The sequence below is a fragment of the Perissodus microlepis genome, chromosome 7 (assembly GCF_051167445.1).
Source record: "Perissodus microlepis isolate ML-2025 ecotype Zambia chromosome 7, ASM5116744v1, whole genome shotgun sequence".
Lineage (NCBI taxonomy): Eukaryota > Metazoa > Chordata > Actinopteri > Cichliformes > Cichlidae > Perissodus > Perissodus microlepis.
This window is the reverse complement of record NC_140467.1, coordinates 28712939-28833734: the sequence shown is the minus strand read 5'-3', so window position 1 is coordinate 28833734 and position 120796 is coordinate 28712939. Positions and strand designations below refer to the sequence as shown.

Here is a 120796-nt window from a genome sequence, read left to right as displayed (position 1 = left end):
GGGCAAAGCTTCTTCGACTCAACACGAATGGGAACGAAGCGTGAGGAGAGCCATACCTGTTGCCCAACCATATAGGCAGGTGCAGGGATCCGGCGGCGGTCGGCGAGCGCCTTGTTGCGCTCTGCTGTCCGCAGCAGAGCAGCTTGGGTGGACCGCCCAGCCCGGCGGCACCTGCGGAAATGATGTTGTACTGATGGGACGGTATGCTCACCTTCCACAGCCGGGAACAGGGGTGGTTGGTAGCCCAGTGAGGCTTCGAACGGCGACAGTCCAGTGGCTGATGAGGTCAGGCAGTTGTGGGCGTACTCAATCCAGGGGAGTTGCTCGCTCCAAGTGGTCTGGTTGTGAGAGACGACACAGCGGAGTGCTGCTTCGAGCTCTTGGTTGGTACGCTCGGTCTGTCCATTGCTCTGAGGGTGGAAGCCTGAAGAGAGACTGACCTTGGCGCCGATCTGCGTGCAGAACTCCTTCCAAGCCCGATCGGAGACGATGTCCATCGGAATGCCATGAAGCCGGAAGACGTGGGTGGTGAGCAGCTGAGCGGTCTCCAGGGCCGTAGGGAGCTTCGGGAGGGCGATGAAATGAGCTGCCTTAGAAAAACGATCAACGATAGTGAGGATGGTGGCGTTACCTGATGACGGTGGGAGCCCCGTAATGAAGTCCAGCGCTATGTGGGACCAGGGCCGTCCTGGTGTGGGGAGCGGTTGAAGAAGCCCGGCGGGCAATTGGTTGGGACGTTTGTTCCGGGCACATGTGGTGCATGCCATAACGTACTCCCTGGCGTCCTTGTCCAAGGAGGGCCACCAGAAAAACTGCTGGAGGAAGGTGATGGTGCGGCGGGCTCCTGGATGACAGGTGAACCGGGCAGTGTGGCCCCAGTGGAGCACCTGGGGTCGGACAGCAGCAGGGACAAACAACCGACCAGGGGGGCCCGTGCCCAGGTCGGGGTCAGTATCCTGGGCCTCGCGCACGAGAGCTTCGATCTCCCATGTGACAGCTCCAATAACACAGGTAGCTGGAAGAATCGGTTCAGGATCGGAGTCCCCCTCCATACTGGAAAACTGACGGGAGAGTGCATCGGGCTTCACGTTGCACGACCCTGGTCTGTAAGTGATGGAGAAATTGAATCTTGTGAAGAAGAGGGCCCACCTGGCTTGCCATGAATTTAGGCGTTTGGCGGACCGGATGTACTCAAGGTTCTTATGGTCGGTCCACACGATGAACGGGTGTTCCGTGCCCTCAAGCCAGTGCCTCCACTCCTCCAGGGCCAGTTTGACCGCTAGCAACTCCCGATCACCGATGCCGTAGTTCTGTTCTGCGGGTGAGAGACGACGAGAAAAGAACGCACAGGGATGGAGCGTACCTTCGAATTGCTGTGACAGAACTGCTCCCACTCCAGAGTCCGAAGCATCCACCTCCACCACGAACGGTTGCCTGAGGTCGGGCTGACGGAGGATGGGGGCGGTAGTGAACTTCTCCTTTAGTAGGGAAAAGGCCTCCTGAGCAGAGAGGTCCCACTGAAAAGGAACTTTGGGGGAGGTAAGTGTGGTGAGAGGTGAGGCAATCTTACTGTAGTCCTTTATGAAGCGTCGGTGGAAGTTGGCGAATCCCAGGAACCGTCGGAGTTGCTGGCGGTTCGGCGGTTGAGGCCAGTCCACCACGGCCCGGACCTTCTCAGGGTCAGGTTTGAGATCCCCCTGAGAGATGATATAACCAAGGAAGGCCACTGTGTCAACGTGAAATTCACATTTCTCCGCTTTCACGAACAGCCGGTTCTCCAGGAGGCGCTGCAGGACCTGCCTCACGTGACTCTCGTGCTCCGCCTGGGACTTAGAGAAAATGAGAATGTCATCAAGGTACACAAAAGCACATCGATTAATAAAATCCCTCAGAACATCGTTAACTAGGGCCTGGAAGACCGCGGGCGCATTGGTTAAGCCAAAGGGCATGACGAGATACTCGAAGTGTCCAATATGTGTGTTGAAAGCGGTCTTCCACTCATCTCCTTCCCGGATTCTCACCAGGTGGTAAGCGTTTTGCAGGTCTAGTTTGCTGAACACTGTGGCCCCCTGGAGTAGCTCGAAAGCCGAATTTAGGAGGGGAAGAGGGTACTTGTTCTTTACAGTGATCTTGTTGAGGCCGCGGTAATCAATACACGGCCGGAGCGTCTTGTCTTTCTTGTCAACAAAGAAGAAACCTGCCCCCACCGGGGAAGATGACGGGCGAATTATCCCAGCAGCCAGAGAGTCATTGATGTATCTCTCCATGGTTTCCCTTTCGGGCTGTGTGAGGCTGTAGAGGCGGCCAGAGGGCAGAGGCGCCCCAGGGAGAAGATCGATGGCACAGTCATAGGGCCGGTGTGGTGGAAGCGAGCTCGCCTCATCCTTACTAAAAACTGCTGCGAGGTCATGATAGACGGAAGGAACTGAAGATAGCTCTGGCGCTTTTGAAGGCTTCCCGGGGAGGGAAGAAGGGACAGAAGGCGTGGCGGCCCGAAGGCAGGTCATGTGGCAGCACATACTCCACCCCATAACTTGCTCTTTCTTCCAGTCGATGTGTGGGTTGTGTTGTGAAAGCCATGGATAACCTAGTACGAGCGGGGTCACTGGGGCCTTAAACACACAGAAACAAATGTTCTCAACGTGGTTACCGGAGAGAGTGAGTGTGACAGGTAGGGTGATGTGTGTTATGTCAGGCAACCGGTGACCAGACAGGCCGGACACGCGGAGAGGATGAGGCAGTGGCCGTGTGCCAATGTTGAACTTTGAGACTAGCGACGCATCAATGAAATTCTGTTCTGCACCAGAGTCAATTAACACAGAGAGGGAATGGGACAACGACCGGAGGGTGATGAAATGCCCCTTGCGACTGCAATACAAACACTCACCCGCGGAAACCCGGCATTGTCGCTCCGCAGGAGTGAGTCGAGAACGTCCCAGCTGCATGGGTACCTCCTCCTCAGTTCCAAAAGCTCTAGCCTCCCGTGCGTCGGGCTGGGGGTCCCGAGAAGCCAGGGGCTCGTGAAACTGCTGTCTTCGTGAGCTCTGGCGCGCCCGCAGGCGATCATCCACCTGAATACACAGGGACATTAAAGCATTTAGAGAAGCAGGAAGCTCCCGCATCATTATCTCATCCTTGAGCTCTTCGCGGATATTATTTAGCAGAGTGGTCTTCAGGGCCTCAGGTCCCCACTTGGTCTGTGCAGCTAGGGTCCAGAAATCAACAGAAAAGTCAGCCATGCTTCGCCTACCTTGCTTCAGATTAATCAAACGATAGCCGGCAGCCTCCGTACTAGAGCCTTTATCAAACACCGACTTGAAGCGAGACAGGAAGTCATCGTAAGACATTCCGGGGCAAGCCTGCAGCTGGGCCTGGGCCCAGGCCAGGGCTCGATCACGTAGTAGCTGGGTGACGTAAGCGATCTTAACCCCGTCAGTAACAAACACATGAGGTAGTAATTGAAACTGCATGGAACACTGCAACAAAAATCCCGCACATTTTCCCATGTCCCCAGAAAAAGCCTCAGGCGAAGGCAAAAGCTTATCCAGCGAAACCGCGGAAGCTACTGAAGCTACCGCGCTAGCGGCCGGAGTACCTGTGGCTGCTGTAGTGACGGCAGGAGCATGTGTTACCTGGGGAGGGGCCGCAGGAAGCGGGTAGTCGGCCAGTGGAATCCGTTGGGCGAAAGCCTGAGTTAGAGATGCCACTTCTCCGCTGAGCCTTACTAGCATTTGTTCGTGTCGGTGCAGAAGCTCCTCCAGAGACATGGGGGCTGTCGCTGCCGAGGCTGGGTCTGCCGAGTCCATAGCGATGGCTGGATTATTCTGTCAGGCTCAGGAGAGACTCGGAGGCAGACCGTCACTTAAGTTCACAATTTATTTACACACAGACACCAGGTGCAGATATATACAGGTGAGGGGGCACAGGAAGAGGGTCTCCGGGGAACACAGGCACGGGAAGGGGACGGGCTATGTACACAATCCTTCACTGAAGCTCAGGTAGCTCGGACTTCGGCTTTTAGCTCACCAAACGGCGGTCCTCAGGCTGGCGAGAAATCTGGCACAGGGAGGAAGAACAGGTAAGTTGCGGCACGAAAGAAACTCGGGAAAAAGCTCAGATGTGCAATGACACTGACGAGTGTTACACAATAATCCAGCGAAGAAGCACTCTCAGCAGCCGCCTTAAGAAGTGAATGAGATGAGATGGTTGTTTGCAGGTGTCCGAGCCAGGGGCTGGAGCCGTCATGACTCCGCCCCAGTAGAGCGCAGTGCGCGGGAGGGGAGAGAGAGACGCAGCACAACAAAAACACTTGTAGCCAAACTGAGTCAGCCGAGAAGGCACAGGGTCATGATAGTATTTGTCTGCAACTAGTCTACATAAAGTCATCAAATGTCAACTAGATTCTTCATTCTTGACACTCGAATTTGCTTGGACATAATAGCCTGAGATCATTTATCAGCACAGCTTAAAGTGAGATTTGGTAGGTGGAGGCAGTAGCGGTTTTAGATACAGGCGACACGGGCAGTTGCCCGGGGCGGCATCGTGGTGGGGGGGCGGCATCACGGGCACCGGCAAAAAAAAAAAAAAAAATGCTTGTACTCATGCTGCCCCGACGTCAGCCAGCGCATATTGGGAATGGCATAGACACCGTTCGGTTTTCTATCGCCCATTTGCTGGGAGTAAGGGCGCCCTTCGTTCGCGAGGTGCGCCTGCTGCTTGCGGCGCAGAGAGCAGAGGGCGGGGCGGTGGGGGATTCTCTGACCGGCTGGAGCGGCATCTAATAACCAACTCGCAAAATAAAACTAAATAAAAACAAACCAACAAACACGAAAACACCAGACATTATGATACAAACTTATATTTTGCACCAATGTTTTTTCGAAATTCTATACACGAAAAGTGAGCGCGAGAGCCCTCGGTGCACCTGCTTGCTGCTGAAGTCAAAGTAAACTTTATTGTCATCTCTGCTACAATACAGTATGTAGAGATACGAGACGACGAGGCTCTAGTTACAGCAGTGCAAGAAGAGTGCATATAAGAAGAGTAAGAAAATAAATATACACTTTAGGACTCGGGGTAAAGGGATCAATAACAATTTAAAATTTACAGTTTGATGATTTAAAGTCTCACACACAACGCGTTGAAAGGGGAGGGGGGCCCCGCTGCTTCCAAATAGAGCACATTTCATTTATAATGTTGTAAATCCAAGCCCATTATGTATTCATGATTTGAATCCTGGGTTGTGTGAAATCTCAGAAGTGCACCCTAGACAAAGTGAATCTGTGAACTAAGGTGTAGGTGTGTTAGATCATGTTGTGGTGATCCTTGAGTTGAGGGATGGGTGTTCATACTGGAGTGCAAAACTAAAACCAATGGAAGATGGACAAGAAAAGTTCAAAGCCATCAGGTGCTCAGTTTAGAAAAAAGAGAAAAGAAGAGGAGGAGAAACGAGCAAAAGATACAGGTAAGCAGATGTGTCATTGGATAATGGCAGGTCATCCTGAAACAATCAGAATCAGAATACTTTATTAATCCCTAAGGAAATTATGTGCGTTACAGTTGCTCCAAGAAGAAATGGTAAAAATAGCAACAGTAACAGACTAAACTCCAAACAATACATTATGTTACAGATTTTAATATTAATTAGTCAGTGTCAATTGTTGATTTGTCCTGTTCTCATTGTATGACAAATTATGATGGCTGGGGGGGGGGCGCAAGAGGGAGTGTTCGCCCAGGGCGCCAAACAGGCTAGGACCGCCACTGGGTTAAAGAACCAACAGGTTGTTCTCAACCATTGTGCACTGTTGTGTGTTGTCCTATTTTATCAGTTCAATTCAATTATGTTACATACATTCATATAGCACCAAATCACAACAACAGTTGGCCAGTTGGGGATCATCTCGGTAAGACATGTTGTGGAAGAGAGCCAGAGATTAATAATAACTACTAATTAAATGCAGAGAGGTGAGAAAAGAAGAAATATTCCATGCATCATGGGAATCCTAAAGCAGCTTACACCTATCCGGTCTTTAAGTCAGACTTTGTTCACGATTACCGCCTTCTTCAGCGAAGTACCAATTAGGGTTAAAAAGGGTCTTAATTCCTTCAACTCTAGTAAAGTGGTCAGTGTAACCGTTCTCCCAGGTGGCATTATAAAGGGTAGTGTCCAGGCATCCATAAAAAAGAAGATACAAGGTTGAGTTGAGTTAGGAGTAATCTAGCTGGCTGATGATTAAACATGAGGTATTCTGTACTGGCAGAAAGCAAAGCAAAGCACATGTACAGCACTGCTATAACAGTGGAAGTAAATGAAGGTCTAAATCTACATAACAGGGACGTTTTGGAGAGTTAGTTATGTTAGCCTAGTTGAGATTATCTACCTGCTGGGTGGCTAGCTATATTGGTACCAGTACACACAAAAAGCACTGCCAGTGTTTGGGGTAAGCATTAACTTTCTTTCAATGTAGGTGCATGTTGAGGAACAGTCAGTGAGGTTCAGCCCCTGTTAGTGCCCGATTGGCAAAGATAAGTGCCATCATATGGCTGCATTGTTGATTTTGGTGGAGAAGAATGTGTCTCGCACTGACGTGGAATGTGTGTGGAAGAGGGTGAAATCATCCAAAGCAGAAGAAATTGCTGCTGAGAGAGTGTCTGAGATGACATCATCAACAACACAAGGTCAGTTATTAATTTAAAATTTGCTCTTTGTATTAATTATTCTCTTAACTTTTTAAAAAGCATTGTGTTTTATAGTGAGACACACACGTAGCATACATCAAAAAATTTTCAATGTGCTTTAAGTGAATAGTCCTATATAAAATGCTTGATGGTATCTGAGCTTAAAATGATTATTTATTTAGAGCACTAAAAGTATGTTTTGTTTTGTTTTCATTTTTTTATTTTGCAGCTGGAGTCAAAAGACCTGTCACCCAGGAGGACAAAGAATGGGTACTGGCATCTCTATTGAAATTTCAGCATTTTACTGGGATGGGGTGGATTTGGAGTCCAGAATGCCCTCAGGTAATTTTACTTTAACACGTGGTATAAATTATACATGTAAACTCGTGTAAACTAGAGACATCAGATTGTTTGCCTCCGCTGTCCCAACTTTAATTTTATGACTTTGTCTACTCTGTGGTCAAAATTGCTTGGTCCCAGGAAAACCTTTAAAATCCTTTTGCTTTAAATCTAGACTCTACCATCCAAGACATTTAATGGAGTGCTGAGGAACCTGGGTTATGCCCAAGCAGAAGACAAGGTTAGTTATCTACTGGCATCACTGGCTGTGTCTGAGGAAGAGAAGAAACAGATCAAGGAAGGAGCAGTTGGGCAAATAAAGAATGCATTGTGGTAAGAAATTGGTTTGAAATTAAATCTATGGTGTTAGGTGTTAAGCAAGAAATTTTAGTGAACTGTGTGAATGCATTGAGGAAATTAATGACTGGTTGTGCCACAATTTTCTCCAGCTAAACAAAAACAAAACTGAAGTAATAGTCTTTGGTGCCAAAGAAAAACGATTACAGGTCACCAGAGAACTTCAATCTATACACCTAAAAACCACAAACCAGGCGAGAAATTTGGGTGTAGTGATGGATGCAGACCTAAACTTAGAAAAACACATTAAGACAATAACAAAATCAGCTTACTATCACCAAGAATAATTCAAGGATAAAAGATCTGATGTCTCAACAGGACCAGGAAAAACTGGTCCATGCATTCATCTTTAGCAGGCTTGATTACTGTAACAGCATCTTTACAGGTCTACCTAAAAAATCAGTCAGACAACTACAGCTCATTGAGAACTCTGCTGCTCGAGTCCTCACTAAGACCAAAAAAGTGGACCACATCAGTCCAGCTCTGAGGTCTTTACACTGGCTGCCTGTCCATCAGAGGATAGACTTTAAAGTTCTGATGCTGGTCTATAAAGCTCTGAATGGTTTAGGACCAAAATACATCAGTGACCTCCTGACCCAGTATGAACCTTCCAGATCCCTCAGGTCATCTGGATCCGGTTTTTTATCAGTTCCCAGAGTCAGAACCAGACACAGAGAAGCTGCATTCAGCTTTTATGCTCCATATATCTGGAACAAACTCCCAGAAAGCCTCAGATCAGCTGAAACACTCAGTTTATTTAAATCCAGGTTGAAGACTCACCTATTCTCAGCTGCATTTGAATAAAACACCAAATCCACACTTTTAAGCTTAAATTTCAAAACTTAAAATTTTAACTACTGATTTTATCTACTGTTTTTTAATCAATTTTAAATCATGCTTTTTATTTGTTTTTGTTTTTAATGTCTCTGTAAAGCACTTTGAATCACCTTGTTGTTGAATTGTGCTATATAAATAAACTTGTCTTGCCTTGCCTCTTAATTTGTATTTATTTATAAAAGGTCAGCATATTGCAAGAAGAGAATCACAGCCAGCAACTTTGGTTTGGTCCTGGGTGCAGTCCAGCGGCGCTCATACCCTCCTTCCTTATTTAAGACTCTGCTTGGCCAGTACAACTTGACAGAAGGATCTAAAGTAATTTGTTAGTGGAAAGGGTCTGTGCTTCTAAGAATTCATTTATGACTAAGTGGTATTTTCATCCCCAAAGGCATGTGATTGGGGGATCCTTCATGAGCCAAGGACAAGCAGCTGTACACTGACTGTACTGGTGCAGCTATCAAGGAGAGGGGACAGTTTTTATCCAACAGTGGCCTGCTTGGTGGTTCTCCAGATGGGACAGTTTCTAATGACTGCATCATTGAGGTGAAATGCACCTTAGTCAGCCAGAACCAGAACTGTTTTGCAGGCAGTAGAAAGTAAGGACTTTTTCTTACAGCTGGACAAGACAAGTGGTTCCCTGGTATTAAAAAAGAATCACAACTACTGTCATCAGATCCAGGGCAACCTATATCTCATGGGGGCAAAAAGCTCTCACTTTATTATTTGGACTCCATGTGACTTTGTAATCTTGCCTGTCATTAGAGAACAAACTTGGGCTGTTAATGACACCATGACACCATCTCACTGGTATAATTCATTCAATTTCACGGAGAATATGTCACGGTTCTGGGTCATTTTGACCCAGCATTTTGAATTTCTTATGTTTTGGTTTATTTTTGAATGATTGATTGTTTTCTGTTTCACTGGTGCTTTGTTGATTATTATAATAAATCTATGTTTCAGTTATTCTGGTATATTTCTGTATTATGATTAAAGTTCTGGTTGTATTTTGTATTTTTGGTTATTTTCTTGATCTATTGTATGATGATGATGATGATGATGATTATTAGTATTATTTAGTATGTTCCAGCTCATTCTGGTTTAGGAATAGTTCTGCCCGTGTAAAGTCTCTGTTTCTTAGTCTGTGTCTTTGTGTATTGTTTCCTGTTTTATTTTGAAAGATTGTGTCTTATGTCAGTGCGTCCAGCTTCGCTTCCCCCCCTGTCTCGTTAGCCGGGGGGCCTTTCTCAATATGCGTACTTGTGCGTACTTGCGTTCTCGTGTACTCGTGACACGTCATCAGTCAGAGACCAAGTACTGTTCCAATTCGAAGTACGCATCAAGCCGAGAATGCGAAAAATGTGTTCTCGCTCTGCCCGTTTTATCGAGCATGCATCGGTGGTGACTTGTGTGGACTTGGTACAGCTAAATATCCCAGAATGCATTTCGTCCAAAACTCAAACGTGGCAATGGCGGATGAGTGGGGCTAAAAACTTTTAAATATTACTCTTTCTGGGTCACAAAATAAACGTTTAAGTTCTTTTCAAGCGAGAATGTAGCTGTGTAAACTTCAAATATCTGCTCGATTTATCAAGATATCATATATTTCCAAACGCGCTCCGACGTTTTCGGAGACGTCTGTGACCCGCTCGCTCCATAGCAGACAGCGAGGTCGAGGATTATTAGAGCCGGCGAGAACAGCGGACTCCCGGCACATCGTTTTCAACCCCCCCGTGGTCTTTTCGCTACGCAGGTTAAACAAACCCCAGCAGCTGTCTATTGTATTGAGTGTCCACTAAAATAAAAATAAAAAGCGTTCTAACATCTCACCTGCTTGTTTTTATTAAGGTATGTACACGTATGTACATGTACACTATTTTTATTAATAGAGATTTCACTACTGAGGTTAAACATGATATATAAGTCACTTAGATCACTTCTAAATGTTAATGTTTGGTTTATTTCAGTGTTTTATTTCTTCCTGAGTAAACCGGTTTGGCTGTGATTAAAGTTAAGCTTCATAACATATTACTCACAGTTAAATTAAGAGGGGACGGCAGTAAAAACTCTGGACCTGTGACATCATCAAGTACGCTGGTGTTCCAATTGTACAAATCGCGAGTCCGTACTCGCGTTCTCGGCGAGTCCGTACTCCCGTGCGTTCTACGTACTCGCGTACTTGAGAATTGAGAAAGGGCACTAATCTCTCCCAGCGGTGTCTCCCTCCCGTCTTCCATTTCCTGATTACCTCCCTGTTTATATTAGCCCTGCGTTTGCCCTTGCTCAGTGTCGCATCGAACCCTCAGACTTCCCTGTGTGTTTCTGTGTTCAGTATCATTGCTCAGTTAATATTTTGGTTTTTTTGGCCAGCAATAAAGCTGAGGTTTTTGCAATTCAGTGTCCGAGTCCTGCATTTGGATCCTCATCTCCACCTGCCCGCACACAGAGCCCTGACAGAATAGGTTTTCATAAATTTGTAAGACATACACATGCTTTCAAGATCTTATTAATATTTTTTCTGAAGTGATGTAGGATGTGATACAAAATTGAGAAAAATTTTCAGTCTTTGAATGGAACGTGCAATGTTCTTATTCCTCTATGAATAAAACATCAAGAATTGCTCCTGGTGCTAGCTTCAGCTAGCTGTTTATTATTCTTTCTACAACGATCACTTCTTCTTCTAGTCTGTATATCTTATTGATTCCAGAGCGCCCCCTGTGGGTAGCTTCAACAATAGCAACTATCATTACAGAACGCTCTACATGTATTCTTGCGCAGGAAATCTTCCTGTTGTTGTTGTTCACTTCCTCCTGCGTGAACTGTCCATTGGTAAAGAAAGACGGAATGTTCAGTGAGACCCCCTCTAGTAGGATGTCCCAAATTGTAAAGCCCTTATCTGCAATGACCATGTCACCTGGTTGTAGATGTTGCAGTGCTCCACAGTCAGCTGTTATGGCCTTATCTGAGGCACTTCCATCATACAAGTTGCTTACAAAGGTTATTACACCATTAGGAGGAATGTTGTTTTCCAGCATGCCAACATACAAAATGTCATACAGTTTCATATTGTTGTAAAAATATTAGTTGCTGTGGCTGTGCTGCAGTTAAACCTTGTAGCTAGGTCTACATGGCCACAATTAAGCCACAATTGAGCTTCATCAGGGTTAGAAATAACTGGTCAACCAGGGGCATCATTTGGACAGTCCAATCAGAATGATATTTGAGCTCAAATCTGTAAAGAAGGGTTTCTAAAAACAGGACAGTAGCAGCATCAGGCAATTGTAACGTCGGGTTGCGTTTAGTGGTTGAGAGGAGGCGGCAAAACACTTAGCAGAGTAGCCAAAAGAATACACACTCGCGCTGGCGTTGGGAATTCCACAGTGTGTGCTTTAATATACCTTCTCTTCATCAACCATATAAGCCCGGTTGAACGGCTGCAGCTTAACAAACATAGCGCACAGTGTTCGTACAACCCATAACGTTGCAAACAAAGATGTCTGGAGAGGTAAAACATAAAATCCGTCCCTCCTCATGCACTAGCGTGCAAGCACATGTCCACACAATCACAGAGAGAGAGAGCAGCAGTGGCACAAACTGATCACACCATCAACCCTCGACTTGGGTTGTCTTAAAGGGACACCACACCATTGTGACTGTTACATATTCCCCCCGGGTTAAACAAAGGCTGTCCTCAGCCGGACCCAGGTGACCCTCCTCCCGCTACCCCCTTTCACTACACATAGCTACTTTAGGTAGTAAGCAGGTTGTGGAGGAATTGTTACACACCCTTACAGCATTGGTACAGTCCAGACTTAACCAGCCTCCATACATGGTCAGCAGGATAAGACGTTAAAACCAAAACAGGGAAATGTACAGTGCAAAATCGACAAACTGGCATACATGACAGTGTCCCGCATGGTGAATGTCCATTTAAATAAATGCTAAAGAAAGAAAATAAACTTAGGATAGCCAGGACAATTACAGAATGAAATTCCCTTTTTCTTTCATTGTGTTTCTTCTTTTTCCTCAAAAACAGTAACAGTAAGCATAATATGCGACAACAGTACCAGGAAGTACAGTAGAAAACTTAAACAACAGTCACGTTACAACAGTAACCAACACGAAATACATAAGAAAAAAATGCAAATTCAGGAACTATGGCAAAGCTGCCTCGAACCCACGCCCAGGAAACGCAGGTCCCCGCACATCCAATGGAGCCACGACGAAGAGGCCAAACAGAGAACGGCACCACAGTCCACAAACAGCGCTGGAGCGGCTCCAGTCGTTGCCACGGAAATGCACCGCCGCGACCCTTTGATCCTCCCGACGTCCGCGTCCAGGCCAGCCTGGTCCGTTCCCGCGAAACACGGCAGACATCCACTTCGCCGCGTCGTACCTTTTTATGTAACAATCATCAACTGCTCGAAGATACTGCACACTGAGGTCCAAGAGAAGATGTTCGGGCGCCATTTTGTAACGTCGGGTTGCGTTTAGTGGTTGAGAGGAGGCGGCAAAACACTTAGCAGAGTAGCCAAAAGAATACACACTCGCGCTGGCGTTGGGAATTCCACAGTGTGTGCTTTAATATACCTTCTCTTCATCAACCATATAAGCCCGGTTGAACGGCTGCAGCTTAACAAACATAGCGCACAGTGTTCGTACAACCCATAACGTTGCAAACAAAGATGTCTGGAGAGGTAAAACATAAAATCCGTCCCTCCTCATGCACTAGCGTGCAAGCACATGTCCACACAATCACAGAGAGAGAGAGCAGCAGTGGCACAAACTGATGACACCATCAACCCTCGACTTGGGTTGTCTTAAAGGGACACCACACCATTGTGACTGTTACACAATCCAGTATAGTACTGGACCCTTTCAGGGTTGTCAGATATTTGACTGAATGAGAAAGTCTGATTCTGATTCTCTACTTGTTTTTTTTTTAGTTTTTCATTCTCTTGTCTTAGTATGTCATTCTGAATCTCTAGCACCAGAAGACTGTTGGAAAAACTTGAGTAACTTGCAGTAGCTATCTGTGTATCTGCATTGCTGGAATGATGTATCTTTCACTCTGATTTTCACCACTAGCTGGGACCTCTGTTTTTTCTTATTTTTTCTAACAGGTTTGTGGTCATCTGGGAACTGGAAAGACTTACCGTCGTTCCATGCAAATGTTTCCTTGAGGGAAGTGCCAACTGCAGACTCTTGAGTTGCAGTTTGGGGTGAAGTTTTCACATCTGTGGACGTGTTTAAAAAGGGAGAGAGAAATTTCTGATCCTACAGTAGCCCTCCATTAGTTACATGACAGTAATTTAAGGAGCTTGAAAAGAAAAGCGTCTTGACTTCTTAAAGTTTCTTGAAGCTTCTCTCATCCGGATGAGAGGTGAAATGTCTTCAAGAAACTTAAAGAAGTCCAGACGCTTTTCTTTCCATGCTCCTTAGATTACAATGACCTGGATGACTGAGAGCCTTCACAGACAGTGACCCTAATTATTAAAATCTTACATATTGTTGTACTATTTGGTTTTTAAACTTAGCAGAAAGGTTAAGTGCTGTCAAATTTTGCAAGCTATTTGTTGGTTAGATCTCTGTTTTGGTCATTAACTCACACATAAGCTATGGATTTTAATGTATTTTCTTACATAGACAACACTTTTTGGATGTAATTTTGATTCCTCTGAGTGTTGAAAGCTAGCTATGGTTAATATATAGCAAAGTGACCCTTAGCTTTCAATCTTTGCTTGGAGAAATAAAAATGACATCAAACATGCGGTGATGTCTTTCAGTGCGAAAATACAATAAAATCCATAGTCTATATAAGTAAAATTACTTGTAAAAGCCGGTGTGTCTTTTACTAGCGGGTTTTAGCCATTACTTCCGGCGCCCCCCGTGTGCGGCAGCCTGTTACAGCAGCTCTGCTCATTCTGAGTTTCTTTCTTTCTTATCTTTTTTCTCGTAATTTTTTTTATAACTAACGTATTAGTAATTAGACTCTGCAACCATGTTCTACCGTTTTGTGCTAGTCCTGGTCGTTTTTCTCAGTTTATTTCTACTTTTTTCACCCGTGTCTGGGGACCCAGAGCAGCGATCCTTTGTTTACAGTAAGGATCAGCTGTTAGCGCTGCGTCCTGCAGCGGTACTGCCGGCGGACAGACCCGACATTCCCAGCGAGCTGAGGAGGAAAAGACGGGGGTGTCGTGCTGGGAAGGAGCGCCGTCGCCCGAGAAGGAGACGTTATCGACCATCTCTTCCTTCTGTAATTATTGGAAACGTAAGATCTTTGCCCAATAAGATGGATGAGCTCACGTCGCTAACCTGGTCACAGAGGGAGTACCGGCAATGTAGCATCATGATGCTAACGGAGTCGTGGCTAACATCGCTAACTCCGGACACGAGCGTGACACTACCGGGATTCCAGCTGCTGCGAGCGGACAGGACCAGAGACAGCGGTAAGAGGAAAGGAGGGGGACTGGCAGTTTTTGTGAACGACAGATGGTGTAACCCTGGGCACATCACTGTAAAAGAGCAACTCTGCAGCAGAGACATTGAGCTGTTAGCCGTTAGCATGCGTCCGTACTACCTGCCCCGGGAGTTCTCGCATGTTATCGCGATAACAGCGTATGTCCCCCCCTCAGCCAACGCGGATGCAGCCTGTGACTCTCTCCACTCTGTGGTCAGCAGACTGCAAACACAATCACCGAGAGCCCTTCTCATAATATCAGGGGACTTCAATCATGCCTCACTGGACTCCACACTGCCCACCTTCACCCAGTATGTGACCTGCCCAACCAGAGACAATAAAACACTGGACTTACTGTATGCCAATGCAGAAGAGGCATACAGATCATCACCTCTCCCTCGCCTGGGCAGATCTGATCACAACCTGGTGCACCTTGTCCCTGTGTATGAGCCCTTAGTGCGCAGGGAGCCACCAGCCACCCGCACAGTACAGAGATGGTCGGAGGAGAGCGAGGAGGCTCTTAAGGATTGTTTTGAGTCGACTGTGTGGGAGGTGATTTGTGATGACCACGGAGAGGACATCGACAGCCTTACTACATGCATTACTGACTATATAAATTTCTGTGTGGATAACACCGTACCTACCAGGACTGTGCGGTGTTTCTCCAACAACAAACCTTGGATTACCCCAGAAATTAAAACCGTCCTCAAGCAGAAGAGGGGGGCCTTCAAATCCAGAGACAAAGAGGAGTTGAAAAGGGTGCAGAGAGAGCTGAGGGGACTGATAAGGAATGGGAAGGACAGCTACAGGCAGAAGATGGAGAACCAGCTACAGGCAGAAGATGGAGAACCAGCTTCAACAAAACAACGTTGGTGAAGTCTGGAGAGGCCTCAGAACCATCTCGGGCCACAAACAGCAGAACTCTCTGCCTGGGAGGGATGTGAGGTGGGCAAATGAACTGAATCATTTCTTCAACCGATTTGATTCAGCCATGAGGCAGTCTGCAACATCGGCTGCAGACTCACCCACCCCCACTGCTGCTGTTCCACCTCTGACACCTCAGACACTTCACACCTCCTCTATTCACCCTGCTCACTCCTCCCCACCCCCAACAACAGCATCCAATACACACTCAACACAAGGCTCCAGCCTGTCTCTCTCAACCACCCAGGTTAGGAGGGAACTGAGGAGGATTAATGGCAAGAAGGCAGCGGGCCCAGATGGCATCAGCTCGAGGGTCGTCAGGTCCTGCGCGGACCAACTGTGTGGGGTGATGGAGCACCTCTTCAACCTGAGCCTGAGGCTGGGAAGAGTCCCACAGCTCTGGAAAACCTCCTGTGTTGTACCAGTGCCAAAGACTTCACGCCCCAAGGACCTCAACAGCTACAGGCCGGTGGCTCTGACATCCCACCTGATGAAGACCCTGGAGCGGTTGGTCCTGGCTCAGCTTTGGCGCCTAATAAGCTCATCACTGGACCCACTTCAGTTTGCCTACCAGCCTGGAATTGGAGCGGATGATGCCGTCATTCACCTCCTACATCGTTCCCTCGCTCACCTGGAGACCGCTGGGAGCACTGTGAGAATCATGTTCTTTGATTTCTCCAGTGCCTTCAACACCATTCTTCCCTCGGTTCTAAAGGACAAGCTGGTGAACTCTGGAGTGGACCACCACCTCACTACCTGGATTATGGACTACCTCACCGACCGACCACAGTATGTGAGGACTCAGGGCTGTGTGTCGGACAGGGTCGTCTGCAGTACGGGGGCCCCACAGGGAACGGTTCTGGCTCCGTTCCTCTTCACCATCTACACTGCAGACTTCTCCCACAATTCCACCCAGTGCTTCCTGCAGAAGTTCTCTGATGACTCTGCAATAGTCGGCCTCATCACTGATGGGGACGACAAGGAGTACAGAGGACTGACCCAAGACTTTGTGGACTGGTGCCAGCTGAACTACCTCCAGATCAATGCCAGTAAAACCAAGGAACTGGTGGTAGACTTCCGCAGGCACAAGCATTCTCCACTGCAACCACTGAACATCCAAGGTATGGACATTGAGGCTGTGGACAGCTACAGGTACCTTGGTGTTCATCTGAACAACAGACTGGACTGGACTCATAACTCAGACACCCTCTACAGGAAAGGGCAGAGCAGGCTGTACCTGCTGCAGAGACTCAGGTCGTTTGGAGTGGAGGGCCCACTCCTGAAGACCTTCTATGACTCTGTGGTGGCTTCTGCTATCTTTTATGGTGTGGTCTGCTGGGGCGGCAGCATCTCTGCCGGGGACAGGAAGAGACTGAACAGGCTGATCTGAAGGGCCAGCTCTGTTCTAGGATGCCCTCTGGACCCAGTGGAGGTGGTGAGTGACCGGAGAATGGTGGCTAAGCTGTCATCACTGTTGGACAACATCTCCCACCCCATGCAGCAGACTGTGACAGCACTGAGCAGCTCCTTCAGTGGGAGACTGCGGCACCCACGGTGTGGGACGGAGAGATTTCGCAGGTCTTTCCTCCCCACTGCTGTCAGACTCCACAATAAAGACTTTAACTGATCAAACACACACATCCACACATGTGCAATAACACTAAGTGCAATAATCTTTTCTGTCATCGTTGTATTTTTACTCAGTTGTATATAGCATTTGTATTCTATTTTTACCTTATTGTATATTTATTTTATTTTATTCTACTGTATATAGTATTTTATTTTATTCTATTCTGTACAGTTGTGTACTGTATTTATTCTTATTGTATCCTAATTTTTGCCTCATAACTTTTGCACTGTCCACTTCCTGCTGTGACAAAACAAATTTCCCACGTGTGGGACTAATAAAGGTTTTCTTATCTTATCTTATCTTATCTTTAGTTGTTCAGCGCTAGCTATATTAGCTAACTAAAGTAAGAACCCACTTGCTCTTATCTTACAAGTTTATTCATTCATTTATTCATTGTAAGGTACCTTATCAACTTCACAAGGAAACCGGTAAAATGACAGATTAGAGTGTTGTTTTGAACCAGATCGGTTAAAACAACAAGGATCACAGATTGCGCCATATTGAACACAGGAGAGTTTGGGCCTGGGAGCAGGGGTCATACGTCATCACTTAAAGACCGTATTAGAGCATAACTAAGAGATGATTCAGGTTTACCTGATCCAGCCTAACGTATTTTTCGGGCTATAAGGTGCACTTAAATCCTTTAATTTTCTCAAAAATCGACAGTGCGCCTTATGTATGAATCACTGAAAGTTAAAAACTGTCTAAATTCTTTCATCTTTAATAAAATGAGCAGCGTTGCTTCTTTACCAGGTGTAACAATTAGGTTTAACATCCAGGCATCCATGGATGTTAAACCTAATTATTAAATTTAACAGAGTTAGAAGTTAGCAGGAAATTAGCTCGCTAGTTTCCACCTAAACATGATACAGCATGTTCTGACTCAGAGATTTCTGAAAAAATGAAAATGTACAACTCTGCTATCACTTCCAACATAAATGAAGACATAAAACTAAACAGCAATGACCTCTGTAGGGTTACTGAAGTTGGACTAGCTGGTATATAATGATGTGCTACATGACACAGCTATGTTAGCATAACATAAACACAGTGAAGCTGGAGGATGAAGGCTAACTTTTTTCCACTGGACAAAAGTTAATGTGAGGGTTCCCGATGGTTGGGGACAAATGCAATCGCCTGGCAGGATGCTGTAAACGGACCAAACTTCAGTCAGGAGAACAACTGAGATAATCCATCCACAATATGAGGTTAGTCATTAATCTACTACAACAACATGGGAATAGAGCAACTGTGAGAGAATTTAACATTAATGAATCGATGGTAGAGAAGTGGAGGAAGCAAGAAGAATGAGTTGAGTAAAGTTTGACTTGATTTTGTTTCGCTTAATGCATCTTATAATCTGGTGCGGCTTATGGTCAGAAAAATGTGGTATTTGCTTTAGCAAAAAGGAAAGTTTTTAGCCTAATCTTAAAAGTAGAGATAGTGTCTGTCTCCCGAATCCAAACAGGAAGCTGGTTCCACAGAAGAGGGGCCTGAAAACTGAAGGCTCTCCCTCCCATTCTACTTTTAAATACTCTAGGAACAACAAGTAGGCCTGCAGAGCGAGAGCGAAGTGCTCTAATAGGGTGATATGGTACTACAAGGTCATTAAGATAAGATGGGGCCTGATTATTTAACACCTTTATGTGAGGAGCAGGATTTTGAATTCTGGATTTAACAGGGAGCCAATGAAGGGAAGCCAAAACAGGAGAAATCTGCTCTCTCTTTCTAGTCCCTGTCAGGACTCTTGCTGCAGAATTTTGGATTAACTGAAGGCTTTTTTTGTTTGTTATTACACTCTAAGACAGGATGTTTCTAATTTTAGAGAGCACAAATGTTAGAAAGCAAATTGGTTTAATTTGTGCATTGAAGGACATATCCTGGTCAACCAGCTTCAACCTGTTCACCCTGATCTGTGGAAGCCTTTGAGAATTCAAATATGAAAAGATGAAACTACTTGTACCAGTTTCACGGTCAGTGCCAAAGTTTCTGTGAAATCACATGACACAAAGCCTCACCTCCTCCCCCACCCATCTCAATAATCCTTCCATGTTTCTCAGAGAAAATCAGCTAATGCAGCAAACAGACTGAACACATCCTGATGATGATGAATAAGGCTTGCAGTAATAAAATTCTTTGAGTGCGCAAGTAAGGAAAAAACTGCACCACTACATTTACCATTTCTGTCAGGACAGATGAGAAAAAACAACAAACCAACATCAAACATTCTGAAAAAATCTTGCAAAAAAATCAAATCAGATCAATTGTTGATCCATAATGCAAATACAAATGCAGCCTGACATAGCCCACTTTCATTTTAGCTGAGTGGTGCTGTGGACACATAAATGCATCAATAATAAAAAAGATTATTATTGGTCGGTACAACACTTTTCCTTCTAACACAGAATCATGGAGCCTAACACAACATTGGTTCATTTCTTGTGTTTGGAGCTTTTTTATGCTTGAATTATTCACAGATCAGTGTTTTACGAAACAAGCAAACATTCCTGTGAAAATGGTGAGCGAAAAGGATTGGATTGAAAATGAGTGAAAAAGCAGCCGATGTCCACAGAAGAACTTTGACCTTTGAATTGCTTGAAGTGAAATATAAAGAAATGAGGGGTGACTGAAGAATTCTGTACAGTACTGTATTTAAACAAACTGATAAACATCAGACTGGAGAAAAAGAAAATTATTTTTATGCTATTAAAGCTAACCAGTCACCAATGGTGACTATTTGATACCAACTGGAGACCAACACTATTGGTTGCTGCTGCAGTTCAATATGAAATCCATCATTAGATGAAGATCAGTCATCATTCTGGTCTCTTTCTATCTAATAACATCTGTCTTCACAACCACATCACTTCCTGTTTGGTTAACTTATTTTTTCCTTTCATTTGGCATCATTAATTACTTTAATAATTACTTGTTTGACACGTGTTTCTGTAATTGTACCGCATTTGTCTACAACATCTGCATAGTGTCTTCAAGTGTCCACTACCTTTCATTAATACACAGTGAGCAAGTAACATAATGGACTAACACAGTGGCTGATTTTGTAAATAAAACATATACATCATATATACTACACATCATTGTTCTGACACACACAACAAAACTACTGACTACACACAGTAGCGGTTTTTGATACGGGTGGCACGGGCGGTTGCCCAGGGCGGCATCGTGGTGGGGAGCGGCATCACGGGCATTGGCAAAAAAAAAAAAAAAAAATTGCTCGTACTGATGCTGCCCTGACATCAGCCAGCGCATATTGGGAATGGCACAGGCACCAATCGGTTTTCCGCCGCCCATTTGCTGGGAGTAAGGGCGCCCTCCGTTTGGAAGGTGCGCCTGCTGCTTGCGGCACAGGGAGGAGAGGGCGGGGGATTCTCTGGCTGGCTGGAGCAGCATCTAATAACCAACCAAAATAAAACTAAATAAAAACAAACTAACAAGCACAAAAACACCACACATTATGATACAGACTTATAATTTGCACCGATGTTTTTTCGAAATTCTATACGCGAAAAGTGAGCGCGAGAGCCCTCGGTGCACCGGCTTGCTGCTGAAGTCAAAGTAAACTTTATTGTCATCTCCGCTACAAATTTGTCCTCTGTAGAGCAGCGGTCTCCAACCTTTTTTGCGCCACGGACCGGTTTATGCCCGACAATATTTTCACGGACCGGCCTTTAAGGTGTCGCGGATAAATACAACAAAATAAAACTAGTACCGGTACCGAAAAAAAGAAGATTTATTCATAACACACGTGAAAAGACCCAGGAAAACCGAGTTAACGATCAAAACGATAACAAAATAACGCTGAAACCGATAAAAACCCTGAAAACCATACATTTCACGCCTGAGCCTCAACTCTCGCGGCCCGGTACCAAACGACTCATGGACCGGTTAACATATTTTAAATAAGTCTCTTGATAACACATTAAAACATAGTATGCTAATTCTAACTTCATTTTAGTATAGTATTGAAGTGTTTAAAAAATGTCCTCCGTAGTGGACATTTGTAGTAATTTCCTCCATTTTGTTCTGTTTTTTTAAATGACCAGAAAAGGAGTCATTTTTAGAAGCAGAAAGAAATTTATTGCAGTTTGATGAGGGAAACTCAGATCTTGAGTTGTCTGATGAAGAAGATCATAGGGAATAAGCCCTTGAAGAAGAAAGAAGGAGGAGCATCAGAGATGGTACTCAGACCTGAACTTGCTGTCATTAAGTGGTTGGACAACAAGCCAGTTGTCATGGCATCCTCTGCCTATGGTAATCAACCTCAGGACAGACGCACAAGATGGTCTAAGAAAAACAAAAGGTTCGTCCATGTGCCAAGTCCACTGGCAATTGCTGAGTACACTACCAATATAGGTGACGTGGACCTTGTTGCCGAATGTTGAGTTTCTACAGGATGGTCTCTTGCACTCAGAAATTGACAGTATGTGCAGTTCTCTACTTTTTGATCTGGCAATCACCAACTCGTGGCTTCAGTATAGCAGTGACTTGCAGTTTTGGGGGAAGAAACCACTACAGTTCCTTGAGTTCAAACTTCTCCTTGGTGAAGAGTTGCAGCAAATATTTGCCATCAAAGTTCATTTTTACATGTTTGGCCTTCCAATGTCCTCTACAGTGGACATGTGATATCTAAAAAATGGCTGCTTCCAAATAGAGCACATTTCATTTATAATGTTGTAAATCCAAGCCCATTATGTATTCATGATTTGAATCCTGGGTTGTGCGAAATCCCAGAAATAAACCCTAGACAAAGCAAATCTATGGACTAAGTAAGGTGTAGGTTTATTAGGTTATGTTGTGGTGATCCCTGAGTTGGGGGATGGGTGTTCATACTGGAGTGCAAAATTAAAACCAATGGAAGATGGACAAGAAAAGTTCAAAGCCATCATGTCTTCAGTTTAGAAAAAAGAGAAAAGAACAGGACAACCCAGGATTCAAATCATGAAAACATAATGGGCTTGGATTTACAGCAGTAAATATAAACAGTCATGGTCTGGCAGCCAGTCACTTACTGACTAACACTGCAAAACAGAATTGTTAACGTATTTATTTTCATTTCAATTCAGGTTAGAATTTTTTTTTGTGCGCAACGCAGATTTTTTCTGCGCAGAGACCGTGCCAGCAGTGCGCAATTGCTCATGCGCGCAGCTTAGAGGGAACATTGGTTAAAGTGGGATTTGGTAGGTGGAGAAACCCTAAGATCAGGTGTAGCGGTACTTTGCCCTCTTGTGGATGGCTATAGACACTGCAGTGGTGAAGCAGGAGCAGGCAGATTCGGGATACATTTATAAGAGTCATAAACTCATGATGAAGAGAAGTATGCAAGGGCTCTTTTCTTTCACTCATGAAGTGAGCAGGAAACTGATGTAGAGAAGCAGGATGGGACTGGCGAACCCTGATCCAAACATTTTTTACTCAAGATTCAAACAATGCTGAATCTGAAATAATGCTGCTTTGAAAAATACTTTGAATACAGTTACATTTACTCCACCTCACATACTCAGTAAATCAGTTTTTTCATAGATGGAAAATTCACCAATCACATTTTTTGTGGCACATTTCACAACAACTGCCACTGAGACAGAAAGTGAAGGACAACACAACAAACAGCTGGAGTATTACTGTAGTCTTCATCTTTTAATATGAAAAGCCTTGAGACCGTTGTTGTGATTTGGTGTGATTTAAATAAAACTGAGTTTAACTGAAGTGTGACACACTGAGGCTTGGTGACCTTTAACCAGGGAGCAAATTTAAGAAAATGAATGTTCGCAGATCATTTCTGTTTCTCACTGCTGCATCTGACTCAGATCACTGAGTGAAGCAAAGTTCAGGCTCATGAACATTATTTATGAACAAACATGAATATAAAATATTGCAGATCAGTGCTGGTGGGGAAAGCTGAATTCTCACAGATTTAATCACACACTTGTCGTGTTTTGAGCGTTTTTAGTTTTTGGTTCTTGTTTAACTTTATTATTTTTATGATGACTTTTACTTTTGTGATGATTTTCTGTTTTTGGCTCCAGTCTTCAGCCATTATCATTTGTCTTCTCAGAGTTTCACCGTTTGGTTTCCCTCTGCAGTTCTTCTGTGTTTGTTTTTTATGTTTTATTGTCTTCTTGTTTCACTTAATGTTTATGTTAGTAGCTGCTTTTCTTTTTTCTGTGTGTGGTTTTACTTCAGCCTGTGTGAGCGTCTGCCCTGGCCTCATCATTTTATTCTGCTGCTAATTATTTTTATCTGTTGTTGAATGCTCTCACCTCCATCTCATCTTCAATCAGTCCTCTGTATAGCTCTATAGCTCTCAGCACTTTCCTGTCTTTATGTCTGTTTAGTTCCCCGGTAGTGTTGCCCAGTTTTTCTGCTCTTGAGATTTTTCCAGTTGAAATTCAGCTCCTGATGTGTATTTCTGTGTGTTTCTGGTCTCCAGCTTTTGTTTCCTTTTGTACTTTAGTTTTGGATGTTTTTCTTTGGCCAAATAAAGATACTTCACATTGTTGCATTGTTGTCCTACATTTTGATTCTCTTTACACGCCTCTCCATGCTTCTTTTGTTTTATTGTGAAGACCTGTAAGGAGAGATGAACAGAGAAAAAAAAAAAGATTAAACTGAGTCCATTGTATTAACAATACACAGTGCAGTATGTGTGGGGACTGAAATGGTACATGAAGTAATTTCATGGTCATGAAAATGATATAAAGTCATAATGCCTTAGATGTGGAATTATTTATTCTTACAGCTATTGCCAAGTCCTAAGAGTTCACATATTGGTTTATTATTTCTATTGAATGCCAGATGCTGGAGTTGTTATTGGAATTTAAATAGTTGATTTTGGGATGATAATGTAGGCCAGGAAATGCGGCACCTCACAGGACACAATTTCTGGGGTTCTTAATGTGAAGTCTTTTATTGTGAGTGAGGACTGAAAATACAAAAGTGTCCCTTTTACTTCTGTCTAAAAACAAGAATATGGACGTTAGCAGCAAAAGATGAAATGTGGCAAATTAACAGAAAAAAAACAAAAAAACAAAAATGCACCAGAGAAATAAAACCTGCTGAAATGTTACATGCATTATCTTATAAACACTTATATTTCACAGCAATGTCTCAGCTCTCCCTGGAAACTGAAGTACACAAATGATCTCACAACTTATCCCCTACACGCACAAAATGGCCGCCCTGCTCTGCACATGGATGTTACTTAAAATTTAACCTCACTGCTTTTTTTTGGAAGGTGTAACTGTTTGGGCTGGGGCCTTGTTTTCAATCCATACAAACCTTTATAACATATGAACTGTAAATTCTTTACCCCTGTATTTATTTGAATGCTTTGTGTCAGCTTTTGAACATGTGTGGCATCTATTAATGTCAAATCTAGCCTTTCTTTAACAACATAAGCAAACTGCTTTTATATTTAACCGACTTTTCTGTTTAATTACATTTTAAATAATAATAATAATAACAATAGTACTTATTTTGTTAAAAATGTGTTTAAAAACAAGTTTTGTTGTGAAAGCTACAATCCAGATTAGTGGCCTGTTAAATGGTTAAAGTCTAAATGGTTAAAATAAGTTTCCACTTATTTTCATAGTGGAAAATAAAGTAATGTAGCTTGTCCTTCTAAAGAATTAAGTTAAATTCCACAGTTGAATGATAAGAAACATTTTTGGGTTGCTTTTTTTTTTTTTTTTTTTTTACATATAAACACTCCCACATGTTTTATCTGGTCACTGTGCTTATTAGAAACTTTATATGCTGGAAGTTATCTTTTAACAAGCATGTAATGATTACATTTAAATTAGTTGGTCTTTTTTAAAGCACATATAAAGCACATAAGCCTAAACTGACAGTGTCAATACCTCACATTCAGACACAGTAGTAGATGGTATTTTTAATACTATATGTGTTAGTCTAATTTGTTTGCCTGAGGTCTGCATTGACCTTCTGTGTTTTAAGTTATAATGGTTGCACAGCCATTAAGGATCAAATCAGCTTCTAAATAATTTTCTGTTTTTTCTCCCTCTGCTTGCTTCTTACTGTCTTTGAGGCTCAGGACCAGCACTCCTGCCATTACATCAAACCCTTACAAGTCTAGAAAAAGAGCTGTTGGACAGAAAGACATCAAGTGAGTGGTAAGGATTTTGGTTTTCCAATATATTAGCAACTGTCAGTAACATTTATATTAATCAGGCTGAACTTTAATCATAGTTTAGATCAGCCTGTTTTACTTATTGTTTTATTTGTGCTTTGGTTTGGGGAAGTTGTTTCTTCACTGATCTTTTCCTGTCTTCTGTCATTAGACTTGAGATATGACTGCACGATGCTGTTGCTGGGGACTCCAGTTAATTTTACAAGACATGCTGTGTAAGTAAACAAACAACAACAATTTGGTCTGCATTTCTTGAAAGATCACATCCCCCAAACTTAGTTTAGAGGGTCTACACTGTCTGCACAGCATATCAAGGTTCAAGATTCAAGGTCTTTATTGTGAGTACAACAATATACACAGTATGCAGCGTACCGAAATGCTGTTTCACCCCAAGCCCCCCATGGTTCATTTATAAGAATATAAAAAATATATCTCCAGATATAAAACTAGAAATTACAAATAAATAATAACTCGCTAAATTTGGGTAACATTAAGAGCTAAAAAAAGTTACTATTACTAACTACATCTGTGTACAATACACAAAGACAGGACAGAGACAATATGAAGTGGATTGTGCAGTAGGTATTGAATACCAGGTTCAAGTAATAAGTCAGGATATTGTAGACAAGACAGGACAAAGACATGTGCAAGATGCGAAATGTGCAATATAGCATTATGTAGATGTGTTCAGTAACTATGTGACTGAGGAGTGCAAATAAGCATATTGTTCCCAGGTCCAGTTTGCAGAAGATTTGTGGATGTTTGTGTTGTTTTTGAGTCTTTTGGTGAGTATTGTAAGGTGTTTGTAAAAGTGTTTGTGTATATCAGTCCTTTGGTGATAGTGAGTTGAGGGCTCAGACTGCTTGAGGGTAAAAGCTCTTACAGTGTGTAGTCGTTACATTTTTGATGCTGCAAAACCGTCTGTCAGATGGAAGGAGGGAGAACAGTTCATGTGAGGGGTGGAAAGTTTCCTTCACTATGCTGTTCGCACGTCGGATGATGTGTCTGTCGTAGAGTTGGGAGATGGGTGGGAGAGGCCTCCAATGATCCTCTCTGCTGTCCTCACTATCTGCTGCAGAGACTTCTTTTCAGCAAAGGTGCAGTTCCCGTACCAGATAGTGATGTAGCAGCAGAGGACGCTCTCAATGCTTGCCTGGTAAAATGAGCATGGCAGGAGGGAGACTGGCCTTCTTCAGTTTTCTAAGAAAGTGAAGACGTTGTTGGGCTTTGTTCATGATGGTGGTGGTGTTCAGGTTCCAGGAGAGGTCATCTGATATTTGCACACCCAGGAACTTCACACTGTTGACCATCTCAACAGCAGATCCGTTGATGTGCAGTGGGGTGTGGGTCGTTGAGCTCTACCTGAAGTTAACAACCATTTCCTTGAGAGTTTGCTTGCTAAACATGATTGCGCCTGTGTGTTTGGCACGCCGTCTACTGCTCTCTCTTATCTGTCTCATTTTATTGTTTTTAGCCAATCACCAGCACACAGCTTTGAAACCTCACCTGAGTTTTAGCTCTCAGTGGTTAAACACTGGACTTAATTCATTCAGGTTCTGTCTGTCGGGTCACGTTTAGTTCGCTGTTTTATTTACAACTGAGCAAATCGGGTTGGCTCAGATTAAAGTTACGTAACTGCATAGTTTTACTGAAGTTTAATGTCTCACTGGTACATGAACCAAGACTGAACCATTCACTTTTCTTTATTATCTGGTGTGATTTGGATTTTTAAACAGTGAATTTTGAGATTAAACTGACTTTTAATGTTTTTTTATACAAAGAGAAAAGAGAAGGTGTATTATCACCGAGAGGAGCAGAGCTTGCAACAGCATGTTCATCATAACGACTGCAACCTGTACAGAAATATTACATCATCTGTTTTTTCATAGTTATTCAGCTGTATTATAAGGATCAGCTATCTGTTAGAATTTTCCTAGTTTACTAACAACGTAACAAATATATTCAAATAAACACATTTCTTATTTTGGAACTAATCTTTCAAGAAGTGAAAACAGTCTGTCCATCCTCTCCCTGCTCTCCTGCGCTCTCCTCTCCTCAGCATCTCTTTGCTGAGTTTCTTCCTGTTAAAAGGGAGTTTTTCTGGATGAAGCTTGCAGCCATATGTTGTATTTGAGTTTTATAAATTTTCTAGCTCAACACATGGCAAAATGTGAAAAAGTCAGAGGTGTGTTTAAAACATACTGAAAATAAGGAGGGAAATTCAAGTCCAGAAACAAAAACTAAAAGATTAATTGTTGTGTTGTGCTGCCCTCTAACAACAAAGTCTGAAACAACCTTCATGGAAAAACCAGGAAGGTTGTTTAAACCTCTGATGCCATAAACACATTAACCTACGGCTTTGCTATTGTTTAAGCAGTGAGGTATCCAGGTGACTGTGTGCTCCAAAGAACAGCTTCAACCTGTTCACCCTGATCTGTGGAAGCCTTTGAGTGTTCAGGTCTGAAAAGACAAAACTGCTTGCACCTGTTTCAGATTTTCTGTTAAATCACATGACCCAGAGTCTCACCTAATCCTCCACCCTCCTCACTGATTCATGTCTGTTTCTCTGAGGAAAGAAAAATCAGCTATTGCAGACTAAAAACATCCTGTTCATATGTGCAAATGTACATTTGCTGTACAGGTGGCTGTGGCTCGTGAGGAACAGGAAGTCATGGTTTGTTCCCCGGTTGCTCTACTCTGTGTTTTAGTGTCCTTGGGTGAAATGCTGAAACCCAAGTTCCCCCCAGTGCACCTACTGGAGGATGAGTGTGTGAATTTTAGGTTAAAACACTCAGAAATATAGAACTGTATGAATGGATTAATAAACCAATCAGTTTCTTTGTAAGAAAATTTAAAAGCAACAGGTTGACCAAAGTGCTGTACAAAGTAAAAAAGTAAAACAAACACAGAAAAAACAAAACAATTAAAAGCTAGGGAGTAAAGTCGTGTTTTCAGACGGGATTTAAAAATGTTCAGTGTTGGAGAGATCTTAATTCGAAGAGGCAAACTGTTCCAAAGTTTAGGCGCAGCAATCACAAAGGCCCGGTCTCCTCTGTGTTTCAGTCTGCTTCTAGGAACATTCAGAAGCAACTGATCAGCTGACCTAAGAGTTCTGTTTGGAGTATTTTTAGTTAACAGATCAGAGAGGCACGAGGAGCTAATCCATTTAGAGACTTAAAAACAAGCAATAAAATCTTAAAATCAGTTCTAGAACCTACTGGAAGCCAGTGTGAACGAGCCAAGACTGGGAAATTATGGTCACGTTTACGTGTGCCTGTCAAGAGTCGGGCTGCAGCATTCTGAACAAGCTGAAGACGAGAGAGCAGAGCCTGGCTGAATGAGGCGTGCAGTGATAAATTGCTTTGCGTGTTTAAGTAAAGGGTTAGAGTTCTTTATTCTGAATATAATCATACAAAACAATAAAACCACATTAATTATTCATCCATAATGCAAACACACATGCAGCCTCATAACCTTCTTTCATTGCAGCTGAGTGATGCTGTGGACGCATGAATACATCAGTAATAAAAAAAAGATTATAGTCAGTCGGTACAGTATGTTTACTTGCATCACAGAACTATGGAGCCCATTACAACACTGGTTCATCCCTTGTGCCTTCACAGGTCTGGTTACAGTTTAAATTTTTTTCTTTGATTTGGCTTCATTAATTACTTTAATAATTACTTGTTTAACACTGTTAAACTATTCTGTATAGAGTCTTTAAGGGTCCACGAGATTTCACTAATACCCAGTGACTGATTTTGTAAATAACACATATGCACCATGTATACTTAACACATCACATATTTTTCGTTACTCTGTTTCTGCACGCAGGTTCTTAAATTCTTGATGTTGCTTGGACACAATAGCCTAAGATCGTTTATCAGCAGGGGTTAAAGTGAGATTTGGTAGGTGGAGGAACCCTAAGATCAGGTGTAGCCATGCAGCGTAGGAACAAGAATCACTTAGAAATGCAGCAGGAGAAACAGAGAGGACAAGTTTAAGGCAAATGTTAAAGAATTACTTTCATAAATGAAGAGTTAAAATATAACTCGTGGATCATCAGTGCTCAAATTCATGAATATGAATGAACTCTGATCATTTTTGTTTGTAACTGCTGTGTCTGACTCAGAGCTGCATCACTGAGCGACAAAAAGTTCAGGCTCATGAATGTTATTTATGAACAAACATGAATATAAAATCAGATCAGATCAGTGCTGGTGGGGAAAATGAAATTCTCACAGATTTAATCACACAGTCGTCCTGTTTTCAGGGCTTTGGGTTTTTGATTCGTGTTCATCTTTCTTGTTTTTATGATGACAGTGTTGTGATACTATTCTGTTCTTGGCTTTTGTGTTCAGTCATTATTAGAGACAAATTGTTGAAAAGAGCTACTTTTTACTGTCTTGAACTGTTTTACTTTTTCTTGAGTTTAGCTTATACCGAGTGAAAAAACAGATTTACCAACATACAGAAATAAAATGACCTTTGACCCTTAGTTGTACCGCTAAATCCTCTACTTCAAACACTTTATTCAATCGTGCAGAAAAAACAAAGAACAAAAAATTTAATTTAAATATAAACTATTTGACCTGTATAATTATCATCTGTTTTCAGTATGGCTTCATGTCACATCTGAAGATCTGTGGGGATCCTGTGTCCTTTTCCCCTTTCCCAAAAGTTAATGACAAACAGTCTTTAGGTTCTCATACAATTCCTTCTTTTCTCCTCTCAGTGTTTTCTGTACTTCTTCAATCGTGTCTTCATCTGCCAGCCGATGAAGGAGAGGTCCACAGTAAAGCCTGACAAAGCAGAAAATCTCAGTTAAAGTTGATGAAGTGTGTTAAACATCTGTGGAGCGCATCATTGGTCTGGTGTTTACCGGGCACACTGAGGTTCTGGTAGAGGGGAACACAGCAGCTGGTTCAGGTGGAGGCTCTGCCTCATGCAGCACTGCCATTGGCTGAAAGCATGAGCCACACAAGGCTGCCATTTCCTCCTGATAGCTGCATCCTTTAAAGCTTTCACCTTCCTCTCAAACTCGTCCTCTAAAGACAAGATAAGACAAAGTTTCAGTGACACAGAACCAGAGACCAGCAGCAGTTTGTCTTCTTGTTCAGGCTGATGTGGAAGCATCAGTGCTGCTGCTGTCACACAAACTCTGACTACAGGAAGTCTGACTACAGTCCATCTGCTGACTGCTTTCAGAGAGACTAACCTGCTGACAGCTGACTGTGAATAATAAACAGAATAATCAGATTTATGGAGCTGAAACTGTAGAAATTTCATCAGAATGGCAGAGCTGTCACAGGTGTTCCTAATAAAGTGACATGTAGCTATGCATTTCATTGTAAATATCCATCATGGTATCAAGTAAGACTTACCTGGACCATGTTGGTCAAACACAAACCCCAGCAGGAGGGCGTGGAGGCAGTGGACAGTTTCAGGTTTTGGGTGGTGTTGTAGCCTCTTGAACCAGAAAACAGTCACACAGACTGGCAGCTTCAGCTGGTCGGGGATGTTTTCTAAGGCTGAAGTCTGAACCTGCAGAGCTTCTTCAAACACCCTGCGACGCAAACCCTCAGGAGCCTGCACAGAGGTACCACACAGACAAGATGCTCACATGTACCACAGAAACACGTCTATGACCTGTCAGAGCAATTAAACACATATTTCATGATTGACCTCAGTACCTTATGTAGACGCTGTAATTTCAGTTGTTTCTGTTCATCACTGCTGAGGAGTATGGATGGGACACGCTTGTCTTTGATCTCTTCTCTATCCCTGTCATATTCAGTGCACATCTGACCTCCAGTTAACAGTCCATAGAAGTACTGTCTGATGCGGTAAGCAGCTGTGTAACTACTGCGCTGTGAAAAGTCCTCCACAAGAGCAGGCAGCAGAATAGTCTTCTGATCTAAAACACTTATGACGAAAGTGGTGAGTTCTCCACTCTCAACTTTTTTACTCACCCATGTCGGCAACTCAAGACATTTTTTTTCTGGTTCAACATATTTTTGAATGGCGAGTTTGAATGTTTGGTTTTCTTTTTTACCAACATGATTTAAAGCTTCACTCAGAGCACGTTCTCTCTTCTGTGAGTCGTTCAAACCGTCCAGATTCACTTTACTTAAAAATCTGAGCATACCATCCAGTCTTTTAATGCTGTACTCACCAGGTGAAGATGATTCATTTGCAAAGGTACCATTGTCTTTTAATCTTGAATAATCATTTCCTGCTATTGAAGCAAAGACTGGCATGAGAGCAGGGTCCAATTTAAAATGCTCACAAAACTTTGAACGTGTGTAGAGCTTAGCAGGAATTTTGCCATCCTCTTTGCTTTTCCACTCAAAGTTGTCGAGATGAAGGAAACCTTTGCACAAATCAAAGATGTAAAAATCCTTATCAATGGACAGCACAGCACATTGTTTCTGATTTGCAGCAGAAACAATTACAGGGTCAGCTTCTCCTAAACACTGTTCAAACATGATGTCTTTTTCCTTTAAGATTTCTATGAAGACATCTTTTACCAGAGGTGGTAAGACGTTACATCCTTTTGGTGCAGCGTCAGGCTCAGTCTCTGCTACTGTCTTTGCTTTTTCCAGTTTATGTTTTAGACGAGACACAAGATGTTCACGCTTCTCAGGCCCTGAGCCTCCATCCAGGAAGACGTACGGAGTGACTTCACAGTCCTGCAGAGTCTTAAAGAAGTTACAGACCTCATCTTTGAATCCAGGATAATCTCCTCCACAGCGCTGGTCCAGCTTTGGATCAGACGTATAATACAAAGAGTAGTACAGAGCTGCACCATCAATGATGAGACCTGTTTTTTCTATGTTAACCTCTTCAGAGACACAAAAATCATCTATAATTTTCTTTAAGGTTGAAACCTCCATGATTCCTTAAAGTGTTGTGAAGGTGAGTGGTGGTTATTGTGCTAATGCCTCTGTGTCTGCAGATATTTACACACCTCCTAGAACATCGTACAGGTACACACCCACACTGACAGAACCAGTCACACCTGTTCTGACTAATCTAGCATACCTATGTTACTCTTTGGTTTCATTTCTTTCATCTTCATGTTGTGGTCTTCTGTTTTATTTCATTTGATTTGATTTGATTTCAAGTAAACTCAGGTGCCCTGGCTTTTTGTGAAACAATTAATTGGTTCTCGACCCGTCAGAGCATTCACCCATTCTTTTAAATGACAGAGTAAAAACGGTGTTAGTGATAAGTTAGACAGAATCATTACCTCAGACTGTCTTCTGATTATTGAGAGAAATAGAAGTGGAGATACTTCTGTTACAAATGCAATATTAATATAATATCAATAGATAATAATACAAATTTTATTTCAATGAATGTAATCACTCACATCTTTTATGTAGAACATAAGCAAAGAAAAACATTGTACAGCTGTGGTCAGAAGATCTTAATGATAACCCCGAACCACTAAGGCTGCAAACAAGTCGACAGCTGAGCTACTAAGTTATACATGAAACAAAACTATTTTTTTAAAGAAAGATAGCGATGTAGAAATACACACGACTGTGTTTTCAGATAAAAGTAACAGTCACACAGTGAAAAGCAGAAATAGATGAGGAACAAACGGTGCTAAAAGAGAAAGTTATCATATTCATGAAGCTAAACTTAATAAATTGTGCGTTTTTGATCAGTATTTACTCAGGTTTGGATTTACGCATTTGTAATATAGTCTTACATGTGTTTATATTGATTATTTGTGTGTGGATTGAAGCACGCATTTCCTGAAAAGTTACACACAAATCATTGTACACATTTGTGAGTCTAATTTTAAGCTTTTGGATGATCCTTGAATGAATGTTTGGATGAAACACCCTCGCTTTCGCAGAGAATTCATTCCAACAGCATTTTGACTCTATAACTCCTCAATCACGATATCATGAGTCACAGGACATTCTGGACATTCACAGACATGCTTCATGCAAAATGCACCTTTTATTTGTATGGATGTGTGCAGGTATATGTATACGTATGTATATTTAGTGTACATATAGTATAGACATGTACATGTGTATGTGCATGTACATGTCTATACTTATTGATATTTACAGATATCTATTACTTACATAGTAATAGTAGTAGTAGAATAGTTAAATTCATGTCAATCTCTGCTACACTTCATGTAACCTACCTGTGACCATGAAACCACCGACACTGTGCAGCAGTCACACACAGTTCTTTACTTTGAATCCATCACAGTACAGCAAACTAACCTGTTTATCCTGCACTAACCTGCAGAGGATGTTCATGTAACCTTTAACACAGTTTACCTCAGTTCGTTTAGCAGCAGGTTTCACAATATGAAAAAGCACAAGGTCACATGTATGCAATGTGTGATTTAAAAACATGAGCACTTACATGTAAGCTTTAACACTTGGATGCACAACCTACCAATACCTACGCTCTTTCTTTTTGTGGGGTCAAAAATGACCCCAAATAAAATCTGTTTTTGCAATAAACTGGGTGTTATTCTTCAAAATCTTTAAAACAAAGAGTTGTAATATATTCATATTCCAGGTATTCCTCATAAAACACATTTGTGACATGAGGCCATTAGCATTTTTATATATTTTTTCATTAATTTTAAGAAATTGCAGTTTTTGTATCACTACCTTAGTCTTCACAAAAAATCAGTGCTTTTTTGCAATAAACTAAAGACATTTCTCTCATTTTGGTTAAGTTGATATATCTTGTTCAAACAAAAGAGTAATTTCATTTTTGACATGTACATTTTTTTATTTTCATTCACATTTGAGCACTTAGCAATCAATCAATCAGGCGTCAAAACATGTTTGTGTTCAGAACTACAAATTAAATTTCTTTTATCAATTATTGTTTTTTTTAATGTCACAATTCCAACCCTCCTCCTTTATCCGGGCTTGGACCAAGAAAAAAAGTGACCCGAAATAGGCACTCTGGTGAAGTTACTTTGTGTGTGTGTTTGCATTTATAAGTAGTTTTAAATCTTGTGATCCACAAAACATCATAACAGTAAAAGAAGAAGTGACTGCATTACAGTCATTACGGGAGCAGCGGCTTCGCTCATGCACATTTCATTTGGAGGTGTGAACATCTTCTGCCCTGATAGCAGCTGGGGGAGGACTATCCTCCGCCTGTGAGCGCTTTGGCACGGGCAAGGTGCCCACGGCAGCACCCGTTGCTTGTTGAGAGTAAGAGTGATACACACTTTCACGTCAAAAGTCGTCATAAATAAGTCTCCAATAACACCAGAAAAAGTCGCCAGATTTGTCGCTAGTCGCTTTTTAGAAAAATAAGTCGCTATGGGGGTCTGAAAACTCACTAAATATAGCGACAAAGTCGCTAAGTTGGCAACACAGGTCCTGGATTATTTGTAGGGCAAGGTCCACAGGGATCCTAGCTGGCCTTCGAGCAGCCATGTTTAGATCAGAGGTTCCCAAAGTGTGGGGCACCTAGATAAACACAAAGCAGGAGATGAAACATCGGCAGATATGTTTCCAAACCAACTTCATTCCAAGCCAAAGACTAGAAAATATGATGAAGCTTGATTGAACTGCTCCAGTAGGAGTAACTTTTTAAGTTATTTTACTTTTCCTTTCTTGTTATTTTTCCTTGCTTTTGTTTAAATACATGGTACCTGCACAATCGTTTTGTGTTGTGTTTATTTATTGATTATTGAACATCAGCTCCAGTAGCCCTTCTTAAGTCTAACGATCGAGTCAACTGATAATCGCACAATATCTAGCTTAATACCTGGTTTCTATGAATTCATTAGCACTTCATCAGTGCTACATGAGGTTATAGTCTGAGAAGCAGTGCCAAGACAAAAGGTACTGATATTTATGCAAACAAAAAGAGAAAATAAAATGTCTTTATCTTAAATAATATTTGCTTTTTTCCTGCTAATGTGCCCGGTAAACTCTGTAACATTGTTCATGGTGTTACATGTGATTTCTGTGTCATAGATCTTTTACATGTTGGTTAAACTGCAATAAAAATGATGGGGCACATAAGGATGTTGAGTAATTTGAACTCAACAGTATAATGTGGACTCATAAAAAGATTAATCCTTGATGATATTAGTGAACAAAAAAACCTCCAAAATCATATTTTCAAATTTGTTGTCCATAACGCAGTTGAAAAATAACTAATTCGAATGATAATTTTAATTTTATTTTGTTTTTTATTCCAACATTTTATATCCCACTACATTTTTCTGACCAATCCCAAAACAAAATAGAAAACATTCTTTTAAAACAATTTATTACTTAGACTGTAAATTAGTATTTACAAACTCATAAAGCATAAAACTCCTAACAACATGTCACCTGTACTTGATGAGGTACGGGCTAAAGCATGGAGATACAAATGACATGCAACACACACACACACACACACACACACACACACCATTAACCTTGTACAACAGCAGCACAAGCTGAAGCACAATATGCAACACAAACTGTGCTCACCCAACATTATTGATCATCAATGACACGTTCTATTAAAAGGGTCCAGGTGATCAGGAAAATTGACAAAATGTGTCCCAGTCAGAAAAAGGAGATAGGGAGGCAAAAGGGTTAAATTAAAGAGTTTTATTTAAGTTTCTATTAATAACTCAACTAAAAGAGAAGGACAAGCCGCTATGACCAGTTAAAGAAACAAACAACTCAGACATTGGTCAGTAAACTGAAAAGTAAGTAAAAAGAAAAAAAAGAGTGTGGTCACCAAACACTCCTCGCCACAGAGCAGGAGTAAACAATCACCGAACATAGCTCTCCAGCTGCAACAACCAGAGCTCACCTTTCTCCTGCCTTAAATACCTTTAATTGCTGATGGGAGTCAGCTGTTCAAAAGCAAAAAGGTGGCACCTCAGGCAGGACATACGTAGGACACGCCCACACAGGCAACTTCAGGAGAAGGCCCTGCTAGGGCCGTAACAGAAACAAACACCCCTACAATCAAACTCCAGTGAAACACACACACACACACACACACACACACACACACACACAGGGACATTAGACAGAGCAAAACAATGTATTTATTTTTCATCACCTTTTATTTCCTGAACTAGCAAAACTGAGGCTGGTCCAAGTTTGTATTTGTTAAACTGAGCATAAGGGGGGGGGGGATCTGATGAAAAGAAAATCACCGGAGAACAGCATGAAATCACAGAGATAACAGGATTAGGGGCTGTATGTCAGTATGAGCAAACAGAATGTAAGATGGCTGATTACAGACACCACCTGAGATTCAGCCTCAGATGCAGAAAAAACAGGATTACTCCTAAGCTGCAAATGAGCTCTGTTAAGGCCTTGAAGCAACAAAAATACTCCAGAAAGCACAGCACCAGTTGAACGGGTAAGACAAACACATTTTTACCATCAACATGCTAAAATTTAAAGAGGACCGGATCTGACAGAGACTACAGTTTTTCTGGATGAGAATACTCTCCAAAAGGTGTTTGATTTCACAAAAAAACCTTGTCTATACCAAATGATTTGTCTGATAAATTCTTGAAAAGTTCCTCCTTTCCTCTCTCAGCTGCTCATTAAACACCTGACTGGCATCCATGTTCCTGTTTTCTTCAGTTTCCTGCTGCTCATAAACTATATTTGAGTTAGTGCAGTTCAATCACCTGACTGAAAAAAGTAAAACAAACCAAACTGACAGCTCTTTATTTCCCTGATTTTGTTCTTTTCTTCTTGCTGTATTAAATGTTGAGGCAGGATTGTGTTTTATTTCTGCATTACTTTAAGTTTTAAAAACGTCATCATGTTTATCCAAAAATAAAAGGAAGCCATTCATCTCTTAAACCTGCATCACTTCATTTCTCTGTGTTCTTAACGTCTACTGTAAAAATAATATATTTAGTAAACCACATTTAGCTGTTTTGACTCTTTGGTGTTATGGAGTCACAGCCTCTATGACAAAAGACCCTAACTCTGCTTTCTTGTCCAAATTCTGTATAAATTCATCCAGACGTCTAGAAAGGAGAGCTGCACCATCCAAAGTGGGATGGATGCCATCTTCCTCAATAAGACCAGGGTTTTCCCAGAAGGTTTTCCAGTTATCTAAGAATTTCACGCTGTTTTCTGAACACCATTCAGACAGCCAGTGGTTCAATGACAGCATGCGGCTATAGATGACATCATTGGTCTCATAGGGGAGGGGACCAGAGAAAACTACAGTGTCTGACATTTTTTTGGCAAAGTTACAAACTGATGCAATGCTAATTTTAGTGACCTCGGATTGACTGAAAATGCTGTCATTACTGCCAACGTGAATTACAATCTTCCCATATCTATGTTCATTCTGAAACAGCAGTTTCAGATAAGCTTTAATGTCACCTGCTCTTGCTCCTGGAATGCAATTGATCACAGTTCCTGGAGTCTCTAGCTGCACATCTCTGAGTACAGCATCACCAATAAGCAGAGTTTTTTCCACAATGTGTGGATTGTCTGGATTGGTTTTGGAATCTTCATCTGAGTTCTCCTCTTCCTCAGGCTTCTGTACTTGTTCCTCACTTGAGGGCCCTTCCCCAGTAGTTTTTGGATAAGAAATCGTCTTTAAATATTCATATAATTCCTTCTTTTCTCCTCTCAGTGTTTTCTGTACTTCTTCAATCGTGTCTTCATCTGCCAGCCGATGAAGGAGAGGTCCACAGTAAAGCCTGACAAAGCAAAAAATCTCAGTTAAAGTTGATGAAGTGTGTTAAACATCTGTGGAGCGCATCATTGGTCTGGTGTTTACCGGGCACACTGAGGTTCTGGTAGAGGGGAACACAGCAGCTGGTTCAGGTGGAGGCTCTGCCTCATGCAGCACTGCCATTGGCTGAAAGCATGAGCCACACAGGGCTGCCATTTCCTCCTGATAGCTGCATCCTTTAAAGCTTTCATCTTCCTCTCAAACTCATCCTCTACAGACAAAATAAGACAAAGTTTCAGTGACACAGAACCAGAGACCAGCAGCAGTTTGTCTTCTTGTTCAGGCTGATGTGGAAGCATCAGTGCTGCTGCTGTCACACAAACTCTGACTACAGGAAGTCTGACTACAGGAAGTCTGATTACAGGAAGTCTGATTACAGTCTTAACCTGCTGTGACATGCAAGGGCATGAGTCATCTCTGTGGGCCCTCTTCCTTTCAGTGTAGCCAGTAGTGATTCATATTCTACATTTGTTAACAGTCCACGATGTCCATGTCTGCACAGTTTTCACATTGATTTCCCAACACTTTATAATCTACAAATATTTTTTGGTTAAATAAGTTTTATTTTGTGTATCTTGAAACATTGAAAACTCCGATTACACTTGTAACACTAAAGACAACTAACAACATTTCACCAGAAACATGTTTTTGCCACTGTCATCCTCTGTCATGCTCACAATCTTCTTCTAGCCTGGTCCCCTGTTAACCTGCTTAGAGCCTCAGACTGTTTTCAACCTGTTTGGTGTTGAAGGTCAACAGGGGTCAAAGCAGCTCATCAAGACACACCAGAATAACTGTAAATAATATAATTATCTTTTTAACTGAGAAAGTTTAAATACATTTTGAAACTTGTACTTAGAGTGTTGATACTGATAGATACAACTGTTTATAACTTAAGGTCTCCGCTATATGAGCTCACCTTGTTTCCCATCATTTGGAGAGGAGGCTGTCGATGCTGCTTCAACCTCTCTGTTAGCTTCTGAAATGAAGGAACATCTTTCACATGTGACACTTTTTCATTGTTTTCAGTGACAGCTGATAGCTAAACCAGATTTTATTTTAAATTGTATAACAGTTAACTTCCCTCATTTTGCTTTTCTTGATTTCCTTCTTTTCATTTTTAATACCTTTTATTTTGCTTCCATGGGGAAAGATATCCCTCATGGTGCACATTCGCAATTACTTAGATAGAATAAATAAGCAGTGACATCCAGTGTAGGGCGGACAACACAATTTTATAAGTGCCATCAGAAAGCCTCCATTATATTATTGTTTTTTTCTCAACCATTCTTCCATAAAAAACAATTGTAAGGTCACTGATGTTGGACGAGTAGGCCTTGCTCGTACTCTCAACTGTAAATCATCCCACAGTTGTTCTGTCAGGTTGAGGTCAGGACTCTGTGCAACTCTGTGCAGGGCAGTCAAGTTTGTCCACATCAAACCTACTCATCCATGTCTTTATGGACCTACTTTGTGCAGTTATGTGCAGCGATGTTGGAACAGGAAGGGGCTGTCCCCAAACTGTTCCCACACAGTTGGCCAAAATGTATTGGTATGCTGAAGCATTAAGAGTTCCTTTCACTGGAACTAAGGGGATGGGACCAGCTCCTGAAAAACAATCCCACATCATAATCCCCTCTCCACCAAACTTTACTCTTGGCACATTGCAGTCAGACAAGTACTGTTGTCCTGACCACCATCAAGAACAGACTCATCAGTCGGATATCCAGACAGAGAAGTGTGGTTCATCACTTTAGATAACATGTCTCCACTGCTCTAGAGTCCAGTGGCAGCTTGCTTTACATCATTGCATCCCACTCTTTGCATTGTGGTTGGTGATGCAAAGCTTGGATACAGTTAGTCGCCATAGAAACCCTTTACACAAGACTCTCTACGCACTGTTCTTGAGCTAATCTGAATGCCACGCGAAGTGTGGAGGTCTGTAGTGACTGTTTGCACAAAGTTGGTGACCTCTGAGCACAATGGGTCTGCTTGCTCTGTAATTTTACATGGCCTACTACTTTGTGAGTTGCTGTCATTCCCTATCGCTCCCACTTTGTTATACTGCCACTAACAGCTGACTATGGAATTTTAGGCTACGTCCACATTTTTTAAAATGCAGCCTTTTCTATGCGTTTGGGCCTTTCGTCCACACATAAACGGTGTTTTGGATCATTGAAAACTGAGATTTTTAAAAACTCCTGCCTGGGTGGAGATTTTTTAAAACTCTTTGCATTTACGTGTGGACGAGGAAAACTGAGATTTAGTCAACCAACGTCAAAGGTGTGCGCCTTTTTTGACTTCACGCTGTGCGCCACGTTATTGTTTACATGAGATAAATTTCTACAATGGCAGATATAGACAAAATACTGTTGCAGTTTTTTCACGCTTATATACACACACGGAGTTACTTTCCCTCCATTTAGAAAGACTGAGGCGTCAGAGTGAACTTCTACTTCTGTGGCTTCTACATTCAACACATATGCTCTCACAACCCAAATCCCAACGCCAAAGTCGTCTGTTTCGGACGAAGACTGGGTCGAACCACCTCTTGATAGACAACTTTGAAAGCACGGAGGTACTTCCAGAAAAATGGCGAGAGAATTTTTGCATGTTGAGGACTTCACTTTTGGCTCTTTGTGAGCTACTTCGTCTGCACATTGAAGCCCAAACAACCAAAATGAAGTTGCCTGTCAGTGTTGTAAAAAAAAAAGTTGCATGTACATTGCATTATTTAGCTGATGAAGTGAGGTTATGCAAGACTGCAAACGCTTTCGGACTATTAAGGCAAGTGGTGTTGAAAATAGTAAGACAAGTTTGTACTGCAATTACTGTTCACTTGGGCCCTGTGTTTATACAGTTACCACCAAGTACAAAGTAGAGGAACTTGTAGCAGGGTTTTACTGAGCCTATGGAATTCCTCAGTGTATTGGTCCTGTGGATGGGACCCATGTGGAAATAAAGCAACCATCCATGAATTCTATGGACCATGTTAACAGGAAGGGTATGTTTTCTCTGAACATACAAGCCACCTGTGACTATAGGTATTAATTTATTGATGTTGCGTTGGCAAGGCAGTGTACACAAAACCCATATTTTTGCAAATTCTACGCTGAACACACATTTGAAAAATGGCATGAACTGTGGAACATAAAGAGGCAATTCCAGTTTTCCTTATTGAGGATCCAGCATACCCATGGCTTCCTTACCTAAAGAAAGAATACGCAACCGTGGGAAGCACTGCTCACGAACACTATTTTGGACTATGCTTATATCGAGCTCATTGAATTTGTTTTTACAGACTGAAAGCATGGTTTAGAGCATTGCAAAGGCCCTGGCAAGTCTCCCAGTTCGTGTTTTCGTGTGTTTTTGCTGTTTTATATTCCAGCGTGATATTGAGGAATAATTCCACCTCACTGTCTCTCCACACATAGGACTCCTTTCTGCTTTTATGTGCCATCTTTGTTTGTGCTTAACTGGCCAACATGGTTAGGATTATTTTGCCACCTTTTTTTTTTTTTTTTAGCATGTTCTTGACAGCATTTGATTTGTTTTTTGCCTTTACATGTGGACAGAGATATTTTTTCAAAACTGCACGTGTGGTCCGTTTTTTTTTTTTAACGAAAACTGAAATTCTCTGTTTACAAAAGTACCTGTGTACATGTGGACATAGCCTTGGTAGGCAGGAAATTTCATGACTGTACTTGTTACACAGGTTGCGTGGTACCATACTGGAATTCACTGAGCTCCTGAGAGCGAAGCATTCTTTTACTCATGTTTGTAGGAGCAGTCTGCATTCCTAGGAGCTTGAGTTCATACACCCTAGACCACGAGAGTCATTGGAACACCTAAACTCAATGATTTGGATGGGTGAGTGACTACTTTTAGTACAGGGTGTGCCATTTATATGGATACGTCGTAATAAAATGGGAATGGTTGGTGATATTAAAGTCCTGTTTGTGGCACATTAGTATATGTGAGGGGGCAAACTCCTCAAGATGGGTGATGACCAGGGTGGCCATTTAGAAGTCGGCCATCTTGGATACAACTTTTGTTTTTTCAATAGGAAGAGGGCCATGTGACACATCAAACTTATTGGTAATGTCACAAGAAAAACAATGGTGTGCTTGGTTTCAACGTAACTTTATTCTTTCATGAATTATTTACAAGTTTCTCTTTGTTCACAGCCATTGACATGTCGACGAGGTTAACACGTGAGGAGCGGATCGAAATTGTGTTGATATCTGGTGAACGCAGTAACTGGGTCATTGCAGCAGATTTCAATGCAAGACACCCTACGAGACCACCCATCTCCCATGCTACAGTTAGCAAACTGCTTGCTAAGTTTTGTGAAACTGGTTCAGTGTTGGATTTGCCAAAATGTGGACACAAGAAAACTGTCACTAATGAAGAAACATCAGTGGCTGTCCTAGCTTCATTCAGCAAGAGCCCACAGCGTTGCACTCGCCGCATGTCACTGGAGAGTGCCATTAGTCAAACATTCCTTCGGCGGATATTAGCTACTCACAAATGGCACCCTTACAAACTCCAGCTACTGCAGCATGTCAGCGAGGATGACCCAGATCGGCGCACAGAATTTGCAGAATGGGCAAAACAAAAATTGGAACAGGACCCTCAGTTCACGCAGAAGATTTTGTTCAGTGATGAGGCAAACTTTTATGTGAATGGTGAAGTTAACAAACAAAACCACCGCTATTGGTCTGACACTAACCCACATTGGATGGATCCCTCCAAGACTGTTGGAACAACAAAAGTGATGGTTTGGTGAGGTATATGGGGTACAACGATAGTGGGTCCATTCTTCATCAATGGAAACCTCAAGGCCACTGGATATTTGAAATTGCTACATGATGATGTGTTTCCCTCTTTGTGCACTGAAGCTGGCACGTTCCCTGAGTTTTTCCAGCAAGATGGTGCACCACCACATTATGGGTGCCAGGTCCGAGCATTCCTAGATGAACAGTTTCCTGGAAAGGTCGTCGTGGGCCAGTTGAATGGCCCCCGAGGTCTCCCGATCTGACCCCCTTAGACTTTTATCTTTGGGGTCGTCTGAAGGCAATTGTCTATGGTGTGAAGATACGAGATGTGCAGCACCTGAAACTACGGATACTGGATGCCTGTGCTGGCATTTCTCCTGCGGTGTTGCTATCAGTGTGTGAAGAGTGGGAGAAGAGGGTTGCATTGACAATCCAACACAATGGGCAGCACATTGAACACATTTTATAAGTGGTCAGAAACTTGTAAATAACTCATGAAAGAATAAAGTTACGTTGAAACCAAGCACACCATTGTTTTTCTTGTGACATTACCAATAAGTTTGATGTGTCACATGGCCCTCTTCCTATTGAAAAAACAAAAGTTGTATCCAAGATGGCCGACTTCTAAATGGCCACCATGGTCACCACCCATCTTGAGGAGTTTGCCCCCTCACATATACTAATGTGCCCCAAACAGGACTTTAATATCACCAACCATATATAAATGGCCATATAAATGGCCCACCCTGTAGTACAGTATATTTTCTATCCATTATCTGGGAAATATCTACCATGTTACCCAGTGACACTTACCTGGACTGTCATGGTGATACATAAACCCCAGCAGGAGGGCGTGGAGGCAGTGGACAGTTTCAGGTTTTGGGTGGTGTTGTAGCCTCTTGAACAGTCACACAGACTGGCAGCTTCGGATGGTCGGGGATGTTTTCTAAGTCTAAAGTCTGAACCTGCAGAGCTTCTTCAAACACCCTGCGACGCAAACCCTCAGGAGCCTGCACAGAGAGGTACCGCACAGACAAGATGCTCATGTGTATCACGGAAACACGTTTATGACCTGTCAGAGCAATTAAACACATATTTATTGATTAACCTCAGTACCTCATGCAGACGCTCTAGTTCCAGTTGTTTCTGTTCATCACTGCTGAGGAGTATGGATGGGACACACTTGTCTTTGATCTCTTCTCTATCCCTGTCATATTCAGTGCACATCTGACCTCCAGTTAACAGTCCATAGAAGTACTGTCTGATGCAGTAAGCAGCTGTGTAACTGCTTGGCTGTGAAAAGTCCTCCACAAGAGCAGGCAGGATCATTGTCTTCTGATCCACAATATTTATGATGAAAGTAGTGAGTTCTCCACGCTCAATTTTTTGAAGAACCCATAAAGGCAGCTCAGAATCAGTCTTTGTTGGTTCAACATATTTTTGAATGGAGAGTTTGAAAGATCTGTCCTCGATCTCACGAACGTGATTTACAGCATTTTGCAGAGCGTGTTCTCTCTTCACTGAATCATTACAGCTGTCCAGCTTCAATTTGCTTAAAAATGTGAGCATACCATACAGTCGTTTGATGTCGTTTTGGCCAGGTGAAGATGATTCATTTGCAAATATTTCTTTACCTAATCTTGAACAATCATTTCCTGCTATTGAAGCAAAGACTGGCATGAGAGCAGGGTCCAATTTAAAATGCTCACAAAACTTTGAACGTGTGTAGAGCTTAGCAGGAATTTTTCCATCCTTCTTTCTTTTCCACTCAAAGTGTTTAAGATGAAGGAAAACTTTGTTCACATCATAGATGCAGAAATCTGTGTCAATGGACAGCACAGCACATTGTTTCTGATTTGCAGCAGAAAAAATCTCAGGGTCTGCCTCTCCTAAACACTGTTTAAACTCTATGCCTTTCTCCTTCAAGATTTCTATGAAGACATCTCTGACCAGAGGTGGTAAGACGTTAGGCCTGTATCTTTTTCGTACAGTGCAGCCAAGCTCAGTCTCTGCTACTGTCTTTGCTTTTTCCAGTTTTTTTTTTTAGATGAGACACAAGATGTTCACGCTTGTCAGATCCTAAGCCTCCATCCAGGAAGACGTACGGAGTGACTTCACAGTCCTGCGGAGTCTTAAAGAAGTTACAGACCTCATCTTTAAATCCAGGATAATCTCCTCCACAGCGCTGGTCCAGCTTCAGATTAGAGTAATAATACAAAAAATAGTACAGAGCTGCACCATCAATGATGAGACCTGTTTTTTCTACTTTAACCTCCTCACAGAGAGAAGGTATCTGATCTATCAAGTCCTCTAACTTTAAAATTCCCATTATTCCTTAAAGTGTGGTGAAGGTGAGCGGTGGTTATTGTGCTAATGCCTCTGTGTCTGCAGATATTTATACACCTACTAGAACATCGTACAGGTACACGCCCACACTGACAGATCCAGTCACACCTGCTCTGACTAATCTAGCATACCTATGTTACTCTTTTGGTTTCATTTCTTTCATCTTCATGTTGTGGCTTTCAGTTTTATTTCACTATGTGGAGCAAAATGAAATGTGTTTCATTAACTTTCCAGCTCTGTTAATATATCAAAGATACTTAGTTCTTTAAGATAAGAAAACGATACGATAAACCTTTATTAGTCCCAAACTAATAAAGGTTAAAAAAGGTTTTATTATCAACACATGTCCCAACTGGTGTTTAAAGAAATCAGTATTTAAATTCAGTAATGAACCATGTTGTGAAGAGGAGCTTTTCAAATTGAGAGCCACTGCTAAAGAAAGGCACGATTTTACCACCTCTCGGGTTGATCACTGTAACACTGCCTATTCAGTCCATGTTCTCCTTTCTTTACTACAAACAGTCCAAACTCAGGTGCACTGGCTTTCTGTGAAACAATGAATTGATTGACTCATTAGAGCATTCACCCATACTTTTAAATAACAGAGTGAAAACAGTGTTTGTGATAAGCTAGAGAGAATCATTACCTCAGACTGTCATCGGATTATTGTGAGAAAACCTGATATTGTTGGAGACTATGTGAGGAGCAGGCATTGCACTGAAGTAAAACACATTTACAAAAGATTTCAACATTTCATATCTTGACTCATGAGCTTTGAATAGCTGCAAATCACTGCAGTGTGTTTGTATTCACATTTTTAGGTTTCTAATCAGAGGTGAAACAACTAGAGTCATTTGTCACCTAAGTAGAAGTAGAGATACTTGTTACAAATGCCATATTAATATAATATTAATGCATAATAATAAAAAGTTTATTTCAATTAATGTAATCACCTTGAACATCTGTTATGTAGAAAGTAAGCAGAGGAAAACACTGTACAGATGTGGTCAGAAGATTACATACTCAAAAAGATTAAGAATAACCCAGGAACCACCAAGGCTGCAAAACCAACAGCTGAGTTAGTAAGTTACACATGAAAGCGGTAGAAAGAAGAACAAAGATAGTCTCTGTCACCAGCTGCATCTGGAGAGGCCCAGCATCCACCTATTGCTTTTCACTGTCCAAAGCACTGTTTGTTGCTTATCTATTTCTTCCTTTCTCTAAGCTGATGTGGACTTGAAAGAGCAGTTTGTAAGAACTGATCCTGCCACTGAGACAGGTTTCTCAGGTAGGAGGAAAGTAGCTCTGTGCATCTTGACCATGTTTGGCTCCACTCCACAGTGAACTTTATCAAAACTAAATACCGATCCCAGCTCATCAATGAGCACCCCACATGTGTATAAGGATGACCCTGACTCCATTCAAGCCCAGGTTTAAAATGCTGTCAGAATAAGCTAAAGCTCAATTCATTCACTGAGCAGAAAAGTGGGGAGTTGATTAAATATGGAGAGAAATTTGCACCCAAATGTCTGAAACTACACGTAACATCTCCCTCACTCACTCACAATACCTCAAATACGTGTGCACCAATCACCTGGTACACACAGATCATATCACATGCCCACGTGGGGTTCACACAGATCGACAAGTGTAAGCTATGTTCAAGTCCCAGTGTAAAACTGGGACTTCTGGGCTTCAACTGTGTACCTGTGTCTATTTGTTTTGTTTTGTTTGTTTATTCTTTTTACTTATTTCAAATAAAGTGGACACTTATGCTCCCAGCAAGGTTTTTGAAAGATAAAATTATCAGATTCATGAAGCTAAACTTAATCAACTGTTTGTTAATGATCAGTATTTACACGGGTTTGGATTTATGCATTTGTAAAATAGTCTTCTGTGTTCAGATTGATTCTTATTTCTTTGTGGTTTGAAGCACGCACATGTGAGTCCTCAAACGTTACACACAAATCATTGTACACATCTGTAAATATTATTTTACGCTTGTGGATCATGTTGTATGCATTTCCAACACTTTTGAGGGAAATTTCTCTCTTTTTCGACCTCTTTAAATTTTAGTTGAATACCCCTAATATATACTGTTTATGCTGTGTTTATATTAGACTCTGTATAGCTGGTATGAAGGTGGAATTCAGTGAATGAATCTCAGGATCACCAGCTAAAATTCATGTGAATCTCTGCTACACTTGATGTAACCTACCATGAAACCACAGACACTGTGCACCAGTCACACACTGTTCTTTACTTTGAATCCATCACAGTACAGCAAACTAACCTGTTTATCCTGCACTAACCTGCAGAGGATGTTCATATAACCTTTAACACAGTTTACCTCCGTTTGTTTAGCAGCAGGTTTCACAATATAAAAAAGCACAATGTCACATTTACAGACCCAGTGTGTGATTTAAAATCATGAGGACTTACATGTAAGCTTTAAATGAGCAGTCCTTACCTTTAAATATCACCTGCCTGTGAAATACAGCAGCTGGACCTTTAGCTAGCAGCACAGTTTGTGCGTTTGTTAAGCTGATAGAAACATTGCATTTGAAATTACCTGCCACTTAAAAATATTTTACTCCTTTTATGTTTTTATTGTCTTTATTTTTATCTCATCTTCAGTAGAGCTAGCTAGATGCTGAAGCAACATACAGACACCTGCAGTGCACTCAGAAAAATTATGGTTCTTAAAAGGTTCTTCAGATGTCTTCATGGTTCTTTAAAGAACCATCATACGTCAAAGAACCTTTTTATTTTGTGGATGGTTCTTCAGCTATTACAAATGGTTCTTTAAAGAACAAAAGGTTCTTCATCCTTAGCAATCTAAGTTTGATGGTGTAAATGGCATAAATATTTATTCACTATAACGAGGCTGTGAATTATACTGTGTGTTTTCTTTGTGTGCATGTGTGTGCGAAGGGGGAGGGCGGGTTACCTGGCAATTACCCTTTAAGAGAAGATGGTAGGAAACTGAATATTCAAATAAAAGTTAGAAATATTTGCTTAGACCAAGGAACTGATCGTGGACTTCAGGAAGACCAGGAAACACTTGACCACTGTTTCAATCCAGGGGGTCAGTGTTGACATTGTGGAGGACTATAAATACCTTGGAGTACACATTGACAATAAACTGGACTGGGCTAAAAACACCACAGCACTTTACAGGAAGGGCCAGAGTCGTCTCTATTTTTTGAGGCGACTGAGGTCCTTCAACATCTGCCAGAAAATGCTCAGGATTTTCTATGAGTCTGTTGTGGCCAGTGCGATCCTCTATGCTGTTGCATGCTGGGGGAGCAGGCTGAGGGTCGCAGATGCCAACAGACTTAATAAACTGATCCGTAAGGCCAGTAATGTTGTGGGGATGGAGCTGGACTCCCTCAAGGTGGTGTCGGAGAGGCGGATGCTGTCCAAGATAAAGACAATGTTGGATAACACCTCCCACCCACTCCATGACATGCTGGTCAGTCACAGGAGCTCGTTCAGTGAGAGACTAAGATTACCGAAAAGCACCACTGAACGACACAGGAAATCTTTCCTGCCTGTGGCCATCTCCCTGTACAACGCATCCACTTAACACACTGGTTACTGCTACAACTACACATGTTTCTTTTCCAGCTATTTATTTATGAGTGACTTATGTATGTATATATATGTATATATTGTACTATTCTTAGTTAGCGTATTGTCTGTCTTGTCTTAATGTTGGTTTATAATGGAGCACTGTAACAAAAAATAATTTCCCCCAGGGATTAATAAAGTGATTCTGATTAAAAATATACTGGTGGCAGGGGTGGCGGGGGAAAGCCTAAAGACCCTAACCCCCCCCCCCCCCACACACACACACACACACACACACACACACACACCCCTAACCCTGCAAACCCATTATGAATATGGTGAGTTAACAAACAGTAGACACAATACACACATTCAAATACTGTACTTTAGTTTTAAATGTTAATAAAGTATTACTATTTTCTACTCCAAGGCATTACTTTTGAGATTATTATATATTTTTTGAAAATATAGCATAATGATAATACTAGTTGTTGGAAACTTTACAAACCACCCAGCAGTATGTAAGTCAAATTATAAAATACAAGTAAATAACAATTGCAGAACAGAATGTCAGTGTAATGAACACACACTTCGTTTTGACAAAGCACACTGCTTAGGTAAATGATCTGAGTAGTTGTTCATCACTGAGCAATTTGTTAATATGTGTTTCGAGCCAAATAAATACAGGGAGAGAGAGAGTGACGTCAGAACACGTCATACTATAACCTCCCGGGAGCGGACGGAGGGGGTCAGTCGTTGGGATGCGCATGCGCAGACAGAGTGCGCGAGCGGCGGGCCTTGACCTTTCGGGGGGAAAAAAACTCTTTCTCACGGACGGTGACAGCGAAACGGATAACAGTCTTCATTACCTGCTGGACTTTGAAGCTCCGGATTCTAGGACTGTTGGAAAAGGTAAAACATTTTCATTAAAACCTTATTACTGTTTTGTTTTTGTTACTCGTCATTGTAGCTTGCTGTTAATGTTGTGCTAACAGTAGCGATTAGCTAGATACGTTAGCCGTTGACGTCAGCGCAATTTAGTATCCGGTATACAGAAACTGTTTTCCTAACAAAACCACTGTTATAATTAAGTGAAGCTGCTCCCAACTATTTTGAACCTTTGGCTTCTAAAATATATACACACATGAACCTGTACTTTGAATTCTGTATGAGTAAAATACAGCTATGCATAAGTGTTTTGAATGAATAATTAGATTAGATAACTCTAACTCTAATTATATAGAAATGTAATTATATAGAAATGAATAGAAATGTGACATGAGAAGGTGTGTCTTTGACTGTTCCTGTATAACTTATTTTCGGACTAGTTGACAAGTTATGCTCCGGTCTTTTCTTTGTATATTTCATTTATCCACCATCATACATACAAGCTAAGAAGAGGTCGTTATACTAACAAGAGGTATCAACGCTGGGCCAAAGTTCAGCACATGGTTAAAGTTTGTAATCCAGCCAGGGTGTAAATATCACTCAGCAGCCAGAGCTGAAGCAGGTAGCATCAACACATAAATCTACTCTACCCGGCTTAAATCACAAGAGCACCTCTGACCAAAAAGCTGTAGATTTTTCTTGTTTGCACAAATTAATCCAGATTCACATTAATTGTGTTCACAGCTCCAACAAAATGAGGAAGAGGAGGGGGAGAAACACAATTAGGTTGAATTACAATTGGATGGAAGGCGAGGACAAGGAGAAGGAAGCTTAGGATGAGGAGGAAGAGAAGCAGCAGGAGCATATTTAGGGATCCCTATGATGTCATTGAGGTTTGTTTCATTAATATGGTCCTCTCACAAAGAAAGATGACTTGTTTTAGTTGACTTACTTCCTGTATTAAATAGTGATGTGGAAAACCACAGAGTAGGCACGTATAGGGCATCTGCAGGTAAATGAACATCAAATCTCTAAGACAGACTGAAATCTGTATATTTATCACCCTTATGATGAAACCCATGTCAGCCATTGGTTTATGGACTTTGTATTTTGAAGCCTCAACATTTGCTTTATTGCTGTTGCTATGTTGGGACCATATTAGGATGAGGGATCAGAATCTGGAGTCATGCACACTATTGTTTCATTTAGTGTGTATCCATAAGATTCGTACAGCAGATCCAAGTTGTGCCTTGAAAACAGGAAAGTCGTCTGCATAGAGGAGAACTTTAATAGCAGGCTTGTACAAAGTGAGGCTTTGTGCTCACATTTGCTGTAAACACTCGTTTTACCCTGTTTTGATGCAGAATTCATTTGAAATCAGGCAAGAACTGGACTTGTTTTTTATAATGTGTTCTTGTGAATTGATTGTGTATCGCATATGTTTGATTGATTTGACCTTCTGCAAGACAACAGTCGTCCGCTGGCCAAAAAAGTTTTCCAAATACCTCCACGTGATCTAGCCTGGATTTAGAAAAGAATAGCAAAAAAAATCTGCACCTCCTGCTTCAGATGCAATTTGTGTTTCTGTGTTCAGAGGCAGCGGCGAGAGGGGAGACCTCGGCTCATCCAGCTGGAGAGCCTGACCAGGAGGAGTCGAACATTAACTCAGCTCTTCCAGGGCACCCTGCAGACTCGGCTGCTGGCATCGGCGAGGGATGACGTGAACGCCAAACTGGAGTCCATCACAGGTCAACTGCAGGTATGCGAGTCAGACCTTCTGAGGAGGGTTTCACTTTTCTCTCTTCTTTATAATTGACTCTTTTCTCTCTCTTTCAGCTCCTTGTCTCAGAGTGGGAGGGATTTGAAGCACAAAGGGAGGAACTTGTCGTTTGGTTGGCTGATATGGATGTCCACCTGAGTGAGGTTGACCAGCTAACAGGAAACACCAGTGAAAAACTGAAACAACTGCAGGTGTGGGCTTGTTTTGATATGAAATATATTTGATATGATACATACGTCAGAGACATTATCCTAAACTGGACTAACAAAGGACCATGAGTACAACATGAAAGGTACATTACATAGCGTAAGGCTGAAGTTCATTGATCATTTTAATCATAAACTTGTTGTTGAAATGTTTTTACTGAACATGCAAGCATCTGCTCATGAAAATGTGTTGATTTATTGGTCTGTTATGAAGCTATTGCTATTTCTAATGTGTTTTATCACTTTCTGATGTTTTATTAATTAAACAATACATGTATTCATTGTTGTGTTATCTGTAGATATAGTATTTATATATATTTATTTATAGTATAGCAAATATATTTAATTATTACTGTTTAAAACACTAATATGTGACTAGGGCTGCCACAAACGATTATTTTGATAGTCGACTAGTCACCGATTATTTTTGCGACTAGTCGACTAATCAGATCATGAACGTAAAACGTACAGCTTATTGCACCAGCATGCATCTGCTCTTATATAACTATCATTAGCTTACAGCTTTAAGTGTTTAAGGTATGTGCTAGGTAAAAATAAAGACAAGATGATAGTTTATTAAATTTTAATGACATTTGTAGATTGTTTCGGTGAAGTTTAATAAACACCTTGCTATCTAAAATATAACAGGACACCGGAGTATATTCTCGAGCATCTCACACTTCTGATAATCAGTTGTCTGCTTGACATTTATTCAGCTGTGTAAAAACTAGAACTTTAATCTCAGCCAAACCGATTTACTTGGGAACAAATAAAATACTGAAAAAAAGCCAAACAATAACATTTTTAAGTTATCTAAGTGACTTATATATCATGTTTAACCTGAGTAGCGAAAGACGGCGGTGGGTTTGAAAACGATTTGCCGGGAGTCCGGTGTTCTCACCGGGTCTACTGAGCGTTAAACCCCGGCTAGCTATCGAGCTAGTGGGTAACAGACGTCTCCGAAAACGTCAGAGCGCTTTTGAAAATATGTGGTGTCTTGATAAACTGAGCAGATATTTGAAGTTTACACAGCTACATTCCCGCCTGAAAATATGTTAAACGTTTATTTTGTGACCCAGAAAGAATAATAAGAGTAACATTAAAACTAACTAGCTGCCGCCATTGTTGGAAACTGAGCAGGGCTGCGCTGTGAATTCTGGGACACAGTCTTCTTCTTCGGGGTTTAACGGCAGCTGGCATCCTTGTACATGCAGTGCTGCCATCTTCTGTTTCAGTCCGTTATTACACTCTTAAATCCTACTACTTATTCCTGCATCCTTTGGGATCTTACAAAGCTTCAAACGATGCGTCGACTATTAAATTAGTCATCGACGATTTTGATACTCGACGTAATCGTGACTAGTCGACTAATCGTGGCAGCCCTATATGTGACATGTATTAGTAGTGATGTTGTGCTGAGGGTTAAAATGCCTTTTTGTCTTTTGGTAACTACAAAATGACAATAAACCATTAATATATGTCTATGCTGTGCTCGTATTTATTTTACCCTACTCAAATTCAATTTATGATACATTTTATTTTGAAAGATTTAAAATGGTTTTTTAAAGAACCACTCAAAAAAGGTTCTTTAAAATGGTTTTTTTAAAGAACCATTTGAAGGACCTTTTTAAAAATGGTTCTTTAAAGAACCATTTTTAAAAAGGTTCTTTGAAAAACCATTAAAGGTGCCCCAAAGAACCATTTCTTGATGGTTCTTTGGGGCACCTTTAAAGGTTCTTCAATGAACCACTGAAAGAAATGGTTCTTCAAAGAACCATTGTTTGAAAGGTTCTTTGTGGCACCAAAAAAGGTTCTTCTATGGCATCAGTCTAAAGAACCACTTTTGGTTCCAGTTGGCACCTTTATTTTTCTGAGTGTGTCATGGTCCGGAGTCTGGTGACTCTGTGTTTATGTTTTGTTTTCTTATATTTATATGATTTAGTGGTTTGTCATGGCTTTGTCTTTCGTATTTCTAGTATTCTTAGTTATTCTTTGGTAATTTAAAGATTTTCCAGGCCTTAGGCTTTGTCAGTGTGCCTACCTTGTGTTCCTTGTGTTACATCTAGAGTCCTGGTTTCTATGTTCGTGTATTTCCTTTGACAGTGCCATGCCCTGCGTCAGTGTATTCTGTTTTGCTCCCCCTCTGTCTTATCTCGTTTGATTATGTTTAGCTGTGTTCTCTGCCTGTTTGCCATTTCCTCGTTTCCCTCTGTGTACATTTATTGTGCGTGTTCACCTCTGTTCCTCGTCAGATCGTCTGTTTTCTCCTGGGTGTAATGTGTCTCATCCCTGGTGTTTATGTCTCAGGCTCCGCATTCCTGGTGTTCAGGTTTTTGTAACATTTACTACTAATAGTACTACTAATTACTTTCCTCATGTTCTTTTGTTAGTTTATCCCAGTGTAGGTTTTGTTAGTCAAAGTTCCCCTCATGCTCTGCTTTTGTTTCATTTTATCTTTCACTAAATAAATTCACTCACAGCTACGCTGTCATCAGTGCCTGCACTTTGGTCTGCTTTCTCTTCTCTCCACACGGTTCCCTCGCCAACTGACCAAACCAGTTAACCTCTGACTATGGCACACAGTTTTGCCTATTTGGTCTCTTTTCATCGGTCGGTATAACACATAATACATCGTAGATAAGCCCAGCACAGCACTGTTTAATCCCTTGTGTTTGGAGCTTTTTAATGTTTGAATTATGAACAGGCCAGTGTTTTATCAAAGAATCAACCATTCATTGTTTGTTTAAATACATACTAGTTTTACTGTAGTGTTTAATTGCTTGAAGCAAAATATAATAAAATGAGGGGTTACTCAACAATTCTGCACAGTACTATATTTAAACAAACTGATAAACATCAGACTGAAAAAAAGCAAATTATTTTCATGCTGTTTCAGCTAAGCAATCACCAATGGTCAGTATTTGATACCAACTGGAGACCAACACTATTGGTTGCCGCTACAGTTCAATATGAAATAGAATAGATCTTTATTGTCACTGTTACAAGAACAACGAAACACAGTTTGGCATCTCTCCGTTGGCAGCATGTAGATTTACATTCAGATTCTTACAACGTAAGTATCTAGAAAGTAAGATAGTCATTTTTTATCTTTACAAAAAAAGGTATGTAAGATAAAAAGATATGCAATGGAAGTGAGGGATTAGTGCATTATAAGGTGCTATGTGAACAGTGGTATTGCACATTGAGTAAGGTTTAGAGCTGCTGGGTTGCTACTATAATAAATACAGTTATATAGCTAGAGGTAGGAGTGTTGGTTGCAATATAGTATAATAAATACGGTTTATAAATACAGTGTAAATGTCCATGAATGTAAACAGCACAGTTAGCCTTCAATCAGGGTGGAAGTCGGGCATGTTTTCACAACCACATCACTTCCTTATTTCTTTCCTTTAATTTGGCTTCATTAATTACTTTAATATTTACTCATTAAACAATGTTTTTGTCATTGTACTATATTTGTCTGCAACTATTCTGCATAGTCATTAAATGTCAAGAATGTCTTCATTCTTGACACTCGATGTTGCTTGGACATAATAGCCTGAGATCATTTATCAGCACAGGTTAAAGTGAGATTTGGTAGGTGGAGGAACCTTAAGATCAGGTGTAGCGGTGCAGCGTGGGAACAAGAATCCCCTAGAAATAAGTCATATATAAAAAGTCTGCTGAAAGAGCTTTTTTTATATATCAGTCTGCACCTTTTTAACACCAACAATACACCTTTAATGTTTACCTGCATGAACTCTGAAGTGTCATATTAGAAACAAACGGCATCACTGAGAGCACATTCAGTAGTCCTGTTGTGAGTTCATCAGATTTAATGATTTTGTACTGAAGCATTCATTTTACTGATACATATTCTTTATTGATCTCTGCCACCTGTTCCTCTAATAGTGTTTGACTGCTGTAAGCTGCTCAGCTGATCCACTTTGTGTAGTCAACGTGTGACGCCCCTCCTTTCATGTGAGCGCACTCAGAGCTTGAAGTCGAAACTTTGGTTGGCAAACACAGTTAATAACTGGTTTCCCAAACTATCAGCCGATGTTCAACTAATAGACAGAATTCAGAGAGTGAATCTAATCAGCATCTCCAGCTTAAAGTTAAATTGATGTTTCAGACAGAAAGATGGACAATAGAAAGTGAATAAAAGAAAGTTAAGACAGAAAACATCTGACAAAGAAACACAAACTGTCACCATAATTCAGAAATAATAAAAATAATAAAACTTAATCAAATTAAGTGATGATCAGTGTAACCTGCTGTTGTACAACATGTTACTTCCAGTGAATTCTGTGTGACGTAAAACAGCCACTAAGTGTCATTTGTCATGTTAGCATTTCCACGTTCAGTGATCAAGAAATTAAGAAAATAAAATAATGGATGATGAAACAAATGGTCTTGATGGTAAAAGTCCTGATTTTTAAACATTCAGATGAGGATGTGGGATGGGGATCACATCAACATTTCTGCTATGGATCTCCAGAATTAGACAGGCTTATAACGTCATCAATACAGACATACAGATAAATCAAATGAGCAGGTAACTGATGTAGAGAAGCAAGCTTGAAAACAGCTGAAAATAATCCCCATCTCAGTCAGTCCTGATTAAAAGACCAAGTGTGTTTAAATCTGTGCAGGCAGCATTTTATCTTGGAGGGCCAGATTGCCACTGAGACAGGAACACATAACAAACAGCTGGAGTCTCCAAAAGTTGATTCTGTTCATCTGGACGTAGCGTTTTCTGGGAGAAACGTTTCATCACTCATCCAAGTGACTTGTTCAGTCTCTGAAGAACCATCCAAGTGACTGAAGAAGTCACTTGGATGAGTGATGAAACGTTTCTCCCAGAAAACGCTACGTCCAGATGAACAGAATCAACTTTTGGAGATTTATTTTCCTGGATGATTGAGAATGCATCAAGACGAAACAGCTGGAGTATTAATGTGGTCTTTATCTTACAATATAAAATGCTGTGAGGAGAGTGTTGTTGTGATTTGGTGTTAATTAAATGAAACCTGGGGATCAAGTTCATGAATATGAATGAACTCAGATCATTTCTATTTCTATATTACTCAGAGCTGGATCACAAGTGAAGCAAAGTTCGGGCTCATGAATATTATTTATGAACAAACATGAATATAAAATATTGCAGGTCAGTGTTGGTGAGAAGTTGAATTCCCACTAATTTAATCACACACTTGTCATGTTTTCAGCATTTTCTGTTTTTGGCTCCAGTCTTTGTCTTTGTTGCACATTTTGCAAACTGTCTGTAAGAAGCTCTGGACATTGCTGCTCCAAATCCACCGTGCTGGCGCTCACTTTTGTTTTAGCGTCAAGACTGCATCTTAGAGCTGTCCGCGAATCACTCTGCATTCCTTCTATACAGAAAACATGTCCTCCACCCTCTGGAAACACGGGAATACATAGCCTATACGTGTATACGTCTATACGGGCTGAATTCAAAATCCTGCTCCTCACATACAAGGTCTTAAATAATCAGGCCCCATCTTATCCTAACCTGACCTTATAGTACCATATCATCCCATTAGAGCACTTCGTTCTCATACTGCAGGCTTACTTGTGTTACATCCTGTGAGGGTGTAGGAGTGTGTGGACGTGGTGTTGTCCTCTCCCTCTCCTCCTCCTCCTTCTTCTTTCTTGCCCCTCCCCTTGTCTCTCTCTGTCCCTGCCTTTTCCTTTAGGACACACCTGCTGCTCATCTGCCCTCGTTTACCACCAATTACCCTCCAGAGGTGATATAAGCTGGAGAGGAGCAGTGTGGGTGTGGGAGAGGCTTTTGGCGGATTTCATCTGCGTTGGGCAGTGTGTGAGAGATTCTGGTCTAGGTGTGTGTGAGATTCTGGTCTAGGTGTGTGTGAGATTCTGGTCTAGGTGTGTGTGAGATTCTGGTCTAGGTGTGTGTGAGATTCTGGTCTAGGTGTGTGTGAGACCAGCCCCACCATGTGTGGCTCTTTGTGAGTAACTCTCAACTGAGTAGTGTTTTTTCTTAAGTGACGGTGGCCTCCATTTCTTGGTTTGGCCTGTCTGGTTCATTGCTTTTTTTTTTTTTTTTGCCTGTCCTGTTTGGATCTTTAGCCATCAGAATTGTTGTCTGAAGGCCAAGAAAGATGCCAAGTGGATTTACTTTACCAAGTGGATCATCATGGCCTTGCCATATTGGTCCATTTGATTGACCTTTATTATAATTATGTATTTATTTTATTTTCGTTTTTTAAAGACGGGACAGACATGACTGGGGGATAGGACAGGGAGAAAGAATGAAAGAAAGAGAGGGGGAGAAAGAAAAATAGAGGGGAGAAGAGATGGTGAGAAAGGGGGGAAGTGAAAAGAAAAAGAAAAACAAACAAAACACCTGGATCACCACGATCACCAAAGAGCAACATAATAAAAACAACACCATCACAATAAACTAGCTAATAATAGATAACAGTAGATACTTGTTTAATTTCACCTGTTGAGAATGAAAAAAGAAAACAAGCAGAAGAAAACGAGAGCAATACAATAAACAACATCACGATGATATATGGGAATATAACTGTAAATACTAAATATTAAACATTATTGTGCAGCACGTAAGATCGACAGCGCACAGTGTGCTTTGAGGTAGGAGCCAAAAAGGGTGTAGTTTGTGTGTGTGAGTACCCGTGTGTACACCTGTGAGCATGGACGTGCTTGTTTTAAAAGGTTCCTTCATGTAATGATCTGCTAGAGGGTGTGGGGAGCCACAGCCCCGTCCTCCAGGGCATGAAGCAGGTATGGAGGAGATCAAAACTCGAGACATCCAGAGGCCCTCAGAACACAAGAGACCAAGGAAGACCAACAGAGGGGCAGCCGCGCCACTGTCCCAGAAAGAGCTGAGGAGAGTCCCAGATGAGGGGTCACTCAGCAGCCGCGGAGCAGAAGCCGGGGGGGTTGCAGTGACGTGCCTGTGAGCTCCGCCGGCAGCCAGCTGCGCCAGAGTCTGTCTGGTTCATTGCTAATAGCAGCATTGCTGTCTTTTTCTGTTGAATCCTTATAGTTATTTTCTTAGTTGAAACGGCCACCATGTCTTTGGGTCGGCCTGTCTAATTTATCATTAAAGCAGCGTTGCTGCCTCTTTCTGTTGTTACTGTTTATATGATTATTGGGTTAATTGATTATTAAACCAATAATCATTGGGTTAATAGATTTATTTTGTGTTAAACACCTCTGCCTGGCGTCTTTTTCATTCCAATCCGGATCCAATTGTTACTGTCCCCCCTACCCTCTTCGCCTAGCTTTCATGTGGGGACATAACACTTGTTGTTCCTGGAGTATTTAAAAGTAGAATGGGAGGGAGAGCCTTCAGTTTTCAAGCCCCTCTTTTGTGGAGCCAGCTTCCAGTTTGGATTTGGGAGACAGACACTATCTGTACTTTTAAGATTAGCCTTAAAACTTCCCCTCACATATAGTTAGGGCTGGATCAGGTGACCCTGAATCCTCCCTGAGTTATGCTGCAATAGGTGTAGGCTGCTGGGGGATTCCCATGATGCACTGAGTGTTTCTTCTTCACTTATTATGTGTTTATACGCCTATCTGCATTGAATCATTAGTTTCTCTGTATTTATTATTGTCAGGTCTACTGTAGCTGCCGTCATAGGCAACTCACGCATTTAAGTTCATTTTATTAGATAGTTAAGGTTGAAACAATTAGTAGTTGAAATATTAATAAATAATAAATAAATAGTAATTCATGTTTTGTTGATTAGATTTATATGTTTAAATGTGTTATTTGTGCTAATTGTGCAATTAGATAGGAACCTTTTCTATAGTTCCGTCTGTTGTTGCTAAGAGGGCATATTTTTTGGCTGTCACACTCAGCAAGCTAATTAAGAGACGAGCCACGAGGTTTGCACGTCTACAGAAAGATAAATAAAAGAGTGCCTTTTTTGGACCTCCCCACGACGTAAAGATGAAAGTTTTATTCCCTTTGAGTGAAGCCAATGAGGTAAATGTTTTATTTTGTTGATTATTGTCATTGTATGTAAATACGCTAGTGTTGCGTGATATTCCAGTGCAATTACCGCAGTGTGAGGTGTAATGTGTATTTTATTGATCGTTATGTTGGAATGTTTCGTTATATTTAATGCTTAAGGACTTTATTAAGAATATTCATTTAAGTTTGTGTTTCTTTTTAGTTCTGACGGCATTGTATCGGCTGTGGTTGGACATCATTACATGTCAAGACATGTCGTAGAATCCTCCTGTCCGAAATAAATGTCAGTTAAAACGCAAAGAACAAGTTGAGCTTTATTAAGACTCGAGGGGAGTAACATCTACCTTACAATATAAAGTGCCTTGAGGCAACAGTTGTTTATGATTTGGCACTATATAAATAAAATTGAATTGAAATTATGTTGTTTTATGTTGGTGAGGGGAGATAGACCTATACTTTGGAGGGCCTGAGATGTTCCCAGAGAGGTGGAGTCTAAGATCTGACCTGACATATAGACACAGACAAACAGGCACACACAGACACAAACGTGCATTTCCACCCTCATGCACACATATACAAAAACTCAGCACTCACCCAACATAAAGACAGACACAAATGGACACTGTACACACAATCACACTCCCCAAACACGCTCTATACCCCAGGTCCAGGTACCCTCGCCCCCAGAGGGGGAAACCGCACCTAGACCAAGGAGACGTTACCCTTTCCCTACAACTTGCTGTAGATGGATGTGACAGAGGTGTGGTGCCTGGCTCAACTGCAGGAAAGGTGTGGTGCAGTGAGCTCAAGGGGCAGTGCCTGGGAGGTTGGAGGGACAGGTAGGTGTAATGAGGTCTTCCCTTCTTTATAGCTATGTCGGAGACCAGAAGAGGAGACGCATGTATAAGGAAAGCTGACTGTGCTGAGACGCTGGCGTTGAAACTGAGTGGGTCTGTGTGCAGCACCAACAAAAATCATAAACAGCGATCAAAACGCTATGTGGGGTCTGAATTGGACTCCAAACAGATATCCCATTAACTTCGTTAACTTCGCAGGCTCTTCGTTACTGAGCCTGGAGCTTGAAATTAAAAATGAAATGTTTGTCTCAGTGAGTTTAGTTTCTCATCTTTCCCCTTACTGCTGCAGAGATGATCCAGTGTAACTCCTCCTTTATTCAGGTTTCTTGTGACTGAAGTCATGTTCAGTCATGATCATCCTGAAGGCTGACAGAATTAACAACAGACAGAATTAATGCAAACTGAACTATGCAGAAGCTCAAACTTATTCTATTCTTTATACCACATAGCAAAATTGGTATGGCCCAGATCTGGCCCACACAATGTGCTTACACATGGCCCACATACCACAAAGAATGACGGCCCTTTGGTGGCCAAGATCTGGTTTGCCCGATGTGGCCCACACATGGGCCAGCACAAGGCCAGTTGCAGACACACGGTGGTCCTGTGCTGGCCCATGTGTGGATTACCTCTGGGAAAACCAGATCTGGGCCACCAAAGGGCCGTCATTCTTTGTGGTATGTAGGCCATGAGTAAGTTGTGAGGAGCCATGGGCTTCAGACACACTGCTGGTCCTGTGCTGGCCCAGAACAGTTTCTGGCCCCAGATGTCAGCCTAATGTGTACCTTAATCAAGCCATATAATAACATGTGCCGGAACATAATAGTGCAAAAGTAACATGTCAAAACTCTGTTCAGACAGTGAATGGAGTGATTCTTACATAGCGCTTTTCTATTTTCCAGGATTACTCAAAGTGCTTTATGCAACATGCCGCATTAACCTAACCACACACTTTCTCTAGCTACATGCTTCCTAATTACATTCCTACACATTCACACTCTTGACATGCAGACAGGAGGAACCAGGGATCAAACCAATAACCTTGTGATTAGTAGGTGACCTGCTCTACCTCCTGATGTACAGCCACCTGGTGGTAAACATGAGTAAACCCTCACTAGGTTTTGGATAAAGTGTACACTCACAAACCTGTCAAACCTGCATTTGAAAAGTTGGCTACCATAGCAGTATAGTATTGCAACATGGATTTTGGGTCTTCTAACTAAAACAGGAAAATAGGAACATAAATAGTGCCATCATTGCCAGACTTGGCCCACGTCTGACATCCTCCCTGCCATGACACCAGTCAGAAGTGCCAGCTTGATGCCAGACCCGGGCCAGACCTGTTTTCTATGAGACTGGGCCACATAAACCAAATCATAATCGGTCCAGATGTGGCATGCCATCACATAAATAGTGCCATCTACACCAAGCCTGGCCCATATCTGGATGATATACCACTTACCATGCCAGAAGTCAGCCAGCAGTGCCGGCTTGACACCAGATACGGGCCAGACTTGTCTGCTATGTGGGATTTAGAGAGATTTATGTTTTTGTTACAAACTTGCATTCAGTGTGATGATCAGAGTTCAGCTGAAGAATCAAACACTAGGTTATAGCAGGACAGAGAAAACACACAGTTAATCATCATTTTCATGATGTCATGTTGATGTTTTGTTTGTGTTTTGTGGTGAGCGGCATGTGTGGCTGCCTACAGCATGGGAACACTTCTGGGCCAACTGATCACCTAGAGCCCAACACTTCTGGGAGCGCGAGCAACAGCCAGTTGCTTATTTTGCTCCATTGTCCAGAGGAGCGCTGTCCTTGTGGTCCACCATGGCCAGCGGCAGCGCCACCATATGGTACTGAACGGAAGGCACGGAGGGGGGGATTGGTACCCTAAGGAGATACCACACCCTTAGGGTACCAACCCCGCTTTCACACCTTGGCTCATGTGATTAGGTAGAGGATCATCAGGGGGTCCTTTGTCCCTCTTTGGGGGGAAAACTCCCACTGGGTTTAAATCTGGGACTCTCCACCTTTTGACCCTTAGAACTGAAGAAGCTTCTTGGATGAGAGGTGAAACGTCTTCAAGCAACTTACACAAGTCCAGACGCTTTTCTTTCCAAGCTCCTTAGACTACCCTAAGGAGGCTTTTAACGATGAAACTCCAGTGGCTGCCAATGTGCTGGAGTTGTGGGCGTACTCCACCCATGCCAACTGATCACTTCATGTAGACTATTTAGATGAGGCGACACACCAAAGGATGGCTTCCGGCTCCTGATTGGCCCTCTCCACTTGGCCGTTAGTTTGTCCTCTGGCTTCCACTGCCAGACTAACTTGTGCCCCAGGTAGGTATTAAAAGCCGTTTTCCACTTCTCATCTTGACGTATGTGGACCAGATGATAGGCGTTGCCTAGGTTTAACTTTGTAAAAACGGTTGCCCCCTATAGGCTGATGACAGAAGTGGTAGAGAATTTTTTTTTTTTTTACCGTGATTTCATTGTTGAGGACCAAATGATGCCTGCAGCTAAGGAGTCTGTAATGTACCTCTCCATTGCTTCTCTCTCTGGTTTAGAGAGGCTGTATAACCGACGGGTGGGCAAGGGAGCACCGGGGAGTAGGTCTATTCCGCAATCATAGGGCCGGTGGGGAGGCAGTGACAACACCAAGCCCTTACTGAATACCCCGGCCAAATTATGGTATTCAGAGGGGATGGTGGACAAGTTGAGCGGAGCAGACAGCTCAACGGGTTTGGGTGTCACAATGCTAGGAGTAGCTGACTGCAAACGGTGCTCATGGCACCATGTGCTCCATCCCAATATTCTACCCTTGGTTGGTGGAGCCATGGGTAGCCCAACACCAGGGGCATTCAGTGAGCAGCTCAGTCAGGAATCTTCTGAGAGAAAACTGCGAATTTATTTACAGTGAATGGTAACAGGCAAATATATACAGGTCCCGGCACCTTGGCTCCCCTTGGTGATCTTCTCCATTCCCCACAGTGCTCGTGTCCATAAACACTGAATAAACAAACTCCAAACTCCAGTCCGTAGCTCTGCTCCCATGAAAACACACTCCGCTCCTGATCCATAGTGAAAATAAATACAATCAGTTAGCTAAGCAATCTTTCTCTAACCAGGGTACATCAGTGTCTACTGTTTACTATCATAGCCAAGTGGCTAACAAACGTAAACAGAAGTTTTCACTATCCCTACTAATTAATGTTTTCTTGTTGTATCTCTGTTGTGGTCAGTGCTGTCCTCCATGCTGTTGCATGCTGGAGCAGCAGGTTGAGGGTCGCAGATGCCAACAGACATGATCCACAAGTCCAGTAATGTTGTGGGGATGGAGCTGGTAGTGATGTGACGGTCGCGAACGAAACTGCTCTTAGAGCCGACTCTTTGAAGTGAACGACGCGAGCCGGCTCTTTATTGGGAGCCGTGGGTTTTTGTTTTTTTTCTTTCTCTCACCCTATCTCTTCCACGTTTTTTCCGCTTCACTCCGCACGCGAGGCTTGTGCTTTGTGCTGGGTAGAGGTGGGAGGGGCGGTAGTTACACTCTCAGGCTACGTCCACACGTACCCGGGTATTTTTGAAAACTGAGATTTTTCTATGCGTTTGCACCTTTCGTCCACACGTAAGCTGCGTTTTCGGTCACTGAAAACGGAGATTTCTAAAAACGCCTGCCAGGGTGGATAATTTAGAAAACTCAGTTTTTGCATTTACGTGTGGACGAGAAAAACGGAGAAAACGCAGCGTCAAAGGTGTGCGCCTTTTTTGACGTCACACTGTGCGCCATGTTATTGTTTCGGTGAAATGAATTTCTACAATACTGTTACTGTTAATTGTACTCTCTGCAGTATTTACACACACAGTTACTGTCCCTCCACACATACGACTCGGCTCTGCTTCTATGCCCCATCCTTGTTTACTATTTCCCACCGAGGCTTCTAGACTTCTGATTGGCCAACATTTCTACACGGTTAGGAATATATCGCCACCTGTTGCTTTGGCATGTTCCTAGCAGCGTTTTCCTTCATTTCTGCGTTTACATATGGACAGGATTATTTTTTTTAAACTAAACGGAAAATCTCTGTTTTCAAAAATACTCGTGTACGTGTGGACGTAGCCTCAGTAGCACAGGAACAGAGCCAGAGGGAAAGAGAGAGAAAGAGAGCCAGGGACAACAACGTCACATTAGAAAGGTATAGTAATCATCCACAACTATTTTCAGTTGCAGATGATAAAGGATTCAGAAAGTTTATTCATGCAGGCCTATGACAGAGAATATGCATGTTCTTTTTGTTTTCATACTTTAATTTATATTTAATTGTGTTGTGGTTTGCAGTGTTTTGTGTTGTTTCACTTTAAATTTGTTTAAAAGGAAAAAGTTGAAAATTTTAAATAGTTAAAAGTTGAAATGTAAATATTTGGTTTTTGTATTATATGATTTTTTTATTACATTTTATGTGGAGTGAATAAATAAAAGTATATTTATGGTGGCCCCTAGAGACAAAACACGTACGAACTCCAAAACACGTAAAAACGCCAAAATACGTAAAAAACCTCCAAAACACGTAAAAACTCTATAGCACATACAAACCCCGAAGCACATAAAAACTCAAAACACGTACAAAAGACAACAGAAGTGCTCCAGGATGCTAGGGCGCAGTGTTGAGCTTTTGTTACCTAGTGGCTACACAAGCCAGCAAGTACCAACGACCAGATTTGGTGTGCGGTAGTAACAGGTAAATGAACATTTTTTTTTAATTATTTGAATATATATGAGTGCTTGTGTATAAATACACAAACAATACACACATGCTTTCAATTGTGTAATTTAAGTGATCTAGGTAGCTCTGTTTTGGAAGTTCAGTTAACGCTAGAAATGTGTTTTGGAGTTTGTACGTGCTTTGTCTCTAGGGTCCACCGTATATATTTATATAGAAACATATATAAATAAAACCTCGTTTTTTTTTTACATTAGTAATTCCTTTTGTGCATAATTTTATATTGTTGTTAATAATAAATTAATTAAAGCAACAAAACAACCTGAAGAGCCGGTTGGGAGCCGAAAGAGCCGGTTCTCTAAAAAGAGCCGGAAATCCCATCACTACAAACTCGCAGGCAGCAGCTTGTCCCCCCTCGCTCACATGCGTAAGTGCTGTGCTCAGTCGCCTAGTGCCTGAGTTTGGATCATGCCAAAATTAGGGTGAATTTGCCCTGTGTTCTTCGAATATTGTGTGTAGTGTTTGTCAGTGTTTGTCAAGTTACTTGAAAAAAGTAATCAGTAACTAATTACTGATTACTTCCCCAAAAAAGTAATCCCGTTACTTTACTGATTACTTATTTTCAAAAGCAATTAATTACTTAGTTACTTTTTAAAAACACGATTTACAACCTGAATAGGTGATAAAGCGATAGATCTTTCAGCCCAATTCTACTTTTTCTGCATAATCCATCATACAAAATGTAATCAAATGGAAAAGTCCCTTTGTAAAACTTCTTTTATTAGTTTTAATCTTTTAACTTTATGCATCAAGCAAAAATTTAATTATATGCAACATTCTCTGACTGGAAGAAATTTGTTTAATATTTAAACTTATTTTCTGCACATTCCAGCACATAATTTTTTTTTTGTGTGTTTGCACTCACTCTTTCAAATAGATGCAAGTAAAACACAGCAGAAAATAAATTAAGTCAAAGACTAGCGGTCCTTTTGCTCTATTTTCACCTGTAAAGCAGGAGTTGGGTAGGCGGAGGTTTGCTCTGGTGCAGGTGAGCTGCAGCGGTCAGTGGAAGAATCCGCGAGTTTCTCTGTGAATTTCCCATTACGTCGTAGCGCACTCGGTGCTTGCTTGGAAGTTTAGGGGGGGTTTTTTTCGCTGTAAAAAGAAGTTTTCTTCCCACGCACAACGGACGCTAATGTTTTTGTCACTTTTTATGGAATCAAACTTAAAGTAAGGTCAGTACTTCCACGCTTTAAACGCTGCATGCTCATACTCTCTCCCGCACTCGATATATTATCCATTGTTGATCTGCACACAGCTGTTGTCACGAACGTCGCACTTGCTTACGTCACTGTCATGAGACATTCTCGCAAAAAAATCACGGTTTTAGTAACGTAGTAACGCAGCATTCCTACGGGAAAGTAACGGTAATCTAATTACCGTTTTTGCAATAGTAATCCCTTACTTTACTCGTTACTTGAAAAAAGTAATCGGATTACAGTAACGCGTTACAAGTAACGTTACAAGTAACGCGTTACTGCCCATCTCTGGTCTTTGTTTTATACAGTTGTCAGCCAGGCATCTAACTATGAAAAAATTACACTCCAAAAGACCCGGGGCTTAAGCCTAGTAAGTCCACCCCCCGCTCTGCCGGTGCTGGGCAACCGCCCATGTCGCCCATATCAAAAACCGCTACTGGGTGGGACTGAATGAGGATTATGTTTGTCTATTATATTTAGTAGTATATTTTCTGTATTCCATCTACACAGATAGTGGCAGCCCCAGTTTGACATGTGACATGTGTTACCAGAAAGATTAAGAAAATTGTTCAGAAATGTGTTGATTTATTTATTTATTTATTGTTAATAGAACTAAACTATTCAAAAAAGTTGGTTCCATCTGTGTGAGTACAGGAAGTGACAGAAACTCTCACATCCTGAGTGCGACAGAGAGGCAGAACACAGGCAGCAGCAAACATCCGGTGGGTATACAAAGAGCTTCGAGTTTCTCAAGAGAGGCAACGGCAGCGGTGACACAGGTATAGATATTCTTCACTTATCTACATGTAGAAGTACAGATACATTTGTCTAAAATTGTCTTATCTTAAATTAAAGATGCTTGGTCTAAGGAGCGTGGAAAGAAAAGCGTCTGGACTTCTTTAGGTTGCTTGAAAATGTTTCACCTCTCATCCGAGAAGCTTCTTCAGTTCTAGGGTCAAGCAACTTAAAGAAGTCCAGACGCCTTTCTTTCCAAGCTCCTTAGACTACGATGACCTGGATGACTGAGAACCTTCAGAGATATGATGCTTGATTTTCAGTGATCTTCCATATCACAGTTCAAAGTACAGTAAAAGTTTCTGATGATTTTCTGTCTTACTTATTCTCCTAATCTGTTTGTGCTGTTGATGTCAGCTCACTGAAAAATTTGTGCAGCTCTGCAGCCCGAAGAGTGACATTATGGAGAGGACAACTTCTCAAGACGCTGAGTTTGGATCCCCTTGCCTGAAAATGGCTTCTGATTCACAACGGAGCATGGAGTCAACACCAGACTTTTCTTCATCACAGATAACAACAGGTAGAGAAACCAAAAGCTGTAACAAATACAAATATAAGACTTTGGCATGTAACGGCTTTCATAAACTTTTTATAAATCATTTTAGTGAATACAGCCAGATTGTTTAGTCAGACAACAGACCAATATTTGAACATCAAACAGTATAGATTAATCTGAATCTTTATGTGTAGTGTCTTTGGACACACTGGAGATGTGACAAGTACATGACACAAAAATGTGAAATACTTCGCATAAAAGAGTGGTTCAGCATCTTTTAGTAAAACAGTCAATGAAACTTTAGTGGACAGATAGATAGCTGAACATTGGGCAACATAAACAGTCTAACAATGGTCAGGAGAATTTACGTGATGAAAAACCAAAAAAGAAAAACAGCACAACAATTTCAATTTACAAAAGACCATCCATCCATTGAAAGAATCCAGTTGAGGTGGTTTGGACATATGACTAGGATGCCTCCTTGGCATTTTCTCTGTGAGGTTTTTCAGGCATATCCCATTGGAAGGAGGCCCCGGGGCAGAACCAGGACATGCTGGAGAGATGACATTTTTCAGCCAGGCTTAGAACGACTTGGTGTTTCTCTAAATAAGCTGGAGGTGAGGGCTGGGGCAGCTGCACCCGTGACCCAGCTGTGGACAAGGAGAAGAAAATGGATGGATGGACAGATGAATTGACATCTTTATCTCAGATTAATTAAGTTAATCTATTTTGTGTTGATGTCACTCAGAGATTCAAGAACAGCCACCCCAATATGAAAAGCTCTATGCACAAGGCCACACTGGGAGAAAGTGAGTAACAAAATCACATTTATGTGTTCAACTGAATTTTCTTTCTCATTTCTGCAAAGTCTTCACCCTTCAACAGATGTCTCTGTTTGAATACAGATATGACTGCTCAAATGAACAGTTTTAATTTTGTTGACTTCATGGAGTGTAGTGTAGTCAACAATGTGTGACAAAAGACAGAATGCTTGCTTTACAAAAATACCTTCTTTTTGTTAGGCAATGAAATTACAAAGACAAAAAAAAAACATTTTATACAAGAAGACGGGAAAAAATAACAGAATGGTTCAAGTTGTTGTATTTATATTTGGTGTTTAATTTATTAATTAATCAGCTTATGGACTGAGTAATATGGAATTTAAACATCCATGTTAACTAGTAATAATTTAAAAAGTTCAAAAGCCACCTTTCATTTTTAAAACACATGATAAAGTCTAGTAAAAGCAGTGTTTATGTAAAATTTAAGTGGCATTTGAACCTTTATTTACCTTAATCTGTACAGAACCTTTTTTAGCATTTTTTTTTTATCTGCTCCCTCTTTGCTAAGGTCCTGCAAAGACACTGCAGTATAATAATCACATATTTTATTTTAACAGTCTAATCATAGCAGAGCATTACACAACAACCAGACCGGCTAATGACAGTGGTCACAGTTTCAGGTATTTCCTTCAATTTTTCATCTGTCTGTAGATATATGATTTTGAATAACTATTTAACTTTAAAATAGAAAACAACCACATATTTAATTTCAGAAAGAATAAAATTTGTAACCCAGGTTTAAAGATGTACTGAGCTCTTTCGCTTTTTTCTACAGAAACATCTCATCCAAATACAAGGACATTATATGCAGAAGTATTAAAATTCATCCAAGATCTCCTGCTGTTTACCAGTTCAGACCAAAGAAACAAGAGTTTGGAACTCTAACAAGAATGACTGTTGGTGAAAAAAACCCAAACAAGACAAATAAAACCATCTTACTTGTGGGTGAAACAGGAGCAGGAAAATCTACTCTGATCAACGCTCTGTTCAACTACGCCATGGGAGTGAAGTGGGAGGATGAAGTCTGGTTTCAGATTGTAGAGGAGGAGGAGAATAATCACGCAGGCAGTCAGACATTAGATGTGATCGTGTACGAAATCTTTGGTTTTGAAGATAAAACTCTGCCCTACTCTCTGACCGTCATCGATACTCCTGGATATGGAGACACCAGAGGGACTGAGCATGATGACTAGGGCTGCACGATTAATCGTTAGAAAATCGCGATCTCGATTCATAATTATGTGCAATCCCATTTCCAAATGACAACGATTTAAAAAAAAAGAAAAAAAGAAAAAAAAAGACGACGACGATGATTGTACCGCGTTTTGATCCGGGACGTAATCTGCATGAAAACAAGCGCTCACTCTTCCTGCTCAACAAATGACAAGGGCGGAGCCTTATACCACACGATACAGAAGCTGTGCCGTGTGATGCTAAAATTAGCAGGGAAAAAACAACGGAGAACACGTCAGGGATGACGAGAAAGTGACAGGAGAAAATCCGTCCCAGTCAGCCACCCAAACATCAATAACGGGAACCTTATACAGCGCTTCCCTATACACGTCGAACTCCCGCAGGCACAAAGAAATTACAGAGGCTATTACTTATCACCTGACCAAAGATATGGCTCCCATCAACACTGTGCAAAACGAGGGATTTAGGAAAATGATCACCACCCTAGACAAACGCTACACAGTGCTGTCCCGCAACTATTTTTCTATTGTTGCACTACCTGCTCTATACACGCAGTGTCGAGCAATGGTGGAGACGGAATTTCAAGCAGTACAACATTTTGCGGCAACGACAAAATGTGAGACATTTGTTGTTTTTATGTTTATTTATTGTTTTTATGTTCAGTCTCAACTGTTACGAAGTTGATGTGCAGTTAATAAGTGCAATAAATATTTATACTGGAAAAGAAAATCGTGAGAGAATCGTGATCTCAATTCTAACGGTGTGTTCACACTGAACGCGATGGACACGAACAAAAACGCCCCAAACGCCCCTAATTTGACGCGTGCACATTCGTGCCTCAACGCGTGTCTAAGAAAAATCCATCGCGCGTGAACCGGGAATGTGGGAGGAAGTTGTGCCAGACGGTATCTTTGCAAGATGGCAGCTGGCGAGCTAGCGCTTGAAGATAGAGTCTCCCTTCTCTATGTACAGTGGAGAGCAGAGCAGCGGCGTAAAAGACGTCCTCGCCGTACCTGGGTCCATCAGGTCCTCCAGAGGCGTGAGCAGTGGATGACGGCCGATTCCAGCGATATCACAGTCTTTCACTCGGCCAGTTTGAGGACCTGCTTTCCCGCGTCGGTCCCAGAATCGCCCGCCTAGACACCAATTACAGGCGCTCAATCCCACCTGCAGAGCGCCTGTCCATCTGCCTGAGGTTAGTAAAAGTATTTAATACGGTAGTCCTTTATTGATACCTGTGCTAATATATGCTAAACCATCCATTTATACACTGCTAACATGGATGTGCTATGCTAACAGTGAATGCTCTTGGTGTTTACTGATAGCAAACTGTGGTACGGAGACTGTTTATAATATTTCTAGTGATACTCAGAAGGTCTCATCAAGTCCCGATTTAATTCGATTTATGCTGTTATCAGTGTTTGCAATGATAGCATGGCTGTGGTGTCCTATCAATGTATGCGCTCGGTGTTTGCTGATATCAAACTGTAGCATTAGGACCACTGAGTTAACCTTTTTAGTGATACTCACTCCTTTTTATTTAGACCTGGTTTAATTCTGGGATAGTTGAATATTTGTATATAATCACCGCAGACTGCTTTAGATTATATCTAATATATATCATGTAATTATCCTTATAATTACAAAATGTTTTCTGTAAGATTTATGTTTTGTAATTTGTAATTTTCGAATTTCAATAATGTATTTTGTAACTGCAGTACACATAATACTCATTTTAAACAATTTTGTCCAGGTTCCTTGCCACCGGGGACTCCTTCAGGACCATCGCATTCAGTTTTCGAGTTGGTGTGTCCACAGCGAGCCAGATCATCCCCCAGGTAGCGACGGCCATCTGGGACTGTCTAGTGGACGATTTCATGGCTGTGCCTTCACCTGGAGACTGGCGGTCCATCACAGAGGGATTCCAGGAGCGCTGGAACTTCCCTCTGTGCTGTGGAGCTCTGGATGGGAAGCACGCCCAAAGGAACCCCATATATCATATAGGAGACACACACATTGATATACACTAAATATTTATTCCATTTCTTTTTTTGTGGTGCCCAAATTTATGCACCTGCTTGATTTTGTTTAAACAATTATTGCACACTTTTTGTAAATCCAGTGAACTTCTTTTCACTTCTCAAATATCACTGTGTGTGTCTCCTGTATGATATATTTAACTGACATTTTTTATTGTAACAACGATTTATACAGGAAAATAATGGCTATTAACAAGGTTGCCCAAACCTTTGCATCCCACTGTATTAGTATATTTTGTCATTAGTATAATATGAAATAAATTCTACATGTGTCAAGTCGTGTGCCAACATTTGCTGTGTAGTAGAACTGAGACATTAGTCATTACAAAAATTTATTTGAAATAATATTAAAATTCTCAAACAGAAATACATTAAACATAAATATATAAAATATAAGTATTTACAGAGAGACAGGAATAAAAAGGACCCAGCTGCTCTCCAGAGCAGGAACAAGGCTGAGGAGGAAATGCTCCATTGGAGACTGGTGTGGCCTCTTCAGGGACTCCAGGATGGCCAGCTCCACCGCCGATGGACCGTCCTGGGACCCGTCCCTCATCTGCCTCGGAGCTGTCCTCCTCTGTGGGCCTGTAAAACAGCACAAAACAAAGAAATGAGAAGGCTGCTACTAGATTTTAATTTCAACATTGAAAAAAAACCAAACAGGATATAATCAGATTGGTTGTAGACATTTAGTAAAGGTAATCATAAGGGAATCCCACAGAGTAAAAAGTTATCAGTGCTTGCTGTACATCTGATGCTACAATTACATACCTGTGGGTGCAGCAGCAGGAGCTGAGGGGCTGGGGAGCCAGGAGAAGCAACAGGGGATGCTCTGCTGCAGAATCCGTTGGTTCTATCAATACAGTATTAAATGTTAACAGGTTGAATATAATAATCATAGAGTAGACAGTGGTCCCTCATTTAATGCAGCAGGGGTTCTCAGAATAACTAGCCCCTCGCCACGCACTTTATACACTTTTTTCCCCACACACATGAACATTGGTCACAGTTCTCACAATTGATTCTCAAAGTGCAAACCTTTGTAGATTGCAAAACGTAAAAGTATTATTATGCCGCGTTTTGTCTTCATCTGCCTGCCACTTTCGTGCGCCTTTTTCCCTCGCGGTGCAGGTGTGTATTTCCGAATGAGGCTCGTAGTTATGGGTATTTTTGTGCAGTTTTTTCTATTGGACGTGATGATTATCAAAACCAAACGTGATAAATTTGGCAAGCGCAGGAGACACGACTCGGAGCAGATTTGTCAATCAGGCTGCAGAATGCAATGCTGTACTGTGCAATAAAAAATCAGCGAAAAAGCAAAGCAGTGACGGATGAGCGGGACCACTGTGTGCTGTTTATTAATAAACAAAATATATTCCTATATGACAACATGCATAAAAGCAGAACGGTATTTGTACGTCAGTGGGAAAATAGCGGTGGCTTGCTAGCTTTTGTGCGGCTTCCCCGGGTCAGTGAAAACTTTCAAAAGAGAAATGAATGAACTTACCAGGTTGCCCGATCTCTTCACATATCTTCCTCCAAGCTCGGTCCTTTTTATTCCTGTCTCGGTACAGAAAGCAGCTGGTGTCGTACAGCTCCCGGTTGTTTGCTACGGCATTGATTAGCCTTCCCTCCATTGAAGAATGAAGGGCTTTGGCTGGATCTGCCCCTTTGACCTAGGTCACAGCCACGTCACCAGGCTCCTGATTGGTTGTCGCGGCGCGATTTGACGCTGGAGTTCAGATTTTTCCAACTCGAGCAGTAGACGCGAAACGCGCGTATGCACAAAATGCAACACAAAAACTCACGCGCGTGGTTTTATTCGCGAGTCAGACGCGCTACACTGACACGCGTTTCACGCGTTTTCGCGACGCAAATCTGCTTCCGAATTTTCGCGGGACCCGCAATCGCGGGTCATCGCGCTTTTCCATTGACTTTACATGTAAACCTAAAGCTCTATTCGCGTTCGGTGTGAACACACTGTAAGCCAAAAAATCGTGATTCTCATTTTATGCAAAATCGTGCAGCCCTAATGATGACATTATCTACCAAAGATTATTGGACCTGTTTCAATCAGAGGATGGAGTTCATGAAGTTAATGTAGTGGGTCTGGTGATGAAGGCAACAGATAACAGACTGAGTGACCGATTGATGTACGTCTTTGATGCAATGATGTCTCTGTTTGGAAAAGACGTAGAGAAAAATATCATAACTCTCATCACAAATTCAAATGGAATTGCACCTAAAAATGCTTTTAAAGCTCTTAAAGCTGCAAAATTTAAATGTGCCAGAAATGAGAAGGATCAGCCCATTCACTTCCTGTTTGATAACCAACAGAAGGAAGATAGAACAGAGGAAGATGTGTCTGTCTTTGAGTTCTCTTGGGGAGTAACAGATAAAGGAATGAGAGAGTTCTCAGACTTTCTAGAACGATCTGCACCTCAAAATGTAAAGAAAACACAGAAAGTATTGACAGAACGAATCAGACTGACAGCCTCCATGCAAAACCTGAAAGAGAGAATCGACCTGGCAGAACGAAGCAGACAGAAATCAGACAGAGTCAAGAAGCTCTGAAGAAATATAAAGAAAAGATAAAGAAGAATGAAAACTTCACTGTAGAAGTTGATGAGCCCTACATTGATGCTGGGATGAGGGTTTGTTTTTACAAAGCAGCTACCTGCTGTACTGTCTGTAAGGAGAACTGTCACTGTCCTGGATGTACAATGGCCTGGTATCCTGAACACTGTGAGGTCATGAAAGATGGCCGCTGCACTGTTTGTACCAATAAGTGTCCTGCATCAGCTCATGTGAAAGAAAAACAAAAATATGTGACCAAGACAAGGAAAGTTCAGAGGACTTTGGAAGAAATGAAGAAAAAGTATGAGAAGAATAAATCGAAAAGTGACCAGAAGTCAACTCTTTTGGAAGATCTTAATAAAGAAATGAACCAACTGACAACAGAGAAGTCACAGTTCCTGGATGAGTCCTACCAACATGTTGTCAGACTGGAGCAGATCGCTCTGAAAGCTGATTCAGTGTCCACATTTGTCCACCTGGACTTCCTGATTAAGAAGATAGATGAGAAAGGAGACACAGAGAAGGTCCAGAAGCTGAAAGAGATGCAAAGCAGAGTGGATGAAGGAACCAGAGGAGCTCTGCAGTACAAGTTTGGAAAACAGTTTAAGAAATAACCCCCCCTCCCTCCCTCGAATGAAGGATGATACTTTACTGTTTTGTTATAACTGAAAGGTGGGATTAAATGTAAATATGGTTAATATAGATATCAAATATGTTCATCTGCTCTTTGTTATTGTAATAGTTTATAATAATGTTGTTTTTTTTTGTCAAAATAAACTGTAAAAGTGTTCTCTGTTTCAGAGCATCTTTTCACTCCATGGAGGAGTTTATTTTTTTGTTGTTGTTGTGTTTCTTCTTTCAGATGCTTTGATTTTCTTCATGTTGTAAAATAAACAGATTTCATTAAGACCCTACAAGTGTTTCATGTGTTTTTGTTATACGGCAGTTTGTGATGACAGGAGCTGCTCAGGTTCCTCCTCCTCCACGAACCTTCATGCTGAGAACATTAAAAAGGAGTCAAACAGGATGAGAACTTCAGCCATGAGTCTGTAAATTAAGCTCAGATTTTGAGGGAAATGTAGAAAAAGGTGAGCTCCTGTCGAGGTCAAGACGCTCCTCAGTAAGGAAACATTCCCACAGAAATTCTTTACATCTGACGATTTTCTGCTTTTCTTTCAGCTAAACTAAAGATTATTTCAAGGATGAGAACCAAATTTAGCAGTGTTTCTCTCTATGAATTCATTTGTTTATGCTTTGAGAAATATTCTTCATCATAAATGTTGTCGTCAACATGTTCAGGTGTTTCCTGCAGTGCTGCTGTTGGACTTCCTGTCAGGTGTAAATGAGACTCAAAGGTAGAAACTATATTTAAAAACCAGATGAACCAGAGTCCAGCAGGATTATACAATGCAGAAAAAGTAAACTAACTAAACACAGAGCAGGAAGAAGAAAGGCAGACAAAAAGAACACCAAAGTTTTCTGCTCAGATTATAGTTAAGAATACTATTGTTGCTACTACTGGTTTCATTGATGTGGGCCTGTTGTGAAGAAACTACAACTTCCTGCAGATAGACTACAAATAGATAATTTCACAGACTTCAGCACATCAGTTCTTCCTGCAGGCTAGATAAAAATATCTCTTCATTAGTGAGGCTGGAGTTTGAAAGGAAAACGGACAAACAGCCTCTAAAGGAAAATGAAATGTTTGTCCCAGTGAGATCAGTTTCTCATCTTTCTTCTTCTTACTGCAGAGATGATTCAGTGTAACTCCTCCTTTATTCAGGCTTCCTGTGACTGACAGTACAAATGATAAAAAAAAGAAATATAAATCTATAAGGTACAAAAAAAGAATTTAGGATATAAATACATAAGAATAGAAGCTCTGTGTGATCCGTGTTATAGAGGAGCAGTTATAAAGCATGCAGTTGTATAACTCCTGGTCCCTCCAGAAGTTATAGAAAGAGACAGAAGCTTTCAGTTGTTTGTCCTGAATGGCACAAATGCCAAAGCTCCAAACTTACTCCACGTGTGAGTGCACTTACTGAAGTATATATCATTCTCACCTTAAAAGCAGGAGTTTAAGCAGGAGTATAATGCCAGAATATTTTCCTTTTAAATTACACATTGTTGACTCCTTGTTTTTCTCTAATTACCTAGGTATTTTGAAGTTAGAATTACAGCACAAGTTCAGAGAAATGAAACATTAACGTCAGACTCCTGACGATTTGACGTGTATATGTGGTTTTCTGAGGTGCGTGTTCACATCTGCAATTCATTATTATCAGGATGTCCAAAAAACTCCCTGAAAAGCCTTCAGTTAATCCAATATGCTGCAGCAAGAGTACAGACAGGGACTAGAAAGAGAGAACAGATTTCTCCTGTTTTGGCTTCCCTTCATTCAGGGCTGGACTGGGACAAAAAATCGGCCCGGGCATTTTGACTAGAGACCGGCCCATCAGGCATTATAGGAAAAGCCATAAAGCCTTTGCATGAAAACAACTGCTTTGATGTACACTGCCTTGTTGGTATATATGTATCAATCTAATAAACTTAAACCTACACCATCCTCCCTATTCTGGATTTTAAACAGTACACAGCGGAAACAAAAAGACTGCTTGGTCGAGTTAACCTCCTGAACTATCTACAACACATGGTAGAAACCTGAAATTAAGACCAAGAACACTAGAGGTGAGACATGATCATTAATTAATATTAAAATTAATAAATGACAGATTTAGTGATATTTTCATAAACTATTTATTTACCAAAACAATACAAAACAGCAGGTTAGCACAATATATTTTTTTAACACAGCAACCGTTAAATATGAAAGGAGACAGAGAAAGAAAGGTGAGAAATAAGAATAAGAATAACACTTAATTGAGTTTTTGATGGCATTTTACACACAGTACTAATACAGTATCTAGAAAATATGGGAAAATACTGGCATCATATACAGTACTTACTTCTGAAAAAATTATATGGGACCCTGAAAAACAGGACACAAGTGAAAGGACAAAGAACAGTGATGGACTTGCTCATATTGATCACCTTACTGGCATCTTTATTCCACAAAATTAGAGGAATCATATACAGCAGTACTTACGTTGATGAACTTAAAAAATTGAATGGTCTAGAGAACCTCTTAAACAAACAAACAAACAATGTATGATTAGACCCTGACAAACAGGACAGAATGGAACAAAGATTAGATGAATATTAAAATCTATAAAGGACAGATTGTGATTGAATTGTATCGCCAAAGACTATTCACTCATCAATAAAAGGTCACCTACAACACTTCCACAGCAGCAACACTGAACAGATCTTAAGACATGGAAACCTTTAAGAAGTGAAAGGACAGACAGTGAAGGTTGAGAAAGAATTGCACTTAATAGATTTTTTTCAGACGATGACAGTACTGGTATGCTTACTCTAGAAAAATGGTTGAATCATATTCCATATAGTACTTACTTAAAATGAACACACTTCAGTCCTCCTTAAATGACTGACAGCATCTGAAATGAAACAATGACAGATTAAGACTGTAAGAATATATGTTTATAAATGCCTAATACTCCAATCTCATATTTATTCTATCTATTAAGATGGACAAATTCTAAGCATTTACCGAGCACTTGACTTGTTTGAAGTGAAGGTAGATACTAAACGTATTCATTTGACTGTACTTTAGGCAATAACAATAAAGCTGAATTTAATATTAACAATAGATAATTAGGAATGTTTTGCTCATTTTTATTTCACCTCACCAGGTTACAAAAGGAGCTTTCTCAGCAGGTCACTCTTCTCAGCTACCCTGTCAATGACCATGTCAGAGTCCAATGACATGAGAATGTCCTTTTCAGTGGCCATCAGCATAAACATCTCCAGCTTGTTTGCAGACAGGCTTTCACAGGCAACCTAAGTGAGGGAGAGGGTCAGCAGGTACTTGTATGCCAGCCCAAGGAGACGATAGGCATCAGACAGCATGTTGAACGGCCTGAGTATTTGATAGCAGCACAGTGGGCAATTTTTGCAAGAACCACAGCTTTTGGTCACAATTTTACTTTCTTCGTCCCATTCTTCAGATCTGTCCTTTGCTGTTCTGGTCCTGTAGTCATCTACATGTGATGTCTTAAGCCTTTCCCACTGTTCAGCAAAACGTTTCAGTTCTGACTGAAGGTTATTAACAGTAGCCCTGCTGTCAAATTTAAGTAGACGGGTGCTGAGGTTTTGAAATGCATTACTTGGAAGAGAAACTGTTCTGACCTGGGGTCCAACCATGCCAAATCCGCAAGAAGAGGGCCATGTATGACAAATCGTCTGTGGATTGCTTGAATAACTGTATCCAGGATGATGTTGTGCACTTTCACTTCATATGATTTCTCAGCATTGATTTGCAACTCATCTTCAGGCATCTCTCCGGCCATGCCTTTTCTCTTCTTGGCTCTCTTTTCAGGTTGTTCAGCCTCCACTTCCATGTCTGCGTTGTTCTCCCTCTCCTCTAGTTTTTGATTTGTCTGTTTCACAAATGTGTCTGCAGCTGCCTTCACAGTTGGAAAGTCCCTGGCGATACTTTTGAGGCTATCTTGTGTGGCAGTCACCATATGATGGGCAGAGAGAATGTCCATCCCCTTTGACTGGAGGTACTTCGACAGAGAAGTTGTTTGCTCAAACACTCTAAGAAATATCTGTGCTGTTAACACAGTTTCATGCTTCAAGAGACACTCTTTAAAGCCTCGTGCTTTGGCGCGAATAGCTGGCTTTTCTTTTTCCCCTCTTTTCAATGGCTTCCAGCGTCAGCGCTACATCAACGAAGAGGCCATCATCTGGTTTTCCAAAATGTCCAAAGATTTATTGGAGGGCATCATGCTTGGCCCACCACCGTGTCTCACCTATTGGACTGAGGCGTCTGTGTCTTGTCTCTTGGGTTTGCTTCTCCCACAGATTAACCCTGTGATAGCTGTGTTCATCAAGGAGTCCTATGTCATTAAGTAAATTAAAGAGTGATCCACTTTCAATGACACTTTGTGTTGTGTCAGCAAGCACAAGATTAAGTATGTGTGCATAGCACCACACATGCACATGATTTGGAGACTGGGCAGTCATAAGTGCTGAAAAGCCTTTGTACTGGCCCTGCATATTTGAAGCACCATCTGTTGCATTCCCAATGCACATGGCCTTGTCTAGATTCAGATGCTCTAAAACTCCGGAAAGCAAGTTTACAAAGTACTGCCCCGTGGATGCTTCGCACCTCACTATGGAGACAAGCCTCTCCTGCACAGCCTCAGTAACATACCTGATGATTACTGAACACTGATCATAACCTGTGATGTCTTGGGTTGTGTCTAGCTGAACAGAAAACATCCCAGCTTTCTGGACATCACTGGCAATGCTCTCTTGAATGAGATGGCCAAGTGCATCAATCACTGAGTTGACAGTTGTTTTGGAGAGTAGGGTGATGAGAGATCCTCTACCTCTTGATCCACTGGTCTGATGCAACTTCTTGCTTTTTTCAATGCAGTCATTCAAATGTTCTCCAAGGCACATATCATACTTGCCTAATAACACAATCAGTTCCAGAAAGTTACCATGATCAATGATGTTATCACCCAAAGTGTATGCAGCCTCATTCTCCACATGCCTATAGCTGAGTCCCCTCTTCCCAAGTACTTTGATCACATCCACTATACGCTCTAAAACTTGCCGTCTCTTTTTCACTTGTGCTCTGTGAGCTGACAACTGACTGCCAGCAAACAAGCTCCTGATGTTGCCTTTTGAGCACCTTAAGAAAAAAGCTTCAGCACAGGTCTGGTGTGTAGTGCTCTTTTCATGCTCCTCTGTGCGCAGATGTATATGTCGCCAGTCACTCATGCCTGTAATAAATGCGCTGGTGTCAGTCCGCCTTGCAAATGCCAGACGCACAAAGCAGAACAATAAATGGCGTTCTTTGCAATAAGTAAGCCACTTCCTGTTGGTGCCATCTTTACAGCTCAACACCCTCATCACAACTGCACTGCTGCTGTTCTGCTGTGGGTGGTAATCTAAGAAGGCCTGTAATATGGCAGGTTCAGGGCGAGCAAAGTAATCTATGCCCTGGCTCTCACTCTCCTGCTCTTCCAACTCTCGCTCTTGCTCCATTTCTCTCTCCCGCTCTTCTGTATGTCCCTGCTGCTCCGTCTCTCTCTGTTGCTCCATCTCTCTCTGCAGCTCTTCTGTCTCCTCTGTCACAGACTTCTCCACTTTTGATGATAAATCAGTCTGGTGCAACATGTAAGGATTGGCACAATTTGTTAAGATTTTGAGGAGTTTGAGAAACTAACCTTAAGCATAAAATAAAATTCACTATCAGTAACATCATAGCACCCGCCCAGCAGTATATAAACTCCGTCATGCTAGCTAGCACGCAGTACGAGTTATTCTAAGCAATTGTAAAAACTCAGCACAACGAAAATAAACTACAACTAAACTTGGTTTATATCTGACCCAGATAGACTGCAGGTCATAACTTCTTACCTGAAGTTCAGTTCACCTGACACTCGGACCGCCTCGGGTCTCTCCTTCTCTTGCCTCCCCTTCCCTCATCCACCTGCTGGCCTCCACCACTTGCTGATGTTGCTAAATCTGTGGAATCTCCGCCATAGCCACCACCAAACAATTCAGTTATTTTTACACATTTGGCAGCGTCTGCCTGAAGGGCTTGTTTCTTTTTGGCCCTAATTTTTTCTGCACCTCCTTTCCTTTTTTTGTTCTCCATTTTCTTTAGTTCGTCTATAAGATTGCTAAACAAGGGGGAGGGTGCATCCGACCTCCTCGGCTGTAATTGGTCCAGCCCAGAGTCGATCATGACCAATTGGCCAATCCAACACATCCAGCACCAGAGGTGCCAAAGACCAGGTGGGTTGTAATTTGCTGGGCACCCCTCAGGAATTGGGAGATCAAGGAGGAGTCCACCCCGCTAAGTGGTGGGTGACATATATATATGTATATATATAAAATGTATATTATGTATACATATACATATAAAAAAAAATTCCCCGCTCTCCCCTGTGGGCGGTCAATCCTTCAAGCTCGGGTCCTCTACCAGAGGCCTGGGAGCTTGAGGGTCCTGCGCAGTATCTTAGCTGTTCCTAGGGACTGCGCTCTTCTGGACAGAGATCTCTGATGTTGTTCCCGGGATCTGCTGGAGCCACTCGCCTAGCTTGGGAGTCACCGCACCTAGTGCTCCGATTACCACTGGGACCACCGTCACCTTCACCCTCCACATCTTCTTGAGCTCTTCTCTGAGCCCTTGGTATTTCTCGAGCTTCTCGTGTTATTTCTTTCTGATGTTGCTGTCATTCGGAACCACTACATCGATCACTACGGCCGTCTTCTTCTGTTTGTCTACCACCACTATGTCCGGTTGGTTACCCACCACCATTTTGTCCGTCTGTATCTGGAAGTCCCACAGGATCTTAGCTTCGGCAGTGATGGGAATAACGGCGTTACAAGTAACGGCGTTACAAGTAACGGCGTTACTAACGGCGTTACTTTTTTCAGTAACGAGTAATCTAACTAATTACTATTCTTATCGTTACAACGCCGTTACAGTTACTAACAAGAAAATGCGGTCTGTTACTATTTTTCAACAACGGTTGAAGCTCTGTTCAGCTTACTGCATCTTATATCATTTGCACGGAAGTAGCTGACTACGTAAGTAATCTGGACGCTACAGCTTTAAACAGCTGTGCGCTCCCGCGGACGTAATCACAATCACTGTCTGGCACAACACCTGGAGCTAAGGGGGCAAAACAATCGCATGAGTGCTGCTGTTTGACTGAGGAAGAATAAAGTAGTCGTGGTAAGCCAATCACATGACCACTTAAAGACAAAGCAACAAGGTGATATATACCAGTTTTTAAATTGTGTTGATAGGCCACGTAAAACCAGAGTCATGGTAAACAATATATACACGTGTTTTTTCCTGAGTAGTTTCGTCACATTTACTGTCTGAGGACAGCGCAGCAAGCACTCTCTGCTTGTGACCCAAAAAAAAACAAAAAAAAAAAACAGGTGAAGTTTTAGGAGTGACGGCGAGAGAGAGAGAGAGCAGAAAAAAGAGAGAGAGCGAGTTTTGAGATGTGAGAGATTTGTGATGCTTAGCGTGTTTGGAGTGTGTAGTTAATGTGTTGTCTTGTGTAGTTAGTGTGTAGTGTTGTGGATAGTTTTGTGTTGTGTTTCAGAACAATGAGGCGACTGCTGTCTCCAGGTAGAAACAGCAGTGATACACCTGCTGCTGTCAGACCTGCAGGTATCAGGCTGTGATGTTCTCCTTTATAGTGGACAGAAATTTTTTTTTTTTTTGGAGTGGCACAAATAATTTTTGTGGCATCTTACTGAATGCAGAACAGCTGATTGTTATGTAAACAGTTTGAATGGTTATTAAAAAGGGTAAAAGGTAAATGGCTGCAAATAACTTTGTTGTTTACAAAACTTGTGCATAGGATTTTAAAACTGACAATTTATATTTGCATTTAAAGTTATGAAATCTGATTCAATAAACATTGTTCAGAAGAGTTAAAGAAATCTGAGCTGGCAGCAATCACTTCAGAGTGTCGGGTCAGAACACTTGCAAATGTTCAGATGTGAGAGGAACAAACAGGCAGAGTCCAGGAATAAAGTTGTCATTCTTTGTATTTCCAATTGAGAATGTGCCCGCAGCTGGGCGAGAGAGTGTGTGTGGGTGTGGGTGTGTGTGTGTGTGTGTGTGGTTTCTGCAGACAAAGCATAATGATACAAATCAATTAGGAATCAAATTACATAATAAACATAAAGATACAACTGAGGTGTACTCAAGTACAGTATATAACTAAATAAGCTGACATTATACTTCAGCCTGGTTACATAAACTTAAAGTCAGACATTATGCATTAACACACCGCATACAACTATGCACTGAAGGCAACTTTACATTGGTTTATCATCTGTTACACGGAGCACAGAATCAACAACATGATTAAACGAATTTCTCTGCTAGAAGCTAATTAGCAAACAAATCTGTTATGCTAGCGAACTGCCACTTGTACATAACGTCACTTAAACAGAAGCAGAAACTGCTGGTAAGTCATCAAATACAGGATGTCTCTCCTTTTGTGAAACTTGCCTCTCCCTGTCGGAGTGGCCACAATATTGGTCTCCAATTACCTGGACACGCACCTCATACTCAAGCCATTCAGCCAGATCAAGCAGTGTTGGTATAGGAGTGTTGATGGGATTGACAAATCTCTGGAAATTTGCTCTTAGGTCATAAGGTAGCTTAGCTAAGAGGCGAGATACGTGTGAGCCACACCTCAACTCTGTCCGACCTTGTTCTCCCAACTGGTGTAACATACCCACTAGTGCACGGACTTGGAGTGTAAAAGGCTTGAAGGCTCTGATGTCACCACTCCTAATGTTGGGTCCATCCTTCAATTTGGTAATCCTTTTTAAGGCCAGATGTTGAGGTTGCCCATACATTTCTGTAAGTGCTCTCATGGTGTCAGCAAATGGGAATGGACTGTTACTGTATGAGTCAGCTACAAGTAGTGCATCTTCACACTTAAGGTGATCTGTCAAGATCTGGAACTTGAAGTGTTCAGGAGCATCAAGTGGAAGTATGTTATCTAGGGCTAACTTTAATCTTGCAAACTCACGTGGGTCCTCGTGCACAAGGTCGGGGATCGTTGGTTGAGGTCCACGATAAGTCACTATCGGTTGGGCTCTGCTGAGAGAGAGTGGTGTCTGAGGGCACCCACCTGGTTGCAGGCGATCGGGTGGACACTGTCGGCAGTCATCTGGGTAGTTACCACAGCGCCTGTACAGATAACTCGAATCCTGATACCCATATCCATAAGGAGAACGATAGTGACTGTCAGGGCAGCTTGGGTGACCAGGGGTAGGATACCTGTCATCTTGTCTGTAGTATGGATCATCTTCATAGCAGGCCCCTAGCCTTGGCAATCTAGGAGGAGTGGCAGGCTGACTGCAGTTCCTTTGGCGACGAGCATACACCTCATCAACCCTTCTTTGGTCTGCATGATACGGTGACCGTCCCCTTGCTGCTGACGCTTGAAGTGGAGGGGGCCTCTCACCTGGTGTCATTGGTGGAAGAAAATCTTGAGATTCAGGGCATGAGTCGACTGAAGGTGATGGTGACTGTGCGCTGCGCTCCCTGTCAAGATCTGCGTCATTTAGACTGTGAGTGAGCTCCTCAATCAGGCCATGCTGGCTGTCCTTTGGATGTTGAGACTCATCCCCAAATGGCACCTGTGGAGCACTTTCAGGCTGATGTGGGCTCTTCTGACCTTTGATTGGCACCAGCTTACTAGTGTGGGCAGGTGTGGTTGACGTCCCATCCTCACAAAGTCCAGACCGTGATGTGGCATGCTGTGGAGCTAATACAGGTGAGCTAGAGATCAATTCTGTCAGGCGTTGCACATCTAGTCGGAGTTGATTGTGTTCCTCTTTCATGTGATGAATATATTGGAGAATTTCAGGATGAGTAGAATGCTTGCCCTGATCATCATGTGAGAGTCGGTTCTTAGCGAGGTCGTCCACTTCATAGTTCTGGAGGTATGATGGCAGCTTGCTATGTCTGTGCGGACGGTCAGACTCTCTGTATGGGTATCGGTCTTCCATTCTGAACATATAAGGCTGAAGCAGTTGCTCACCTCCGGCTCGAAGGACCAAATGTTCAGAAGGGTTAAAGAAATCTGAGCTGGCAGCAATCACTTCAGAGTGTCGGGTCAGAACACTTGCAAATGTTCAGATGTGAGAGGAACAAACAGGCAGAGTCCAGGAATAAAGTTGTCATTCTTTGTATTTCCAATTGAGAATGTGCCCGCAGCTGGGCGAGAGAGTGTGTGTGGGTGTGGGTGTGTGTGTGTGTGTGTGTGGTTTCTGCAGACAAAGCATAATGATACAAATCAATTAGGAATCAAATTACATAATAAACATAAAGATACAACTGAGGTGTACTCAAGTACAGTATATAACTAAATAAGCTGACATTATACTTCAGCCTGGTTACATAAACTTAAAGTCAGACATTATGCATTAACACACCGCATACAACTATGCACTGAAGGCAACTTTACATTGGTTTATCATCTGTTACACGGAGCACAGAATCAACAACATGATTAAACGAATCTCTCTGCTAGAAGCTAATTAGCAAACAAATCTGTTATGCTAGCGAACTGCCACTTGTACATAACGTCACTTAAACAGAAGCAGAAACTGCTGGTAAGTCATCAAATACACTCATGGCTGAACACCAACATAACTGAGTGAAGTAAGACATTAATTTACGGTCTTATGAACGCACACACTGTCCGTTGTTCGGCTGCCGTTTGTCTCTGAACTAAAGTTGCGGACATGCACCCCGATGGTGCATTCAGGGGGCATAGGAAATCCCATACACAAACCTAACCCTTTTGTACAAACATGTTTGTGGTTGTTACAGTAAAAAAGAATATAACTTTTTCTACTCTGATTTTATGTTTTTTGTCTGATTTTAGATCAATTGTGTTAATACAGTATGTCAAAATGAAAACATAACTGTAAATTCAGACACATGAGGTTGTGCTGAAAAGAATGATACTAAACAAGGCAAAGTAAATAGTTTTTAAAGATGAAATGTAGAGGAAACATCAAAAGTAGTTAAAAATGGCCAATTATAACCTGGACCCCAGAGGGATAAACGTTTTTGGTTTTTTTTAAGTAATGCAATAGTTACTTTTCAAGTAATTAATTACTTTCAGAATATTATAACTCAGTTACTAACTCAGTTACTTTTTTGAAGAAGTAACTAGTAACTATAATTAATTACTTTTTCAAATTAACTTGCCCAACACTGCTCGTCGGTATCCATAGCCAGTCTTGTCAATGATCTCACTGAGGGGGTTAGGGCCTATGCAGAACAGCAGCGGGGACAGAGCATCTCCTTGGTAGATCCCGCACTTGATGGCAACTTGTGCTATGGGCTTGAGTTTGGCCTCTAGCGTTGTATGCCATGTTGTCATGGTGTGTGGTCGCTTTTCAGAAGCTGGGCTTGGCGCCTTGGTTCTATTGACAAAAACTCTAAATGCTTGGATGATTTCATGCATCATTATTTAAATATGCATAACAACAGAACTCACTCCAAACAATCTAAGCCAGCAAAGAAAATTTAACACATTTTTAATATGTGCAGCAGTAGACAGTTTGTGTCTCACCTGGGCATTTTGTGCTTTACTACTATAATCTTGCCCTTTTGTCCAATAAACATAAAAGTAATGTTTGTCATGTCTGCGCTGGCAGACCGTGAGGAGTGGCGAGAGAGAGGACCCAAATGCAAATATGAGAGACAGAACGGAATCTGAACTAAAAGGGAGCCTTTATTCATGACTGAGAAAAACAAACAAAAAAAGCAACAAAGAGTAAACTGCAGCTGGATAGTGTAGTGGTAAGACTGCACACCTTTGTAGTGGAAGTCGCAATTTAGTAAGGGTCCTGGCTAGACCCCCGTGCTAAAAAACCAAGCCCTGTAAAGGCGCGGCTACGTCTGCAGCCTGTCCGTAGCTCAGACACACGCACTTCACTACATGTTCACTATATGTTGTACTGTGTATGTGACAAATAAAAAATTTGTAAGTTGTTTGTTAATTGTAAACTAACAAAACAAAAACTGGGAAGCAACTAAAAAACAAATTCATAGAAACTAAAGTCCTGAAAACATGAAGCCTGGAACGTGAAAAACCTGGGACTTGGAAATACAGGGGAGATGAGCGACAACAGACAAAGGAAGAAACAGGACTAAATACACAAAGGAAAACGAGGGGATGTGAAACAGGAGGGGAACGCAGCTGGAACTACTCACACTGACACAGTGAGACAGGGAGGAAGCAAAACTGAATACATTAAACACAAGATTTCACACTGTCAAAATAAAACAAAAAACAAGAGACACACACTGAAATGCAGACTTGGCACTGTGACATGGAGGACTGACAGGGAGACACAGAGGGAACGAGAGCCATGACTGGGAGAGAGATGAACAATCCTGTGGACAGAACTTTACATGCATGAGAGACGAGATGGGCTACACATGGAGGCACGAAAAGGGAACAGACTAAAAAAAACAAGAAACTCAGATCCAGAAATACAAATGATTAAACCAGGAAGAACAAGGAATCTATACAATACTAAATGAGGACATCGGAACCCTAGACACACCGGGTCATAGACCCAGAACCATCACAATGTTCTCTCCATTCTACCTTTTTTCTTATTCCTGTGCACAAAAGTCAGCCGATGTTAGTGCGCAGGAAAATTTGACATTTTTCCCCCCATGATGCAGATAATTGAAAAACCTAATACTTGTGACTCAGTAATCTGATTACTGAGTTTAATACAAAAATACAATATTACTTACTGCCTTGTAGAAAAATAAGTAGTAGGTATTATGTACTTTTCCCACCCCTCTGACCACCCCACATTGGGGGGCTCTATTGTGTTATAAGGTTTGGAACGAAACCGTAGGAAATGTAGCAGGTCAGGATAATTGTTGGGGGTGATCATGTACTCCTGCCTCAAACACATCCTATTTGGCACTACGGTGTGGGAAAGTTTCAGGACAGTATATCAGCTCTAGTCATATGCAACAAATTCATGTCTTTTCTCTTTGAAGTTCATGTGCTGAGGAGCTGTCATGCTATCCAAAGTGGCACCTTATCAGCTTTCCTGTAATTTATTTAAATTGTTGACTGTGTGCTTTAGTGTGTGCAATGAAATATTCACTGAGATTGAGACTTTCAGTCAGTCAGTTTAAGAGTGACTGACATGGTCGGCTGGGGGAGCAACATCACAGACCAACAGGGCCTGCACACTGCACACACTGAAGCATCTCAGCTTATGTTGTCTTATTGCTCATCTGAGGTGGTATTTAAATAAGGCCAACTAAAACCAGATGATTTATTTTCTCTTACTTCAGGATACATTATATTCTCATGTATGAAACCTTGGAACTGATGGAGGTTGTACTCTCTTTATCTTAACTGACTGAAACAGTTGCTGACGTGGGTCTGACGTTCTGCAGTGATGTTTTGTCTGAATGGTTCATGTTCAGTCTTGTTCACTGACGTGATGAGATTTCTCGGAAAGAGTTCATGCCGGTAGAAGATGAAAACTTCTCAGGTGCTCTGACATCTTGAAGAGTGACTCCTCTGAGATGCTCAGACTCATGGCTTCTGCAGAGAAATAGGTGAGAATAAACTCATGATATCAAACTAAGTAGGTAGGAGAGAGAGAGAGAGGCTGGAAGGACTCACATTGTAGGATTTCTGCCTGTTAAAGAAGCAGCACAAACTTAATTTGGAACTTAATGCAAAGCTTTGAACGATTGATTAGTTTTCTGCAGATCTGTGTTTATTCCTGATGTATGAAGCACAGCACTGAGTGCAGTTTTTATCGACTGATCAGTGGTTTTAACTGAAGGATGAGCATTTGGTGGCGATGGAGTGACCGTGTGAGGGGATGATGAGACTTTGCTTTGCACATGCTTTGTTTGTTAAATGGGGATTTTTACATCCAGATCTGTTGAGCTTTGTAGATATGAAAAAGTTGGACCAACAGTAATCTGGGATTTGATATTTCTTATTTGCTAATTTGATTAATTATTACTTCTAATTTGCATTAACCTAAGGTAAATTTCAAATGTAAAGATGTTTTAAACATCGTTCTAGTTTCTTCTCTGCTGCTTTTGGCGTGGACACTTTGTGACCACATACTTGTAATGGTTATATCTCCACTCCACCATTTTTGCACATGAACTAATATCAGCTGATTGTAGACGAATGTGCAGGAAAACAAGACATTTATTTTTTGTTGTTGTTGTGTAGATAACTGAAGGCCATTTGTAATGCAAATAATGGCATAATTGTGATTATAATGCAATCAGTGAGTTTAATAGAACATTACATTAATGACAAACAGAAAAAATGTAATGTGATTACAGTAACTTTACACTCAGCAAAAATCAGTAAACGCAGAGTTTCTTCATGTTCTGCATCTCTGCACCTGAACTATGTGTGTGTGCTTTTTGCCAACTACACCAAAGTCTTACATTCAGGACACGTTCAGACAAGAATCACTGCTGTGTGAGAACAAGTTTTCACATCTGTGCATTTAACTTTTCAAAACTGGAGGTATTGGCTTTGTGTTTTTTATTGTATTTTATTCTATGTTAGTCCAGTGCATTTAACACATTCTATCACTGCGATACTTATATCTACTGGACTAAGCTTAAAAATACATAATTGTTATTTCAGATTTATGCACCATGTGGTTTAAAAGCTTTCAGCACAAATTTCTCAGGAATTTATAGATAAAGATAAATTCTTAGCACAAATATCCGTCTGCATTCAGTGAGAAACATTTATTGCTTTCTTAGGGAGACATAAGAAATTCTGTCAGAATGTGATTGATTTGTCATTAAAATACACCCTTTCTTTTAATCATTTATGCTGAATAGAGTTAATACACCTGCACTGAAATTAAAGCTTTACTAAAGTCACAGGACCAATAATATTTCTATTAAAGTTGTTGTCCTCATATGGGTTAAAGTATAGTTGTTGATATGAAGTTCAAGTCTAGTAAAGTAAAAATCTAAGAGGAACAATTTGATGTTAAGCTCCTTTACTTTACTATCTAGGCCTTTATTGTGAAACACTTCCAGGAACATAATGTGAATAAATGTAATCCATGAGGTCGAATAGAGATTATCTCTGGGTGACAACATTTACTTATTTTACCAGAGAAGAAGAGAAAGAGACAAACTTCACATAGAGGAAGATGAATATTAGAAGAAAAAAACCCTCTAAATAACAAAAATGGTAAATGGTAAATGGCCTGTATTTATATAGCGCTTTACTAGTCCCTAAGGACCCCAAAGCGCTTTACATGTCCAGTCATCCACCCATTCACACACACATTCACACACAAAAATGTCTTGAAACTGTGGAGGTTAATGAATTTAAAGGTTCATTAACCTGTACTAATGATGAAGGTCTTTCATCAGGAGGGACACACACACAGTCTCACACTGGCTCTGTTTTCACTGCTTTCACTCATCATACAGATTTTAATTTGTAGACTACAGTTTGGTCTCTTCCAGTTCGTGATGTGTTTGATTCACCTACAGTCACCCTGTAAAAACAACATGTTTCTGCTTGTGTCCGCAGAATCTAACTGACCAGAGTTTGATTCACAATCCAAAGCAAAAGGTCAGAGGTCAAGCTACTCATCAGACTGTCCAGAGGAAAACTAGTCAACAAGTTTTTAGTTTGAAGGAAACTTCACAAAATGTCCTTGGCTCCCAAAAAAAGAGGAAGCAAAGACCTGCCTCCCAGTTTGTCTGACTTCATGGGCAAACGTATTAACGATGCATCTTACATCCAGCAGTTTGACAGCAGAAATCCAACACTGGGAGAAAGTTTAAGAATGTTCCTGAGGATGTCTAAAGATGTAAAAGAAATACAGAAGGCCACAGATGTACAAAGGACAGCAGGAGGACTGGGGGAGCAGGAGGCCGTTCATTCACTGGAGGACTGACTTCAGCTTTTGGATTTTAGCTGCTGTTGCAGGTGGAAGTGCTGTTGTGTAGGAGTTCTAACTACATATTTATAAGTGCTTAATGTGACCAATCAGCTACCAGCTCTCATTGCTGGAATCTTCAGAGTCACTCCTGAAGAGCATAAAAAGGTATGATGTTGCCATCTAAGTCAGCTGAACAGAGTCAAATGAGACAAAGAACAAACTCAGAAATTTTTCCTACAATTAAAGAGAATGAAAATAAAACCCCTTCCTGCTCCTCCACCCTGTGAGCCTGTACTGTTCACACTAACTAAGAAATGAAGTATGTGAATAAAGGATCATCAGACTGTGAACTGGACTGTATGAAGGACAATATGAATGGACTGTATGACGTGTTCCCTTAAAGTCATTTAAAAAGCAAACAGAGGATAGTCATGCTCTGTAGAAATATATTATGAACTAGAGTGGAAACTTTACAGCGACAATGGAAATTTGGAGAAATATGACTGGAAAATAAACCAGGGGAACTCTAATCTCTAATCACATCTCAGTCAGAGGACACATCCGACTGGCCTGAGGACTGCCACTGCTTCCCTTGTACAGCTTCTTGATTCCTCAGAAGGAACATTTCAGAGCACCACATAAAGATATTCAATAATCTGACTCAAGGAGACTGAAAAGTGTTTTCTTATTGGTTGTAATAGCTGTGTTCCACCACAGGGTGCAGCTGTGTATAGTAAAGCACATTTCCACTGTTTTCCTTAAAGTTTCTGTTCCATGTGGTATCATCTCTAGTGATTACCTGTTTCTGTTCATGTTCCTTTTATCTGCCTTAATAAATGGCACGCCCTTGGTTAGAGTACAGCTTTGTCTCCTGTGGTCAGCAGCTGCAGATTGTGGGTTGCAGATAGAGAATAATTTCAGTTCTGGGATTTTATTTAATCTGATTAAACAGACTTTTAGGTGAAATAAATCTTTTTAAATCCTTAAAGCTGGATATAGATGTGTTTTTAAATTTTGTAAAAGTGTTTTATTCTAAGGTTTATTATAATGTTTTAGTTAAAGTTAATAGTTTATTATTAAATTACATAAATTACTGACATCTGCGAAGCTGAGCTACATACTTAGCTTTTGGCTTTCAGAGATGGACATAAAAGACTGTAAAGCGTTAAATTTAGGGTTTGTTGGGGGGTTTTTTTATTGAGGAGTCAGAACAGAATATAGAGAAATTGAACAAATCAAGTCCAACGTGAAAGAATCCAAATGTTTCCACTCGGTCTGAGTCATCAGAAATATTTCAAGCAGTCATTCAGAGCATGAACACACATGAAGAATCCAAGGTATCAATCAGGTGAAAGAAGATCAGATTTCAGGACTGGACTTTTCTCTTTTTCCCATATGCTGTTAGTTTGTCAAAAATGTTTGGCCCTGATTTGTTTGCTTCAGCCACTCTCTTTTTCATCTCCTCCAGTTTAATGACTTTCTCTGAGTCTCCTTCACCCTCCTCCTCCTTAATCTTCTCAATCAGGAAGTCCAAGTTATCAAGAGTGGACGCTGAATCAGTTTTCAGAGCGATCTGCTCCAGTCTGACAAGATGCTGGTAGGACTCATCCAGTAACTGTGACTTCTCTGCTGTTAGTTTGTTCATTTCCTCTTCAAGATTTTCAAAAAGACTTTGCTTGTTCTGACCTTTAGTTTTATTCATTTCATATTTGTTTTTCATGTCTTCATTGGTCTTCTTAACGTACCTTTTCTTGGTCTCATAGATCCACTTTTCTTTCACATGAGCTGATACAGGACACTTCCTGGTACATGCAGTGCAGCGGTCATTTTTCATGACCTCACAGCTTCCAGCAGACCAGGCCACTGTGCATCCAGGATGGTGACAGTTCTCCTCACAGACTATACAGCACACAGCTCCTTCATAAAAACCTAAGCCCCACCACCCACCATCAATGGATTTTTTGTCTTTGTAGTACTCTGGAACTTCTACAGTAAACTTTTCATTATTCTCCATCTCCTTTCTATGTAGTTTCAGAGCTTCTTTTGTCTCTGTGATTTCTTTCTGTTTTTCCTCCGTGAACTTGATTCTCTCCTGCAGGTTTTGGATGCATGCTTTCAGTCTGATTTGTGAATTCAACACTTCGACCGTTGTCTTCAGTTTCTGAGGAGGAGTTTTTTCCAGGAAGACTTTGAATTGATTCATTCCCCTCTCTGTCACCCTCCATGCTGTGTCCAAACCAAACTCATTATCCTCTGTTATTGCTGTGTTCAAGCAGTTATTAAACAGCAAGTGAGCAGGCTGGTTCTTCTCATTTATGGCACATTTAATGTTTGCTGCTTGAAGAGCCTCAAGAACATTTTTAGCTGGCATTCCATCTGAGTGTGTGATCAGAGCTACGATGTTTTTCTCCACATCTTTTCCAAACAGAGACATCACTGAATCAAAGATGTACTTCTGTCGGTCACTCACTCGATTCAAAGCTGCCTTCATCACCAGACCCACTGCATGAACTTCATGAACTCCATCCTCTGCTCGAAATAATTCAAATAACCTTGTAATGACGATGTCATCTTTTTCAGTCCCTCTGGTGTCTCCATATCCAGGAGTATCAATGATGGTCAGAGAGTAGGGCAGAGTTTCATCTTCAAAACCAAAGATCTCGTACACGATCACATCTGAAGTCTGACTTTCTGCCTGACTTCTCTTCTCATCCTCTACGATCTGAAACCAGACTTTATCGTCACACTTCACTCCCATGGTGTAGTTGACCATAGAGTTGATCAGAGTAGATTTTCCTGCTCCTGTTTCACCCACAAGTAAGATGGTTTTATTTGCCTTGTTCATGTTTTTTTCACCAACAGTCTTTCTAGTCAGAGAACCGATCTTAGTTTCCTTTGGTCTCAGCTGGTAGACAGCAGGAGGTCCTGAACGGATCTGAACACTTTTGGAGATGATGTCTTTGTATTTCGGGGAGATGTTACTGATCCTAAAAGCAAAAGTAAAACATTACTTATTTCACATTTACACTTTTAATAGATAATATCAGTAACATTTCTATCTGTCCAAGATTATGGAGATTCCATTTTGAGTCTTTGTTTACCACTAAAGTTTAAAACTTAGTATTTTATCTTTTAATGGTTCATAGACATTGTTCTAATCCCTAAAATTAACAGATACCTGGAGTATTTTTTTCCTGGCTTCTAAAGTACAAACTAACAATTTTACCAAGAACGAGGATCTATAAGAGGAGAGCTGCCATGAACAGGTGTGGCTGTTGATTGTACTTAACTACAAGGCTGCGAGTGTGTTGCATCATCAAAGGTTAGTGTAATCAGCATCTGGATGTAGGCAGTTAGAGTTAAATTAGTTTCTGAATCACCTCCAAGGGTAATACTCTTTGTTTGTAACTAGAATCTAACAACTCCTGATGAGTGTCTCTGTCAGGGTTCTTCTGAAAACACAATGATCAAGTTGTTCCGTACGTAGACCCGACTGCTCAGCTGATTTTACATCAGGACTTATCTCACCTACTCCTGCTTGTATCCAGTATAAGAAACAGTCAGAACTAAAACGAGGCTTTTATGATTTCATTGATTTACATTAATGTACTAAGATCATGTTCAATGGACAAAATAATCTCTTTACAAAATGTGTTCAGAGTTTGTTTGAAATTAAAGTTACAGCATGAACTTAGACAAAAAGGTTTTTAAAACAGGAGAATAAATAGTAATAAAGATTTATACTATTAAATGTGACGTGGAATAAAGAATATGTTGTTTACTACATAAATAAATAATAATTTAAAAGTAAGGAAATACATATAAAGCATATCAAGCATATCATTAAATATTGTTTATTTATTTATCCTTAATCACAGTTTTTTGTTTGTTTGTGGTGAAATCTACGCATGAATATCACAAGAAGAAACAAACCTTAAAGAACCTCAGTCTGTTAACTGTCAGAAATATGACTCAGGGATGGACCAAAGTTAATAAAATGCAGGAGTGGAAAGAAGTGGATAATAAAGTCGGCCAGCAGCCTGAGCCTCAGACTGAGGGGAGTGTTTTCTGTTTGCTGATGTTTTCTTTAGTCAGTGTATTTAACCTGCCAGAGCCACTGCAAAGGAGTGATTATGGTCCTAATTAAAAACAGTGTAACACAGTTTTTACTTCTCTCTGAAAACATTGTGACGGTGAATGGGTGCAAGAAATAATATCTATATTATAGCTGGTACTATGCGAGCTCTGAAACTCTTCTGAATGAATCCTGCACTCCACCAGAGCTGCAGAGATCTCTGTTACTCTGACATTAGAGATAAATATACTGCTTAACAGATTTATTAGACCACCAAACAGCATAAGGTTTATGCCACAGCTGCTCTAAATTAAAAGTATTGCTAATTATGTACGAGCTCTTTTATCAAAATGACATTTTTAATGCTAAAATGCATTTGTGTTATTAACTGTTTTACACAGAAGCAGAAAAAATAGTAAAGCATGTTATTATATTTTCATTAAAATGCCAGATTACAGTTATTTAGTTGCAGAACCCTGGAGAACAGATCCTGAAGACAAATAAATTTCAAAGGGGTGGCTGTAGCTCAGGAGGTAGAGTAGGAAGGTGATCGGAAGGTTGGTGGCTTGATCCCTGGCTTTCTCTAGTCTGTATGACAAATATTCTTGGGCATGATATTAACCCCAAGTTGCTCTCCGATGCATCCATCTGATCTGTTTGTGAATTGTAATAAGCACTTAAAAGCATAGAGGACAGTCCTGGTGTGAATGGGTGACTATGGCATTATGTATAGAGCGCTTTGAGTAGTAGAGGGTAGAAAAGCGCTATATAAGAATAATTCCTTTCCTGAACAGAAAAACTTCATTTTAGTGGTTGAATGTTGCACTTGATTAATTTCTGAAATGATAAATTTGTTTGAAATTCCTGTTCAAAATAGTAAAATGCTGAGAACTCACTAAAAAGCAGAGTCCACATTAGAACATTTCATGAAGCTGAACGGCCTTTTTGTTTTTATGACAGCTGGTCTAATGAATTTGCAAAGCACTGCATACCACCTACCTCTGAAAATCAGTGGAATTCAAAATTCACTAGAGCATAAAGAAGGGATAGAAACTGTGTGTGTATAAGAGAGAGGACACCATCATAAACATGAAGCTGGAGTTTTATCTTAACTGTTCGGTGTCATACTTACGTTGCCATGTTGATGAATGAGATCTACACAGTCAGGTCACAGTCGGCTCTCTAGTTTACAAAAACAGATATATACTATTTTTTCTGCTTCTGTGTAAAACAGTTAATAACATAAAGAAGAACAGAATTCACCTGCTTGTTGCATACAATGCTACTACTGCACATTCACCTAATGCAGCGGTCCCCAACCTTTTTTTGCGCCACGGACCGGTTTATGCCTGACAATATTTTCACGGACCGGCCTTTAAGGTGTCGCGGATGAATACAACAAAATAAAACTAGTACCGGTACCGAAAAAAAGAAGATTTATTCATAACACACGTGAAAAGACCCAGGAAAACCGAGTTAACGATAAAAACGATAACAAAATAACGCTGAAAACCGATAAAAACCCTGAAAATCACACATTTCACACCTGAGCCTCAACTCTCGCGGCCCGGTACCAAACGACTCACGGACCGGTACCGGTCCGAGGCCCGGGGGTTGGGGACCGCTGACCTAATGTATATAATATATAATGTTCTTCTTCTCTATACTTGTATAATGTGCATGTGACGAATAAAGAATCTTGAATCTTGAATATATGAACTGAAGTATGCAGATTTTTAAATAGGTTAAAACAGTGGTCCCCAACCCCCGGGCCTCGGACCGGTACTGGTCCGTGAGTCGTTTGGTAGCGGGCCGCGAGAGTTGAGGCTCAGGTGTGAAATGTATGGTTTTCAGGGTTTTTATCGGTTTTCAGCGTTATTTTGTTATCGTTTTTATCGTTAACTCTGTTTTCCTGGGTCTTTTCACGTGTGTTATGAACAAATCTTCTTTTTTTCGGTACCGGTACTCGTTTTATTTTGTTGTATTTATCCGCGACACCTTAAAGGCCGGTCCGTGAAAATATTGTCGGGCATAAACCGGTCCGTGGCGCAAAAAAGGTTGGGGACCGCTGGGTTAAAACATTCGCAAGATTTTAATGGCATGAATCTGCATAACAGAACGATGTACCTGCTGCCTTATTGGTAAATCTGCGCTGTCACATTCATTCAGATGATTGGAATTAAATTAGGAGAATAAATGAAATTAGGCTTTTCTTGTCTTTTTTAATTAAATAATCTCTCTCTTTAATTCATCACTAATTTAATCTCCTGAGACTAACATTTGAAAAGATCTTACCTGTGCTGTTAGTGTCAGGAGGCCCTCTGAGTCTCAGGAAGCAGAAAGAGTAGAGGACTGAGAATTCAACCTTTTTATATGCTCAGAGCCATCCTATTAAAAATGAAAGTGAGTCTAGAAATGTTGTTACACCTAACTAACAGTTGCACAGTTATTGTATTAGAAGTGAAAGAACAGTGGGGAACCCCCACCCACCAAACGTGAACACACACCTAAAAATGTCGTTTTACTAAACTAACAGTTGCACTTTGCAGACAGACGGTTATTTTTCTTTTGCATGTTCATTGTAAATGTTGTCAAATGTTCAGTTTCTTTGCCTTATGTCAGAGCAACAGGGTCTGATTAAAATGATAAGTGAATTCAATTACACTTTTACAAAGCCATTTTAGTCTAACAGCCACTTAGATGAATTGCTGAGGCCACTGTATTAAACATCTGTGTGAATAGCAAAAAATATTATGGTGTTTTATGTTTTCCAGTTAGGTTGCACAGGGCTGTGGTTTAGATCTTCAGTGGATGAGAGCTGCCACTGCTCCTCGTCTATCTCCTGATCAGTTAGTTCCCTTGATATCTTTCCTCTATTAGATTTAACAGGAAATCAGATTATAGACATTGGAGGGATTTTTCACTGTGAAGGCTGCTGGTTGTCTCTGGGTTGGTGACTTGTTAGTGAGAGGTGGTGCTGCAGGAAGTTCTCTGATCCTGGCTTACAGTCAAAGTATTGAGCCCACTCTGTAGCAGTCCTCCATAGCACACAGTGGTGTTTTGTGGAGCTTATCTGTTTAATTAAAAATCTATAGAGAACGACTCATTTCATAGTGTAAACTTTACATGCTTTATCCAACGCACAGTCTTTGCTGAATCACCTGCTAATTTTATTCACAGTGTTCATTTACTGTTTCTTCAGGGATTTGCTAGCTTAGCTTGTAGCCAAGTGACTACCAGCATGGCTTCTCCTCATGTAAGTGAAGTTACCCCCCCCCCCACACACACACACACACGCACACACACACCTTCTTCAAATCCAACAAAAGTGGTGTCACATGTTTGTGCTACGTTTGTGCTGGTTTGTGCTGCAAAAATTGTCATTTGTGCTGCTTCTGTTTCAAAGATATTAATGAAAATGTAAAGGTCAAAAGGTCAACCAGCTCCCCCATATTACCCAAATTTTAAAAACAATTGATGTCAAACATTTGTGCTACGTTTGTTGCCTGTTGGACCTAACTGGTCAACAGAATCTTTAATTCGGGTCCGACTGATATGCACCAACTGGCAGGCTCCTTTGAATTTCTTCAGAAATGTTGTTTTATTAATGATTTTAAAACAGAAGCAGCACAAACGACAATGTTAGCAGCACAAACCAGCACAAACGTAGCACAGTTGATTGACACCAATTCTGTTTGATTTCATTAATGTGTGTGTGTGTGTGTGTGTGGGGGGGGGGGGGGGGGGGGGGGGGGGGGGGCTGACCTTGGATGACCTCTAGAAACTTTTGTTAATATTTTTAAAATGATGAAATGAAATGAAAAATTTTTGCAAATGTTTGACATCAATTTTTTTTCATTTGGTCAATGTGGGGGGCCTGTTTGACCTTTTGACCTTTACATGTTCATTAATATCTTTACAACAGAAACAGCACAAATTACAATTTTTGCAGCACAAACCAGCAAATCCACTTTTGTTGGGTATGAAGAATTTGGGGGGGGTGGGGGCGCAACTTCACTCACATCGTCTTCCACCTGCTCCTCCTGCGCTTTTTTGCTCAGTGTGTCAAATTTTTCATTACTCCTCTGCTTTCTTTAGTAATAACGATATTTGTAATATGTTTAGCCCATTTTTATCTTTGAGGGGAGGCTCAATGACTATCAATTGCATCCTAGGTCATATTGCAGCTTCCCAGGCCCCTGTATTCATTGGACCAAGGCTAACTCTCTTCTGGCTGATTGTCCTGAACAGCTGGGAAACCAGACTGCCTGGGTGACAGTGAGGAGCAACATACCAGACCACCAAAAACAAATCAAAAATAATGAACAAATGCTTCAGACACTGAAGAGAGAGATTTTTTTCCTGTCCCTGTTAGTAAATTAATTTAGTGATGAACAGATTGATTTGCTCTGCCTTACAAAAACCTGGTTAAAGCAGGATGATTGCTAGTTTGAAACTGATAGCCTCCACATGGCATTTAATTATTTAATTAATTATTAGACTTAATAGCTATTGTGGTACCTCCCTGAGGCAGAAGTGTTTCTCTGTGCCACTCTTGAATACCAGCTTTATTCTTTATTTCTTTTGTTAACTGCATTTTTCTACAGTGTGCAAATGCCATGTGTTGCAATGATACAACGGACAGGTACTGTTGGACACCACCAACTCACACAATCTTTTGAATTCCTGGCTTTATGCCACCAGATCTACAATTTTTGGTTCACTCCCACAACTGCCCTCTGCCCCCCAGGAAGGCAAAAAGGTTGTGCTAACTGACCATCACTACCCAGCCTCTTGCTAGCCAACATATGGTTTCTGGAAAACAAACTGGATGAGCTTAGAGTCAGGATTACAACACAGTGCGAAATAAGAGAGTGCTGAACCCTAATTTTCACCAAGACCTGGCTCTCAGACACAGTCTCAGAATGCAGTGTTCAGCCACAGACTCTTTCCATACATCAAGCAGGCCAGACCTCAACCTCCAGTATGGCTACATGGGAGGAGTGTGTTTATTAATAACTTGTGACATGTGGAGTTTTTACTGCTGAAATGCCATCCACCTTGAAATTCTGAACAAACATCACCTATAAAATTGCTAATGCAAAGGACATGTTAGCTAAATGGAGCAAACCTGTTTGGAGTGGAGGCAGGAAGTCAGAGTTTCTGTTAACTCTGCCATTTCAAGGAAATCATATTGTTCAGTAGTGTTATGGTCCCTCCTCTGCCTCTCCTATTTCTGTTTCACTTTCAACATGACAGCTGCAGGCATGTGAAAATGGAGATCTCATTCATCTCATTCATCTCTGCCTTCTTGGTATCACTTTATATCACATAGATACCGTTTCAGGTGAAGATGGCGGTTAAAGGGGTCAAAAATATCAAATAATATTTGTTTCTTTGTAACTGTGTTTGCTCTCCACACCCTTGCCTAAACCTCAACATGCAGATGTAACACACACGTAATAACACTGAGGACACCAGTAAGAGCTTATGTCACACAGTGGAAAATTGTGTTTTTATATTTTGTGAGGGAGAGGGTCAGCAGGTACTTGTATGCCAGCCCAAGGAGACGATAGGCATTAGACAGCATGTTGAACGGCCTGAGTATTTGATAGCAGCACAGTGGGCAATTTTTGCAAGAACCACAGCTTTTGGTCACAGTTTCACTTTCTTCATCCCATTCTTCAGATCTGTCCTTTGCTGTCAGTCAGAACTGAAACGTTTTGCTGAACAGTGGGAAAGGCTTAAGACATCACATGTAGATGACTACAGGACCAGAACAGCAAAGGACAGATCTGAAGAATGGGACGAAGAAAGTGAAACTGTGACCAAAAGCTGTGGTTCTTGCAAAAATTGCCCACTGTGCTGCTATCAAATACTCAGGCCGTTCAACATGCTGTCTAATGCCTATCGTCTCCTTGGGCTGGCATACAAGTACCTGCTGACCCTCTCCCTCACTTAGGTTGCCTGTGAAAGCCTGTCTGCAAACAAGCTGGAGATGTTTATGCTGATGGCCACTGAAAAGGACATTCTCATGTCATTGGACTCTGACATGGTCATTGACAGGGTAGCTGAGAAGAGTGACCTGCTGAGAAAGCTCCTTTTGTAACCTGGTGAGGTGAAATAAAAATGAGCAAAACATTCCTAATTATCTATTGTTAATATTAAATTCAGCTTTATTGTTATTGCCTAAAGTACAGTCAAATGAATACGTTTAGTATCTACCTTCACTTCAAACAAGTCAAGTGCTCGGTAAATGCTTAGAATTTGTCCATCTTAATAGATAGAATAAATATGAGATTGGAGTATTAGGCATTTATAAACATATATTCTTACAGTCTTAATCTGTCATTGTTTCATTTCAGATGCTGTCAGTCATTTAAGGAGGACTGAAGTGTGTTCATTTTAAGTAAGTACTATACGGAATATGATTCAACCATTTTTCTAGAGTAAGCATACCAGTACTGTCATCGTCTGAAAAAAATCTATTAAGTGCAATTCTTTCTCAACCTTCACTGTCTGTCCTTTCACTTCTTAAAGGTTTCCATGTCTTAAGATCTGTTCAGTGTTGCTGCTGTGGAAGTGTTGTAGGTGACCTTTTATTGATGAGTGAATAGTCTTTGGCGATACAATTCAATCACAATCTGTCCTTTATAGATTTTAATATTCATCTAATCTTTGTTCCATTCTGTCCTGTTTGTCAGGGTCTAATCATACATTGTTTGTTTGTTTAAGAGGTTCTCTAGACCATTCAACTTTTTAAGTTCATCAACGTAAGTACTGCTGTATATGATTCCTCTAATTTTGTGGAATAAAGATGCCAGTACTGTGATCATCTGAGCAAGTCCATCAATTGCCATTCACTGTTCTTTGTCCTTTCACTTGTGTCCTGTTTTTCAGGGTAATTTTTTCAGAAGTAAGTACTGTATATGATGCCAGTATTTTCCCATATTTTCTAGATACTGTATTAGTACTGTGTGTAAAATGCCATCAAAAACTCAATTAAGTGTTATTCTTATTCTTCTTTCTCACCTTTCTTTCTCTGTCTCCTTTCATATTTAAAGGTTGCTGTGTTTAAAAAAATATATTGTGCTAACCTGCTGTTTTGTATTGTTTTGGTAAATAAATAGTTTATGAAAATATCAGTAAATCTGTCATTTATTAATTTTAATGTTAATTAATGATCATGTCTCACCTCTAGTGTTCTTGGTCTTAATTTCAGGTTTCTACCATGTGTTGTAGATAGTTCAGGAGGTTAACTCGACCAAGCAGTCTTTTTGTTTCCGCTGTGTACTGTTTAAAATCCAGAATAGGGAGGATGGTGTAGATTTAAGTTTATTAGATTGATACATATATACCAACAAGGCAGTGTACATCAAAGCAGTTGTTTTCATGCAAAGGCTTTATGGCTTTTCCTATAATGCCTGATGGGCCGGTCTCTAGTCAAAATGCCCAGGCCGATTTTTTGTCCCAGTCCTGCCTGGCACTCGGACTGGCGGCCGCCTCGGGTCTCTCCTCCTCTTGCCTCCCCTTCCCTCATCCACCTGCTGGCCTCCACCACTTGCTGATGTTGCTAAATCTGTGGAATCTCCGCCATAGCCACCACCAAACAATTCAGTTATTTTTACACATTTGGCAGCGTCTGCCTGAAGGGCTTGTTTCTTTTTGGCCCTAATTTTTTCTGCACCTCCTTTCCTTTTTTTGTTCTCCATTTTCTTTAGTTCGTCTATAAGATTGCTAAACAAGGGGGAGGGTGCATCCGACCTCCTCGGCTGTAATTGGTCCAGCCCAGAGTCGATCATGACCAATTGGCCAATCCAACACATCCAGCACCAGAGGTGCCAAAGACCAGGTGGGTTGTAATTTGCTGGGCACCCCTCAGGAATTGGGAGATCAAGGAGGAGTCCACCCCGCTAAGTGGTGGGTGACATATATATATGTATATATATAAAATGTATATTATGTATACATATACATATAAAAAAAAATTCCCCGCTCGCCCCTGTGGGCAGTCAATCCTTCAAGCTCGGGTCCTCTACCAGAGGCCTGGGAGCTTGAGGGTCCTGCGCAGTATCTTAGCTGTTCCTAGGGACTGCGCTCTTCTGGACAGAGATCTCTGATGTTGTTCCCAGGATCTGCTGGAGCCACTCGCCTAGCTTGGGAGTCACCGCACCTAGTGCTCCGATTACCACTGGGACCACCGTCACCTTCACCCTCCACATCTTCTTGAGCTCTTCTCTGAGCCCTTGGTATTTCTCGAGCTTCTCGTGTTATTTCTTTCTGATGTTGCTGTCATTCGGAACCACTACATCGATCACTACGGCCGTCTTCTTCTGTTTGTCTACCACCACTATGTCCGGTTGGTTACCCACCACCATTTTGTCCGTCTGTATCTGGAAGTCCCACAGGATCTTAGCTTCGGCAGTGATGGGAATAACGGCGTTACAAGTAACGGCGTTACAAGTAACGGCGTTACTAACGGCGTTACTTTTTTCAGTAACGAGTAATCTAACTAATTACTATTCTTATCGTTACAACGCCGTTACAGTTACTAACAAGAAAATGCGGTCTGTTACTATTTTTCAACAACGCTTGAAGCTCTGTTCAGCTTACTGCATCTTATATCATTTGCACGGAAGTAGCTGACTACGTAAGTAATCTGGACGCTACAGCTTTAAACAGCTGTGCGCTCCCGCGGACGTAATCACAATCACTGTCTGGCACAACACCTGGAGCTAAGGGGGCAAAACAATCGCATGAGTGCTGCTGTTTGACTGAGGAAGAATAAAGTAGTCGTGGTAAGCCAATCACATGACCACTTAAAGACAAAGCAACAAGGTGATATATACCAGTTTTTAAATTGTGTTGATAGGCCACGTAAAACCAGAGTCATGGTAAACAATATATACACGTGTTTTTTCCTGAGTAGTTTCGTCACATTTACTGTCTGAGGACAGCGCAGCAAGCACTCTCTGCTTGTGACCCAAAAAAATAAATAAATAAATAAACAGGTGAAGTTTTAGGAGTGATGGCGAGAGAGAGAGAGAGCAGAAAAAAGAGAGAGAGCGAGTTTTGAGATGTGAGAGATTTGTGATGCTTAGTGTGTTTGGAGTGTGTAGTTAATGTGTCGTCTTGTGTAGTTAGTGTGTAGTGTTGTGGATAGTTTTGTGTTGTGTTTCAGAACAATGAGGCGACTGCTGTCTCCAGGTAGAAACAGCAGTGATACACCTGCTGCTGTCAGACCTGCAGGTATCAGGCTGTGATGTTCTCCTTTATAGTGGACAGAAATAATTTTTTTTTTTGGAGTGGCACAAATAATTTTTGTGGCATCTTACTGAATGCAGAACAGCTGATTGTTATGTAAACAGTTTGAATGGTTATTAAAAAGGGTAAAAGGTAAATGGCTGCAAATAACTTTGTTGTTTACAAAACTTGTGCATAGGATTTTAAAACTGACAATTTATATTTGCATTTAAAGTTATGAAATCTGATTCAATAAACATTGTTCAGAAGAGTTAAAGAAATCTGAGCTGGCAGCAATCACTTCAGAGTGTCGGGTCAGAACACTTGCAAATGTTCAGATGTGAGAGGAACAAACAGGCAGAGTCCAGGAATAAAGTTGTCATTCTTTGTATTTCCAATTGAGAATGTGCCCGCAGCTGGGCGAGAGAGTGTGTGTGTGTGTGGGTGTGTGTGTGTGTGTGTGTGTGTGTGTGGTTTCTGCAGACAAAGCATAATGATACAAATCAATTAGGAATCAAATTACATAATAAACATAAAGATACAACTGAGGTGTACTCAAGTACAGTATATAACTAAATAAGCTGACATTATACTTCAGCCTGGTTACATAAACTTAAAGTCAGACATTATGCATTAACACACCGCATACAACTATGCACTGAAGGCAACTTTACATTGGTTTATCATCTGTTACACGGAGCACAGAATCAACAACATGATTAAACGAATCTCTCTGCTAGAAGCTAATTAGCAAACAAATCTGTTATGCTAGCGAACTGCCACTTGTACATAACGTCACTTAAACAGAAGCAGAAACTGCTGGTAAGTCATCAAATACACTCATGGCTGAACACCAACATAACTGAGTGAAGTAAGACATTAACTTACGGTCTTATGAACGCACACACTGTCCGTTGTTCGGCTGCCGTTTGTCTCTGAACTAAAGTTGCGGACATGCACCCCGATGGTGCATTCAGGGGGCATAGGAAATCCCATACACAAACCTAACCCTTTTGTACAAACATGTTTGTGGTTGTTACAGTAAAAAAGAATATAACTTTTTCTACTCTGATTTTATGTTTTTTGTCTGATTTTAGATCAATTGTGTTAATACAGTATGTCAAAATGAAAACATAACTGTAAATTCAGACACATGAGGTTGTGCTGAAAAGAATGATACTAAACAAGGCAAAGTAAATAGTTTTTAAAGATGAAATGTAGAGGAAACATCAAAAGTAGTTAAAAATGGCCAATTATAACCTGGACCCCAGAGGGATAAACGTTTTTTGTTTTTTTTTTAAGTAATGCAATAGTTACTTTTCAAGTAATTAATTACTTTCAGAATATTATAACTCAGTTACTAACTCAGTTACTTTTCTGAAGAAGTAACTAGTAACTATAATTAATTACTTTTTCAAATTAACTTGCCCAACACTGCTCGTCGGTATCCATAGCCAGTCTTGTCAATGATCTCACTGAGGGGGTTAGGGCCTATGCAGAACAGCAGCGGGGACAGAGCATCTCCTTGGTAGATCCCGCACTTGATGGCAACTTGTGCTATGGGCTTGAGTTTGGCCTCTAGCGTTGTATGCCATGTTGTCATGGTGTGTGGTCGTTTTTCAGAAGCTGGGCTTGGCGCCTTGGTTCTAGTGACAAAAACTCTAAATGCTTGGATGATTTCATGCATCATTATTTAAATATGCATAACAACAGAACTCACTCCAAACAATCTAAGCCAGCAAAGAAAATTTAACACATTTTTAATATGTGCAGCAGTAGACAGTTTGTGTCTCACCTGGGCATTTTGTGCTTTACTACTATAATCTTGCCCTTTTGTCCAATAAACATAAAAGTAATGTTTGTCATGTCTGCGCTGGCAGACCGTGAGGAGTGGCGAGAGAGAGGACCCAAATGCAAATATGAGAGACAGAACGGAATCTGAACTAAAAGGGAGCCTTTATTCATGACTGAGAAAAACAAACAAAAAAAGCAACAAAGAGTAAACTGCAGCTGGATAGTGTAGTGGTAAGACTGCACACCTTTGTAGCGGAAGTCGCAATTTAGTAAGGGTCCTGGCTAGACCCCCGTGCTAAAAAACCAAGCCCTGTAATGGCGCGGCTACGTCTGCAGCCTGTCCGTAGCTCAGACACACGCACTTCACAACATGTTCACTATATGTTGTACTGTGTATGTGACAAATAAAAAATTTGTAAGTTGTTTGTTAATTGTAAACTAACAAAACAAAAACTGGGAAGCAACTAAAAAACAAATTCATAGAAACTAAAGTCCTGAAAACATGAAGCCTGGAACGTGAAAAACCTGGGACTTGGAAATACAGGGGAGATGAGCGACAACAGACAAAGGAAGAAACAGGACTAAATACACAAAGGAAAACGAGGGGATGTGAAACAGGAGGGGAACGCAGCTGGAACTACTCACACTGACACAGTGAGACAGGGAGGAAGCAAAACTGAATACATTAAACACAAGATTTCACACTGTCAAAATAAAACAAAAAACAAGAGACACACACTGAAATGCAGACTTGGCACTGTGACATGGAGGACTGACAGGGAGACACAGAGGGAACGAGAGCCATGACTGGGAGAGAGATGAACAATCCTGTGGACAGAACTTTACATGCATGAGAGACGAGATGGGCTACACATGGAGGCACGAAAAGGGAACAGACTAAAAAAAACAAGAAACTCAGATCCAGAAATACAAATGATTAAACCAGGAAGAACAAGGAATCTATACAATACTAAATGAGGACATCGGAACCCTAGACACACCGGGTCATAGACCCAGAACCATCACAATGTTCTCTCCATTCTACCTTTTTTCTTATTCCTGTGCACAAAAGTCAGCCGATGTTAGTGCGCAGGAAAATTTGACATTTTTCCCCCCATGATGCAGATAATTGAAAAACCTAATACTTGTGACTCAGTAATCTGATTACTGAGTTTAATACAAAAATACAATATTACTTACTGCCTTGTAGAAAAATAAGTAGTAGGTATTATGTACTTTTCCCACCCCTCTGACCACCCCACATTGGGGGGCTCTATTGTGTTATAAGGTTTGGAACGAAACCGTAGGAAATGTAGCAGGTCAGGATAATTGTTGGGGGTGATCATGTACTCCTGCCTCAAACACATCCTATTTGGCACTACGGTGTGGGAAAGTTTCAGGACAGTATATCAGCTCTAGTCATATGCAACAAATTCATGTCTTTTCTCTTTGAAGTTCATGTGCTGAGGAGCTGTCATGCTATCCAAAGTGGCACCTTATCAGCTTTCCTGTAATTTATTTAAATTGTTGACTGTGTGCTTTAGTGTGTGCAATGAAATATTCACTGAGATTGAGACTTTCAGTCAGTCAGTTTAAGAGTGACTGACATGGTCGGCTGGGGGAGCAACATCACAGACCAACAGGGCCTGCACACTGCACACACTGAAGCATCTCAGCTTATGTTGTCTTATTGCTCATCTGAGGTGGTATTTAAATAAGGCCAACTAAAACCAGATGATTTATTTTCTCTTACTTCAGGATACATTATATTCTCATGTATGAAACCTTGGAACTGATGGAGGTTGTACTCTCTTTATCTTAACTGACTGAAACAGTTGCTGACGTGGGTCTGACGTTCTGCAGTGATGTTTTGTCTGAATGGTTCATGTTCAGTCTTGTTCACTGACGTGATGAGATTTCTCGGAAAGAGTTCATGCCGGTAGAAGATGAAAACTTCTCAGGTGCTCTGACATCTTGAAGAGTGACTCCTCTGAGATGCTCAGACTCATGGCTTCTGCAGAGAAATAGGTGAGAATAAACTCATGATATCAAACTAAGTAGGTAGGAGAGAGAGAGAGAGGCTGGAAGGACTCACATTGTAGGATTTCTGCCTGTTAAAGAAGCAGCACAAACTTAATTTGGAACTTAATGCAAAGCTTTGAACGATTGATTAGTTTTCTGCAGATCTGTGTTTATTCCTGATGTATGAAGCACAGCACTGAGTGCAGTTTTTATCGACTGATCAGTGGTTTTAACTGAAGGATGAGCATTTGGTGGCGATGGAGTGACCGTGTGAGGGGATGATGAGACTTTGCTTTGCACATGCTTTGTTTGTTAAATGGGGATTTTTACATCCAGATCTGTTGAGCTTTGTAGATATGAAAAAGTTGGACCAACAGTAATCTGGGATTTGATATTTCTTATTTGCTAATTTGATTAATTATTACTTCTAATTTGCATTAACCTAAGGTAAATTTCAAATGTAAAGATGTTTTAAACATCGTTCTAGTTTCTTCTCTGCTGCTTTTGGCGTGGACACTTTGTGACCACATACTTGTAATGGTTATATCTCCACTCCACCATTTTTGCACATGAACTAATATCAGCTGATTGTAGACGAATGTGCAGGAAAACAAGACATTTATTTTTTGTTGTTGTTGTGTAGATAACTGAAGGCCAGTTGTAATGCAAATAATGGCATAATTGTGATTATAATGCAATCAGTGAGTTTAATAGAACATTACATTAATGACAAACAGAAAAAATGTAATGTGATTACAGTAACTTTACACTCAGCAAAAATCAGTAAACGCAGAGTTTCTTCATGTTCTGCATCTCTGCACCTGAACTATGTGTGTGTGCTTTTTGCCAACTACACCAAAGTCTTACATTCAGGACACGTTCAGACAAGAATCACTGCTGTGTGAGAACAAGTTTTCACATCTGTGCATTTAACTTTTCAAAACTGGAGGTATTGGCTTTGTGTTTTTTATTGTATTTTATTCTATGTTAGTCCAGTGCATTTAACACATTCTATCACTGCGATACTTATATCTACTGGACTAAGCTTAAAAATACATAATTGTTATTTCAGATTTATGCACCATGTGGTTTAAAAGCTTTCAGCACAAATTTCTCAGGAATTTATAGATAAAGATAAATTCTTAGCACAAATATCCGTCTGCATTCAGTGAGAAACATTTATTGCTTTCTTAGGGAGACATAAGAAATTCTGTCAGAATGTGATTGATTTGTCATTAAAATACACCCTTTCTTTTAATCATTTATGCTGAATAGAGTTAATACACCTGCACTGAAATTAAAGCTTTACTAAAGTCACAGGACCAATAATATTTCTATTAAAGTTGTTGTCCTCATATGGGTTAAAGTATAGTTGTTGATATGAAGTTCAAGTCTAGTAAAGTAAAAATCTAAGAGGAACAATTTGATGTTAAGCTCCTTTACTTTACTATCTAGGCCTTTATTGTGAAACACTTCCAGGAACATAATGTGAATAAATGTAATCCATGAGGTCGAATAGAGATTATCTCTGGGTGACAACATTTACTTATTTTACCAGAGAAGAAGAGAAAGAGACAAACTTCACATAGAGGAAGATGAATATTAGAAGAAAAAAACCCTCTAAATAACAAAAATGGTAAATGGTAAATGGCCTGTATTTATATAGCGCTTTACTAGTCCCTAAGGACCCCAAAGCGCTTTACATGTCCAGTCATCCACCCATTCACACACACATTCACACACAAAAATGTCTTGAAACTGTGGAGGTTAATGAATTTAAAGGTTCATTAACCTGTACTAATGATGAAGGTCTTTCATCAGGAGGGACACACACACAGTCTCACACTGGCTCTGTTTTCACTGCTTTCACTCATCATACAGATTTTAATTTGTAGACTACAGTTTGGTCTCTTCCAGTTCGTGATGTGTTTGATTCACCTACAGTCACCCTGTAAAAACAACATGTTTCTGCTTGTGTCCGCAGAATCTAACTGACCAGAGTTTGATTCACAATCCAAAGCAAAAGGTCAGAGGTCAAGCTACTCATCAGACTGTCCAGAGGAAAACTAGTCAACAAGTTTTTAGTTTGAAGGAAACTTCACAAAATGTCCTTGGCTCCCAAAAAAAGAGGAAGCAAAGACCTGCCTCCCAGTTTGTCTGACTTCATGGGCAAACGTATTAACGATGCATCTTACATCCAGCAGTTTGACAGCAGAAATCCAACACTGGGAGAAAGTTTAAGAATGTTCCTGAGGATGTCTAAAGATGTAAAAGAAATACAGAAGGCCACAGATGTACAAAGGACAGCAGGAGGACTGGGGGAGCAGGAGGCCGTTCATTCACTGGAGGACTGACTTCAGCTTTTGGATTTTTGCTACTGTTGTAGGTGGAAGTGCTGTTGTGTAGGAGTTCTAACTACATATTTATAAGTGCTTAATGTGACCAATCAGCTACCAGCTCTCATTGCTGGAATCTTCAGAGTCACTCCTGAAGAGCATAAAAAGGTATGATGTTGCCATCTAAGTCAGCTGAACAGAGTCAAATGAGACAAAGAACAAACTCAGAAATTTTTCCTACAATTAAAGAGAATGAAAATAAAACCCCTTCCTGCTCCTCCACCCTGTGAGCCTGTACTGTTCACACTAACTAAGAAATGAAGTATGTGAATAAAGGATCATCAGACTGTGAACTGGACTGTATGAAGGACAATATGAATGGACTGTATGACGTGTTCCCTTAAAGTCATTTAAAAAGCAAACAGAGGATAGTCATGCTCTGTAGAAATATATTATGAACTAGAGTGGAAACTTTACAGCGACAATGGAAATTTGGAGAAATATGACTGGAAAATAAACCAGGGGAACTCTAATCTCTAATCACATCTCAGTCAGAGGACACATCCGACTGGCCTGAGGACTGCCACTGCTTCCCTTGTACAGCTTCTTGATTCCTCAGAAGGAACATTTCAGAGCACCACATAAAGATATTCAATAATCTGACTCAAGGAGACTGAAAAGTGTTTTCTTATTGGTTGTAATAGCTGTGTTCCACCACAGGGTGCAGCTGTGTATAGTAAAGCACATTTCCACTGTTTTCCTTAAAGTTTCTGTTCCATGTGGTATCATCTCTAGTGATTACCTGTTTCTGTTCATGTTCCTTTTATCTGCCTTAATAAATGGCACGCCCTTGGTTAGAGTACAGCTTTGTCTCCTGTGGTCAGCAGCTGCAGATTGTGGGTTGCAGATAGAGAATAATTTCAGTTCTGGGATTTTATTTAATCTGATTAAACAGATTTTTAGGTGAAATAAATCTTTTTAAATCCTTAAAGCTGGATATAGATGTGTTTTTAAATTTTGTAAAAGTGTTTTATTCTAAGGTTTATTATAATGTCTTAGTTAAAGTTAATAGTTTATTATTAAATTACATAAATTACTGACATCTGCGAAGCTGAGCTACATACTTAGCTTTTGGCTTTCAGAGATGGACATAAAAGACTGTAAAGCGTTAAATTTAGGGTTTGTTGGGGGTTTTTTTTATTGAGGAGTCAGAACAGAATATAGAGAAATTGAACAAATCAAGTCCAACGTGAAAGAATCCAAATGTTTCCACTCGGTCTGAGTCATCAGAAATATTTCAAGCAGTCATTCAGAGCATGAACACACATGAAGAATCCAAGGTATCAATCAGGTGAAAGAAGATCAGATTTCAGGACTGGACTTTTCTCTTTTTCCCATATGCTGTTAGTTTGTCAAAAATGTTTGGCCCTGATTTGTTTGCTTCAGCCACTCTCTTTTTCATCTCCTCCAGTTTAATGACTTTCTCTGAGTCTCCTTCACCCTCCTCCTCCTTAATCTTCTCAATCAGGAAGTCCAAGTTATCAAGAGTGGACGCTGAATCAGTTTTCAGAGCGATCTGCTCCAGTCTGACAAGATGCTGGTAGGACTCATCCAGTAACTGTGACTTCTCTGCTGTTAGTTTGTTCATTTCCTCTTCAAGATTTTCAAAAAGACTTTGCTTGTTCTGACCTTTAGTTTTATTCATTTCATATTTGTTTTTCATGTCTTCATTGGTCTTCTTAACGTACCTTTTCTTGGTCTCATAGATCCACTTTTCTTTCACATGAGCTGATACAGGACACTTCCTGGTACATGCAGTGCAGCGGTCATTTTTCATGACCTCACAGCTTCCAGCAGACCAGGCCACTGTGCATCCAGGATGGTGACAGTTCTCCTCACAGACTATACAGCACACAGCTCCTTCATAAAAACCTAAGCCCCACCACCCACCATCAATGGATTTTTTGTCTTTGTAGTACTCTGGAACTTCTACAGTAAACTTTTCATTATTCTCCATCTCCTTTCTATGTAGTTTCAGAGCTTCTTTTGTCTCTGTGATTTCTTTCTGTTTTTCCTCCGTGAACTTGATTCTCTCCTGCAGGTTTTGGATGCATGCTTTCAGTCTGATTTGTGAATTCAACACTTCGACCGTTGTCTTCAGTTTCTGAGGAGGAGTTTTTTCCAGGAAGACTTTGAATTGATTCATTCCCCTCTCTGTCACCCTCCATGCTGTGTCCAAACCAAACTCATTATCCTCTGTTATTGCTGTGTTCAAGCAGTTATTAAACAGCAAGTGAGCAGGCTGGTTCTTCTCATTTATGGCACATTTAATGTTTGCTGCTTGAAGAGCCTCAAGAACATTTTTAGCTGGCATTCCATCTGAGTGTGTGATCAGAGCTACGATGTTTTTCTCCACATCTTTTCCAAACAGAGACATCACTGAATCAAAGATGTACTTCTGTCGGTCACTCACTCGATTCAAAGCTGCCTTCATCACCAGACCCACTGCATGAACTTCATGAACTCCATCCTCTGCTCGAAATAATTCAAATAACCTTGTAATGACGATGTCATCTTTTTTAGTCCCTCTGGTGTCTCCATATCCAGGAGTATCAATGATGGTCAGAGAGTAGGGCAGAGTTTCATCTTCAAAACCAAAGATCTCGTACACGATCACATCTGAAGTCTGACTTTCTGCCTGACTTCTCTTCTCATCCTCTACGATCTGAAACCAGACTTTATCGTCACACTTCACTCCCATGGTGTAGTTGACCATAGAGTTGATCAGAGTAGATTTTCCTGCTCCTGTTTCACCCACAAGTAAGATGGTTTTATTTGCCTTGTTCATGTTTTTTTCACCAACAGTCTTTCTAGTCAGAGAACCGATCTTAGTTTCCTTTGGTCTCAGCTGGTAGACAGCAGGAGGTCCTGAACGGATCTGAACACTTTTGGAGATGATGTCTTTGTATTTCGGGGAGATGTTACTGATCCTAAAAGCAAAAGTAAAACATTACTTATTTCACATTTACACTTTTAATAGATAATATCAGTAACATTTCTATCTGTCCAAGATTATGGAGATTCCATTTTGAGTCTTTGTTTACCACTAAAGTTTAAAACTTAGTATTTTATCTTTTAATGGTTCATAGACATTGTTCTAATCCCTAAAATTAACAGATACCTGGAGTATTTTTTTCCTGGCTTCTAAAGTACAAACTAACAATTTTACCAAGAACGAGGATCTATAAGAGGAGAGCTGCCATGAACAGGTGTGGCTGTTGATTGTACTTAACTACAAGGCTGCGAGTGTGTTGCATCATCAAAGGTTAGTGTAATCAGCATCTGGATGTAGGCAGTTAGAGTTAAATTAGTTTCTGAATCACCTCCAAGGGTAATACTCTTTGTTTGTAACTAGAATCTAACAACTCCTGATGAGTGTCTCTGTCAGGGTTCTTCTGAAAACACAATGATCAAGTTGTTCCGTACGTAGACCCGACTGCTCAGCTGATTTTACATCAGGACTTATCTCACCTACTCCTGCTTGTATCCAGTATAAGAAACAGTCAGAACTAAAACGAGGCTTTTATGATTTCATTGATTTACATTAATGTACTAAGATCATGTTCAATGGACAAAATAATCTCTTTACAAAATGTGTTCAGAGTTTGTTTGAAATTAAAGTTACAGCATGAACTTAGACAAAAAGGTTTTTAAAACAGGAGAATAAATAGTAATAAAGATTTATACTATTAAATGTGACGTGGAATAAAGAATATGTTGTTTACTACATAAATAAATAATAATTTAAAAGTAAGGAAATACATATAAAGCATATCAAGCATATCATTAAATATTGTTTATTTATTTATCCTTAATCACAGTTTTTTGTTTGTTTGTGGTGAAATCTACGCATGAATATCACAAGAAGAAACAAACCTTAAAGAACCTCAGTCTGTTAACTGTCAGAAATATGACTCAGGGATGGACCAAAGTTAATAAAATGCAGGAGTGGAAAGAAGTGGATAATAAAGTCGGCCAGCAGCCTGAGCCTCAGACTGAGGGGAGTGTTTTCTGTTTGCTGATGTTTTCTTTAGTCAGTGTATTTAACCTGCCAGAGCCACTGCAAAGGAGTGATTATGGTCCTAATTAAAAACAGTGTAACACAGTTTTTACTTCTCTCTGAAAACATTGTGACGGTGAATGGGTGCAAGAAATAATATCTATATTATAGCTGGTACTATGCGAGCTCTGAAACTCTTCTGAATGAATCCTGCACTCCACCAGAGCTGCAGAGATCTCTGTTACTCTGACATTAGAGATAAATATACTGCTTAACAGATTTATTAGACCACCAAACAGCATAAGGTTTATGCCACAGCTGCTCTAAATTAAAAGTATTGCTAATTATGTACGAGCTCTTTTATCAAAATGACATTTTTAATGCTAAAATGCATTTGTGTTATTAACTGTTTTACACAGAAGCAGAAAAAATAGTAAAGCATGTTATTATATTTTCATTAAAATGCCAGATTACAGTTATTTAGTTGCAGAACCCTGGAGAACAGATCCTGAAGACAAATAAATTTCAAAGGGGTGGCTGTAGCTCAGGAGGTAGAGCAGGAAGGTGATCGGAAGGTTGGTGGCTTGATCCCTGGCTTTCTCTAGTCTGTATGACAAATATTCTTGGGCATGATATTAACCCCAAGTTGCTCTCCGATGCATCCATCTGATCTGTTTGTGAATTGTAATAAGCACTTAAAAGCATAGAGGACAGTCCTGGTGTGAATGGGTGACTATGGCATTATGTATAGAGCGCTTTGAGTAGTAGAGGGTAGAAAAGCGCTATATAAGAATAATTCCTTTCCTGAACAGAAAAACTTCATTTTAGTGGTTGAATGTTGCACTTGATTAATTTCTGAAATGATAAATTTGTTTGAAATTCCTGTTCAAAATAGTAAAATGCTGAGAACTCACTAAAAAGCAGAGTCCACATTAGAACATTTCATGAAGCTGAACGGCCTTTTTGTTTTTATGACAGCTGGTCTAATGAATTTGCAAAGCACTGCATACCACCTACCTCTGAAAATCAGTGGAATTCAAAATTCACTAGAGCATAAAGAAGGGATAGAAACTGTGTGTGTATAAGAGAGAGGACACCATCATAAACATGAAGCTGGAGTTTTATCTTAACTGTTCGGTGTCATACTTACGTTGCCATGTTGATGAATGAGATCTACACAGTCAGGTCACAGTCGGCTCTCTAGTTTACAAAAACAGATATATACTATTTTTTCTGCTTCTGTGTAAAACAGTTAATAACATAAAGAAGAACAGAATTCACCTGCTTGTTGCATACAATGCTACTACTGCACATTCACCTAATGCAGCGGTCCCCAACCTTTTTTTGCGCCACGGACCGGTTTATGCCTGACAATATTTTCACGGACCGGCCTTTAAGGTGTCGCGGATAAATACAACAAAATAAAACTAGTACCGGTACCGAAAAAAAGAAGATTTATTCATAACACACGTGAAAAGACCCAGGAAAACCGAGTTAACGATAAAAACGATAACAAAATAACGCTGAAAACCGATAAAAACCCTGAAAATCACACATTTCACACCTGAGCCTCAACTCTCGCGGCCCGGTACCAAACGACTCACGGACCGGTACCGGTCCGAGGCCCGGGGGTTGGGGACCGCTGACCTAATGTATATAATATATAATGTTCTTCTTCTCTATACTTGTATAATGTGCATGTGACGAATAAAGAATCTTGAATCTTGAATATATGAACTGAAGTATGCAGATTTTTAAATAGGTTAAAACAGTGGTCCCCAACCCCCGGGCCTCGGACCGGTACCGGTCCGTGAGTCGTTTGGTACCGGGCCGCGAGAGTTGAGGCTCAGGTGTGAAATGTATGGTTTTCAGGGTTTTTATCGGTTTTCAGCGTTATTTTGTTATCGTTTTTATCGTTAACTCTGTTTTCCTGGGTCTTTTCACGTGTGTTATGAACAAATCTTCTTTTTTTCGGTACCGGTACTCGTTTTATTTTGTTGTATTTATCCGCGACACCTTAAAGGCCGGTCCGTGAAAATATTGTCGGGCATAAACCGGTCCGTGGCGCAAAAAAGGTTGGGGACCGCTGGGTTAAAACATTCGCAAGATTTTAATGGCATGAATCTGCATAACAGAACGATGTACCTGCTGCCTTATTGGTAAATCTGCGCTGTCACATTCATTCAGATGATTGGAATTAAATTAGGAGAATAAATGAAATTAGGCTTTTCTTGTCTTTTTTAATTAAATAATCTCTCTCTTTAATTCATCACTAATTTAATCTCCTGAGACTAACATTTGAAAAGATCTTACCTGTGCTGTTAGTGTCAGGAGGCCCTCTGAGTCTCAGGAAGCAGAAAGAGTAGAGGACTGAGAATTCAACCTTTTTATATGCTCAGAGCCATCCTATTAAAAATGAAAGTGAGTCTAGAAATGTTGTTACACCTAACTAACAGTTGCACAGTTATTGTATTAGAAGTGAAAGAACAGTGGGGAACCCCCACCCACCAAACGTGAACACACACCTAAAAATGTCGTTTTACTAAACTAACAGTTGCACTTTGCTGACAGACGGTTATTTTTCTTTTGCATGTTCATTGTAAATGTTGTCAAATGTTCAGTTTCTTTGCCTTATGTCAGAGCAACAGGGTCTGATTAAAATGATAAGTGAATTCAATTACACTTTTACAAAGCCATTTTAGTCTAACAGCCACTTAGATGAATTGCTGAGGCCACTGTATTAAACATCTGTGTGAATAGCAAAAAATATTATGGTGTTTTATGTTTTCCAGTTAGGTTGCACAGGGCTGTGGTTTAGATCTTCAGTGGATGAGAGCTGCCACTGCTCCTCGTCTATCTCCTGATCAGTTAGTTCCCTTGATATCTTTCCTCTATTAGATTTAACAGGAAATCAGATTATAGACATTGGAGGGATTTTTCACTGTGAAGGCTGCTGGTTGTCTCTGGGTTGGTGACTTGTTAGTGAGAAGTGGTGTCACATGTTTGTGCTACGTTTGTGCTGGTTTGTGCTGCAAAAATTGTCATTTGTGCTGCTTCTGTTTCAAAGATATTAATGAAAATGTAAAGGTCAAAAGGTCAACCAGCTCCCCCACATTACCCAAATTTAAAAAACAATTGATGTCAAACATTTGTGCTACGTTTGTTGCCTGTTGGACCTAACTGGTCAACAGAATCTTTAATTCGGGTCCGACTGATATGCACCAACTGGCAGGCTCCTTTGAATTTCTTCAGAAATGTTGTTTTATTAATGATTTTAAAACAGAAGCAGCACAAACGACAATGTTAGCAGCACAAACCAGCACAAACGTAGCACAGTTGATTGACACCAATTCTGTTTGATTTCATTAATGTGTGTGTGTGGGGGGGGGGGGGGGGGGGGGGGCTGACCTTGGATGACCTCTAGAAACTTTTGTTAATATTTTTAAAATGATAAAATGAAATGAAAAATTTTTGCAAATGTTTGACATCAATTTTTTTTAATTTGGTCAATGTGGGGGGCCTGTTTGACCTTTTGACCTTTACATGTTCATTAATATCTTTACAACAGAAACAGCACAAATTACAATTTTTGCAGCACAAACCAGCAAATCCACTTTTGTTGGGTATGAAGAATTTGGGGGGGGTGGGGGCGCAACTTCACTCACATCGTCTTCCACCTGCTCCTCCTGCGCTTTTTTGCTCAGTGTGTCAAATTTTTCATTACTCCTCTGCTTTCTTTAGTAATAACGATATTTGTAATATGTTTAGCCCATTTTTATCTTTGAGGGGAGGCTCAATGACTATCAATTGCATCCTAGGTCATATTGCAGCTTCCCAGGCCCCTGTATTCATTGGACCAAGGCTAACTCTCTTCTGGCTGATTGTCCTGAACAGCTGGGAAACCAGACTGCCTGGGTGACAGTGAGGAGCAACATACCAGACCACCAAAAACAAATCAAAAATAATGAACAAATGCTTCAGACATTGAAGAGAGAGATTTTTTTCCTGTCCCTGTTAGTAAATTAATTTAGTGATGAACAGATTGATTTGCTCTGCCTTACAAAAACCTGGTTAAAGCAGGATGATTGCTAGTTTGAAACTGATAGCCTCCACATGGCATTTAATTATTTAATTATTTAATTAATTATTAGACTTAATAGCTATTGTGGTACCTCCCTGAGGCAGAAGTGTTTCTCTGTGCCACTCTTGAATACCAGCTTTATTCTTTATTTCTTTTGTTTACTGCATTTTCTACAGTGTGCAAATGCCATGTGTTGCAATGATACAACGGACAGGTACTGTTGGACACCACCAACTCACACAATCTTTTGAATTCCTGGCTTTATGCCACCAGATCTACAATTTTTGGTTCACTCCCACAACTGCCCTCTGCCCCCCAGGAAGGCAAAAAGGTTGTGCTAACTGACCATCACTACCCAGCCTCTTGCTAGCCAACATATGGTTTCTGGAAAACAAACTGGATGAGCTTAGAGTCAGGATTACAACACAGTGCGAAATAAGAGAGTGCTGAACCCTAATTTTCACCAAGACCTGGCTCTCAGACACAGTCTCAGAATGCAGTGTTCAGCCACAGACTCTTTCCATACATCAAGCAGGCCAGACCTCAACCTCCAGTATGGCTACATGGGAGGAGTGTGTTTATTAATAACTTGTGACATGTGGAGTTTTTACTGCTGAAATGCCATCCACCTTGAAATTCTGAACAAACATCACCTATAAAAATGCTAATGCAAAGGACATGTTAGCTAAATGGAGCAAACCTGTTTGGAGTGGAGGCAGGAAGTCAGAGTTTCTGTTAACTCTGCCATTTCAAGGAAATCATATTGTTCAGTAGTGTTATGGTCCCTCCTCTGCCTCTCCTATTTCTGTTTCACTTTCAACATGACAGCTGCAGGCATGTGAAAATGGAGATCTCATTCATCTCATTCATCTCTGCCTTCTTGGTATCACTTTATATCACATAGATACCGTTTCAGGTGAAGATGGCGGTTAAAGGGGTCAAAAATATCAAATAATATTTGTTTCTTTGTAACTGTGTTTGCTCTCCACACCCTTTCCTAAACCTCAACATGCAGATGTAACACACACGTAATAACACTGAGGACACCAGTAAGAGCTTATGTCACACAGTGGAAAATTGTGTTTTTATATTTTGTGAGGGAGAGGGTCAGCAGGTACTTGTATGCCAGCCCAAGGAGACGATAGGCATTAGACAGCATGTTGAACGGCCTGAGTATTTGATAGCAGCACAGTGGGCAATTTTTGCAAGAACCACAGCTTTTGGTCACAGTTTCACTTTCTTCATCCCATTCTTCAGATCTGTCCTTTGCTGTCAGTCAGAACTGAAACGTTTTGCTGAACAGTGGGAAAGGCTTAAGACATCACATGTAGATGACTACAGGACCAGAACAGCAAAGGACAGATCTGAAGAATGGGACGAAGAAAGTGAAACTGTGACCAAAAGCTGTGGTTCTTGCAAAAATTGCCCACTGTGCTGCTATCAAATACTCAGGCCATTCAACATGCTGTCTGATGCCTATCGTCTCCTTGGGCTGGCATACAAGTACCTGCTGACCCTCTCCCTCACTTAGGTTGCCTGTGAAAGCCTGTCTGCAAACAAGCTGGAGATGTTTATGCTGATGGCCACTGAAAAGGACATTCTCATGTCATTGGACTCTGACATGGTCATTGACAGGGTAGCTGAGAAGAGTGACCTGCTGAGAAAGCTCCTTTTGTAACCTGGTGAGGTGAAATAAAAATGAGCAAAACATTCCTAATTATCTATTGTTAATATTAAATTCAGCTTTATTGTTATTGCCTAAAGTACAGTCAAATGAATACGTTTATTATCTACCTTCACTTCAAACAAGTCAAGTGCTCGGTAAATGCTTAGAATTTGTCCATCTTAATAGATAGAATAAATATGAGATTGGAGTATTAGGCATTTATAAACATATATTCTTACAGTCTTAATCTGTCATTGTTTCATTTCAGATGCTGTCAGTCATTTAAGGAGGACTGAAGTGTGTTCATTTTAAGTAAGTACTATATGGAATATGATTCAACCATTTTTCTAGAGTAAGCATACCAGTACTGTCATCGTCTGAAAAAAATCTATTAAGTGCAATTCTTTCTCAACCTTCACTGTCTGTCCTTTCACTTCTTAAAGGTTT

At 40.9% G+C, this 120796-nt stretch overlaps 5 protein-coding genes, 1 long non-coding RNA gene and 3 pseudogenes across 12 annotated transcripts; 2 read left to right on the top strand and 7 right to left on the bottom strand.

The window, feature by feature from the left end:
• Positions 1-10605: 10605 nt before the first annotated feature.
• LOC146383315 (uncharacterized) lies at positions 10606-13644 on the bottom strand (annotated as a pseudogene).
• Positions 13645-28274: 14630 nt separating this feature from the next.
• Positions 28275-32369, bottom strand: LOC146383314 (single-strand DNA endonuclease ASTE1-like). Its single transcript, XM_084934513.1, has 4 exons — positions 31089-32369; positions 30780-30984; positions 30278-30443; positions 28275-30197 (listed from the first exon to the last, which is right to left on the bottom strand). The coding sequence occupies exons 1-4, from the start codon at positions 32289-32291 to the stop codon at positions 30077-30079; spliced, it is 1695 nt and encodes a 564-aa protein (XP_084790639.1). The 5' UTR covers positions 32292-32369; the 3' UTR covers positions 28275-30076.
• Positions 32370-35625: 3256 nt separating this feature from the next.
• Positions 35626-43811, bottom strand: LOC146383313 (uncharacterized). Of its 2 annotated transcripts, XM_084934512.1 has the most exons (4): positions 43719-43811; positions 39047-39106; positions 38173-38338; positions 35626-38092 (listed from the first exon to the last, which is right to left on the bottom strand). In XM_084934512.1, exons 1-4 carry the CDS (start codon positions 43738-43740, stop codon positions 37327-37329), a joined length of 1014 nt encoding a protein of 337 aa, XP_084790638.1. In that variant the 5' UTR covers positions 43741-43811; the 3' UTR covers positions 35626-37326. The 2 variants fall into 2 exon arrangements, with proteins under 2 accessions (XP_084790638.1, XP_084790637.1); XM_084934511.1 differs by lacking the exons at positions 39047-39106; positions 43719-43811 and having other exon boundaries at positions 38173-39035.
• Positions 43778-45301, bottom strand: LOC146383312 (single-strand DNA endonuclease ASTE1-like; annotated as a pseudogene). The gene is made up of 2 exons (XR_014800739.1): positions 44022-45301; positions 43778-43915 (listed from the first exon to the last, which is right to left on the bottom strand). The product of XR_014800739.1 is annotated as a single-strand DNA endonuclease ASTE1-like (transcript).
• A 4780-nt stretch (positions 45302-50081) lies between these two features.
• Positions 50082-52029, top strand: LOC146383311 (uncharacterized). Its single transcript, XM_084934509.1, has 3 exons — positions 50082-50605; positions 51307-51471; positions 51549-52029. Exons 1-3 carry the CDS (start codon positions 50549-50551, stop codon positions 51714-51716), a joined length of 390 nt encoding a protein of 129 aa, XP_084790635.1. The 5' UTR covers positions 50082-50548; the 3' UTR covers positions 51717-52029.
• Positions 52030-68587: 16558 nt separating this feature from the next.
• Positions 68588-75095, top strand: LOC146383309 (uncharacterized; annotated as a pseudogene). The gene is made up of 4 exons (XR_014800912.1): positions 68588-68633; positions 69224-69286; positions 69442-69846; positions 73927-75095. The product of XR_014800912.1 is annotated as an uncharacterized LOC146383309 (transcript).
• On the bottom strand, positions 72215-73685 carry LOC146383310 (uncharacterized). The gene is made up of 2 exons (XR_014800917.1): positions 72671-73685; positions 72215-72484 (listed from the first exon to the last, which is right to left on the bottom strand). It is a non-coding gene; the product is annotated as an uncharacterized LOC146383310 (long non-coding RNA).
• An 11239-nt stretch (positions 75096-86334) lies between the features above and the next one.
• Positions 86335-105683, bottom strand: LOC146383308 (uncharacterized). Of its 3 annotated transcripts, XM_084936793.1 has the most exons (3): positions 97443-98865; positions 96280-96329; positions 92103-94059 (listed from the first exon to the last, which is right to left on the bottom strand). In XM_084936793.1, exons 2-3 carry the CDS (start codon positions 96285-96287, stop codon positions 92439-92441), a joined length of 1629 nt encoding a protein of 542 aa, XP_084792919.1. In that variant the 5' UTR covers positions 96288-96329; positions 97443-98865; the 3' UTR covers positions 92103-92438. The 3 variants fall into 3 exon arrangements, 2 of the variants coding, with proteins under 2 accessions (XP_084792919.1, XP_084792918.1); XR_014800910.1 differs by lacking the exons at positions 92103-94059; positions 96280-96329; positions 97443-98865 and adding exons at positions 86335-88725; positions 105279-105683; XM_084936792.1 differs by lacking the exons at positions 96280-96329; positions 97443-98865 and adding an exon at positions 105279-105683.
• Positions 105684-111644: 5961 nt separating this feature from the next.
• LOC146383307 (uncharacterized) lies at positions 111645-117932 on the bottom strand. 2 transcript variants are annotated; one of them, XM_084936795.1, is made up of 3 exons: positions 116916-117932; positions 115753-115802; positions 111645-113532 (listed from the first exon to the last, which is right to left on the bottom strand). In XM_084936795.1, exons 2-3 carry the CDS (start codon positions 115758-115760, stop codon positions 111912-111914), a joined length of 1629 nt encoding a protein of 542 aa, XP_084792921.1. In that variant the 5' UTR covers positions 115761-115802; positions 116916-117932; the 3' UTR covers positions 111645-111911. The 2 variants fall into 2 exon arrangements, with proteins under 2 accessions (XP_084792921.1, XP_084792922.1); XM_084936796.1 differs by lacking the exon at positions 116916-117932 and having other exon boundaries at positions 115753-116148.
• Between the last annotated feature and the right edge of the window lie 2864 nt (positions 117933-120796).

Excerpts from the sequence above, each read along its gene's own strand:
- LOC146383314 (XM_084934513.1), bottom strand. The coding sequence starts at position 32,291 with ATGGAGGTTTCAACCTTAAAGAAAATTATAGATGATTTTTGTGTCTCT. Across the intron at positions 30,444-30,779 it reads GTTTGACCAACATGGTCCAG|AGGACGAGTTTGAGAGGAAG; the intron begins GTAAGTCTTACT and ends TCTTGTCTTTAG. Across the intron at positions 30,198-30,277 it reads CCAGAACCTCAGTGTGCCCG|GCTTTACTGTGGACCTCTCC; the intron begins GTAAACACCAGA and ends CTGCTTTGTCAG.
- LOC146383313 (XM_084934511.1), bottom strand. The coding sequence starts at position 38,525 with ATGTCACAGCAGGTTAAGACTGTAATCAGACTTCCTGTAATCAGACTT. Across the intron at positions 38,093-38,172 it reads CCAGAACCTCAGTGTGCCCG|GCTTTACTGTGGACCTCTCC; the intron begins GTAAACACCAGA and ends TTGCTTTGTCAG.
- LOC146383311 (XM_084934509.1), top strand. The coding sequence starts at position 50,549 with ATGAGGAGGAAGAGAAGCAGCAGGAGCATATTTAGGGATCCCTATGAT. Across the intron at positions 50,606-51,306 it reads ATCCCTATGATGTCATTGAG|AGGCAGCGGCGAGAGGGGAG; the intron begins GTTTGTTTCATT and ends TTCTGTGTTCAG. Across the intron at positions 51,472-51,548 it reads CCATCACAGGTCAACTGCAG|CTCCTTGTCTCAGAGTGGGA; the intron begins GTATGCGAGTCA and ends TCTCTCTTTCAG.
- LOC146383308 (XM_084936792.1), bottom strand. The coding sequence starts at position 105,346 with ATGTCCGCAACTTTAGTTCAGAGACAAACGGCAGCCGAACAACGGACA. Across the intron at positions 94,060-105,278 it reads GTGTGTGCGTTCATAAGACC|GATCAGTAACATCTCCCCGA; the intron begins GTAAGTTAATGT and ends TTTTGCTTTTAG.